The sequence below is a fragment of the Canis lupus genome, chromosome 35 (genome assembly GCF_048164855.1).
Source record: "Canis lupus baileyi chromosome 35, mCanLup2.hap1, whole genome shotgun sequence".
NCBI classification, from domain to species: Eukaryota; Metazoa; Chordata; class Mammalia; order Carnivora; family Canidae; genus Canis; species Canis lupus.
Genome location: NC_132872.1, coordinates 15,561,434 through 15,705,612, shown reverse-complemented (window position 1 = coordinate 15,705,612; position 144,179 = coordinate 15,561,434). Strand labels below are relative to the sequence as shown.

Below are 144,179 nucleotides of genomic sequence, written 5' to 3'. Positions count from 1 at the left end.
GAAGCACTTAGGTATTCCTAAGTGGATCCAGATATGACTTTAACTCTTTGAGGAACCTCCACACAGTTTTCCAGAGTGGCTGCACCTGTTCACATTCCCACCAACAGTGTAAGAGGGTTCCCCTTTTCTCCGCATCCTCTCCAACATTTGTGGTTTCCTGCCTTGTTAATTTTCCCCATTCTCACTGGTGTGAGGTGGTATCTCATTGTGGTTTTGATTTCTATTTCCCTGATGGCAAGTGATGCGGAGCATTTTCTCATGTGCATGTTGGCCATGTCTGTGTCTTCCTCTGTGAGATTTCTCTTCATGTCTTTTGCCCATTTCATGATTGGATTGTTTGTTTCTTTGGTGTTGAGTTTAATAAGCTCTTTATAGATCTTGGAAACTAGCCCTTTATCTGATATGTCATTTGCAAATATCTTCTCCCATTCTGTAGGTTGTCTTTTAGTTTTGTTGACTGTATCCTTTGCTGTGCAAAAGCTTCTTATCTTGATGAAGTCCCAATAGTTCATTTTTGCTTTTGTTTCTTTTGCCTTCGTGGATGTATCTTGCAAGAAGTTACTGTGGCTGAGTTCAAACAGGGTGTTGCCTGTGTTCTCCTCTAGGATTTTGATGGAATCTTGTCTCACATTTAAATCTTTCATCCATTTTGAGTTTAGCTTTGTGTATGGTGAAAGAGAGTGGTCTAGTTTCATTCTTCTGCATGTGGATGTCCAATTTTCCCAGCACCATTTATTGAAGAGACTGTCTTTCTTCCAATGGATAGTCTTTCCTCTTTTATCGAATATTAGTTGACCATAAAGTTCAGGGTGCACTTCTGGGTTCTCTATTCTGTTCCACTGATCTATGTGTCTGTTTTTGTGCCAGTCCCACACTGTCTTGATGACCACAGCTTTGTAGTACAACCTGAAATCAGGCATTGTGATGCCCCCAGATATGGTTTTCTTTTTTAAAATTCCCCTGGCTATTCAGGGTCTTTTCTGATTCCACACAAATTTTAAAATAATTTGTTCTAACTCTCTGAAGAAAGTCCAAGGTATTTTGATAGGGATTCCATTAAACGTGTATATTGCCCTGGGTAACATTGACATTTTCACAATATTAATTCTGCCAATCCATGAACATGGAATATTTTTCCATCTCTTTGTGTCTTCCTCAATTTCTTTCAGAAGTGTTCTATAGTTTTTAGGGTATACAGATATGACTTTAAGAAAAACTGGAAAACACAGTATAAATAATAATTATTCATTTAATAAATTCATCATATGCAGCACCTTAACAATGTTTGAACATGATATGCAAATTTTATAGTCAATTTTTAAGGATATATGAAACTGTTGGTCGTTATGTTCCATAATAATTGCTATGAAGAGTAAACATTTGGTGTAATTGCTTAAGGGTTGAATTGAATTAACTGTGACTTTCTGAGAGCAGTTTGTGGGCAATGGGAGAGAAGAATGGCCTTGATCCTGGATAGTGGGCTATTATGGAGCATCTGCTCTTACCCTGCTCAACCCAGCTCCCTAACTCCAGACCTCTTCCTTGCTCTTAGGGAAGTTTTTCTAACAATGCTCCCAGGCCCATAGTTGCTGCTCAGCTGCTGCCAGGAAGTATGGATGCAACAGAAAAGCTCTATGTTCTTCAGGGAGAAAAGGCTTTGTTCTGTGGTCTAGGCTGGCATTGCACTTTGATTAAATACATATCTTAAATACAATCCATATCACTGTTCATAATTTTCTGCTTTAGGAAGCCAGGGCAGATTCATCAAGGAAACAAATAGCAGAAACTATTGCTAGCCTATGCTCCCTACCTCAAGCACCTTTTCTGTGTCCTATAAAGTCTATGTCCACTGACCTCAGTGTTTCGGTGTGTTCACTCTCTTTGCCAGCCTGGACCTAATCCAAAATTTCCCCTAAATCTAACAATTTGCTCACCTAGGATTTTAGGGATGCTTATACAGATAGCAAACCATATGACCAGTCACAAGCTTCCAGAAGTGGCTATATTTTGCATGTTTTCCTGATTTCTGGAAAATATTCTGCACTGTTTAGAACCACAGATTGCACTCCAGAGAAATAGCTTCTAAATCACACACACACAAATAAATAAAGCAAATGTACATATATCTTAACAAGTCTTAGACTTAAGAGTCGGTGAACTGGGTTTAACTTCTCATACATAAGAGATTTCTGGGCAAATCAATTGCCTACCCTTGCTATCTTTTCCTAATTTGTGAGGTTGGGGGAAAACAATCCCCCCATTGTGATAATAAAGTAAGATAAAATTGTAGTTAATTACTACCCATACTGCAAAGCTGGAGAGAAAAAAACCCCAAGGCAGCTACTCCAGGGTTCTGCTTTACTGAAAGCTTTTCCTTGAGGGAAGATTTGTAGCCTGTCTTTTTTTTTTTTTTTTTGTATATTTTTTAATTGGAGTTAGATTTGCCAACGTATAACATAACACCTAGTGCTCACCCCATCAAGTGCCCCCCTCAGTGCCCATCATCCAGTCACCCAACCCCCCGCCCACCTCCCCTTCCACTACCCCTTGTTCGTTTCCCAGAGTTAGGAGTCTCTCATGTTCTGTCTCCCTCTCTGATATTTCCCACTCATTTTCTCTCCTTTCCCCTTTAATCCCTTTCACTATTTTTTTATATTCCCCAAATGAATGAGACCATATAATGTTTGTCCTTCTCTGATTGACTTACTTCACTCAGCATAATACCCTCCAGTTCTAATCACATTGAAGCAAATGGTAGCCTAAGTCTTAAAGGGGAAAGGGTCTGAATGTTTGTTTTCAATAGAATTAATAAATTAGAATACAGGAAAGGCCAACATTCACCAGTCATTATGAGTAGAGACAACCCTGAAGAAATAGATTACAAGGTAAGTATTTTAATAAGAAAGGGGAAGGATGTTGTATCTCTAGGGCTGCTAGAAAGCAGGGAAGACAACAGGGCTATTTGAAGATGCACCCAAAGGCTGGACCCCAACAATGCTATACTGGTAAGGTGCAGTTTTTACATTAAAATACTTTCAACAAGGATTTGCATTCACATTAAAGATTTTGCATTTTGTTTACTTCATCTGCCCAGAAAAACTTTCAAATTGCTATGCTAAGCATTGTTTCCTTATAGGTTAAAATAAGTAATCCTCTCATAAATATTTAAAATAAATCACCACAGTATGCCTTAATATAGCAGTCCACATATCAAAGGAAATTTTTACAATCACAAATATAGAAAAATGTATTTAAATGTACTCCAAACCTTCCAGAATTATGTAAGTGCTACAATAGATTTAAATGCATTCTGTCAATTTCTGAGACAAGAATCCCATTACAAAAACACAAACTGTGTTCTTTAAAGCAAAGACATCACTTAACCTAAGAGATGAGTTAATCCTTCAAAAAAGTAGATCACTGAAATGGAAACACACATATACAAGCAAACAGACGCAAACACAAATATCTTCATACACTTGTATATGAATTATGTCTCTATAAACACATAAAAATCTCGAAATACAGATATAGGTATTACATAAAAATCTAAAAAGTAAAGTATGAACATTTCTTTTCCAATTTATATTACTTTAATGCAATTTTCAATAAGAGATATTCCTTTTAAAGAAGCACATAGATAGTCGTTAGAACAATCTGCCTGAGAAAGGGCAGCAGTAACTATTCTTAAGAAAATTTATAGCTCATATTCTTTGATTCACTCAACATATAGTCTTGTTAATATGGTGAGAAATTAGACAAATATATGTTTCCTTAAGGCAGATGATTGTCTGAAACTAATTACTAAGTCAAGTGTTTGTGTAATTGTTGTAAACATTTCTTATAAATTAGTCATTTTTCCATACTATAAACCATTTGGAACTTAAATTTTCAGGTTTTCATCCCCTGATTGGCAAGTTATTTACCAAAACAAAACCACCAAATCACTGTACACTGTAAATTAAATGTCTGCATATGCTTTGAAGATAAAGCAATGATTGCAAATTATTCAAAACCTTTATTGAATAAGTCCAACAGATACACTGAGTGGATGCACAGGTGTTACAGGGAGAAATATACCTCTTTTCCCAACCTGTAATAACAGCTGTAATGAAGACAACTAGTTGTAAACACGTTCTGTTCTGGAAAAGGCCATCAGTAACAGCTGATAGTTTCTAGAAAGGTAAAGATATTCAGAATTGTGCTGGCTCTGCTATTATCTATAACTCATCTCTCTTTCCCTCCTCTTAGAGATCTAATGGGCTGGAGTGCCTACAAAGAATTGGCACCTGCTAATCAGGAATTCCTAAAGCTAATAAGTGAATATTCAGCACTAATATCATTAGTGCCTTCATTTACTTATTCAATCATCGATCCATTCAATCACCAAATATTTGCTAAACATCGGTTATATGTGCAAAGTTATGAAGACCAGGAAGATGGCCAGTTTTTTACCTCTGTAAACTCACACTCCAGTAGGCACATAATTAAGGAATACTACAAATCACTGAAGAACTAAATTGAGGTCTTTCCTATAAGATTCATCAGTATAGGAGGGAAAGTGTTTACAAGACCTGAAAATCATACCTTAACAGTTCATTATTTTTCTTGATTACAATCTTATGACTTGTGAGTTTCAAAACAATCCATTAAGTGATGGCAATGGCAGAGATCAGAATCAATGATAAACCTCCTTTGCTTGCTGGAACTTCAGTGAGACATCCCATCCCCATCCCTCAAGCGGCTGATAGAAAAGAGATTTTTTAAAAAGATTTATTTATTTATCTGAGAAAGAGAGAAAGGGAAAGAGAGTGAAAGTGTGCAAGCAGGGAGGAGAAGCAGAGGGCCAGGGAGAGAGAGAATCCCAAGCAGACTCCTCACTGAGCACAAAGCTGGAAGCAGGGCTCCATCCCATGACCCTGAGTTCATGACCTGAGCCGAAATCAAGAGTTGGATGCATAACTGACTGAGCCATAACTGACTGAGGCACCCGAGATTTTTATATTAAGTAGAAAAAGCAGCTTTCTTTCCCTTTCCTGGTAACCTGGTTTTCCATTTTAAGAGATTATATTTCAAAAGTAAAATTAACACATTTAAGATAAGTCCAGAGGAAAAAATTCTCATTTGCCTAAGCAATCATTCTATCAATGTAGAAATCACCCCAAAATGGATTTACCTGTATCAATTTTCCACTATCCAACTGAGGGGGTGGGGAAGGCTAGGGAAAATATGGATAATTTATAAATCCATCTCTGAATTATTTTGTATATATTGCTGGATTTTAAAATCAGTGCCAAGTCAACATATTAAATATAGTATTGTATAACCTTCCTGGTTAAATATTTAAAATCCTGAGCAAAAATTTTCTTTTTAGTTTATTGGTGTGGTATAGCTTAACAACTTTAACTGCTTTTAGAAATGCTTTTAGAAAGATGAGAGTGATTATTTTTAGTAAATTGAGCTCTGGTTTCCTAAAATTAATATTCCCCTTCTTTCTTTATACAGATGCTACATAAAAGCTGAAAGATAAAAGAATCAGAAATGGGGTGGGTAGGGAATATAGATTTGGGAATATGTAAAGGACAACGATTATCTGTGGCACAATGGGAGGGAAGAATTCAGAGAGGGGAAAGTGTGCGTTAGCCTGACAGTTTAATTTTAATTTCGAAGAAAAAGGAGTTTTCACCATGTGTCACACCCTCTTATAATCTTATTAAATGTTAATGGCAACTTTATAAGAGAGTATTGTTCCCCATTTTACAGATAAAAAAACTGGGCTTAAATAAAAATATCCAAGATCCCGTAGTGGCTAAGCTATATTAGTGGAACCCACATCTATATGATTTGAGAGCCTTCTCCTCTAGATAGGAGAAGAGGGATCTGTTAAGAACAGATTATTCCAGAAAATGGGTACTATTTGTATGCTGTTTCAGGAGACTCTAAACAAACTGCAAAAATGTGATTACTCTTCAATGACTCGGTGATGTTTTATTCAAATTACCAGATTTTTCAAGTATTTCTTGTAATCATTTTTATGTTCTAGAATAGAAACTTTCTCATTCAATATAACCAGTGTTAGACCACCAAAGGAGTTAAGAATTCTTGTTCCAGTTTCAGCTTTTACTGATAAACATTCCAAAGACTACCCAAATAATCTCCTTGTTCTAACTATAAAACACTTTTTACGGTATGAGAAAATTAATTAATGAATTCATGCATATGACATCCTTTGAGTTCCTTGAAAAAAATGGCTAAGTATGAAAGTGATGTTATTCTTTTTTCCCCCTTTCATTGATGTCTTGCCTAAGCTGATTGTTTGTGGCTTGTTGAGTCTATCAGTTCCCAGAAAAATGAAGCCACCCTTCAGTGCCCCAGTAAGAATAGAGATCAGTTAATGATTTAAATCCTACCTCCAGCCTTCTAGGAACAAAGAGAGATGCTTTTGTTTCCATTGCTACCGTATGTGCGTGTGCGCGCACGTGTGTGTGTGTGTGTGTGTGTGTGTGTGTGTGTGTATTGGTCCCATCCAATGATGTCAGATTAATTTAATAAGAATTCAGAAGCTATTGGTAAGAGCAGGTAAGGTGAACATTAGAGAGATTGCCCTGACAAAATTTGAAAGCTCCCCTTCAGGAATTCAGGACATAAACTGAATTGGGAGGGGGGGGGGGTTACTGTTAATGAACTCAGCAATATTCCAAGTAAACATTTAACCTTATGAAGCATTGAAGATGCCACTAATTTGGTGACCCAGAAGACAAGCTCAGATGAAGAAATGTCTTTTTGACAAGGAATGGGTTGTTGTAAATTTTGACCATACTAGAGATTGTGTCTTGTGTTATATTACTTTAAAAGCTAATTATATAGCTCGTAATTAACAAGAGATAGACACTCTAGGTCAAAAAAAAATTTTTAACTCAGTATCTGGAGTTGCTAATTTTATTTGCTCAACTCCTCTCAGCATCTTTTCACCTGTTCTTTGATTCTTACTGGGATCTTCAGCCCCTTTGTTTCTACTGGTTTCTTTCCAACAACATTTAAACATGATAGATGTGTCAATTGTCTAAAACAAACAACCAAAACCCTCTCAACTCCACAACCTCTTCCACTGATTGTCTAATCTAATTCTTCATAGCCAATTTTTCTTGAAAATATTTTCCTTGTGTTTTATACATAATAAATACTTAGTATGTATTTATCTAATCAAATAATGTTCTGTTAGTACTTGATACATTCTATTACAAACTTTAATCCACTATATCATGATTGTTTCCATGTATAAAATGTATCGAGATCATTTTCATCCATAGATGACTCCCAAATCTGCATCCCCAACCTGTTCTTTTGCCATACAGTATGACTACCTATTGGACTTCTTCACCTGGGTATCTCAGCACTTGACACTACACTTGTCCAAAACTGACTTTTTCTCCTCCTAATCTATTTTTTTCAAGTATTTCCTATCTCAGTGAAAGGAAGCTGCATTCACTTGATTTTCTAAGCCAGATAGCTAGGAGTTCTATCCTCTAATTGCTTCTTGGGTCTCCCCATTTCCATTCATCTAACCATTTCGATTCTAGGCCATACTACCATTATCTCCCTGGATTACTGGAACTGCTTCCTAACTCATCCATCGATTCTACAACTTGATGAAAAGTGATCTTTCTACCCACAAATATGGTCCTATCACTTCCTGACAAAATCTTTGCCCATTTTTCTTAGAATAAATGATTAATTCTTTAACATAGTTTACAAGTCCCCACCTGTATCTGCAGTATCACTCCTCCTTTCTTCCTCCTAGTCCACACTATTATAGAGTGACACGGAGATTTTTCCTCATCTTGGAACATGACACATGAACATGAACATTCTCGTGGTAAGACCTTCATCTATGCAATTTCCTTTCTCTGGAACATTTTCTCCATTGATCTTTGTTTTTCTACTCACTCATACGTGATCACTCCCTAAACTCTGTGTTTGATTTACTCCTAAATTAGGTTTGAAAGGTTCAGAATTTAACAAACTCTGCCTTCCGTATGGAGTTTTACTGGTCAATTACAAAACAGGTATGATTAGCCACCAATGCCAAAATCATCAGTTTGGTGAATATAATTTGGGTTGGAAAGATTTAGCACAACTTCCACCTCACCATCCACAACTCCTAACCCACAATTTGCCCATGAGCAGTATCTAATATTCATAGTTTGGTCTGCAGGCTGTTGTTTACTCTGGTAATAACGCACATGGAATTGTTTCATGATCTAGGACTGGATGAGTAATTCTCCAAGCAGCTTGTGTTATTTATATTCTCCAAATGTATATAAAACAGATTTACAGAAATGATTATGCCAAGGATATAATTAAAGAATGAGCCACAAAGAAAATCTGAAATCATCCAGCTCAGTCTCTTCATTTTATAGCTGAAGAAACTTACCTAGGGGAGGTTGAACAGTGTACTGAAGTCACACAGCCTTCCAGATGGGATGTTTAAGTGCCACCAAAGCATTTGTGGGTGATAGAATTTCAGCATGTGGATGGGGAAGGGGTTACAGAATTTGGGGGAGAATTTGGGGGAGGAGTTTAGGAACCAGAAATAGTTGTTAGCTGGTTAACAAAGATAGACTTTTCAAAGAAGAAAAGTAAGTTGTCAGTGACCTCACCACAAAGCAAAGGCCGACTTCCTGCTGAGGCATTAAGGCCATACAGTCATCTGAGGAACAAGGTGGCTTCCACCAGGAAATGCCTTCAACCACAGACCCCCTGGATAGTGGAGATTTTTCAGTTTAATTTTGTTATTTTATTTCCATCTCTCAACATCCTCTCATATCCCTATTTTTTATTTGTTTTAGAGCTCCCCTTTGCCTTTTGTTTTCTCCTTGATGTTGATTTTCTTATTCATTGCTTCAAGGCCCTGGTACTCCAAAGAAATGTTCCAGTTCCCTTAAAACTTTCCACTGGATATGCCATGTGTCTCCTCACCACTATCAAAACCTGGTTTTCCTGTGGCTGCACCACTTCCTTCACAAACTTTCCAACTGAGCAACTTTTATTCTCCCCACCCTGGGTCACAGGGTCAACCAAAAGTCGGGTCAGTCCAATCCTGGACTCCTATCTTCTGTCACCAGTTGCCCCCCATTCTGTGTGGTGGGCATCATCCAACCCATTGAGGGCCTGAATAGAACAAAAAAAGTGGAGAAAGGAAAATTCATCCCTTTTGCTTCCTGCCTGCCTGCTTGAGCTGAGACATCAGGCTCCTCCTATCCTTGGACTGGGACTTATACCATTGGCTCCCCTGGTTTTCAGGCCATCAGAGTTGGACTTTAATTACACCAATAGCTTTTCTGGGTCTCCAGCTTGAAGACAGCAAATCATGGGACTCCTCAGCCTCCACAATCTCATCATTCCTCATAATAAATTTATTTCTATATATAAGCTATGGGTTCTGTTTCTCTGGAGAGCCCTGACTAATATAAGAATCTAATAAAATAGTATACATTCATACATACCTACATACTTTTAAAACTATGGCTAGCATAATACTTAATGATGAAGTATGAATGTTTTCCTCCAAAGATCAGGAACAAAGCAAGAATGTCCACTCTCTCCACTTCTATTCAACATCATATTGGAAGTCCTGGGTGGTGCAATCAAATGATAAAAAGAAATAAAAGGTGTACATATTGGAGAGGAAGAAATAAAATTCTATTTTTAGATATGATTATCTTCATACAATAATATCAGGAAATTGACCAATAATCATTTACCACTTAGAAGTATGTTTAACTAGATCAGAAAATATAAAGTCATGTAGGTCTAGGAACAGTACCTTCCAAACTACAAAACAATGAAGAAAGAATCAAAGATCGAAATAATAGAGAAATAAATCATGTTGCTCATGAATTGGAGAACCAAATATCATTAGAATGTCAATTCTCCCCAAACTCATCATAAATTCATTACAAACCCAAATTCCCAGGAGGATTATTTTGAAGATATTGCCAAGTTGATTATTAATTTTATATGGAAAAGCAAGGAACTAGAAAGAACAAACTTTTTGAAAAATAAAATCATTCACAGGGCACCTGAGTGGCTCAAGCAAGGAACTAGAAAGAACAAACTTTTTGAAAAACAAAATCATTCACAGGGCACCTGAGTGGCTCAGTCAATTGAGTGTCCTACTCTTGATTTCAGCTCAGGTCATGATCTCAGGGTCATGAGATCTAGCTCTATGTTGGGCTCCACACTCAGCAGGGAGTCTGCTTGAGTTTCTCTTTCTCCCTCTCCCTCAGGCCCTCTCCATGCATGATGCACACTCTCTCTTTATCTCACTCAAATAAATAAATAAATAAATCTTAAAAAAAAGAAAGAAAAATAACATCTTTCAGGTTGAGTATAATTTGATTGCAACACTTACTATAAAAGCCACAGGAACAAAGCAGTGTAGCATTGGTGAAAGAACAGGTCAATAACACAAAATAAATAGTACAGAAATAGCCCCATAGACATAAGGTCAACTGATTATGATAGAAGTGTAAAGCCAATTCAATGGAGAAATAATAGCCTATTTTACAAATGCTGGCGGAACAATTAAATACATATATGCCAAAAAAATGAACTCTATATATACTTCACACCTTTTATAAAAATAAGCTCAAAATAATACAGAGATCTAAATAAAGCTAAAAAATAAAACTTACAGGAGAAGGAAAGAAAAAGCTTTGTGACTGTGGTTAGACAAGGGATTATAGATACACCAAAAACACAATCCATAAAAGAAAAAAAATACAAATTGACCTTATCAAAATATAAATTTTGTCCTATTAAGGGAATGAAGAACAAATCACATATGGGGAGAAAATATTTGCCAGTCACATATGTGACAAAGGACTTGCCCTGGAATATATAAAGAATTCTGAAAGTAAGAAAGCAAACAGCTCTTTTTCAAAAAATGAGATAAAGGTTTGAATAGACACTTTATCGAAGAAAATACTTACCAAATAAGCACATGACAAAATGTTCAACATTATTACTCATAAAGGAAATACATATTCAAACCAAAATGAGATACCATTATATGCCTATTAACTTGGTTTAAAAATACTGATAATATCAAGTACCCATGAGGATGGAGAGCAACCAGAACTCTCGTACCTCACTGGTGAGAATGGACAATGGTAATGCCCACTCTGGAAGGCATCCTGCTAGTTTGTTATATGTCTAACTATATACTCCTAGGTACTTACCCAAGAGAAACGAAACATACATTCACATTAAAACCTGTGTGAATCTTTGAGCATCGTTATTCATAATTGCTGAAAACAGTAAGCAACTCAGATGCCCTTCAGTTGGTAAATAGATGAACAAACTCTGGTGTATTCATGCAGTAAAACTTTAATCAACGAGAGGAAGGACCTCAGCAATTAAAGGCAACAAGATAGGTAAATCTCAAATAATTCCCATATGTGATATTAAAGGAAAAGACAAAATGATGATTACTGGTTAGTGATAAATTAACAGTTGACAGTTTTGAGGGCTGGTGGAAGGCTTAAGTACAAAGAAGAAGTATAAGGGAGTTTGCTGGGGTGATAAGGGAACGGTTGTGTATCTTGATTATGATACAACTCTTCAACTGTATTTATCAAAGCTCACGGAACTGTCTATCAAAATGAGTGATTTCTACTGTATGTAAAATTTTTAATCAATAAATTTTTTTTTAAATATCCTGTTTACTGATGTGGCTGCCGGAGAGGGAGGGAGTTGGAGGGATAAGCAAAATGCATGAAGGGGAGTTGGAGATACAGGCTTCCAGCTATGGAATGAATAATCACCAGGATGAAAGGTACAGCAAAGAAAACATATTCATTGGTATGTAATAGCTTTTGATGGTGACATATGGTAGCTACACTTGTGGTGAGCACAGCATAGTGTATAGACTCATCTGATCACTATGTTGTACACCTGAAGCTAATGGTAAAATTGTGAGTCAACTATACTTATACTTTATAATGTTGTCCTAGAACCTATTAACTCTTTTAAAAAAATTTCTTCCCTCAGAACTTAATTGGAGAAGCAGGTCTGGAAACAGGCTACGTAATTGTCCATTGTCAACATTCATATTTCTCCAAGCCAGGAAGTAAACTAAAGAGAAACAAAAAAGCGTCTTCATTTTCCGTGCAAAATGAAAAATTAACATTGCTATGTGCTTTATAATTCTACTTACAATGATGTAGCATTTATACCTTGGTCTATTAAAATAGCATTTCACATACTTATTTCCATTTGTGACCACATGATCTGATAAGACTATCATAAAAATTTAGTTACTGTAATATATTATATCAAATCAAATACCGTCTCTTTGTATTATGGATTTGTATGTCATTGTAAATGTAGAGATGAAACAGAAGGATTTATCAAAATTAGAAGGGGTATCAAAGCAGGAAATATACCCAAGACAATATTTTTTCCATTAGAATGGCATTTAGAATCTGAAGTTCCCATTGTGGCTTTTCCCTTACCTAATGGATGCTTGGAACGGAACAGATCCTTGTACATTACACAGTTCTTGGAAAGCTTTATGGTGGTCATTTGAAAACATGTGCCTCCCGAGGAAGTAGCTTCAGAATGGTAAATAGATATTTTATATGTAATTCAGTAGACTTTGTTTAATTCGAACTTAATTTTATTGTGTTTTATAAACAAATAATATTTTGTAATTCAGTTAAATTACACATGTAATCCTTTATATTATTTTCCTTTTGGATATCTAATGAAAAGTAAAATATTAAATAGAAGGTCAACAAATGCATATGCAGTGAAAATTTGTTCAAGCGAATCTATTCATAAATGACATAGAATTTTAACATTTAAAGTAAGACTATAATTATGCCTTTGTCATACTATAAGTGTCAAAATGTGAGCTGTGGATAATTATTTTAATATGTATTTTAATAGCAATAATTATCAGAAAAGTATAAAGAAAATAAAATGGCCCATAAGTCCAGCTAACAACTAGCATTTAAAAACAAACAAATCAAAGGAGTGTCTGTGTAGCTCAGTTGATTAAGCATCTGACTCTTGTTTCTGAGGCTCAGGTCATGATCTCAGGGTTGTGGGATCAGGCTCCAGCTAGTGCTCTGCATTCTGCGGAGAGTCTCCTTAAGATTCTCTCTCCTTCTCCCTCTGCCCTTCCCTCCCACTCATGTGTTCTCTCTCCCTTTCTCTAAAAATAAATAAATAATTTTTAAAAATAAGTAAGTCAATAAGTTTTAAACAAATGCATTCAGTAAGAATATTCAAAGAGTAACCAAAAGGTATATAATGAAATGTAAATAGTACTTCTCTCTACCTAAAGTTTATTACTCTAAATATAATCACTGTTCATGTCTTCTGAAACTCTCAAAAACAGTATTTCTCCAAGAGAAATATAAGCTCAGTTGCACTTTGATTTGTTTAACTTCTACCTTTTGGTTTATTAGTACATATCTTTGTTTTATGCTTTTAGTGGTTTCTCTAGTATTATAATACTTTCCCGTTTCATAGTCTACACCAAATATTAGGACACATCATGTAAATTTCCCCATTCTGCCTTTTTATTCTTGTTACATACTTTGCTTCTTAATATATTATAGAGTTTTATCATCTTTGTTCAAAATAAATTAAGAATAAGGGAAAATACCTTTTATATGTGCCCACATAAATAGAATTTCCAGTGTTCTCCTTTATATTAATCCAACCAAATTTTCATCTCATATCACCTTTTTAACTTGAAGTTAATGGTAGTGCAAGTTTGCTGATAATTAATTCTCTCAGCCTTTATTTGTTTAAAAAGGCCTTTACTCTTCATTTATTTTTATTTTTTTTTTAATTTTTATTTATTTATGATAGTCACAGAGACAGAGAGAGAGAGAGAGAGAGAGAGAGAGAGGCAGAGACACAGGCAGAGGGAGAAGCAGGCTCCATGCACCGGGAGCCCGATGTGGGATTCAATCAGGGGTCTCCAGGATCGCGCCCTGGGCCAAAGGCAGGCGCCAAACCGCTGCGCCACCCAGGGATCCCTCTTCATTTATTTTTAGAACATACTTTTGCCAGATACAAAAATCAATGTTGGCAAAATTTTTATGTTATTACCATCATGTCTTCTGACCTGCAAAATTTCTGAAGTCATTTGTTTACTTGTATATATTCTTTTTCCTATGACTACTTTTAAGATTTTCTTTTCATTACTTGTTTTCAGCAATTTGATTCTAATTGTTTGGTGTGGTTTTGTTTTCTCTTGCTCAGATTCACTGAGCTTTTTTAATTTGCCAGACCATTTTTAGCCATTATTTCTTCAGATATTTTTCTATGCCCCTACATAAGTACACATAAGTTAAATTGCTTGATTTTATTCTACTGCTCACCTATGCTGTGTTCATTTTTTTTGGTCACTTTGACTCTCTGTGTTTCATTTTAAATGGTTTATATTGCCATATCTTCATTTTCATTCACCTTTTCATCTGCAATGGGCTCAGTTATGTCTCAACTGAAATTATTTATTGACGTCCTAACCCCCAGTACCTCAGAATGTGACTGTATTGGGAGGAAAGTACTTTAAAGAGCAAATTAAGGTTAAATGAGGTCATTGAGGTGAGACCTAACCCATCATGACTGGTATCCTTGTATGAAGAGATGAGGATGTGGAGGAAGTCTACGTGAAGATACAGAAGAAGATGGCTGGCTGTAAGCCAAAGACAAAGAGCCCTTGGGATGAAACCACACCTGCCAACACCTTGATCTTGGACTTCCAGCCTGCAGGATCATAAGAAAATAAATTTCTCTTGTTTAAGCTACACAGTCTGTGGTACTTTGTCATGGCAGCTCTAGCAAATTAATACACCATCAGAATGATTCTTCATTTTAAATATTGTATTTTTCATCTATAGAGTTCTACTGAGGTCTTGCTCTCACTTCTCTCTTTATCATGTTACTGCTTTCTTCCATGTTCTTGAACAAATGGAGTGTATTTACAATAAGTTTCAGTACCCTTCTCTCCTAAGTCCATCATATGTATTATTTATGAATCTGTACTTATTGCTTGATTTCTCTTAGGATAGAACATATTTTTCTGCTTCTTGGAATATCTGGTAATTTTTTATTAGGTAACATATATTTTGAATATTAATGTTACATCTTTGGGTTCCAGATTTGGTTGTGTTTCTATAAATAGGATTTCACCTTATTGTCAATGTTGCTAAATTATTTAGAATTAATGAGACCCTTTTGAGGCTTGTTTATAAGGTGTATTAGATTAGGTCCAGAGCAACTTATAGTCTAGGATATTTTAGCTTAATTAATGTAGCAATGCCTCTTCAGGATCTACCCAATGCCTTGCATATTAAGACATCTTTCTACTTCGCTGCTAGAATCACAAATTTTTCTCGGCACTGTATTAGTCCAAGAATTGTTAAGCCTACTGGTCTCTGGGTTAACACCAAATATTAGGACACATCATGTGTGTCCTATACTTTTCCCAGCCTTAGGTAATCTTCCTGTACATGCACAGGTTAGTATCTAGCCAAAGACTCAAAAGGACCCCACTACAGGTATTTGAAGCTCTGTGGGTAGCTCTGGTAGCCTTACCAGTAAATTCCAGCCACCTAGACCTTCTGAAATCACATACTCTGCCTCTTAAACTCAGTAAAACTCTCAGGGTCTATTTAGATTTTGCCTCTCATTATTCATCCTGGAAATTACCACCAGACAGAAAACAAAAACTCATAGGGTTTGCCTACCTCATTAATTCCCTTATTTTAGGGATTAAAAGCATGTGTGGTCTATAGTCCCATGTCTGAAAACGATATTTTCATATACTTTGTTCAATTTTCTAATTGTTTAAGGCTGAGGGGAACATCTGTTCTCTGTTATTCCATTATGGCCAGAAATGGAAGTCCACATTTTAATTTCTAACTTTTTATATCATTATGTTTAAGCTAACCCATTTTTGCAGGTGTATAATATTCCATTGGACAAGTATAATGAATTTACTAGCAAGACTCGAATTAAAGGGCATTCAGGTTGTAGCCAGCATTCTGTTATTAAAAAGTGCTTCAAAAAAATTTTTTTCAGGTGCTTCAATACGTGAATGCCTCAATAAGCATTTTTATGCTTATAACACAGAATAATTTCATGGTACTCTATTTTATTGGCTAACTTCCTAAAATAGATATTCTGGATCAAAGAGTATGAGAGTATTCAAAAATAAGTATTTCCAAATTCCCATCTAAAAATTGCAAAATTCACACCACTCCCCTGCCACATTTTCCCCAACATAAGATTAACCTCTACCAATCTGAGAGAAAATGTATCTTTTGTTTTGATTCTCACTTATTTAATAATGAGTAAGATTGAGCATATTTTATATTTTATCAGCCACTTATTTTCATCTTCTATAAATTGATTATTCATACTTTTGACTATTTTCCTTTTTTATTATGTATGAGCTAATTGTATATAATAAATTTAGTCTCTTTTCATATTTTTGCATTGTTTTTCTGTTTTATTTTTTAAGTTTGTGCTATTTATGACATATAGAAGTTTTGAATATTCATGCAAATTTTTCAATATTTTCCATTATGGGTGTGGGGTTTTGTACTCATCTCTGCAAGCCCTCTTTAAACATACATTTTTGGGATCCCTGAGTGGCTCAGCAGTTTGGTACCTGCCTTTGGTCCAGGGCGCTCCTGGAGTCCCGGGATCGAGTCCCCTGTCGGGCTCCCTGCATGGAGCCTGCTTCTCCCTCCTCCTGTGTCTCTGCCTCTCTCTCTCTCTCTCTCTCTCTCTGTGTGTGTCTATCATGAATGAATAAATAAATAAATCTTTAAAAAAATAAAATAAACATACATTTTCTTATCTTTATCTCATAAAAATTTACAGTTTAATTCTTAAATTTGATCAATTTAAACTTTATTGTGATGCAAGGAATTAGGCAGATATTCCAGATTTTTAAAAAGAATTTATTTGTTTATTTTAGAGAGAGAGGAAGAGTACACATGAGAATGAAAAGAGCAGGAGAAGGAGAGGTTGATAATCTTCATAGACTCCACACTGAGTGCAGAGCCCAACGTGGGGCTTGATCCCAGGACCCTGAGATCATGATGGGAGCTGAAACCTTGAGTTGGATGCTTAACCGGCTGAGGCTCCAGGTGCCTCAGAAATTCCATATATTTTATCCAAATAATTAACTAGTTATTTTAACTCTATTGGCTCCCTCTTCTTATCACTGATTTCACTTTAAACATTTATCATTATTTTTATGGACTTTTTATCTATTGGTTGCTCTGGATACAATTCTGTCTTTAGGATTATATTATTTCTTAGATTATTCTCTATTACATTACTGTGATTTGTTAAGTTTCAATATGGATTTTATGAACTTATGTTCACTGACTTTCTGGATATATATTTCTTCTATCATATTATTTTCATATAGCTTCATAAGTGTCCATAATCAGATAGCTTCACAGGTTTCCATATCAGATAGAACCGATCTGTATCAATCTGCACTCATTTTTTTCTTTTAAAAAATTTCCTGGATATTGACACAGACTTATTTTTCCAAATGAATTTTGCACTTATAATCAAAATTATAATTTATGAAATTAATTTATGAAAATTTACCTTTCCAATATAATTTGTGCTATCAAAGAACATAGTGTATGTTTTCATTTACTTTAGATTTCCCTTATATTCCTCTGCAAAAATCAATGCACTTTATATGTGTGTATTTCTGGACTCTATTCTAGTCTATTGATTTATACATCCATTCTTTTTTTAATACCACATTGTGTTTGCTGAAGAAACATAATAAATCTTGAAACCACATGGTGTAAGTCCTCTTTAAAATTGTTTTGTCTGTTCTATATCTTTTACATTTTCATATAAATTTGAGAAATAGCTTGTTAGTTCTTACAAAAAAAAAAAAAGCCTGCTAGAATTTTGATAGAGACTACTGAATCCATAGAACAACTGGGGAGAACTGTCATTTTAACAATGTCGAGTCTTCCAATCTCTGAGCATAGTATTCTCTCCATTTTTTAGGTCTTCATTTACTTCTCTCAGCAGTATTTTCTAGTTTTTGGTGTATATAGGTTATGGAAAGTCTATTAGATTTACCCCTTAGAATTTCATATTTTTATTTGTAAATGAAGATATACTTGTGAAAAGTTTTTTCATTTTCTAATTTTTCTTTGCTAATGTATATTGATATATTGATGAATACACCCAGAAGCTGAGATTTTACTTTAAAATACAGGTGCTTCAGTATATTATACAATAATAGTATATGCATTATAATGAAAATAAAATGAAATATAAAATCAATATATTACATATATTGACTGTACATAACAGATACATACGGGGGTTTGAGAGAGAGATCATGAGAATGAAGATAGCTTTGTTTAGTAATCTTTATTTTTGCCCTTTAAAACTTTGTTTTTATTTTTAAATATTATCTTAACCACTTTTAAGTATACAGTTCACTAATATTAAGTATATTCACAATGTTATGAAATAGATTACTAGAACTTTTTGATCTTGCCAATCTGGAACTATATATTCATTAAATAACTCTCTACCTTACCTCCAATTCTTGGTAATCGCCATTCTACTTTCCATTTATGTGAGCTTGAGTATTTTAGATACCTCATATATGTGGAATTATACATTTGTCTTTTTGTGACTGGCTTACTTAGCTTACTATCCTCAAAGTTCATCCATGTTGTAGCATGTGTCAGAATTTCCTTCCTTTTTAAGACTGAGTAATATTCCATTGTATTTATTTACCACACTTTGTTTATTTATTCATCTACTAAGGGACACTTGGGTAGCTTCCACCTCTTGGCTACTGTGAATGATGCTACTATGAACATGGCTGTGCCACCTATTTAAAAAAAAAATTACAATAGATCAAGTTCAATGCAACAGAGCATATCCACTTCTTTGCTACACTTCTTTTGCTGGATGGCCATTCTCTTTAATGAAAAATTTCGCATTTATAACACTTAGTAGATTCACTAAGTGATTCTCAATCAAGGGTGGTTTTTATTCCTTAGGATACTTGGATTCATGACAGGAAGTTTTTGTTTTCACAATGACTAGTAAACACTACAGGCGTTTACTGGGCAGGGCCAGAATAATTAAGCATCCTGCAATGCAAGACAGTCCTGCTGAATGAGGAATAAAAAGACCCACCTAGAGCTCTAATAAGTGCTTTCCTTGAGATATTAATAGCCATTAATCATGTGGATTTATGCTTATTACACTAAACAATGTGGAACTTTTTACATGCCTAATTATTCAGTTGGTAGGTTTTCAAAAAAAATTTTTTTTAATCTATATTATTTCCTTTGCTGGGGCACAGGCTTCTAGTTGCATAGATGATTCTTCTGAATAACAGAATCACATCTTTGGGAATGTGTCCAAGGAAAATCATATTTTGATTACAAGAAGCAGAAAAGTAGGGGACCCCTCACTTATTGCATGTTGTTGTAAAGAATAATTCTGGCAAAGAAAAATTAACAGCAAAGTCAGTCTTAAGAACTAAATCTGGAGCATAAATTGAATATGAATTACTTAGAGGTAGTAATTGTGGCTTCCTTAAGGAAAAAAGGATCATTGTATACCTAAGCCTAGCAGACAAAAGATGTCCAAAAAATAGGAAATATTGAATGACTAGGAAAAAAAAAAAAAGGAGAAAGGACAGGATGAATAAATAGCATACTGAAGGGATTAGAAGTAGAAGATTTTTCCAATTAATAATTGATGCATTCTGATATCAGGCCCTGGGTCCTTTAGAAACATTGATGGAGGAAGGATGGAAGTGAGAGCTACAGGCCTTCAGTGTGAGTGCTTAAAAGCCTGGAGAAGGAGCTCTATGCTTATCCTGTGATGGAGCCTGGCATAACCTCTGAGAATTTCAGGTGGTAAGGCCTGAGAGGCCCAATGGCACTGGGTCAGGTTTCCTTTGGCCTTAGAAATGAGGATATACTTGTAAAGAGTTCCTGATACTGGCTTAGGAGGGTCAGGGTTCCAAAAGATGTAAATGTAAGAGGACTGTGAGTATAATACTGTGGAGAGAATTCAGGGTTTGCAGGTGAGGGAGGTAGGAATAACCTCTGTGGGCTAGATGATGGGACATCGATATGGTTACCTGGATATTCCAAAACTGTAGTTATATGACATGTACTTTGTATCTGAACCACCAAGAAGCTTTTCAAAAGCTGCAAAGCCCAAAGGTTCTGACTGAACTGAGGTGGCACCCAGGCATCTATAATTTTTGAAGCTCCCCAGATGATTCTAACGTGCAGCCAAGGACTGAAAGGGATCCAAGCCAAAGACTGAGGAGTCTTTTGGCTACGTGCACTGGTGAATACTTAAAAATGGTGCGTTGCTGGTTATGAGATCTATGGTGGGACCGAAGAGCATTGGAGAAAGTACCTAGGGCTTGGGGATTCAAATATTTGGGAAGTGGTAGCTGGATTGATGAGAAAATGGGTCATTTCGCATACTTACATGAATTATATTTCAAGTACAGGTATTTACTGCCTCCACGAGAGGCTGGTGGATTCGTTGAAAAGGCATGGAACCCACAGTCAGAAACTGTGGATTTAAGTTCAGCTGTATTCGCCTACAAACTGACTGACTTAACCTCTCTCCACCCGACTTCTATAAAGCAGGAATGGTAATTTTAAAAGCCAAAGACTCACCAGGAAAAGAGGTGTCTCCGTGATGTTTGTGCTAACGCTACTTCTCAGTAAATTCTGAAAGGCCTCCCCACGCTGGATCCATCTTCAATTTAGGGATCTAGTTCACGAATTCAGTTTTAAGGTGAGAGTGGAGATGGGCAAGAAAACAGTGATGATGAGAGAGCAGAAACAAAGGAATTGGAGGCAGGTATCTGAAGTGAGGTCTCTGCGGTTCCAGGCTGAGGAGCCAGAGAGGACACAAAAGTCGAATTTGGATCCAAAGGGAGCTGGAGGCTGAAAAGAGTAACGTGACCTCCTCTGAGGCAGTTTAAAGACTAGATAAATGGAAGCCACAGAGATAAGAAAAACTGAATCCCCCACAGGCTGGGCTTTTCCTATCCACAGAGTACCTTGCGGGGCTACCCTTTCCCCATACCTCCCCTCTGTGCACAAAGCTCTATATTCATAATTGAAGGCTCTATGTTGGCTCTTGTAAAAAGACAAAGGAGCCAGCCTTTTCATTATTGTTTCAAATGAGGGAAAAAAAAATTTTTTTTCTAAACAGGATGGCCAGAAATTTAAATTAAAGCAAGAGACTCCAGAAAATAAACAAAGAAAATGTAACGTTGCCCTAATGCCCATGAAGTACCCCAGCGGAGGACTAAAGCAGTTCATGTTTTCCTAAGGCTTGTGTTGCCAGCATGGCTACTGTAAAAATAGGACATTGTGTCTGTGACATTGAAAATAAAAACAAGCATCCTCTAAAAACATATTATGGTCTATTTATTTCAGACTTCTCCTTTGCACTGAAGCATTTGGTTGAAATTAATTTGACCTTCCATCTGTGAAATTACTGTTTTCCATAGCTTTGGTCATATGACTATTAAGTGGTGGTTTTAGTTTTGTCATTTTCTTTATTATAGTTTAATATCAATGTTTTATTATCTATGTAGGAAGTAGGTCTGAGAACTGTAACCAGATTCACTTCATTTCTACCTGAGAAAGCATGCAATGAGCTTCCCATGAAATGCTACCTTAAGGAAATGTCACAATTAAAACTATATTTCAAATATATAAAATTTCCCACCTAAAAACAAAGTCAGGCACACTGTGAACATTGTCTCTGAGGCTGGTATTATTATCAGTGTTGCTCAGTAGCCCCACTTCCCCAACTCCCCGTGTCCACTCATTGCTTACAGCTCATATTGCTTGATCAACCAATCAAAATATACCAGGAGATGGAAAAGAAAACGCGAATATGGAAACTCACCCTGTGGCAAAACTTGTACCCTTAACATTTGCCTCCTTGTCTACTATCTGCCTTCTACTTCCTGACACCTCAAGCTCCTGAGCTTAAAAAATGTCAAATGGAAGTGTTTCTGTATCCCACCTTTAAAATCTTTTGTGAGACGTGAGGAATGTCAAGAACATTATATGATGATACACATCATCTTTCTCTTCACCTGGCTAGAGTAAAACAAAAGATATAAAATAAAGTTGAAGGAAAGAAAAACAAGGGAAATAATACCATTTAAGCAGATTTCAGGTGGGATCAGTCGAGTCTCCTGAAACAGCCACCATTCCAACCCCATGGGACGCACACAGAGCCAGGGAGCTAGCTGGGACGCTGGTGCTCTGGCACAGTTTTCCCCAACTCTAATGTCAACCTGCAAAATAGGTCAGACTCTGAGGCGCACCAGTAGCATGCATATAATCATTGTGGGAAATTTATGATTTATTTACTCAGCAAGCTGGAAAATATCAAAGGGTGAATTTGGCTCCTATTAGCATGAAGCCTTTTAAAATGACACTCAGGAAATTCTTTTCTGCTCTTTTATTTGCAATTCATCTCCTGAGCACCTTTGTACCACATCTTGAAATTACAGAACCACCCACAAATTTCATCCTCTTCTTTTTAGACAAATATTGATTTTACCCATCCTTCTGAGCTCAAGTATTTTGGATGGGATGGAAATGAATGTCACATTCCTCTTCCTGCTGTAAGTACTTAATAATAAGATGCCCTGGGGGGGTGCTGTGGCACTAGTCTTGGAGTCAGTCACGAATTTTGGAAGGTGGGGCGAGATGCAGGGAGTAGTTCCATTGTTTTTAAGCTCTTGCTTGAAAACTCAGGCTGAGCCACTGATGTGGCATTAGGGCTGGGAACGTTGTCACATTGCTGTGAGCCAGCCCCTCTCAAGTGCTTCAGAATGATTTCTGGAGAGTGAGCCAGTCACAGGGACTTGGGCTCCACTGCAGAGGTTCTTAGTGAACTTGGCTTTGGGCAGAGTCCCCAGGCTTGAGAGCTGGTTGGCTCAGAATTGGAATGAGCCTCGCTGAGGGCTCCCCACAGGAGAACCTGTTCTTCTGAGGTACCTATACCACCCCACCCCTCAGCTGTGTGCAGCCCCGCAGAAGCCAGGTGAGGGCAGGATCCACATTCTCAGGAATTCGCTTGGAGGTGTCAGAACTAACCTCTTCTGTTAGGAGGTGGAGAGTAACAACATGCTGGAGTGGCAAGGGGCGCAGAGAGGAGAAAATATGAAAGTGAGCTAAATAAAAATACTGCAAAGCCAAGTAGAAGAAAAAGAATCAAACCTTGCCTGGCAAAGCAATCGTTTGGAAGGATTTGAGATAATCATGGAGGCACGAACAGCATGAAGGGGGGAAGTCTGGAGTTCTTGTGTGACTTTGAGACCAGTTGGATCGAGGACAAGTCAGTTAGCTTTTCTGGTTTTTCTAATGTGTCCCTTAATGACATTCATGAAGTGCTTTAGAGTAACAGAGAGTGTTTTTATACACATTTGACCATGTAATCCTCACTATAAGGCCACAGAATGAGGACAAGGAGGAGGGGAGGAGGAGAAAAATCTTTCAGCTACTCTATACATCAGGTTCTGTTTTAATGGTTTACATGTATTCACCAAACCCACAAAGTAGTGACTATTATTAAACCTATTTTATAGAGATGTAGGCAAAAGAAGTTACATAATATGCCTGATGACACTCTGTCAGTAAATTTTGAAGACAGGACTCAAACAGACTCAGTCTGGATTCAGAGCCCAAAACCATATGTATTATAACTGCTGCCTTCACAGGACAATAATAAAAACATGACAAAAGTGCACTACAGAAAGAATTCTGCAGAGATTAAATCATATTTTCTCAGACTCCAAAATGCTTTTCTCCTGTAAGTGAAGCATTGTTGAGAGCTACGCAAACTCAGAGGCATTGTTGAGAGCTCCATGAACTCCCGTCAGTGAATCTTTGTAGCCAGTGACATCAAAGAACTCACGCACTTTCCAAAAGTATTTCGCACTGTTGTTATTATTCTTATTAAACTGAGTCAGCTGAGGCTTCCTACTTTGCATTCACACCAGTATAACAAACAGGGAGGACAATTGTAATGCAATTAAACCCTGTTGATGGCAAAATGTAGTGTAATGTTCCACAAACATCTTTTGGCTGAGTTGGATGAATCCAGAATTTCCCTCCTATTATACTCCCTGGAAATTCAGGGGTCATTAGAAATCTTCCAAAATATTCTGATTCTCCCTTTTCTCTCACATGATAGGCTTGCCTTTCCCTATCCTCTGAATTAGGCATAGCCATGTGACTTATTTTAACCAAAGAGTGACACTGTTATTTCCAAATTATAAGAGTCAGTGTGTGATTTTCCATTTCTCCCTTCCCTCTATGTCATGGAGACCAGCAGGACTTGGCAGATGGGTACTCTATCAGCGCTGGACCCTACATGAGGAGACGGAACAGTATGCTCTGCTGACCTGCTTTCGATGCTTAGTGTGAATGAGAAATCATCTTTTACCATGTTAAGTCACTGAGATTTGGGGACTGTTGTTACTGTGGTATAATCTAACCCTTCCTCACTGCTTTACAGCCTTATAACCGTATTAGTCAGAGTTCAAAGCAAGAACTAGAAACTACTCTGCATAATATTTTAGCAGATGTATTACTAACAAAGTGAACTGGGTGTTCCAAAATCATTGGAAAGCTTAAAGGAGAAGTAAGCCACAGGGTAGGTAGCAAACTATGGCTTGTAGGCCAAATCCATCCCTGCCACATGTTTTTGTAAATAAAGTTTTATTGGAACACGACCATGCCAATTTACTTGTATATCGTGTGTAGCTATTTGCAAACTATAGCAGAGTTGAGTAATTGCAACAGAGGATTGTTTGATCTGTGAAGCCTAAAATATTTACTCTTTGCCCTTTATAGAAAAAATTTCCTGTCTCTGGTTTCATCTAAGCTTTCTGGAATGGCTTCCTACAAGATTCAGAACCAGGGCAGCCTGGGTGGCTCAGTGGTTTAGTGCTGCTTTCAGCCCAAGGCCTGATCCTGGAGACCCAGGCTCAAGTCCCACATCAGGCTCCCTGCATGGAACCTGCTTCTCCCTCTGCCTGTGCCTCTGCCTCTCTCTCTCTCTCTCTCTCTGTCTCTCATGAATAAATAAATTAAAATTTGAAAAAAAAAAAAAAAGAAAGAAAGATCCAGAACCAACCGACTCAGGAAGCTACTCCGACTAAGGTCACAGCTCAAACTTTGACAGACAAAATAATGCTATTCTGACCCTGGGCTATTTTCCCAGAAACAGAGAGAAAGCTGAAGAGCAGATATTGAAAGCTGATGCATGAAAACTGCATTTCTAGAACACGGCTTGATACAGCTGTAGAAGATAGCATCTTGTGCAAATAAACCTAATTGGAAAAACCTACTTCTCATCTAGGATTTTAGCTTTTTGGCTGCAAGAAAGTATAGGGTGTAGTTTTTAGCTTTCTGATTTGTTTTCTAGAAGTATAATGCAAGAGGGATAGAATGAACCAATCCAGAGTGTTTGGCTTACAGACACTGTCTACTGTTCTCACATTTCTGGGAGAGTCCATTCTCTTTATAACTGCACATGAATCTTTGCAATATGTATTTTTTATTTAAACTTATTTGAGTACACTCCTTGTAATCATTAGAAAACACCTTGAAGTCAAGTTACAAAAATATGAATATTATTTTGATTTTATGAAAAATATATATGTATATTTTACGTATTAATTTCTGAATTGGCCACAGCAATTACCAGCAGACAATAAGTAGTTAATGAATGTTACATTAAATTGTCAAACACCTTCTGAGTCTATTTCCCTCTCCATAGAATGAAATTCTTTCCATTTGGGATTGAAGACAATCAATCTAGCCCTATTCCATCTAACCATGTGGCTATTAACTCTTAAGTAGTTTCCCTGTTCTGATCAGGCTGGTTTGGCTCTTTACTACACATAAACACATCAAATTAACACCTACCTCTGTGTCTTCCCCACTGCTACCTTCCCTTTTCCCTTTCCTTTCTTTCCAGCCTATAGAGGAGCTTCAGAGCCAACTTCTTGAAGCAGTTGTCTATGCTTGTCCCAACTCCACCCTAACAGCCATGTCCATCAAGCTACACAACAGCAAAATCATCCATGTCACCAGTCAGTGGACATTCTAGCCTTCTCAGCCACATTTGAAGCCATTGAGTGCACCTTCCTTGTGAAAATACTATTTGCCCTTTGTTTCTGTGACAATACCCTTGCCCACATGCTCCTCTGTCTTCTACTGGCCAGCTTGTGACCTTCCTGTCTTAGTCAGATAGGACTCCCACAAAAAAAACAAAAACAAAAACAAAACAAAACAAAAAAAAAAAAACAACACCTCAGACTGGCTTCCTTAGACAACAGAAGATGGAAATTTATTTTATCACAGTTTTGGAGGCTAGAAGACCACAATCAAGATGCCAAGAAATTCTGTTTCTGATGAGAGCTCTCTTCCTGGCTTGCAGACAGCTGCCTGCTTGCTGTGTCTTCACATGCCGTTTTCTTTGTGCATTTGTGGAGAGAAAACTCTGGTGTTTCTTCCTCTTCTTATGAGGACACCAGTCCAATCATATTAGAGTCCCAATCTTATGAACTTTTTTAACCTTAATTGTCTCCCTAAAGACCCTGTCTCTAAATATGGCACGTAAGTAGCTAGGGTTTCAACATATGAATGGAAGGAAGGAAGATGACCTAATTTAGTCTGTTACACTTCCTTCCAGGTACTGATGATCTCCCAAGCCTCTGACTTAAGCTCAGCCTTCTTTATACTCTCTTCCTAGGTGAGTTTGCCCAAGGCCATACAATCAAATGCTATCCTTACACTGATGATTCACTGTGGTTTATGTTCTAGATATGAGAGATATAATTCTCTCTCACTCTTGTTTTCTTCCATAATGGAAGACATCCATCAGGAAAAGATTCTCAGCTTCTGTATAATCCCTTCTTGTTCCTCCCAAAGGAAAGAAAGATTATTTTTCAAATGCTGATTTTGAAAAGAATAAGCCAGGAATGCTTAGGTTAGCACTTCTCTCCCTCCTTCTCTCTCTCTCTCTCTCTTTCTCTCTCTCTCTCAACCAAAGAGCATATATTCTTCTCTTCTTATGTCCCATAAGTTTCATAGAATCGACCCATGAGTCTTATAGTAGTTCCTGGGACAGGCTGAGTAGGTCTGTCAATTTGTGGGGTTGGCTATTAGTGAATAGTGCCCTCAGTCAAAAAGCCATGGCCAGCAATATCAGTCTTACCACTGCTAAATAAGGCTGAGTAGGTCTGTCAATTTGTGGGGTTGGCTATTAGTGAATAGTGCCCTCAGTCAAAAAGCCATGGCCAGCAATATCAGTCTTACCATATCAGTGATAAAAACAGGTTAGTCTTAGGGCACCTGGGTAGCTCAGTGGTTGAGCATCTGCCTTTGGTTCAGGTCATGATCTTGGGGTCCTGGGATTGAGTCCCTCATCGGGCTCCCCTCAGGGAGCCTGCTTCTCCTTCTGCCTATGTCTCTGCCTTTCTCTGTGTCTCTCATGAATAAATAAAAAATCTTAAAAAAAAAAGTTAGCCTCCATCTTATCTTTAGGTTTATCTATCACTTAAATTTGTAATTGAGTAGGGAAAGCAGCACTCCTATGCGGTCTACACACAACAAATCTCATAGAAGTGAGTCCAGAAATTTTTGTTGAACTATGTCCAGATACTATACTATATACTGAAAATACATACATATATTCTTAATGACAAGAAGTTAGTTCTTCCTTATTCATTCATTCATTTCATCCACAATTATTTAATGAACATCTGCTCTATGTGCTTGACATGTATCAATTACGATGAACAAACAGAAAAAGGTGCGGATCTTTATAGAACTTTGTCTTATTAGGGGAAGATAAATAATAAATATAACAAGTAAACAAATTATGTTAGAGGGTGTTAAGTGCTAACAAAAAGAAAAGAATAGAGAAGAGTAAGGAATCAGAATAGTGGAGATGGTGTAGTGATTTTTAATAGGTTGATCAAAGGAAGTCTCACTGAGTGGTTGAAGTTTCAGCAAACTCAGAAGGAGGTAAGGAATTAGCCTTGTAAACATCTATAGAAACTGTATTTAGACAGAATGGCTAATAGAAGGGCACTGAGCATGAATGTGTCTAGACAAGAGCATGTCTAGTGTGCTGTAGGGTCTGTTAGGTGGCCTCTGTGGCTGGAGGAGGAGAAGCAATAGGGGGAAATATAGAAAATGTAGGTAGACACAAGCCCTGGGGCCAGAACACACCGTGCTTTGTAGGCCACTAGAAGGCCTTTCGTATTTAATAGAATCACTGGCTTCTGTGCTAAGAATGACTCACTGAAAGCAAGGACAGAATCTGGGGCACCAGTTAGGGGGCTTTTACTAAGAGAGGCTAGTGAAGCTGGTAACAGTGTAGGTGGCAAAAAATAGACTGAATATAGTTTGCAGGTAAAGCCAGCAGGATCCCCCTAACAATTGGATATGAGATGTTCAAAAAGAAAACAGCAATAGGTGAAATCAAAGCTGCTACTTTTGTTTTATTTTGTTTTTTTTTTAATTTTTAGTGTTCTACTTTATTTTCTCTTTAGTTTGTTTTGCTACAATTCTTTATATTAATTATTGTTTTATTTGTTTCTTTAGGGATTATAGTACGTATCCTTCGCTTACCATAGTGTGTGTATTTATTTATTTATTTATTTTTAAATATTTTATTTATTTATTCATGAGAGACAGAGAGAGAGAGAGAGAGAGGCACAGGCACAGACACAGGCAGAGGGAGAAGCAGGCTCCATATAGGGAGCCCGCGTGGGACTCGATCCAGGGTCTCCAGGATCACACCCTGGGCTGAAGGGAGGCACCAAACCGCTGAGCCACCTGGGCTGCCCACCATAGTGTATTTTGAAATTAGAATTGTATCCTTCACATGAAATATAATAACCTTTCAACAATATAATTTGATTTATATTCCATCTTTTGTGCTATTGATATCATATTTTTCTTATATCTAGTTATAAATTCCACAAGAAAATATTTTATTTTTGCTTTAAACTATCAATTGTCCATTAAAGAAATTACAAGAAGAAAAATCAGATTGTCTTTTACACTTACCTATATATTTACTACCAAATTCCTTACTCCTTCCTATATATAGATCTGAATTTCCATCTGGCGCTATTTGCCTTCAACCTGAAGACTTCTTTTAGCATTCTTCATGGTACAGGTCTTCTGGCAGTAAATTTTGCCAGCTTTTCATTATCTCAAAATGTTTTCATTTCAGTCTCATTTATGAAGGATCTCTTTAGTGAATATAGAATCTGAGTCAACAATGTATTTTTTTCTTTCAGCACATTAAAGATGTTGTTCTTATCATTGTTCCCTTGAATGTCTAGTTTTTTCTCTCTGGCTATTTTTATGATTTCAAAGATTTTTGAAAACCTCTGCTTTTCAATAGTGTATGATGTGCATTGGTGTGGCTTTCTTTTTGCGTCCCACTTAGGGGTTGCTGATTTTCTTACATCTGTAGGTTAATGTTTTTACCAAATTTAGGGGAAGTTTGGCCATTATTTTTTCTATTTTTCTGTCTCTCTTTTGCTCTTTTCCTTCTGGGACTCCCATTACATGTATATGATATTTCCTAATATTCCATAGGAATGGTGTTCAATAGGTCACCAAGGCTCTATTTCATTTTGTTGTTGTTGATGACAATCTTTTGTCCTCTCTCTACTACTCCATCACTTTATGTTATGATCTCCTGTAAGTTCTTAAATTTTTTCCACATATGTATCATTTTTAACAATGTATCCCAAAAGTTAAGCATTCCCTAGCTTTCATGGTGGTGTGGAGAAAAGATTTCTAAGAAAATCACCTAGAAACTTTTATGGCTGCTTTTAGAAGAAGATAATTATCTCTCTTTGCCAACAGTGGACTAAATTAAAGTCTAGAGTGGTAATTTTGGCAAATATGTGAAACTTTGTTGCTATGGATTTGTAGGATGCTTCATATAGCATATTGGAAGACATTTTTGTATTGGGTATTCTGTCCAAAGTGCGGCTCAATTAATTATAGAACTGTATTCAATGATATTTTACTTATTTTCCAGGATTTGAGGTAAATAGTCATTAATTTGTAGTCTATCATTACAGTTACAAAAACCTCAAAATATTTTCACTGGGCACGTTCTGATAAATAAAGCAAACAACACTCATTAAAAATAAAAATATTTACTTCCTATCCTTTACCACATCCTTTCATTCTCCCGAATTGCTTCTCATGAAAGGAATGTTTGTTGCTAGTTGTTGTAGTGATCCAGGCATGCTGCCTAATTCCCTTTTCTGTTTCTCAATTGATTCTCAATCATAGCACCAAAACATGGTGCTGAAAAACAAGACCAAAGGTGCCGTGTTTCTGATGCATTAGAGTCAGTACTTGGTCTAAATGGGGAGAGTGCTTTTCTGAACAATATTGATCAACAAGGCCCTGATAACATCATCTTGAATCTTACCTGATTTAAGCAAAGTGCTGATTTGTTGCTAAAATCACAAGAGAGGATTATAGAGATGGGAATATCTGAGGGGTGAGAAATGAGAGTGGAAATCTTGTTCAAAGTGAGTATGGGAATCAGGCTGTTAATTCATTGTTGAATGATTATTGCAAATCCAAAGTATGTGAGTTGAGAACAGGGGGAGAAGGATAGAGACAGCTGCTGAACTATACACCATTAATGGAACAAAAAAGGTAAAAAGACAAGATTCCTGGCCTTAATACTCTCAGAATCTATTAAAGAAAACAAGACATATGCAGACAGAAAAAGGACAATGGAAGCTATGTACAAAATCAAGAACAAAATACTTAACCGGAAAAAGTAGATTAAAATTCTAGAAGAATTTGTTTTGTAATAGTAGAATTATAATTGATGTTTTTAGCCTGTCTTCCAGATTATGAGTAATGTCTTTTATGACAGGAATAATACACTTATCAACAAGATTAAAAAAACACTTGTGAACTAGCGTATTAACAAGCATAAATTGCATACTAGAAATCAATTAACAACTGTCTATTACATGTCTACTATGTACCTGGTATATGCTAGACACTGTGAGGAATAGAGAGGAGCAGAAGATACAATCCCTATACTAAAAGAGCCTACCCTTCTATGGTAGAAATAAAGCTAGGCACCCCAGAACAATGCAGCATCCTGAGGATCAAACTATAAGTCATAGGGATAGAAGACCCATTTGTTGATTATTTTCTCAATAAACATTATATAAACTATCTGTTATGGTTAGAAAAACTTACAATGGTTATAAAACAGTGGCAAATGAATTGATCTTGACATTTCTGGAGCGTAGGTAGGTATAAATTGGTGTTGACAAATTAACCATAATAGGTTAATGTAAGCTCCAGCTCTTCCCTTGATTCCAGAATAAAATCTTTTAGTTTTTTCTTTACCTCACTGATCACTCATTTTCAGTCTCCTTTCCTAGATCTTGAGCCTCTTTTCTTTTTAAAAAATATATGCTTCGTTCCTATTATGGGTTGAATTATGTCCTTCCAAATTCATGTTGAAGTTCTAACCCCTTATACCTCAGAATGTGACTTTATTTGGAAATAGTGTTGTTGTAGATATAATTAGTTAAGATGAGATCATTCTGGAAGAGAGTGGGCCCCTAATCCAATATGGACGATGTCCTCATATGAAAGAGAAATTTGGACACAGACGCACACATACACAGGGAGAATGTGATGTGAACATGAAGTCAGCAATCAGAATCACACACTACAAGCTGAGGAACACCAAAGATTTCCAGCAGACATCAGAAGCCGGGACGTGTGGAATATAGTCTTGTTTACAAAGCTTCAAAGGAACCAATTTGGTTATCACCCGAACTTTGGACTACTAGCCTCCAGAACTATGAGACAATAAATATCTGTTGTGTGAGCCATCCAGTTGATATTTTATTACAGCAGTCTTAGCAAACTAACACAGTCTCTAAGTAAACGGATGTTAATAGTTTTAAGTACCATCTCTATGCCAGCATCTCCCAAATTTATACCTTTATCCAGAACTTTCTTCCATCCTCCAGATTCATATATACAATACCCTACTAACTTTTCTACTTGAAGGTCTTAAAACCATCTCAAATTCAACATGTCCAAAACTGGACTCTTGGTCTCTTCCCACAAAACATCCTCACCTACAGCCTTCCTGGTTTTCTCAACACAAATTTTGATGTTGCCTGCTATGGATTGAAATGTTTCTTTCAGAAATCTGTATGTTGAAGTCCTACCCCTCCCCCCCCCCAGTGTGATAGCATTTGGGAGATCAAGCTTTTGAGAAGTGATTAGGTTTAGATGAGGTAAAGAGAATGGGGCTTTCATAGTGGGATTAGTGCCCTTTTTTAAAAATTTTTTTTATTTATTTATGATAGTCACAGAGAGAGAGAGAGAGAGAGTCAGAGACAAAGGCAGAGGGAGAAGCAGGCTCCATGCCCCGGGAGCCCGACGTGGGATTCGATCCCGGGTCTCCAGGATTGCGCCCTGGGCCAAAGGCAGGTGCCAAACCGCTGTGCCACCCAGGGATCCCAGGATTAGTGCCCTTTTGAGAAGACACCAAAGAACTTGTTTGTTCTCTTTTCCCACCACGTGAGGACACAACAAGAAGGAAGCTGTCTGCAAGCCAGGAAGAGAGTCCACACAACCCTGACGATGCTGGCACCCTGATCTCAGACTTCCAGCTTCCAAAACTGTGAGAAAATAGATCTCTGTTGTTTAAACCACCCGCCCATTATAGTTTATTATGCCAGCTCCAGCAAAGATATTACCCTTGACTCCTCTCCCTCATATTCTATATTTGATCTTCTCAAAAGTCTTCTTGGTTCCTCTTCAAAATATATCCAAAATCTATTCTTCTGCCCAAGGCCTCCACTGCTATAAATCCCTGAACTGAGCCATCTTCTCTCTCCCCTGAATTCCCTCAATAGCTCTCTAACTGATCTCTTGCTTTTACCCTTAACCCCCTTCAGTCCATTCAATCCCCACAGCAGCTGCAGTGATCCTTCTAAAATACAATTAGCCTAGTATTGATTCTCTGTTCAAGGCCTGCAATGGCTCCCCATTTTTTTTCAGTGGAAATGTCAAAGCATTTGCAATGGCCTAAGCCAGGTGGCCCAATACTGAAAGTTTTTGGCCCTGTCATATTCTCCAATACACTGGTTGGACAACTGATTAAAATATTTCAGATGCTAGGCACTGTTTTGAGTTATAACTAATTACATTGATTGAATTGTCATTTGTGTGAGCTTCCATTTCTTCCCCTATAAAACAAGGAGGTTTAGATAATCTGTAAGAATTTTTCCAGCTCTAACACTTAAAATTTTTTGTTAGCAAGAGAATTCGCTGTGGTATGTGTGGTGCTGACACGGTGTTGAAGGAGCCCAAAATGAAGCAACTATTTTGTAATTATAGAGTGGATTTAATCATCACAGACAGCACACTAGGTAATTTAATCCCAGTAGTGAATTTTATTCAGTTTAGCTGTCTACATTCACACAAATTAGATAATTAGATAGCCTCAGCCACTATGCAAGAAGCTAGTGTCTTTAGACAAGTGGCAAGTTCTCAATGGGCTGATTCACATGTTAGGAGGAATACACATATGTAAGAATATGCACATGTTTATATTTATGACTAGGATGTACATACTAGAGTGCACATAAAGATAAAATGGTGAGGAAAACTTGATTCAAGCCTTTTAAGAAGTGGAATATTTTTTAAAGTATATTAATCGACATTAAATTAAAAGCAAGCTGATAAAATCCTTCTTAATTTGCTAAAATATGTATTCTTCAATGTGCTTGTTTTAAGAATTTATCTTATCAATTTAAAGATTGTTTTTAATATTTAAGCATTTCTTTATTTGTGAAATTGAAAATTGTTTTAAAGAACCTGTATTACTCTCCTCCTTGCTCCCTCCCCACTTGGTACACCGGCTGCTTCTCATTCCTGGAGCACATCTGGTACTCCCCCAGCAGGGCCTCTATGCCAGTAGTCCTCTTAGCCTGAAACACTCTTCCATCAGACACTGCCTGACGGCTTTGCTCAAATGTCACTTTCTGAGCCATCTCTTCCTTTTACTCCACATTCAGGATTAGACTTATTTTCTTCTGTTTTCATATCCATAGCACTAAATACCTCATAACATACAATATGATTTTTATATTTTTTATGCTTTTATTTTTTGTTTCTCTGTCCTAGAGAGTTAGTCTTATAAAGCATAGACCCTTGTTGTCATTTAAAGATGTGTCTCGAATGCCTAAAATAGTGCATGGAATTTAATCGGTGCTCAGCAAATATTTGTTAAATGAGTGAACCTGACAATGTTCTTATGTATACGAATTCAGTTGATGACCAATAAAGTCTTCGAAAATAGCCAAGTACTAGAAACAAATCAGTCTGTGATAGGATGATATTAAGATTGTGAAAATATATACAAATATTATACATATGTATTTAATTGCCCTCTTAACTCAAGATTCCTAGCAACCTCCCAATTCCAGTGCTGAATCTGAGTATTATTGCCCCATGAAAGGAGAGGGCAAATATTGGACTTACTGACAAGCAAGATAATAAATAGGGTTTGAAAACCATCTTGGAAACAGAGATAATCTTTCTAAATTTCACTAGCATTTTTAGCTAAGCAAATTCAGACCACAAAGGAAGGCTAAGCTGAGTTTTAATGCCTTAAGGCAGAAGGAAAGAACCTTCTCCATGTTTGACAAGAGGAGGCATTTTAGATTAGGTAGGGACACACTGGGAATGATTACTACTTGCTTATGAATCTAGAAAAACAGCATTTTAAAGAGGAGTTCTACACCAGCATAGTAGGCCACAGTGTGGTTAAGAGGAGAGACAACACAATAGGCAAAGAAGAGGTCCAGGTGGTACTCCTGAAGTACCTTCCATTTCTGTGTGGCATCTTTGATGTAATGAGAGGAAGTAGATCTCTTGCTAGGACCATGGTGACCTTCACATCCAAGTGATTCATCCATGTTTTGCTGGCACCTGCTTCAATTCAGAGATAAAATTCTCTGTGAAGCTCTCTCAAGTGTGCTGATAGATCATCTATTCCTGTCCTTTCCTTGTGACCCCCACAGTGATGATCATATTTTGCTAAGACCCTTAAGGGGATCAGCTTATCACTGCCACTTCTGCCAGAAACCAGCAAAGGGAATTCCAAGGGCACTTTCTCTTGATGTTCCCAAAGTGCCCAACCCTCAATTTCCCAAGGCCTCTTCACTGACTTAAGCCATTAGCACTCCATCATCCCCACCCTACTTATAAATCTTAAATTACTGAAATGACTCAAAGCCATGGCCAAATGGCAGAAACTGAAGCAATCATAAGACTTGTAGTTAGCATTCATTCCCACATGTGCTGGGAGGGTGCTGGGATGACTGGAGTAATCAAATATGCATGGCTTTAATCCAGGAAGAGAACAAGGAGTGAGTTTTGAGACAGATCCTTAAAGGAAGATTGGGAGGCAGGAAGAAGTTTGAGCAGTCCAGCCAATGGTAATAAAATAATGCAAGCTAGGGGCCAGTTAGCTGAGATGTGTAAAAGCAGCACATTTGTTTTTCCGAAGTAGAAACTCCATGTCAGGGACATGAGACACAGAGTTATTACACAGTAAAAACTGAGGGCAGGTGTGGAGAAGCCATTGGATACAATTTCTGTAAGACCAAATCTCCCTACCTCAAAAGAAGGGTATTTCACACTTCAGAAGCAAAACTACATCCAGTAATACCCTTCAGCTGATATTATATATAGAAGCATGTTTATTTTTTTAAATGTACCCCTAGGAGTATTATTAAAACTACTGTCATAATGAAATCACTTGACAACTGTAGCTACATTTGTAAATGCTTGAGCAGTGCTTAGCTGAGGTACCATGACACCGGAAAACACAACAAATCTTTTGGAGGAACAAGGACTGGCCTCTATACTTAGCAACATTGTGGCTACATATATCATGGGTGGGAAGGCTTCCTGGGACAAACTTTGAATAACAAGAAATTTTATTTCCCTTTGCTAAAAATTCTGATAAAGAAGCTGAGTTTGACTGTAAGGCTATCGCTGCAAGTATGTGCATGTGACTAAAGTATTGGAAATGTGTGTGCACATAGAATTTATAACATAAAACTGTATTTTATAAATATTATATTTTGTATTATGTGAAATTCAGATTATGTTTATAAAAGAAATATAGAAGTACACACACATTGCATGCATGAACATATATGCACGTATTTGCGAGATGCAAACTCACTTTTGTTCAAGAACATATCTTGGATAGTAGCCACCTCATTGACTCTGGATCAACCAATATTTATTTTAAAATCCATATATTATCTTGTTATATGAGGTGGAGGCTTGAAAAACTATCTCAGACCCACAGAGAACTATAATTGTCTTGACTTAGAGCAGCGAGGGCAAGAGGACAAAGGATGGTGCTTGGACCTGACACATGTCTAGATCCCTGTGCAGCCCAACATTCATAGGGCTTGACAAGAGCAAGCATGCTTCGGGCAATTTTGAGTACTTTATTGCTAAGCAGAGGTCACAAGGTTCCAATAAGTATGTACTTTTCCTCCTAAGAAATCCAAGGGAGAAACACTCAAGGTTTGCCTTCAGTCACAGGGGTTTACTCCAGGATGTAAAAATACTAAGCTATAAGAAAAGTACCCCACCAGCCTGATAACCATTCTGAGACACAGGTGTCGAGGACATCAAGGAAGCCCCCAGGAACCCAGAAAATGTGTTCAGCATCTGCTAGAGGACATGTTGAACAGTGAGACTCTCCCAGAAGTTATACATCTCAAAATAAATGGTGTGATTAGGATGATTTGTCCCCATTCCCTCAAGTGTACCCATTGGGCAGAATTTACCCCCAAGCCACCTTGGGGCCCCTGAGATCTCTCACAAGCACCTTTCCAATTACCTCATGACACCGCCCTTATTCAATGCTATCTGGCTAGAGCACTGGAACTATTTTCACTTAAAAACCATACTTCGGGGGCCCAATATTAACCTGCAGGAAGGAACAGTCTCTGGCCACTTCTCTTCTCAAAGGTAGTTGCATACAAACAAGTCTTTGAGGCTACGTAGCCTCTACAGCCTGCAATGCCAGAGCGCACAGCATGAGAGGCCAGGAGGAGCCCAGGCATGTGTCCAAGCAGCAGCAAGTCATTCGGACAGATGACTGTCCATAGGTGACCTCCTCAGGCAAGGAAAATGAAGGGAAACAGGTATAAAACATCAGAAACTGAAGCAGAAGCCTGGTCCTGGGAATCAAAATGACAAAGCAGAGGTCATCAGTGGAGGGCTGGTGAGTGGTGTCTTGGATATGGATGCATGGGCTTAGCTGAAGAGCCAGGGTGCTAAGAGTGAGGAAAAAGATACAGTTAAAAGAAGGCAAATGAAGAAACAACAAAAACAGGTGAAAAGCTAAATAACACTATAGGCAGTAAATCACAACTCACGACACCCAGGTGGCATCAGTGCTCTTCAGGCCTCCTCTGGGCACTGCCATGGCTGTCATGCCAGGAGCCGCCCTCCCAGGGGAAGAGATGTTTGAGCTCCATCATGAATGAATAGGCAGGCACTCATCAGGCAGTGAGGGGAAAATCAATGTGACTACAGCGCAAGGTGGGTGTAGGGGAGTAGCAAAGATCAATCTCATATATAAAAAAAATAAAAGATGAAAGTAAGCACGCCATGGGAATAGACTTTAATAAAGTTTGCCTCAGCTACAGGAGGCCCAGATGAGAAAGTTTCACTTTGTGCCCACATTTATTTGCATATTCACAAAGAATATCCAGAAGAAATTTCACAAACATGTTATATTCTTCACACTGAACTTAAAACACAAAAATACAAGACTCTCCAGATGTAGGCAGCGTTAAGCCTGCCTTAATGAGGCAGGACATAGTCTGTCAACTGGTTCTGAAATTGAGCACCCCCCCCCCCCACCACCACCAGCCAAGCATGTCAGGAAAACACTGCGTTAGATGTCTCAGTTCATCAATCTAATAAATGAGTTCTCAAATGTCATTTTCCCTCCATATGCAGCAAACATTTTTCTATTATTTAGTTATGCTGTTTTAATTGGATTAACTCTCAGCGCACCAGCACGGTTCCATCTGTGAGAGCCACTTATGTCACTGAATGGAGGGAAGAAAGCTGCCAGAGGAAGAGGATGGCCCTTCAGAGTGACATGTGGCACGTTTGTCAAGACAGAAAAAAAGCATGAGAAATTCATGTGTTTCACTTAAAGGTCATAAAATCAGCTGATACTGTTTTTTATTCCACTAAAAGAAACACTATCCATCTTGAATATCCTTCAAAGCAAAATAAGCATTTTAATTAAGTCCTACAAAGAGAGGCTATTCTCCCGGTCTATTTACCATATGTATCAATGGTAATGGAGTCACTGAGGGCATTTGAGAACAGAGCACAAAACGTTATCGATAGGTTTTCAACCTGGATGAAATAACTAGCGTGTCTATGAATAAGCACATGGAATAGAAAAGTAGCAGAATAGGCCACCCCAAAATATGCTACTTTGGCATATTGATTATTTTGAGCTTGAGACAACTGAGAACAAATAGATGTAAGAAAAGTTCTCTGCCTAAAAGGGAGACATAAATATGAAAGATATTCGTCCCCCCTTCCTTAGCAGGAAGGAGAGAAATTAATCAGTGGGGAGAACTCTAGACCTGATTAGCCCAGATGAATCTACATAACAAACTTTAGTAAAGTTTACCATTAGTTTCCCCATATATTTTCTTCCTCAATTTGCTGAACCTAAAAGCTCAAAGTCCTTTTCCTTGTCTTGTCACTTCTCTACAAAATTATTGTTCTTCATTAAGGTGCTATATCAGCCCAGGTTATAACCATCCCTTTGAGCAACTCATCAGAGTGCTTCCACGTATATGCATGATGCCTGTGTTATTAAACTTCTGTTTGCTTTTCTCTTATTAATCTGTTTTTTACTGTTCCCAATCTTATTTCTGGGCCCCAGCCCATGAAGCTAAAATGGTAGAGGGAAAACTATTTTATTCCTCCCCCAGAGAAACTTTTCAAGTGCATCAAAAACCCTGTATGAACACTTAAAATAGTAATATGCTTAATTATTTAAATATTTTGCTAGTTCAAAAGTGGTTAATGGGAATTAAGCTTTGAGAGTAAACTAAAAATATATACTTCTGGAAAAAAAATCTACCAAGCTGTAAAGTGTTGTATTAACTTTTTAAACAATATTAAATTAAATGTTTTACATGTTTTTCCTTTGAAAGTATCTGAGTCAGGCTTTCCCAGCACTTGATAACTAACCCTATATAAGCTTAATATACATACTGTCTTCACATATGCATATGCATAAGCATCAAGTATGGTGATACTTGTGAAATGTGGGTCAATCCACTCAAGAATCTACAACTCAACTGCAGATTGCTGACTTCTCACATAAGGATCATGGTTACCTAATCATTCAATTTAGGTGATAAATATAAATAGCCAAACTGAATAGAATTCACTTCAGGCACGGCATCATCTAGTTTGGCTGTCTGCATTGATCAGATTTACTGTATTATCATAAAATAGTCATTTCAGTTTGTGTCGGGTCTACATAGCATATGGTATATTTCCTTGTTCTTATTTTATTTATTTTATTTATTTTTTTTATTGGTGTTCAATTTACCAACATACAGAATAACCCCCAGTGCCCGTCACCCAATCACTCCCACCCCCCGCCCTCCTCCCCTTCTACCACCCCTAGTTCGTTTCCCAGAGTTAGCAGTCTTTACGTTATGTCTCCCTTTCTGATATTTCCCACACATTTCTTCTCCCTTCCCTTATATTTCCTTGTTCTTAAAAAATTATAAAACTCTTAAGCTACAGGAACCTTACAGATTAACCTCTTCTTTAACAGGTGAAGAGACAGAGGAGTCAAAATTTGCTCAATTCAATCAGTGTAGCTAAATCAAGAGCAAAACACTTTTTGGAATCTGAATCTTCTCAATTCACTTAAGACCAGTATAGTAAAAGAGCATGTCAAGCCACCTGGGTTCTAATCTTGAAACTATTGCTAATAAGCTGTTGTGATCTGGGGCTAGATTTTCCCAAATAGGATGGCACATTTAGGTAAAGAAAGTGATCCCATAGGCCCTAGTATGCCTGGAAGGAGCTGAGGCAACCTAAACCCTTGAGCGTGTCAGCCATCAAACATGACTGTTTATCCAAGTGTGCCACACAAATACTCTCATCTTTTCTTAGTGCAAATTATAAGAAGAGGTTGGAAAGAACTTGATCTCTAGTACTTTAGGCAATTAAATCTAACCTGGCCATACCTCAGAAACCACCTGTATAAAGTTATGAGCTTGGACCATATTACTTGCACAAATACTTACCAATCAATTCCTACATCCATCACATTATGCTAGAATCTTGGGAGGATACGGTTGTAAGTAAGGTACAGCATAATTACATTAGTCAGAAGAAGCAGGGCTATGCTGTGGTAACATATAACCCAATTCAAACCAACGCAAGTCAAGGTGCCCTCCTCCATCTAATTGTTATTCCATCAGCAACATGTGGCATCTGGGATTATGACTGCCGAGAAAGCAAAATGCAGGAGACATATCAACTCTTAACTGCTTGACCCAGAAGCAATACACATTAATTCTGCTCTCATTTCATTGGCCAGAACTAATTAAATTCCTATCCTAATTGTCAGGCTGCTAGAAGAGTAGGAGATCTAATAGGTATTTGGTGACCACTGAGATCCTCTGCTTTATTCATGAGGGAAAAGATATACAAATAAATTTCATTTTATACCAACTTTTTTGTAAGATGCCATGCTTCTGTTTTTTCTTATATAGCTCTTAATAGAAATATTTGCTTGCCAAATGAACCCTGGTTAAGTCTTAAATACATGGCAGTTGGGGGGACTTCTAACATTAAAAACACGGTCTTTTTACTCATATTTAATATGACACTAATAATAATAATAATGGCTCACATCACTATAGCTCTTTGATGTTTTAAAATTTCATACACATGAAAATAAACACCCATCCTGTGTGATTATGCAAAAATTAAATTTTTAAACACATTTAAAACACAGCACAGTACCTACATAGAAGAGTTAAGTAAGTATTAAATATTATCATTGTCACCATGACATTATTGTTTTGTTGTTAGGTCTCATTTGACTCTCTGCAAGCCATGTTTAGCCTCACCGAGGAAAGTCAGATTCAAAAGACTAAGTCATTTGGCCAAGAGCACACAGCTTCACATATGGGAGTCTAAGCATCCTGACACCAAGTCTGGTCACCTGGGCACTTCCTAACAAGAAGTAAAACAATTGTTCCTTTACAGCCCCAGTTTAGCTTTCATTTCTAAACCATCTTTTAGTTGTAGAAGACATGAGCTAAGTAGGAGATAGTTTGAGGCCCTTTCCTATTCTAAAATTTTAGAAATACCCAGTTATTTTATAACAATATGACAATGTAGAAGGATAACTGTGGAAGTGTCACAATTCTTATGCTATCTCTGCCTAAACTGATGATTGCAAAAGTCCCTCTCAGTCCTAAAATTTGATGATTCAGCATTAATCAGGAGCACCAGAAAATCTTCTCTGTGTTTGTTGTACTGTGTGTGTGAATAAAAGTGTTTGCTTAAGCTCCGGTTATGAAAGATATTTGTTACATTTTTAATAGGACAAATATCCAGGATTCAAACAATGTCAAGACTTTACAACTTTCCAGACCTATTCAGTTCATCCTTTAAACTCTAAATAAATTGGGGCACCTGGGTGGCTCAATTGGTTAAGTTTCTGCCTTTGGTTCAGGTCATAATCCCAGGTTCTTGGGATCTAGCCCAATCCAGGATACCTGCTCAGCCCCTCTGCCCCTCCCTACCACATGTGCTCTCTCTTTTGCTCTACTCTCTCTCTCTCTCTCTCAAATAAATAAAATCTTTTAAAGAATAAAAAATAAACTCTAAATAAATTTCTTAAACTGATCTAAATATTTTATCCCTGCAGTTTGATCAATGCTTCTTATCTAGATCTTTCTCGTTTAATAGTCACTAATGATCTGCTATCATTTTATATATTGGAAGACCAAGTTAGCCCAATAAAGGGTTAATGTTCCTTCTTTTATTTTCTTTTTTTTTTTCTTCTTTATTTAAGAATGTCTTATATGTCTTTGGGATCAAGATACCAGAAGACCAGAGAGTAAAAGTCCTCACCATCTTCCATCCTTAAGAAACAGAATTGGCCAAGACAGTTAAATACAAGAACCAAATAAATTTTTAATACATTTCCATATGAACAGTCAATCTTAACAGCTAGTTCTTGGTAATTTTGTAGTTCATTCAGTCCAAGACACTGAATTTTCTCTTTATTTCTTTACAGGTGCTTTTAATACTTATGGAGACTTTAGGGAATATGGAGGAGCTATTTTCCTTCCTGTGTATCCGATGGAACTAAGAAAAATACATACAGTGACCTATCCTATTCAATCTTTGTATCAGTGACTAAGGTGAATATGCAAAAGGTACATCCAGTCTATAGGTGATAATCAAGAAGGGCAAGTTGGGTTGTCTAAAGATAGATTTTTTTTTATTTTTTTATTTTATTTTTTTAATTTGAGAGAGAGAGAACACAAACAGGGGGAGAGGGGGAGGGAGAAGCAGATTCCCCACTAGGCAGGGATCTCAACAGGACCGCAGGATCATGACCAGAGCCGAAGGCAGATGCTTAACCTACTGAGCCACCCAGGTGCCCCGGGAAAGTTAGTTTTTATGATGAAAGGCAGAATTAAATTCAGGATTTTAATAAGCTGGAACAGCATACAAACACCAATAAAAAGAAAGGTAAGAGATATCCTTTATTTGTTTATTCATCTACCAGATATTTATAGAGTACACCTTCATATTATGTTCTATGGGTCAGGAGTAGGGAAATACAAAGATTACATGCTTCCAATCCCAAGAAATTATCATCATGGGATGTTTTGCCACACCTCCCATTTTATAGATAAAGGATGTGAGAACTAGAAAGTTCATGTGATTTGTCCAACCTAAGACAAGTCAATGAAAGTTCCTAAACCAAATCTAGTATCAAGGGAAAGTTCCCACCATTCCACATAGCTAGGTAAGAAAAGACAGATAGAAATACTCCAAAAGGAGTAATAAGAACTGGTCTCCTCCACCTCATCTGCTCTTTTCCCCCATACCTGTGGAATGAGATACGATTAGGTTGACTGTCTGGCACACAAAGAAAAATGGCCGAGCAGCACTGGCATAAGATTGCTAGGGCAGTGTTCATTGGGAAAAATTCACGAAGGCAGGAATTGCCCATTTTTTTCCTGGGGTAGTAGACAGAGCCCTTGACTAGGGAACATTAAATGCATGATTATGGATGTGTCAGTCTCTCCCTGATGTGATCAAGAGCTACAATACAATAGCACTGTAATGACAGAGGCTCCCTGGTTGTTAGTCATGGTTAGCCTGTCTTCAACTCCCACAATGAAGTACAGAAAGTTGTCCTATTACACTTTCCAACTAGATACCTTTAAGACTATTCAAATTAATACCCCTTTCCATTCTGCCTGAGATAAACATGAACTATTGTTGGCAGTAGTTATTTATCCAGTCCTAACTGTCGTCCAGTATCAAGCTTAGTGAGGCTTTCACTAGCCACACAACTTACAGGTCCAAATGGTAGATTTGGTAGATGCCTAAAGGCCACTTCTTAATTTGGAGAAGGAAGGAAGAATTGAGTAAGAGGTTAATTTGACTGATCTTCTGAAAGCTAGTCTCATAAAAAGAGTTGATCTCTTGCAAAGCTCCTTGGAAACTGTCTACATCCAATGATTAAGGCAGTTAATCATGATCAACTGCAATGCCTGGACCCCAGGCCCTGAACAAGTCAGGGGAAGGGCTAAACTACATCCAATCTAAAAGTCACAGAAGTGGTTGAAAATAGCTGTAGCCAGTGTGCTGCCATGTTACATAGCTTTGGTATCCCAGCTCTGGGATAGACGAGTTGGCACTTCGCTAATCATGCAGCTTACAAGTCCACAATCGTGGGGTCTGTGGTCCCTCTTATGGAATCTGATGGAGAGCCCTGACAGATTTTTGTGCACTGCCCTAAAAACAATGGGTGTGGGAAGAGTGCAGCCCACACATCTGCAATTGATCCTGTACCAGTGAATTTTCCAGAACACTGCTCTTGCAGGCCTTCTGTGAGTGCTGTTTTGCAATTCATCTTTCTTTGTACAACAGAGACATTACAATTTATCATTGAAACAAGAACATTGTAAGAGTGAAAGAGAGCATTGTTATTATTTACACCTGGACAACACTACTGTATCTGGAATTCCAGACTTTTAGAGGAAAAAAAAATCAATGTATGAAAGGCCTGGAATCCTGGAAATCACATGAACACACTGAAAATAGTTAGTATGAAGGGAAACCTGATAGTTTGACGCCATGTATGTGTATTTGTGTGTATTGGAGACCAATGGAGGGCAACATAAACTTACTCAAAGGGTCATCATATGGCAGAGTGAAAGGCTTATTCTCTCCTGCTCCAAAAAGCAGATTTGTAATCAAGAAGTAGATTCAGGTTCGATGTAAGAAAGAACTTCTCATCAGAGCTGTTCAACAACAGAAGAGGTTGCTTTGCTAGAGTACTCTCCTCATATTCTGGAAGCATTCAAGCTGACAAAGGATGGATACAGCAAGTATATACAGTGAGTATATAGTTTCTCGCTATGTATATAGCTTCTCATTATATAAATGTGTGTGTATATAAATTATATACATATCTCCTAAGAGTCTTGGAAGATTATAATTTACAAATGGCTATTATCATGAAAAAATAATACAATTTCTTGTTGGTTTTGTAACACCAAGAATCTCATTCATTAATAAGTAGTCTACACTCAAACCAAGGCAGAGAGATAACCTAATGCAAGAAAGGAAACAGAAATTTTCCAGTGTGTGACTGGTCATACAAGAGAGGCCATGGAAGATAATACAATTCCATGCCTGATTTGCATGCATGAAGGGAAATCATAACAATATATTGTTACCAAGGATGTAATTAACTTGGTATTACCTGAAAAATATGAAAGTTCAGAATTTCATTCAAAATCTCTATTTACTTACATGAAATTAAAAGACTAAAGCACTAATTGAACAATGGTGAAGTTTTATTAGCTCCTGAATCCTTTGGCTAAATGGCATAAGTGTGCATATTAGTTCTTTTGAAATAGGATTGAACTTTAGGTAACTTATGGAGGTGGTAAAATTTGTCTTCAAATAAACTGCACTCCCTTATTCTCCACTGTCTCATCCTTAGGGCAACCCTTTTTCATGGTAGAACTTCCTACCTGCCATTTGCTACCTCTTCCCTTTTCTCTTTCATTCTCAATGAAGCGTCAAATCCCAATCATGCTTCCTACAACTAAAAAGGGGACCTCTATCATCTACCAACTATTTTATATACATTTGAGATACCTTAATTCAGTGTGATAAAACCATAATCATGGAATGGCAGGAATCAGTCTTATCCACTAAGAATTATTTGGAGGTGCATTCTTGACTCCTGAATTTTTAGTAAATAGGAAGCTACCAATTCTTATTCAGTCTTGTCCTACATTTCTCTGCTCTAGCAATACCAAAGTAAGATTGGTATGGTCGTTAGCTATGAATAATTATAGCTTTTAATCTTCACAACAACAATATAAATTATATGTTATTGTCACAGCACTAAAGATAAAAAAAATTTAGATGCAAAAGGTTAACAAATTTGTTTAAAATTATATGAGAATGTGGTGCGGTCAGAACTAGGTGTGCCAAATTCCCAAGCCTGGGCTCTCAACCTGCAGGCAGTGTTCCACATCAGCATGCTGAAACTAACTCTACAAGTATTTCACATGTGCATGCTGAGAAAATGCATAGAAATGAGAAAGTACGCTTTATTTATAACTTGTCCAATGTCTCGTATCTTGTTTTCTTCCATTGATACTTATGCTCGTGGCAAATTTAATCAGAACTTACCCAAATATTTCAGCACCAATTAGAGACTATTAAACTGTTCTCAAGCTTCAGTGCCTTCTCCTTCCTACCTCTTCCCCTCCCCCCAGAAATATATGAGTTTAACATCTCATTCTTTTTGATTAAATTCTTTTTTTTTTATTAAATTCTTTTAGGTAAAAGTGATTTCTTCCTCCTAGAAACTGAAACTTATGATTTCCTTCCTTCCACTGGTCACTTTAACAGAAGTTTGGGTGATTTAACAGGAGAACAGAGTCAATTATCTCCATATTAACTCAGAAGGAAGGGTAGTTGAAATGGAAAATTTCTAACTGATCACCACAGAACATCTAACCAAATTGTACAGTCAACTAGGCACTAAATGGTCCTCCATTTATGTCTTGTTAACGAAGATAAATTGGAGAGATGGTCAGATAGAAGACACGAAAGTGATTCAAAGACAGCTGCCCATGGTGGAGGAGGGAGACCTCCTGGTCAGTCTCACAGTCAACCTCCAGTCTACCCCACTGTAACAACTGGTAGTAAGATTCATCATGGGTAAGTGTAATATTGTGTCCTCTGTCAGACAAGTTTCAGAGAAACACACCTACACTGAGCATGAAAGGTGGGAAATTTGCAACCACTATAGAGAGAAATTGAGTAAATGGTTGGAACCTTGGCTAGTTCAGTTGGGAGATGAGATGGGGAAACATGCAATGCTTAAAAAAGGATGGCAACAGCTGATCTGTGTATGGCCTGTGGTCTAAGATGACAATCTTATATCTAGATAAATGTTTGCTATCATCTCTGCTGCCTCAGAAGACTCCCTCAGTCCTACACTGAAATCACAAGTATTTAAAAACTATTATCTTGGTGATGCAGCAGTGGAGTACTCCAGAATAATGTGTGTTCCATTATAAAAATTGCCTTGTAAGAGTAAAGACTAAGTCAGAGAAAGGACATAAATCCTGAGGTTCCAAATGTAAATCATTGTGGCTGTGTGGTGGTTAAGGGGTCTTCAAAGCTGACTTTGAAGGTGTTGCTTATGATGACCTTGCTACTTGAGATTGGATTTTGATTGGATCGAAAACACTAGAAGTTCATTTAGTTGAGCTATGTGCACCTGCTGCAACACTCAAAATGGAAAGTAAATATGACCTGTTTACCAGAGCCGTCATCCTCTCCCTACCAGACCCCTCCCTGGTCCTTTCTCCTCTAATTTAACCTCAACTGTTTTTAAAGAAAAAGCCAGTTAGGAATGGAGCCAAAGTCTCCCTGTCCCCAAGGAGCACCAAACACCATATGCACCTGCCCAAGTATTCTGAGAAATTATGGAGAGGGAAAGACTCAAACTTCTAAGGCTCTGTTGAATATAGGAGGACAAGTCACCATTTTACACCATCCCAAGAGGGGAGGAAATACCCTGTTCAGTTCATGGGATTTGAGCAACATTCACAGTGAAGAAGGGAAGCTAACCTGACCTTGTAGGTGTGGCCCTTTGGGACATACTGCCATGGTGGTTTATACTGGTGAGTGTATAATTGGTCTTGATTTTTGACATGCCTGTATTGTGAATGCTTATAAGCACCAGAAGGGGTTCTCCCATTCAGGAACTCCTGCATGGAGAGAAATGCTGGAGAGACAGGTAAGCTACTCTCTCACCCACATTCCCTCCCAGGCAGTCCAACAGAAACAGAACACATCCCCAAGAGAAAGAGAAATTACAGTCCTGTAAGGACTTCAAAGCAGCAGCCCTTTATGCATAATAGAAAAGGACAACATGGATGGGGAGGTTTAGAGTGGGTTCATCATTGGTGAATTCAGTAGCTACTCTCCTAGCCCTGGCTGTCATGGACATTGTGACTGGAACTGAATCTGCTGCATAGACTGATGGCACCTGGTATGTTGCCTTGGACGTTGCCAGTGGTGTCCAAAGCTTTCACTCTATAGTTGATGTCCTGTTGGCTACCAAAACAAAAGCCTCAGTCTAAATGTTCCTGACTGCATCGTTAGATTCCCTCCATCAGTAGGGGTAGCTCATAAACCCCAATGAAATTCAAAGACTTATTCACCAAGTAAACTTTCTCAGGACTGTGTGGACAGATTCTCAACATTCAATCTCTCTGGCAGTCAAGGAAAACTGTTGTCTCTCTGTCTCTCCTCTCCCCCCACCAAAGAAGGCTCTGCACTCTAAACTTTGGAGACAGTGCTACCTCACTTGGTCTGTTCTATCTGCCAATCTGCAAACAAGTATCCTTTGAATGGGGAGCAACCAATATGAACTGGAGTCTGTACATCATAGTGGGAGCCATTCTCTACTTTGGGGGCCCCTAAATCATACTGATTTCTTTGAGCAACATTTCTCTGTGACTGATGGTTTTGCTGATTGGAGCCTTTGGCAAAAGGCATTTTTGAAACCGTGAAAGACTATCTTGTTAGCTTGCAAGTGGAGTAAAAATTTAGGCCCTTCTTATGACTCCCAATTGATCTTGAATCCTCTTATTAGAAGTTTGTAAAAATATACACTATACTGATTTCTGGTTTTCCAGAAAACATTGCTTTTTTGGGCAGAACATTCTAGTACACATTTTTTTTTCAAAGCGACATTAACACAATCATTCCATTTAAATAAAGCTCCCAACTCCAGTCTCCTCTGGTAGAAATAAAAGTTTACGTGTCAGAATAAATTGAGAAAGATGCAGAAATGGGCACTGAGAATAGGCAAACATTTCATCTTATTCTATTTTTTAAAAAGCATTACTGAAGATAAATGATTAAATATGTTATAGAAATTACCATTTTAATTTAAATGCAGACTAGAGAACTTAGTATATGAAGAGAGAACTCTGGGGGCTTACAATCCTTAAAAACATCAGAATTTAAAGCTATTAGTTTTCATATTATCTTTTTGAGCCATGTATTAAGTTCCTAACTGAAAATCAAAATACATTAATAAAAAAAAAACCCAAGATATGAAATCCCTTCACTTAGTGAATAAATACAGATGATGGAGCTGAGAATACACTAAGTTATTTCTCCAATTCTACATGAAATAGTGACAATGACCCAGATGAAGTTCGATTTTATTTTCAAACAGTAAAACTCACTTTTTTGATGTACAGTTCTGTGATATTTTAACATGTATAAATTGTTTAACCATGACCACAGAGAGGATGCAGAGTAGTGCCAGTACCCCAAGGAGCTCCCTTGGACTGTCTCTTGTGTACTGACCCTCCTCACTCCTAAGCCCCAGCAAACATTCATATGTATATATGTATATATGTATGTATGTATTTATTTATTTATTTATTTATTTATTTATTTATTTATTTATTTATTTATTTCAAAGGGGAAGGACATTTCCAGAATGTTGTATTAATGAAATCATATAGTATGTGAATTTTTGAGGTCTTTGACTCAGCATAACTCTCAGGAAATTCATCCAAGTTCTAGTGTGTATCAGCTTATTCCTATTGGTAAATAGGATTCCATACTTAGATTACCATGGTGTGTTTGTGCAGTCACTCACTGAAGGATATTTGTGGTGCTTTCAGTTCTGGGTGATCATTAGTAACGCTGCCATAAACATTTACCCACAGGTTTTCACATGAACATAAACTTTCCTTTTTTGAATATATATACCTAGAAGTGGGATTGCCAGGTCATAGAGTATGTGTATGCCTAACTAGGAGAAAGTGCCAAACTCTTTACCAGAGGAGCTGGACCATTTGCACTCTTACTAGCAGTGTATGAGTGTTCCTGTGCTCAGCATCCTCATCAGTACTGGGTTTCATCAGTAGTTTCCATTTTAGTCAAGATAATAGGTGTAAATACTATCTCATGGTGGTTTTAATTTTCATTTCCCTAGTGACCAATGATGCAAAATATAGTCTCATATGCTTATTTGACATCTATATATCTTTTTTGGTAAAGTGCATCTTTAAATCTTTTGCTCATTTTAAAAATTGGGTTGTTTATTTTATTATTATTTTTTTTAATTTCAAGAGTTCTTTGTATATTCTGATATAACCCTTTGTCTGGTATGTGATCTGCAAATGTTTTTTCCCAGTCTGTGGGTTGTCTTTATATTCTCTCTCTCTCTCTCCCCCTGTCCTTCTATTCTCTTAATAATGTCCTGTGTTGAACAAAAGTTTTTGCTTTTGATAAAATCCAATTTATCAGTTATTCTTTATGGATTGTGCATTTGGGATTGTATCTAAGAACTCTTTTGTAACCGAGGGTGAGGAAGATTTTCCCCTATAATATATGGAAGTGTTGAATTACTATATTGTACATCTGAAACTAATAGAACACTGTATGTTAACTATAGTGGAATTAAAATTTTAAAAAGAATTTTTTAAAAAGAGATTTTCCCGTTTTTTCCTCTGTTTATAGTTTCATCTTTTCATTTATATCTCTGATGCATTTTGAGTTAATTTCTGTTTATAGAGCAAAGTGTAGAAGAAGGTTAGTTGTTTGCATGTGAGTTTCTGGTGTTCTAGACCATTTGTTGAAAAGACTGACCTTTATCCATAGAATTGTCATTGTGCCTTTGTTGAAATTCAACCACTTCTTTATGGGTCTATTTCTGGATTTTCCCTTCTGTTTCAAAGTTCTGTGTATCTATCCTTCCACCAATACCAAACTCTACTATACTTCCGTAATACATCTTAAAATTCAATAGTGTGTTTCTTCATATGTTCTTTAAAAAAATCAGCTATTCGAATTCCTATACCTTTCCACATTCATTTTATGACCATCTTGTTGTTATCAACAAAACGAATCCTACTGAGATATTGATTGGGATTACATCTATAAATAATAATGGAGACAACTGACATTTTAATTGCCGAGTCTTCCAATCCATGAATGTATTTTTTGCCATTAATATCAGCAGCATTTAATAGTTTTCAGCATGCAGATCCTGCACCTATTTTGCTATATTTATTCCAAATATTTAATTTTGGAACAACCATAAATACTAATTTTTTAAAATCTCAATTTCCAACTGTTCATTGATAATATAAAAAACATAATTGAGTTTTGTTTATTGCTCTTCTAGCCCATGACCTTACTAAGCTCAGTTATTAGTTCTAGAAAATTTTTAAATGGATTCCTTGAGATCATCTGCATAGACAATATATCATCTACAAGTAAAAACTGTTTTATTTTATCCTGTCCAATCATTTGGGAAGAAAACAAAAGGAAAATGCCTTTTGTTTCATTTTCTAGACATATTGCATTTGTGAGAGTTCTAGTACAATATTAAATAAAAGTGGTAAGACTAAATATCCTTGTCTAGTTTCTGATGTCAGGGAGAAAACAGCCTTTCACCATTAAGTATGATGTTAGCTGTAGGTTTTTCATAAATGCCCTTTATCCGGTTGCTGATGTTCCCTTTTATTCCAAGTGTGCTGTGAGCTTTTATCACATGTTGGATGTAGAACTTTTGTCAAATGCTTTTTCTGAACTTATTGATATGATCATTTGTTCTTTGTCACTAAGTCTGTTAATGTGATTATATATATTAACTGATTTTAGACTGTGAAGCCAGGATTGGTGGAATGATCTGTCATTTCTAATTATTTGAGTTTCCCAAGATAAACCTCACATGGTTGTGATTTATTATTCTTTTTATACGTTGCTGGATTTTACTTGCTAATATTTTTTTTATTTTTCTATGTTCAAGAGGAATATTGATCTGTAGTTTTCATTTTTCATGTTGTCTTTGTCTGGTTTTACTGTCAGAGTAATGCTAGCTCTGTAAAATGAGTTGGAAAATGTTCTCCTTTTCTAACTCAATGAGAAATTTGAAGAGTTGATGTTATTTCCTCCTTAGATATTTAGTAAAGTTCACCAGTGAAACCACCTGGGCTTGGAAATATTTTTTAATGCTGTTTAACTATAAAACAGGTTGTTGTTTTTTTTTTTAAACAGGTAAAGGATGACTCAAGTTATCACTGTTCTTTTCTTTCTAAGATTTTTTATTTATTTATTCATAAGAGACACACAGAGAAAGGCAGAGACACAGCAGAGGGAGAAGCAGGCTCTTTGCCAGGAGCCCAAATGAGGGACTTGATCCCTAGACCCAGGGATCACACCCTGAGCCAAAGGAAGAACCTCAACCACTGAAACACCCAGGTGTCCCAAGTTATCTCTGTCTTGAGTTTTGATACTTGTGTCTTTAAAAGATTAATCTCATCTAAATTGTAAATTATGTGCATAAAGTTATTCATAATATTTCTTATTGTTCTTTGAATGTCTATTGGGACGTTATTAATACTCCTTCTTTTATTCATTTGTCATCATTTGGGTTGATCACTTGTGCCTTATTTTCTTGGTCAATTCTGTCAGAGGTTTATCAGTTTTGCTATTTGTGTTTTAAAGAATCAGATTTTGGTTACATTGATTTTTATGTTTTCAATTTCATTGACTTTGCTTTTCTATTTGTATTGAGTATATTTTGCTACTTTTTGTGTTTCTGTAGATAAATAAGCATAGCAATGTTGGGTTAATAGCCATTAATTAGGTTTATTCCTTTTCCTCAGGCAATCCCAGTGACTGCGGTGGTATGTAGAAGTAAAATAGGCAAGTGAAATGAACACCTCTGCTGTGAATATTTTAGGGAAAGAAATTTTTAAAATTTTGTAACTAAAAGCAAACTATGATGTTGAATATGAACATTAGCTTTATTCTACACTTTTATTAAGATTAATCAGTCAGCCTCACATTAATGAGTATTGACCATAGTTATTCTCAAATATTAATTACTGATTTGAGAACCTTCTTTTCTCAAATAAATTTTTAATGCTAGAACTTTCCCCCTAAGCCCTGCTTTAGCTATATCACATAAATTTGGGGTGCTTATATTTCCATTTTTATTCAGGTCAAAATAATTTCTAATTTACCTTGAGATTTTTCTCCTTGATGTATTAGATTATTTAGTAATGTTTCATTTAATTTTCTAATATCTAGGAGTTTTACAGATATGATTGTTACTGCTTCCTAGTTTAATTTTGTTATGGATCAGAGAACATACTTTCAATATTTAATTTTAATTTTTTAAAATTTAAAATTTTAAGAGGTTTGCTTTATGACTTACAATATGGACTCTCTTGGTGAATGTTCTATCCATGCTTGAAAAGAATGTGTATTTTACTGCTGTGACCTGGACTGTTATATAAATGTCAATTAAATAAACTTGGTTAATTGTGTTATTCAAGTCTATACTTTTCACTTTTGTTTGCTTTTTCAGACTTTTCCTCCCTCTATGATAGACTTGCTGATATTGTCCTAAAGCTCCCTGAGGTTCAGCTTCTTTCTCTCTCTCTCTCTCTCTCTCTCTCTCTCTCATTGTTTAGAATGGATAATTTCTAATCCTCTATCTTCAGGTTCACTGACTTTATTGACTCCTTCCTTCCTCATCTATATTCTGTTATCAAGTTCCTTTGGTGATTTTTTAGATTTCCGTTATATTTTTCTGTTCTAAAACTTCTGATTTTTTTAGTAGTTTCTATTTCTTTGATTCTATGTATCTATTCTTTTCAAAAGTGTTTTGCCTTACTTCTTGGAGCATGATTATAATGGCTGCTTCAGAGTCTTTTTCTGATAATTTCAATACTTGGGTCATCTTGTGGTTGGTATCTGTTGTTTGCCTTTTCCCTTAATAGTCGTTCAGATATTCCTACTTCTTTGTATACTGAGTAGTATGGTACTGTATCCTGAACATTTTGAATACTATATTATGAGACTCTGGATCCTATTAAATCTTCTGTAGAACATAGATTTTTGTTTTAACAGGCAGTCAATACAAATTCTAACCCACTTTCTTTTTTTATTTTTTTTAAGATTTTATTTATGAGATAGATAGAGAGAGAGAGAACAAGTGGGGGAGAGACGGAGGGAGGAGAAGCAGGCTCCCCACTGAGCAGGAAGCCTATTGTGGGGCTCAATTCCAGGACCGTGAGAAAATGACCAGAGCTGACGGCAGATGCTTAACTGACTGAGCCACACAAGTGCCCCTTTGGGTCACTTTATATGCACTGTATCTACAGTGCCAACTTGGTTTTCAAAGAATTTACAGTGATAACTGGTTTGCCCAGCTTATGAGCCACTCCAAGTTCAGACTAAAACCTGAGCAATTGTCCTCACCATAGGTCAGTGTTCAAAACCTTTGCTGAGCTGATTCCATTTAGTTTCAGGCAGGCACAGCTCAGGAGTTAGTCCGGGACTTTAAATATATATTTAAATGGTCACTTTCTCCAGTCACTTCCTCTCCATTATCCCTTCCTCACTCTGGGTTCTGTCTTCCTGCTGTTATTATTAGAAAGACAGAAAGTTAGCCTCACCACACTAACCCCAGGGTGCTGATCTTTAGGTCTGCTTCTGTCACAGCAGTGAGGAGGGGAAAGGGCTCCATTTCTTCACTGGTATTCTGAAGGGTAGCAGAGCTAGGCAGTTCTTCAGGACTTGGCCTCATGGTGTTTCCATCACTATGCTAGAGGGGAGGTGAAGGGGCCTCACCTCTTTCTTGCCAGTCACTTGATGTAGGGTGGAGAGAATCCACAGGGCTCCTCTCCTCAGAGTGTGCCACCATGTGCTGGTGGGGAGAAAGAGCTTTTGGAAAACAAAAATTAAACAGGAAACTCATTTGCCAGATCACCCCTCCAGTCCTGAGATCCTTATCCAGTCTGCCTTCTTTAGTCCATCTCTCACTCAGTTGCTTAATGTATTTTCTTCTGGCCTGTTTTAGTTTTAAGTAGTGGAAGAGATGGGGTGGAGTGTGTTTACTCCATTGTGTCTAGAATCAGAAGTCCCTTTACAAAAAAAAATCTAAAATGTGGATAAGAGAGAAAGGAAAAAAGGAAACCTCCCTGATAGGACTACATATAAAAAAGAATAAATGATAGAATATTTCTGGAAAACTATAGTGCGAGGGTGAGGCATTTATTTTCCGCTCTGGATGTATCCTTCCATGTAACATATCAGGCTTCTCTCTCACCCCTGCTGACTGCTCCCTAAGGAATCAGGAGAGAGTTAAAATCATTGGTGAGTTGGGAGAAACATAGGACATGTACAGCTCAGCCATATCTATTTCCCCCTCCTCTCGCCCAGAGAGAGACTATGTTCTCAATTCCTCTAAGTCATATGATAAAATTAGTGGCAAAGGCCCTATCTTTATGGGGCAGGTGAGCAATGGTGCAGTACCCACTATGACTCATTTCACTAACTCTGGAATTCAGTATTGAGAAACCTGCTTACAGATATAAGCCACATTTCTCAATTTCAGCAAATCATATTGGATAGTTTGGTCTCTATATGATTAACTCATTCATCCTATTAGTTTAGTATCCTGGTGAGAAAAAGAGAGGGGTAAATTGCCTGACTTCTTAAAGATGTCAACATACAGTAATAAACAAAAGTTAATTAATTCACTGAAACACTACCCTTTCAATAACAGGGTATTCCAATTATTATATGACTATAGGGCATGTTCCCTAATACCTTGTTGTGAAAGAGCCTAATTCATTTTTTTATCCCCAGTCTTAGCACATTACCAAGTAGCATGAACACATAGTAAGTGCTTAGTAAATGTCTACCAAATAAACAAATAAATGATTCAGGAAATAAAAGAATTCCAATATGTGTAATGTTAGACGTACCATTCATAAGAACAATCTTATTTTTTTAAGATTTTATTTATTTATTCATGAGAGACACACGGGGGGGGGTGGGCAGAGACACAGGAAGAGGGAGAAGCAGGCTCCATAGGGAGCCTGATGTGGGATTTGATCCCGGGACTCCAGGATCACGCCTTGGGCCGAAGCAGGCGCTAAACCGCTGAGCCATCCAGGGATCCCCAAAAACAATCTTTTGTTTAATGGTGGTGATTCCATCTCAGATAGCTCCTGCTTCTTCAGTAGATGTAAGATATCTTGGAATATCTAGTATGTACTTTACCCCAATTAAAATAGTTGCCAATTCATTTAATCCACATAAGATTCCTTTGAGATATATACTATTATTATCCACATTTTACAAACAAGAAAAGTGCTAAGCATTGAGAATCAGTGACTTGGCAGTGATCAGAAAGCCAACAAATAACAAACCAGTGATTCAAACTGAGAGCTTGACTGCGAAGTCAGTACCTATTTCAAATATACCAGTCTCCCAAGGTAGACCTTACATAGCTCTTGCCAATCCCTTGTTCATGTGTGGCCTAGTCCTAGGTTTATAGTCAATGTCTGCTTCCCTTCCATCCTCCAACATATGCACACGTGGAGACCTGGCCTGGCTACATCAACTACATCATCCCTCCCCTTGATTCCACCATGAGGGCTACACAAGCACAGCCAGCACCTTCGTCCACATACTATTAGTCCTCATCTCAAAAGACTGGCCTACCTTCCTCCCATCACCACCAGCCCTGCTGCAAGCCTATTAATAGGACTTTTAAAAGTCCTTTGTATCTTCAAGTCTTCCCAATTAAGAATAGAACACAGTGAGCTGAGAGCAAATAGCCAGTTGGAAGGGAATGATAACATGTAGGGCTGATAAGCAATAAAGAAGTTATGGCACTTTGGGGCACCTGGGTGGCTCAGGAGATTAAACTCCTGCTTCCACTCAGGTCATGATCTCTGGGTCCTAGGATGGAGCCTCACATCAGGGTTCCTGCTCAGTGGGGAAACTGCCTCTCTCTCTGTTCCTTTGCCCCCCTCCCCCTTGCTCTCTCTCAAATGAATAAATAAAAAAAATCTTAAAAAAAAGAAGTTATGGCACTTTAGATACTTTAAATATAATGCCTTTCTTTTTTCAATACAATTTCTCTTGACTTAAATATCTGTATCCTAGAAATTGAAATTTTTTTGTCATTACAGAAGCCATTTCTTTTCCTCTGCCTCTGTAAAAAAAAAAAAAGAAAGAAAAGAAAAAGAAAAGAAAAATTAAAATGAAGCCATTAATAGAATTCCCAATCCTAATAATTTGGTTATTTCATATTTTAAAAATGTATAATCTAAATCAATTTGAAATATTTTCTACAGCAACTATGCAAAAAATAAAATAGGAAACAATCCAGAAACAAAATGGGTTTTAAATTATTTCATGTGGATCATAGACTCTGACATTTTAAAAAAAGATTTTATATATTTATTTGAAAGAGAGAGAGCACACAAGTGCGGGGAGGGGCAGAGAGAGAGGGACAAGCAGACTCTCCACAGAGCATGAAGCCCAGAGTCAGGCTCTACCACAGGACCCTGAGATCATGACCTGAGCTAAAGTCAGACACTTAATTAACTAACTGAGCCACCCAGGCACCCCGAGCTCTGACATTTTTAAAGGTATAAATGTTTTACCATTCAAGTGCCATGGTCTCTTATCATAGTGTATGTATGTTATCTGCTCCAATTGTTCTCAGACTTTGGTGCATATAAGAATCATATCTGGGGAATGAGGCAAAGAATGATGTTAAAAATCCTGGTTCCTGAGGCCTAGCCTCAAGCACCTTTGAGGATGGAGCCCAGGTAAAAATACTTTCAAGGAGCTTCTCCAATGATTCTGATGCCCACAAAGTTGGAGAAACACTGCTATATATTTGACTTTCAGGACTGAAAGATACAAGAATAGTCTGCAGACACTAAAAAAAAATTCAGATAGTCTTGATAACGTCTCTATTCCAACATTAAACACTCAATTCATATTGACCCTTCTGCTAATATCTTCATTAAATTTCCACTACTTAAATATGTCTTTGAAGAAAAGCCTAGTGTGAGTTCCCCAATATAAAAATGTGGTTTTTTTCCCCCACAAAATAGCAAATAGAAGTGCAATTAAGCCTCAAGGAAGAGTCTGGTCCTATCTGATAAAGATAAATGTACTACTCCATTTTTAAATTTTATTTATTTATTTATTTATTTATTTATTTATTTATTTACTCTGTGATTTACAACCTTTCTTGTCAATTTATTTTCTGGGTGTGTGGGTGTTTTTACACATGTATTTGAATACACAGGCATTTAATAAGATTGGCAGCTAGACAATTAAGTTTTTCTTACTATGTAGCCTCTTGGCATTTTACATATCATCCGCTAAACTTCAACCAGCAGGCAACAACAACAAAAAATTATGTTGAAATCACTGGAGAAATACTAAAATGTGTTGTGTGTATTTGCTTCAAAAACATCTTTAATAGCTCTGTTAATACTTGTCAATCACCATGTGTTCTTGATCTTCTTGGTTATTTAAACATAATTTCTAGTTCCTTGTTGAAGTCTTTTTCTAATACCTTTAGCATCTTCTACATAACTGCACATTTTTCATATTAAAATCAAAATTGCTTTCCATTTGATTTGTCTTCATCTTCCTTCAGTTGCTAAAGTTACTACTGCAATTCACAAAATATTCAAATCCCAAACTTTCCTGTCATTTGTTGAATCAAAACACTCACCTGAATGCTTTTGGGGTAATTTTATTGTATGTTTATTTCTGCAAGACAAACCATTTCAGAATGCCTAACAATAAATTACCACCTGTCTGAAGAAGTCTTGCTGTTTGAAGGGTTCTTCTAAGCTTAATTCCTTAAAGCAAAATGTAACCAGTTTATTTAACATTTTCTTCAGAAAGAAGAGCATACACAATGCAAAACTAACCTGCTTATAAGGTATATGTCATATTAGTAACTCAAGACACATTACAATGAATTTTCTGAAAGCAATGGCAGTAATTCAAAACTGGAAAAGGAACTGAGGATATAAAGAGAATTAAACTTGAAGAAGGGAGACAGAGCACCAAGCTTCAGAATGATGCCTTTCAAAACATGCTTCCAAGCACAGTATTAAGTGCAATCAATCAGATTCAGGTCATAGGTTGAAGAACATGTGGAACTCACAGAGAAGGTCCAATCCTCAGCCCCATGGATGGTCATCACTACAGGGAGATGACATAAAAACTACAAATTTATTTTCAAATTCTGCTTAGTGTCAAGAAGCATAATCCTAGCTGCAAAAGCAGTCGAGTGATATCTATGCTCCAGTTGCATGAGAAGAACTCAAACTGAGGTGCTGTGATCAGGGCCATGCCTTTAATCCTGCACATGAGTTGTCTAGTCTCAGCAAGTTATCAGATACTAACCAGTGAATGGCAAGAAGGCTTACATGACATAGATGGTCCTGTCATTGACCGTGCTCCAAGGGTCCTGCCTCAAGTCCCCTACATAAAGGAGCCCACGGCCCCATTCATGAAGTGCCCAGGGAAAGAGACAAAAATTTTGCTTTCATTTCATGCCCTCAATTCTTCACTTTTAGTATATTCCATTCTAGTCAAACTACCTGAGTCCCTATCCTTAACAACAGTGGTCAGACATAAGGTACACATAGTTGTCACAAATGCATCATGCATGCAGTTGTCACAAATGCACCTGAATCTTCAACAGAAGGCCAAATAATTAAACAAAAGAAAATTACTGACACAGATGGGATCAGTTAAAATAATATAATTGTGGAAAAATGAATGACAGGGTACTTCCCAGAGGCTAGTAAAAGACCAACCACTGTTAGGCTCTCCTTTGCCAGGGCAGATTCTATTGGCCTGATTAACATTCCAGAAGGAAAAGAACTGCCATGTTCAATCCTAACAGGGCTTTGATAGTCTCCTTTGGATGGAGGGAAGCGAGCTGATGATAAATATATTTTGAAAAAGAAATGTATTGCTCATGATCTCTCTTTCGCATTCCAAACCCTAGTCAGAGAAAGGCTATGGCTTTGGGGGAAGCTCTATCACTTGTGTCCTATTGCTTCATCATACAAATCAACAGCAGTTCAGTTGTGAATAGAACAGATGTGGGCCGAGACTATGAAGTCACCTGGACCAGCTGGTATAGATTTTAGCAAACGGATTTTTTCCGGGTTTCCATGCAAAGTCCTAAAATAGATAATTTTTAAAACTATTTAAATACCTCTCCTCTGGCAGAGAGGTCAAAGTTGCTGGCCTTTGATTTGTTGAATACCCTTCTCAGCTGAACTCTAATCTGTCCTGAAGGAAAACTGCAGTCATTATTTATACTTTACCTGTGAGAGCTAAAGAAATATTTACTAACAAAGAATGTTACCTACTTCAGGTATAGATTTTCCTACGATTTTCCTGTCTACTTTCAATTTGCTGGGTAAGATTTTTCTGAGCCTCTAGTCATGATGGAAGATTTTGCTCAGTCACAGAGAGAAAAATTAGATTTAGCTATGCACATTCTATACTTTATCAGAGGAGCCATAGCGGAAGTTCTATTATTGTTCACAATATCCCCTTCTAGTAGCATCAACAGGACAATGTGAGGATTCCTTTTGTTTTTAAAAAATTGACACTCAGCCCTTCCTGCTAACTTATGTCAAGCAGCTAATGCCCCCATCTATTCCTTTTTCCTATTTATATTTATTCAAAAACAAGTATCATGACACCTCTTACATGTACTTAGAACCATCTCTTCCAAACTTCCACAAAAATATCTCCTCCCCATTGAATATGCTTCCAGATAATATCTCCTGCATACCAGGATAGCCTTGTCACTTTGGGAACTTCAGAGGTACCTGAATTGGCATTTCTAAATAGGGATTATATTTCTCAAGGCGGTCACAAGATCTCTCACTGTGCACACTCCAGTGTGATATTGACACTCCTCCCCAGGGCAGGTGGAGGTCCACACTTCTTCCCTTTGAGTATAGATGGTCCCTGACTATAGCAGAATTGACATTTTGTGCTTTCTGAGACTAGATCGTAAAACCTAGCTTCTATCTGGTCTCTAGGAAACTCACTCTTGGAACACAGCCACCATGCTGTGAATGGATTCTAGTCTATGAAGAGGCCTCATGTGAAAAGGAACTGAGTCCCCTGCCCACAGTATGACGGAGCAACCAGATGACAGTCAGTACTGTCTTGTCAATTATGTGGATGTCTCATCTTGAATGAAACCTTCCATCAAAAATAGGGCTGTCCCAGCCATGCTGCGTGGAATACAGATGAGCCTACCCTCCCAAATCCCAACCAAATTGCAGATCCATGGGCTAAATGAATAACTATCATTGTTTTAGGCTACTAAGCTTTCAGGTAGACTGTTAGGCAGCATTTACCCAGAACGAATAAAGCGGTATAGTAACTTGATATGTTTGCCTGTTTGTTTGTGCCTGTGCAAGTGTGTATGTATGCATGCACACCTGCACATTTTTTAAATTTTTTTAAAGATTTTATTTACTTATTTATTCATGAGAGACATAGAGAGAGAGAGAGAGGCAGAGACACAGGCAGAGGGAGAATCAGGCTCCTTGCCGGGATCCTGACGTGGGACTTGATCCTGGGTCTCCAGGATCACACCCTGGGCCGAAGGCGGCACTAAACCGCTGAGCCACCCAGGCTGCCCACACCTGCACATTTTAAAGCACAGTACTGAGACTGCTGAAAAGGAGAATACATTACTTCTTAATCACTGAATACAGCAGTTCTGAATCTACCTTTTTAAAATCAGCCAAATGCGGATCCCATGCCCCATCCCACTGAACTGATGAAAAAACTTCATGTTCAGTCCCTCTACGGCCCCTCTTCCTATTTGCCATGATCTGAGAGAGTTGTGTTCTGTGCCAAAGTACTACAAAAGCTGTAAGAGTGAAACAAAATGCTGTTTCTGTGAGTGGTACACTTAATTTTACATATACTGGAATTCTGTTCTTCACTGAACTGTTTACTCATTTACTTGACAGACATTTACTGAGAAGTTGTAATGTGCTTACTATGCTTGGCACTATGCTAAGCACTGGGGATAAAAGATGAATTAGACTCCTTCACAATTAGATGCTAAGAACATGCCCTATGGTCATGTAATAACTGGGTTCTATATACAGAAATAACCTCTGTCTTACCACACAGAATCTCTTTAAGTATGGTGATTCCATACCTAAATATTCCACTGAGTCATGCTCAGAATATTGAGTGAGCCTGAAAGCTCCAACACTGGGGAGTCAGAGTTCCCAGAAACCTCATACAGTCTTCCCCTTTGAGCCCTTAACAACCTCTTCCCACACAAAGCAGTATTTCAAAAAAGTATCCTATCTACCTGATAACAGATGCACATTTGTTGTATTTGCACTTCCCTTGATTCTCACTAAAGCCATAGGAGGTAGGTTAACTATTCTGATTTTTCATATGAGCAAATTGGGGCACCAAAAAAAAAACCGAATTTGTTTGAGGTATGCAGTTATTAAGTGAGAAAGCCAGGAACTGAACCCAGACACTGTCTGCAGAGGTATTCTCAAATACTGTGCAGAGGCTGTACTACTCTGTTGCCTTCTGAACCACCAAATTCATTATGTTCAACTTTCATGTTCAATTTTTGACTAATGTGGAAGGTGGAACCATAAGTCAGATCATGACTTTCTACATTCTTCATAAAACAAAACACCATGTATTTTCATGTAAGGGTTCCTTTGTAATTTTTCCTTTAATTTTATCCACTATTTTTACAAAAATATGTTATTTGTAAGCAAGTGGTAAAACAAAACAAAACAAAACAAATGGCAATCATTTACCTATATATATATATATATATATATATATATATATATATATAGTGGAAAGCAGCTAACCAAACAGCATATTCTTACGGGCCATTACTGAATCTGGGTTAATGCCTTTGTGCATCTCTGTTCCTATATTTTTTCCTTTTGGGGTTTGCTATCTTGGCTAATGTTATCCCCTTAGAAAAGACCAAGAATTTGCAATGGCTTCTTCTCAACCGTGAATGAAAGCCAAGTATAAAGTACAAATGTGGAGTTCAATTGGCCCCAGCTTATTTCTTGCTACTCCCCACACATCTAAGCTACTTCATGTCTCCAACATATAACCCAATATTGCACATCTGTACCCTTCTTCATGATGTTGGACATCAGAATCATCTGTTTTCATGTCCTTCTTCAGTGCTGTCCACCATTTTTCTTTGGAGGGGATCCCCCCCTGAAACACTACATGGCCAGCATTCCACAAGCCTTTCTGCTGGTCAGATAAAAGTCCTCTCCCCTCCTTATTCTCTCTCTTGTGATTGTCTCTGTACCATCTCTGCCTTCATTCAGCACCTAACTTTCTAGCTCTCTTCTGTTCATGACACTTCGCTTGAACTGCCTATCCTTGGGCACAGGACTCATCCCTAAAGGCTGCAGCATTTCAGCCACCTTTCTGTTGGATCTGGTTACCCTTGTGCTCTGGCTCCATCCAGCCTCCAGGACTCCATTCAGTAAAGAAATTTCAACCTGTTTGACTGTGGGATTGGATAGATCTAGACCATATTCTTCCTCCAAGGCCTGACTCAAAATTTATCTGGTCTAAGAAGACATCTCCAATAATGCACCATACAATAATCTTCCCTTTAAAGGCATTCTATTAGTGCTTACTTAACACTACCACTCTTCAGAGCTCACCTGAATACTTTTGATATTATTCAGCAGTCACTATGTGAGTGCTTGACTTATTTTCTCTGAACAGTCTATAAATTATGTTTTATTTTTGTTTACTTTATTCACTTTGAGATCAAATAGCTTCAGTTTAGGCACAGATATTCCATACATGCTTAATGAATGGAACAAAATAATTCCAGATCACAAAACACTGGAATTTAATAACCCTTTATATAGTAAGTCTTGGGGAAATATTCACAGGTAGGAAAGGAAATGGTGAGGAGGGTATTAAGATACAGGGAGGAGATTTTACCCAAAGACATTTTCTCCAAAATTCCAATACATCTGGGAAGTGCTTCAATTATCATGTTTTTAATATTATTGGCACATTAGGATATCTCCTATTATTCAGATGGATTTGAACAAAATAGCCACTATTCTATTACAATCATTGAATAAACTGCCTGTATGATAAAGTTTTCTTAGAAAATGCTAATAACTTATTAAAAAGATGTTGCATTAAACCATGACAACTTAGGACCAGATGAATGTCTGTTCAGCCCCATAAATCAAGAATAAAGGCCCAACTTGTATTAATTTCACAGGTTGTAACAATAAAGGGGCTTTGGCTTGCCAAGTTCTGGGGTAAAATTTTTCTCTAGAGACACTCAAATGGGGAATAAACAAATATTAAATCTTTTTGCTCCACATGATGCCTCCAGAAATAAATTTAGTTCTCTTTGAAATAAAGATTGACATGAGTGGCTTATCCATATAAAGCACTTAGGGAGTTAATGTTTTATTTTGTTTTCTAAGAAAAACAAGAGGTGGGATGCCTGGGTGGCTCAGTGGTTGAGCATCTGCCTTTGGCTCAGGCCGTGATCTCGGGGTCATAGGATCAAGAGCACATCGGGCTCCCTATGGGGAGCCTGCTTCTCTCTTTGCCTGTGTCTCTGCCGCTCTCTCTGTGTTTCTCATGAATAAATAAAATCTTTAAAAAAAAAAAAAGAATTCAATAAGCATAGCAATGTCAAAAGCTCTCTACTACAAAATAGCCACTAAGCTTTTTCAGAGAAATAACCTCAAGAAATCCTCAAAACCACCTATGGGGTGTTAACATCCTCTTTTTTCAGATGAGGAGACCAAAGATCAATGAGTTTCAATAAACAGCCAAAGTTACACAATAGCAAATGGCAAAACTTGGATTCAGTATTTAAGTTTTTTAAGTCTAGGCTCAGACAGATATTTCCCAACTACTTATTATATAATTACATAATACATTGAATTAGACACAGAACTTTGCTTCATAATTTTAACCTTAAAATGAAACCAAATTTTAAATTAGGAAGAATGGAAGATCTTGAAAAGGGGTTATGGAATGACTGTTTTCTATCTTATTTATTAACTTTTATATATAAATTTTAGCCAGACATTTTTATTGAGTATCATAGACCAAATAGGAGCTTAGGTACGAAATGCTGATTGAAATGTGGATTTTTTTCAGTTTTACAGTCTTTATAATTCTGCTTTCCTCCATGTGAAGAGACAAATATTCAGGGGATAGTTCTCATGATAGTTATTAAAAATGCCAGTCACTGTTTCATCACTCTTTGTGAATAGATCTATTGTCCTGCTCACCAGAAGGGCTACCATTGTAATGATCCAGCACTGTGTATTTTCACAGACATCCTAGAATCAAAATGGTAATTATAAGTAGAAAAGAAGTCAAGTTCACATTGGAAATCATTTGCAATAGAATTTCAGAATTTTGAAATCATTGAAAATTTTGTAACTCAAGTAAAAATTATTTTAATCTGTTTTGAGGTTTCCTCTTCACGTATGCTATTTAGACCCCTATTAAAATAGCTTTTCTTGGGCCTCTCACCAACTGCAGGATTGACTCTAAACCACAAGGTGGGGGAGAGGGGAGGGAAACAAGGGTGCCAATCAAAGACCTCCTCTAGCACTGAGTACAGGAGGGTAATAACCGCTGTCTGAGATAGTTCATCACAAAGGTTCCACAATGGGAGCAGTGCTGCAGTTCTTTACAGCTAACGGAATACAGCTCAGGAAATCTGCCCCAATCCAATCTTCCACGTACAACAGCTGCCCTCGTGTCTTGAGTTTGAAAAAAACCAAAGAACACTCCTTGACCACACAGTCCAGTGGTTTGAATCTACCAGTTTTGTTGTTTTTTATTTTGTCCTGAAAGAGGCCTTGTCAAATCAGAATGAAAAGAATGTTTTGAAGCGTGAGAAAATTCAAATTTCCTATTTAAAGCCTGGAGTTCATTAGCAGGGGTATACTCACTTATTTCAAGGGTCACTGGGTTACATAGAAGAGCCTGTCTCTCTGCTACCCAGGTCCCAAACCATTCACCTGAAAACAGTTTAGAAACACTCTTAAGTCTATTAGCTTTCTATGGGACCTCATTCATCTTTGCTGTGCTTTGTCTTATGATCCTGTCAAGTCAAGGGCCCTGCTTTGATTATGTGCTGCTATTCCTTTTTCTCTTGATCACTTTTCGGTTAAGTAATTGTCTCAGTTTAATTAGTTGTAATGATTAAAACTTTGTTTATATTACACTGCCATTCTATTTTGTCAATGGCACTTAGGTTAACGATTGTATTATTTACTGCCCAATACAGAAATTTTACCTGGAAGAAATAGTCTTTTTAACGGGACTTTTCTATTTATTGTACATGCGTTAAGGCTAAAATATAAGTTTTGGCAAATATGAGAAACTGCCTATTATTGACATTACAGAGTTAGACTGGAAACAAAGCGATTTTTATAACATTGTAATACGGGGAGGGAGAATGTAATGAGGATGGGTTTCAGAGACTAACAAGCCTGGGTTTGGATTCTGCATCAGGACTTACCAGCACATTTCTGAACGTAAGTGGTCTCATTTGTAAAAGAAAAACACTAATATCAACCCCCTGCAGACTGCTTGAAGATTATAGATGACGGGTATAAAGTACAGTCTTGAATCTAATGTTAGCTATTATTTGCTTTACCTTTGCCACTAACCAGCTATGCTACCTTGGGAGCACGGCTTCATTTCTTAAATAAGGATAGATAATTGCTAAATATCTATAAGGACTAGATAATTGCTACTTTTTCTGTTAAAACTCAGTTAATAAGTAAACCCGCTATTGGTTCTCTGGCATTCTCCATCAACCAGAGTTTTTTCATGTTAAAATTTTCCAGATGAGTAAAGGTGGCATCAGTTGGAATCTGAACAGTAGCATGAGGACAAACAGACAAAAACGAAATGTCCAGCTAACACAGGGACATGAACCAGAGTAAAAACAATCACATTTAGAAGATAAAACCACAGGCGAGTGGTTAGATAATCTGTTTACAGAAGTTGTATTATGATTCCCTATCAGGTTTAACAAGTGTTCTTAGAAAAAAATCACTGGAAAAGTTTAATCAGCCTGCTTAATCTCAGCTTACTCAACTTGTAGCAATGACCATACCTGCCACCTACCTAGCTCTGCGCATTCCCATGAGAAAAAAAGGGAACTAAATACATTAAATGTGATCTTTATACTCGTTCAGTATTTCTGTTTACAATACATTTACGGTATCTGTTTATCTGCCTTGCAGGGAAACAATTTTTTTTAAACTACCCCTAAACTTTATCTCTCATCAATAGTAGTAGGTTCTATTTTTAATTTGTTTTTACTTTGATACAGCTGTACTATTTTTCTAATATATTTTGCAAAAACAACTTTATTAGCATAAACCATGTTTAATAATTCAAGCTATATAAAGACAGCAACATAGAATTTGAAACTTGAGAATATATAATTTCTTCTTTATAAATGCAGTGGCGGAGACACAGGCACCCTTTTCCCCTGTTCATGAGTGAGGGGTCAAGATAGATGAGCAAAAGAGTTTAGAAACTAAGTGCTCACACAGATCTTCTCTTATCTGAAGTCTGTAATCTACATTTGGAATAAATAAACTTTATGTAAAAATCAGCATTGTAGATGGGAGTGGGCATATGGCTAACCAGGCTGGAACTAACAGTTCCCCTATGATAGAAAAGCTCATCCTGAAACAACTTATGATGAGAAACAATAACAAAGCATTAATGGCAACGCTGTATCTACCTTCTTTTGAGCTTTTAATAATAGGTTCCATGACGCAGGACTTTTCATACATTATGTCTTGCCTGGCAGTACGTTTCTTACATTACATTGAGAAAATATATGCGTAAATATAGTTTAGATAACTTGAAATTTCATGTAATAGCTCGAAGCATTTATAATGCTCAATTAGCTCTATTAAAATTCTATACTCTCTAAACGATCAACCGCTCTTTAGACAACTAAAGGTATCAATGCATGACTGACTTTAGAAAGCTGCCCTGTTTTCAAACACTGAGTGTGACATTTTGCAGAATTTCTCATTCCAACCTAATATGCTCACCACATCACAAGACTTCTTCCAGGGCAGTTTTTACCAATTAACCCCAAGGCAGCCTTAAGGATCTTTGCCGCTGCTCTTGCCAATCATTCTATTCCCTTCCCAACTTTGCTCTTCAACAGTATGAAGCCCTATTCCAGGCAAGAAAGAATAAAACAAACACACTGGTTATCTTCTCCAGTTCTAGTGTGGTAACCATCAGGGTCAGCCCTAAGGAAGGAATAAAACATACAATTTCCTTCTAATGCAGATACTACACATTTATTTCCATTTGTGCTTTTTATTGATTATTCTTATATGAATTGGGAAACCAGAACAAGGAGGAAATAACAACAGGTAATTAAAGCTACAGGGGAACTCTCAAAACTCTTCTTAAATCCACTCTCTCAAAGGAAGGTATGAGATTAATGCAAACTCTTAGTTTATATCCTGGGAAGAAGATTAACCCTGGTATGCTAGGACAACAATGGGGAAATAAAATAACCTTGAACTTTTCTTACGTACATATTTTCTTTAGGGTTCTCAGAAGAACTCAGGGTTCTGCGAGAATCTGGCTAAAGAATAACAAGGAAGGAGCACACTACCTTATGTGGCTAGGTTTTTGATGCATATGGCTAGAGAACACCAGACGCACACTTCAGGACAAAGAGCCAGGTATCTTACTAACAAGTGAACAAAAGAAAACCAAATAATGGTTAGAGATGGAGGAGGTGGTAGCGTTACCCTGTCCAAGAAAAGCAGCAACCACCACCCCCTGCAGCGTATCTAAATCAAGTAGAAAGTGGCCGAATTTCAACAAAATACTGAAGATGAAGAGTTCAAAATGAATCTCTAGCCAAAGGTAAAAGACAATGAGAGAAGCTGAAGGTGAGAAGTCTCCACTCGGTGGCTGGAGACATTACTCAAGATGATGAGATGGTATGGCTTCCATCCTCAGGGAAGGTAGGGAGAAGTGAGCTAACTGGACAGGAGTGACAATCCTCATGAATGGTGGGAATCCCTGCTCCAGAATGAATGCTACTTCAGCCTAATGGGATGAAGTAGGAAGCAACCCCACTACCAGGGTAAAGTGTTAAAAGCTTCAAAGTTACTTTGCTTTTCCCAGTTCTCTAGGCTTCAGGATCTCCGTATAAAAGCTTTGATAAACAAGAACTCAAGCAATGGAAACAACAATATGGAGAAAACTACGAAGCTACACACAGGGAGAACCCGTACTGGCATCAGCGTGCTACAGGCTCTCATGAGGCTGCACTCTGTTTTTTTTTGCCCAGATCCACGTCTTAGAGCCTTAGCATCACCTCCTACCTCAGCCAGCTCAGCGCCCTTGCTTCTGGGGGGCTTCCGCTTCCTAGACCTTGAGAAGGTCTGGCAGACACAGCTTAGGAAGTGAAGCGGCCAAAGCAGAGTGGTGGCGATGCCAACGATTTCACTGCAGGAGAAGAGAACCCAGGCTCCTGGGATGCTGAGAGCTCACAGGGCTGGATCTGACACTCCTGATGCATCACACAGGCACCCTCATCCTGTTGACTCTGTAATACGTCCTGCAAGTAGAAGAAAGAAGTTAAAGCCCTCAATGCCAATGCCTGTACATGAAAGGGCATCACCTCAGAGCCAGTTCATGCTGTATCTGGGCCCAAGGATCCTGGTGTGTTCCTCAAGCTTTTTATCCCCACTTCCTCCCACTCCAGGTGGTGAGTTGTCATTATTTTTTCTAGAAAAATGTGGCAAACCCAGACTTTTGACACCCCATGCCTCACCCCTACCTCAGTGGGAGGGTCAGGATCACCTTCCTGAGCCCTGAATACCATCAGCTTTGTATCCACCACCTCATCTTCTTCACTTGGTGGTAGTACCAAAGGTGTTGGAAGGATAGGAGGGCGGTGGGTGGCCACTTTCTCCTTTCTCTTGCTCTTTCTCATTCTCTTTGGCCTTCCTAAGATGTCTATGCTTTTTTGGAAGTGGATCTAACTTTCTCTTCTGGACTGGAGGCATGACAGGATCTTGTGAAACGTCACCCACCTGACTCTCAGATGTCCTCTCCAATGGCTCTGATGATGATTCCATATTTCTCTTCAGAGGGTCATTCTCCCATAGGTGGAAGCGCTCCTCTGTATCTTGAGTATCTGGTTATGTGTTCAAGTCATCAGTGACATGTTTTGGGATAGAAATTGGAGATTCCCAACCTCTTTCATTGAAAGTTTTTTTTTACCCAAGATGCTGACCCCAGCCAGCTTTGCACAAAACACAAAGCTCACAACAAAAGGACCAAGAGCCAAATGCAAAAGGAGGTAGTTAGTACCCTGAATCTTTCCAATCCTTTATCCTCAGCTGTCATAGACACAATACTATACTAATCCCAGATTTCCCTTCTGGACTTATCTAAGGAATTCAACGGCCTTCAGATAGTCCTCAGTTCATTCTTCTTGGCCTGGGAGATCACAGATTTCCTAAAAGGAGAGAAAATCACTGAAGTAATTGCTCCATGGACAGTGGAGATCCTCCTACTCATAGAAAATGTATGGTTTAATAAGACTCTGACAAACCTAGCATGAATTCCTCAGAAGAAACGGTATTTAGCAATTTAACCAAATTTCCAAAGTAATATTTTTAAAAGTAAGAAAATTATCCTTGTATATCAGAATCACCAGGGATGCTCTTTGAAAAAGCAGATTTCTGGGATGTACCCCAGACCTATAATCAGAACCTCTAATGCTGGGTTGCAGGAATTTGCATTTTTTCCCCAGTAACCTACACTCTAAAATCTGCATTTTTAAAACCTGAAAACTGTTCCTTTGGAAGAACACTAGATCCAATATTTTATGGGGCCATGTGGATAACTATTCTTAAAAACATGCCACTCTCCCCTGTAGGTTTTCCCTAATCATCTCAGCCCATAATGATCTCTCTTCTCTGAACTCATTTAGTCATTATCATTCATTTTGGTATGTTATCCTTTATTACCTTCTATTATAATTTAACTTCTAAACCTTGTCTTCTAACCAGATTATAACCTCTGTCTTCTAACCAGATTGTAAGCTTCTTAGACTTGTTAGTTTTCTATGGTGGCTTGCCAGTATTAGTGCTTCATAAACTGAGGAAGTTAGATATAAATATGAATAGGTTTATATCCCAGTGTACAACAATTGATATGAGGCTGCTCTATAGTTAGAGTTATAGAGCAACAGAATGCTAAAAAGGACATAGGCCCTAGGGACAACCTAATCTGATTCCCCAAATTTACAGACAGGGAAGCTAAGGCTCAAGTAAGATAATAGTCTGCCTAAAGCTGGGGTTGACACATTTTTCTGTAAAGGGCCAGATATTTTAGACTCTGTGGCCCTACAGTCTTGTCATAAATATTCTTCTCTGCATGGTAGCACAAAGGAATAAGTAAACAAAGAGTCATAGCTGTGTTCTAATAAAACTTTATTTACAAAAACAAGTGGTAGGTCAGAATTGGCAGCAGAATGTCACGTGTCAACCCCCAGCCTAAAGTCATACAACTAGTTAGCAGGTTAGCTAGGATTAGAAATCAAGTCACCTCATTCCCAGCAAGTGCTCTTTCCACAAAGGAGTAGACAACTATAGAATGAGAAAGAACTTTTTCAATTAAAAGAGGGGCATTAAAGGAAAGAGAGATCAAAATACGTCTGCATATGTTGTACTTCCAAGATGGTTTTTGATGACCATTGGCCATTTACACAAACAACTAGTAGCTGAATTCTGAAACTGGCCAATTTTCAAACAGATCCATCAACTGGGAAGAGGGTAGAGTACACTGAATATTTTCTGTTACACCTGCCCAGGAAAGCATATTATTTGGTCCCTTTTTTACTAAGCAAAAACCCTACAGATAGGTAAAATACTATCATTCACTTCTTGAAATTATTGTGGCCTAGTGAGTACAGTTCTGCCGTGCACAGTCCAGTGACCCAAAGTTTCAAGTAATTACCAGAGGAACACAGGGGCAGAGATAGGATAGGTTATCTAAGAAGCTAAAACCTCACTTCCTAACCCAAGATGCTCTTTAATAATGAAAGTGACCCTACTATTAAAGATTAAGCAACCAAAATCTTGAGGTTATTTTATATTCTTGGCTTTCTGAAAACCCTGAGGTCCATCCAGAACACTCTGTTCTATTTTTATTTCTAGCCTAATGTGTTCCTTATGTCATTACTTTGCTTTCACAAAGCAGATGATTAACAAATATTTGCTGACTGATGGATTAATAGGTGGATGAGTAAATAAATGAATGAATGAACCAAATGTTACTAGAAAGTTCCTTGGTTTTGTGGTTGTAAAAATAAACCAGAGTTGATACATTCTGCAAGAGGACGTCTAATACTTTTTAAGTTACCCCTCAATGAAGCTAATAGTGCCTTCACATAGTAAATGTCAATAAAATTTTTATGAATGAATTCAAGCATTTGATGTAAGCAACTTAAATTACATGTCAAGTACAAAGTTATACTGCTCATCACACCAAAAAAATGGTATCCAAGTACAGAATTTATGTACAAACACATTAACATGGAATTTGTAATTAGCTTCAGTTCCACACTATTAGGAGAGTTTGGTAAAATCATTGAGAGAAGAAAGCTCCATGGAATGAATGAGAGAATGCAGGCTCAGGTTTAATCTGCAGCCTCCAGCAGAAACAACTACGCAGACAGCAACTACAGAAGCAGCAGCCCTAGATACCCCCAAAGATGTGGGGTGAGGATGCTAAAAGAACAGTCAGCTGAACAAATTCAAGCCTCTGAAAGTTAACTTGGCTTCTTCACCGCCCTGGCAATGGACCAGGGCCAGGCCCTCATCATGCCTCAACTGTATTTTGACATGGCTCTACTTCCTCTACCCCACTCTCCACAAAGGAGCTAGAACGGTCTCTCAGAAACCAATCTGACCTGTCACCCTCCTATTTAAACCTCTGCTCCCTAGTCCCCCAGCAAGATACTGGTCCTTTGTGATCTGACTCCATGTCTCCTGTCCCACCTCAAGTCTACCACTCACCCTCAGATGACTGTTGGAGAAGACAGACCACTTGCCATTTACTGACGGCACAGTACTTTCTTAAACACTCTTCCGTTCGCCTACAATGCCCTTTCCCTCTTCACTACCTGGCCTAGATCTAAGTATTATCTTTTCTTAGAAGACTTAGCTGACTTCATCAAACGGGGAGGGAAAAAAAGGATTCAATTTATGTAACATCCTCTACCTACTAAAATTATCCCACTGACTTTAAGCTGTTTAGATATCTTTCACTAGACTCGGTGCTCCCTGAAGGCAGGAATTCTTGCTTCTCACTTGATTCCTAGCATCTCTGTGATGCCTGGCACCTGGGAGGTGGTCAGGGTTTATGGACTTCAAAATGCAGTTGTTTGGTCTGCCTCCAGGGCCTGGGCTAGAGGCCACTTCACCTCTACCCCACTCTCTCTGAATAAACAAATATGCTGAAGTTTGGGGGACAAAACTGAGAAGCTATGGCCCGAACTAAGGGCCATAAATCCAGCTACCAATACAAAGCCTATGTCATAAACAGCAGGTTTCACTTAGGAAAGAGCAAGCTGCTCAGGCAGTGGTTCTACCCTAGCACAACTCTATCCTAGGAGCCTCCTCCCACCCACTTCCTCATGACAGTACAAGGAAGCCAAGCCTAGTGAAGGAGGTCCTCCTCAAACCGCTAGCTCACTGCAAACACACTTTCTCCAATCTGTACCACACTTCTCTGTCTTGCTGGTCAACTCTCAGCACTCCTTACTCATCCCTGCTTCCCCACCCTGCTCCATGTAGGAGCCTCCCCATATTCTCAGTGATGCCTGTATTGCAAGTTTTTACCCACAGTCAGCATTCTCACTTTGTATGACATATGCCAAACTCCAGGCCTAGATTCATTCTTACAGCACCCCTTCCTGGGGAACCTGTCCCTGGAGAGTTAGATGTGCTCAGAGGAGGGATACCATTCAACCCACAGAAGTCACCTGCCTGACAAGAGGTAAAAGAGGTTTATGTTGCAACAATCTCACGGACTCTGGAGCCCATGATTTCCCCGGATTTCACACATCAGAAATTATTGGGTATATAATACAAGTGAATTCACATGTTACACTCTGAGTCCATTTGTCTCCATAAACCTGTTGCACTTCAGCTTTCTTTGTGATAGATTTTTCCCCCATTTTCACATACTACTTGAAGCAAAGCAGGGAGTATTAAAGCCCTTGGATGAATGTGCTGCCTAAGCAGACTCAAAGCCAACTGAGAAGTCCTAAAACAACAAATTCTTGGCCACTGAACTTATGGCTAGTCCTTCAGGAGAGACGAGAGAAAAATTTCACTGATCATCACTGACAGTGAAGTGACTATCCTTGTTTAAAAATGGGAAAGAAATGATTGGCACGAACTCACTTTGCTTCTCAGTGACTCTCTGGAGAATTAAATAACTGAAGCATAGGACAACAATTTTCTTTGAAGATGACCTTTCATATTAAATGAAAAGCCAAGGAGCTAGTCCAGAGGGAAAGAAAATGAATAATCTGTGAGGGCAAGTGCTCAGTTCTGAGTAGACAGTAACAAAGAGACTAAAATATGATCACAAACATTGCAGAATGTCACATGACAAATTAAGTATCTTTTCATTTTCAGGGTAATATTTATTGAGAGCCTACTATGAATCAGATATTGGGAAAGTTGTTCTTTGATAAAAAACAAAACATATACTTGATCAATGTAATTTAAATCAGCTGTTTTCTAATGTTAGCAGGCTTAAGAATTACATGGAAGGCCTTTAAAACAGATTTCTGGGGCCCACTCCTCGTGTTTCTGCTTCAGTGGGTCTGGATGAGCACATTAGAATATATACATTTCTTTTTTTTTTTTTTTAAGATTCTATTTATTTATTTATTTATTTATTTATTCATGAGAGACAGAGAGAGAGAGAGACAGAGAGAGAGAGAGACAGAGAGAGAGAGAGAGGCTGAGACACAGGCAGAGGGAAGCAGGCTCCATGCAGGGAGCCCGACATGGGACTCGATCCCGGGTCTCCAGGATCACGCCCTGAGCTGAAGGCTGTGCTAAACCGCTGAGCCACATGGACTGCCCCAGAATATATATTTCTAACAAGTTCTTGGGTGGTGCTGCCGGTCTGGAGACTGCACTTTTGAAAACCACTGAATTGGAGCATTTCTGGTTGAAAGATGAGACACACAGAGTAAGAACAGATTGTGGGAGTCGGAGGGCATTCTTTTTTTGTTTTTTATAAATTTATTTTTTATTGGTGTTCAATTTGCCAACATATAGAATAACACCCAGTGCTCATCCCACCAAGTGCCCCCCTCAGTGCCCATCACCCAGTCACCCCCCCCCCACCTCCCCTTCCACCCCCCTAGTTCGTTTCCCAGAGTTAGGAGTCTCTCATGTTCTGTCTCCCTTTCTGGTATTTCCCACTCATTTTTTCTCCTTTCCCTTTTATTCCCTGTCACTATTTTTTATATTCCCCAAATGAATGAGACCATATAATGTTTGTCCCTCTCCGACTGACTTATTTCACTCAGCAAAATATCCTCCAGTTCCATCCACATCGAAGCAATTGGTGGGTATTTGTCATTTCTAATGGCTGAGTAATATTCCACTGTATACATAGACCACATCTTCTTTATCCATTCATCTTTCGATGGACACTGAGGCTCCTTCCACAGTTTAGCTATTGTGGACATTGCTGCTATAAATATCGGGGTGCAGGGGTCCCAGCGTTTCACTGCATCTGTATCTTTGGGGTAAATCCCCAGCAGTGCAATTGCTGGGTCGTGGGGCAGATCTATTTTTAACTCTTTGAGGAACCTTCACACAGTTTTCCAGAATGGCTGCACCAGTTCACATTCCCACCAACAGTGTAGGAGGGTTCCCCTTTCTCCACATCCTCTCCACCATTTGTGGTTTCCTGCCTTGTTAATTTTCCCCATTCTCACTGGTGTGAAGTGGTATCTCATTGTGGTTTTCATTTGTATTTCCCTGATGGCCAGTGATGCAGAGCATTTTCTCATGTGCTTGTTGGCCATGTCTATGTCTTCCTCTGTGAGATTTCTGTTCATGTCTTTTGCCCATTTCATGATTGGATTGTTTGTTTCTTTGCTGTTGAGTTTAATAAGTTTTTTATAGATTCGGAGGGCATTCCTAACCATGTATGACCAGATGAAGTGCATGGGCTCTGAAGTGATTATCCGCTGGGTGAAGTGATTATCCGCTGGGTTGACTCCTCCAGCCATGCTGCTATCCCACCCACATCTTGAGCTGTTGGGATGATATGGTCAGAAGGCAGTATGATTGAAATGTGGATAGCTGTGGATTGCCTCTGGGCTTGCCCATGGGTCTTTCTCCAGGAGCACTTCTGTCCCCCCAACAACTCTCCTTCAGTCTCAATCTCAGACCAGTTACAAGCTTCAGAATGCGAATGTCACAGACACTCTCTATTAAAAGGCTAGGAATGGGGACGCCTGGATGGCTCAGCGGTTAAGCTCTGCTTTCTGCTCAGGGCGTGATCCCACAGTTCAGGGATACAATCCTACACATCAAGCTCCCTGCTTCTCCCTCTGCCTATGTCTCTGCCTCTTTCTCTGTACTTCTCATGAATGAATGAATGAATGAATGAAAAAATGAATAAATAAATAAATAAATAAATAAATAAATAAATAAATAAAGGCTAGGAATGCACATATAAAGTAGCCATGAAATAGTTTCATTTTTCTAAAGAAAATATGTGAAAATTATCCCTTTATTAAGTTCTTGCTCTTTTCTAAAATTTCATCAATTCTTTTTAAAACTTTACCCCTCTGGGCTGAAAGGGAGTGCAGAAAAGAGCAGTGGTAACCTTTGATTTAGCCTAATAAAACAATAACAACACACTCAGTGGGTGGTTAAATCTGATAATATTTTGTGCTGAATTTTCTGTAGTAATTCAATTAAAAATCCTGAGGCTGGCCAACAGAAAGCATACAGATCACCAAAGTTTTATAGTATTACATATTTGGTCTTAAAATAGCCTATATTAATTTGGTGTCTTTATTTATTAACCTAAATAGTTCAAGCAGAGTTTCTCCTAAATGTAATTTAGGATAACCTTTTATATCTGTACTGCTGAAAAACTTCAGCTGGCTCACATCATTATGGTGCTTAAAATTCCAATTAAAGTAAGGGAAACACTAATCAGAGAGCATATTATAAAAGCTATATTAATATGACTGCCACAATATCACCATTGGTTCTGGGGAATCAATTCATGCTGGCTCCTCTATGTCCTCCTTCAATCAGCAAGGCCCCTCGAAAAGGTAATATTCCACTCAAAGCAAGCTGAAGCCATTCAGAATCACTGAATCGTTTGGTCACATCTAACTCTTGCCAGGGTTCCTAGCCAAAGAATCAATGATCCTGGGCTCTCTTCATGCCTTCCCTAATGACAGACTTGGAACATTCCAGAAAACTTTAGCACTTCCTTTTTTAACCATAAATTGTGCATAACTCTTCCAAATTCTTAGTCTATAATTTCTCATAAAACTCTTTGAGATCCTCTGGTGAAGATAAATGGCAAGAGTTATTGGACTTTAAATTGTTATCCTTCAATGTTATATGCACTGGATCATAACTCTATGGCTTTGGTTCCCTCATAAAACTAAACCACGAAGCCATTCTTTTCATTTCAAGCTTAACAGCACACAGGCCCATGGGTGATGCAATATAAACACTCTTGAGTAATTTCTCAAAACCAAATCTCTTCTGCAAAAACAGACTTGCAATTCGGTGGTGTATAATCTCTCCTCTGAACCTGTGAAGTTTGTAGTTCTCAGGCCACCCAAGTGGAATGGAGAGAACAGTGTTCATGTGTAGAAGGAGGATAGGACTAAGACTTGTCTGTAGCTATAGAACTTAGAGTTAGTCCCAGCTCCACCACTCTGTTGCCCTAGACAAGTCATCAAGTCAGGTGATTGTTTTGGGGGGGAAAGGTGAGACTTCAGGTTTACCAATTTTTTTTTTCCCCAGGTTCACAGAATTAGTTTAATCAAAACTACTGGTTCATGATATACTCTCATTATTGCTCCATGCATGGACTTCTTTTATATTTATTGTCTTAAATGTCATTTTTAAGACATATACTCTTAGATATATACCTGAGAAAAAGTCATGAGAAATATGCATTAGAAATATGTATATGTTTATAGATATAGAGACACTATATACAATACAAAAAGCCTGGAAAAAATCCAAATGTCCACCAACAGGATAATGTGGTAGATTCCCACAATGGAATAGTAAACAAGAGCCAAATGAAGAAACCACAGCTATTGTGATAATACAGAGTCACTGGTTTTAAGTCTTTCTTTTGCCCTCTTAAATGGAGACAATGCCACTTTTCTTTTCTTTTCTGAAGATTAATGTAAAAATCCTTTGAAAATGTGTTAATTATTTTCTTCCTATATTCTCTATACTTTCGTCATATAAGAATTAATCTGGAAACATCATGGTGATGAACACGGAAACAGTATAATCAGGCTGATACTAATTTAGAGTTACACTTCTGGGGTTCAACTCCCTAATCTAGCAATTATTTCCTGTGTGGACTCAGGTAAATTAACCTCTCTAAACCATTGTTTGCTTTCATGTGAAGTGGAAATAAAATTAGTATCTACTTGAAGCGTGTGGGCGGCTCAGTCGGTTGAGCATCTGACTCTTGATTTCAAATCAGGTCATTATCTCAGGGTTGTCAGATCAAGCCCCAAATCAGGCTCCACACTCATGCTTAAGATTCTCTCTCCCTGTCTCTCCCTGCCCCCATCTATCTATGTCTCTCCCTCTCTTTCTCCTCCTCTCTCCCTCTCTAAAAAAATAAATATCTATTTACAAGTGCTTCATCAAGGTAATCCCAGTACTTATTGTACTGCCTGATATATCATAACAAGTGTTCACATCATCAATAACTATCATAATAACAGAGATCCTTAACATTTATCAAGTGAAAATAGTTACTTTCCCCTGTGCATACCTTACTCACCATTCGCTCATCCAATACAACACATGAGCGCTAATGCACACATAGATTTTCTTTGCTTTTGCCCATTCTTCAGCTCCTCATACCTAGATGAACACTGAGGATAATAAACACAATAATTAGGCCCAGAGTTCCTGCCTCGGACATCAGGACAGAAATAGGAACAATTTTAGCAGGTTATAGCACCCTCAAATATAAAGTTCTCCCCAAAAGAATTTTTCTCAGGATTTCCATTAAAAGCAAAGTTCATCTGCATTTTATTTAAAAGACCTGCAAACGGGGAGAGGCAACCATTTCCACAATCCACACACAGTACTAAAAAAGTGTGGGGATAATTCTTTAAATGTAATGTAACAAAAATAAATAAATAATAAATAAATAAATAAATAAATAAATAAATAAATAAATAAATGTAATGTAACCTAGTTGCAGTAAGGATTAAACTACAGTATTTGAAACATAAATGTTTTGAAGAACATACTTTACATTCACTAAATTTGTTAAACCAGGTGTGGGCAGGTCATAATGGAAGATGCTGGGACCTGAAACTAGACCTGCTACCAGGGAGGATGGCCCAGCTGCAGGTGCTGGGAGAGTGTCCACTCTGGCAGGCAGAACAAAGTAGCTAAAAAACATGGTAATACATAAGAGCTGATAATGCAGCTAGGAAGCTGGCATCAGGAGGCAAACATGAAACAGCGGAAGTTCACTGGATAGGAAAGCACGACATGGTGCCAAGGAATTCAGAAGCAAACAGTGCCCCAAGATGCAGGCAGGCAGCATCAGACAGCCTAACGGGTGACAGCAGAGCCTCGGTCAGCCTCTGGTGCACCCTGATGGCTGAGAGAGGGGAGGAATGGCAAGGTGAGGTTCTTTGAGGACCTGGGGAAACCTGGCAAATTCCTGAGACACAACTCAGTATAAGAACTGCGGTGAGAGACTGAACCCAAAGAACAAGAAATATAGATGATTCTAGAAATATGGCATAAGGCAAAGGTGGGCCAAAAGCCTAACTAATGTGATGCTGAGAAACAAGAGATGTTGAGTTACAGTTCCTTTAATGCCTCCTACCTCAGATCTCAGGTCTAGTCACAGAATGCCTAGAAGAGCCTAGAAGAGTGAACAAGACACGGTCATGATGACGGCACTGGGCAGAGGGGTGGGCAGCAGAAACTAGAGAACAGGAAGGACTTGATGATAACAAGATCAAGAAACCTGAGCCAGCAGCTCCAAAATTACAGTCACTATAATTACCTTGAAACTTTGCAAGCAAGTAGCAGCTCTCTTATTTAAACCAAACCCCAGCACAACCACCACAAAAATAATTAGGAAAGTCCATGTGAGTTTGTTTTAATGAACTTGACCTATAGTGTTAACAAAAAAAAAAAAAGGCCACTAATCATCAGGGAAATGCAAATCACAACCACAATGAAATAGCACCTCACACCTGTCAGAACGGCTAGTATCAAAAAGACAAGAAATAACAAGTGTTGGCAAGGATGTGGAGAATGGGGAACCCTTGTGTACTGTTGGTAGGAATATAAATTAGTGCAGCCACTATGGAAAACAGTATGAAGCTTCCTCAAAAACTTAAAAATAGAAATAGCAATTTCACTACTGGATATCTACCTGAAGAAAATGAAAACTTGAATTTAAAAAGGTATGTACACCCCTATGTTTATTGCAGCATTATTTATGATAGCCAAGATATGGAAACAGCCTAAGTGTCCATCAGTGGATAAATGGATAAAGAAAATATGGTGTATACACACACACACACACATATATATAAAAGAACATCACTTAGCCGTAAAGAAGAATGAAATCTCAGCATTTGCAACAGCTGTATGTGACCACATGGACCTTGACAGTATTATGCTAAATAAATCAGAGAAAGACAAATACAGCATTATTTCATTTAATATGGACTCTAAAAAAGTAAAACAAACAAAACAAAGAAAGTCAAACACAAACTCACTGATACAGAGAACAGACTGGTGGTTGCCAGAGGGATGGGGCTAGGGTTGGCGGTGGCAAAATAGGTTAACGGGATCAAGAAGTACAGACCTCTAGTTTTAAAACAATAAGTCATGGGGATGCAACGTACAGTATGGGGAATATAGTCAATCATAATAATTTGGTATGGAGACACATCCACAAATGTCTCTTATACCCATGGCCTAATGCATTTAAAAGAATCACCCCAAAGCCATCCTTAGAAGTCAAGGATCTCCCTTGAGGGTGTGAACATTCATGAGACGGCAGCCTACCCCTTACAAGGGTAATGACCACTGGCATCCTGGACCTCTAGACTATGCAGATGCAACCCATCAACAAAGTTCATAGTCAATGTCAGCATGTCCTGATAAGCGGGGGATCTTTAGCTGAATAGGTATTCATGAGCAACTGCTCCTGGAGTGCTCCAAAGCCTGATAATTAACAGCTGTGTGCTGCAATTAATTTTTATTTATGCCTTAGATATTCAGGCAAGATATTATTTCTTATGTATGACAGATTCATATTTCATACTGAGTCTCAAAGCAGCAATAAGAAAAACAGCATCAATTTTGGTTTTGTTTTTATTTTCTTAATTCAACTGCTCTGCCATTTGTATCTCAAAACACTGTGCTGCCTTGTATTCAGCGAGCAAATTCCAAAGCCCATACAAGGGGACCATGAGGGAAAAATTGGCAAAGCCATCCAAGGCTTTCCCCCAGGCATTCACAAACCCTTCGAGAGTGCCAGAAGGCACAGTCTAAATTAAGGCGATGACACTGAGGTCTCAGCAGTCCCAATTCACCTCCATGGCCCCTGTGGGCATGTTATTTCATTCAGTGATTGTTAATTGATGTCCACCATGCACACGGCACTGTTCAAAGGTTTGCAAAATGAAGAGATTGGAGAGGGTTTTCCAGATTCTTCCAGCTTTGTAATTTTACAAGTTAGTAAATCTAGAAAACACGGACTAGGACCTCAAGGAGTTGACATTTCTGAAGGTGAGACCACAAAGAAAAATATCCTAATACAAGGCAGGATCAGGAAGTACCAAATACAAGGGGCAACTGTTTTAAAAGGAGAGAGTGCTTTGAACACCGGGTTGCAGAGCTCTGTGGCAGTGGTTCTCGAACTCCATCATGCATCCGGGTTGTTAAAACAGATCAGTGGGCCTGACCACCAGAGTTTCCAATTCAGCGGGTCCAGAGTAGGGTCCCGAATTTACATTTCTCACAACTTTCCAAGTAATGCTAATATTGGTGGTTCAAGAGCCACATCTTCAGGCCCAGTGCTCCATGGGAAGCTATCAAAGTTCACCGCATAGTACAAAACCATGATGGAAGCAGTGTTTTGAACAGGTAACCTAGAGATAGCAGGTAAGACCAACTAAAAGGAGGTCAACAGATTCACAACAGGCCCTAGGGAGGGCAACAGTCAAGGCCAGAGGACTTGGATTTCAAAGAAAGATCAGCCTGACTAGCACAGAATTGACTTGACTATTGAATCGGCTATTTGGTGACTTGAGCTCAAAAGGACTCCTGATGCCCAGAACGGGACCTTGAGTGAATTTAATTTAGCGGTGCTGTGTCTGAATAGCTCCAGGGAGGGTAAAGAATCCCTTGGAAACCACATCTAGCCTTAATTTGGAGCTGTCCAGATCGCCCAGGCATGAGAAGTTCAGAAGCCTCTATTCATACCTTTCTCAAATTTCTCACAGTACTCGAAATCCCACCATTTGAGTCACTACTTTAGATTGAGGTGCTGACACCCTAAAGCCTATCAAAGGTAGTGTGTATCACCCTGCCCCTCAATTAGGAACTCATGCTCCTCTGTCATTCCCAGGGGATGAAAGTGGTTTTTCTCTTAAAACTCCAGCTTTAGGAACTCAGTTCTTTCCTAGTGAGTCATTTGGATCCTCACACATTCCAGCCAGTAATTTAAGACCTAAGAATCTCGGCAGCTTTACTACAGGGAGAGGAATTTTGGAACAGGAGTTCTATGCATGTCAGCAAATTGCAGGTATGTGGTGGTTACCAAGCTGCCTTCCTCGCTTCCCTTCAAAGGATGCTTGCCTCACTGTTTCAGGTGAGCCAGCCAAGGCTGCTTAGCACCCACCCCTCACCACCCCTCTTCTCTCAGCCTCCCTCGGCCAAATGGCCCAACAGCTTTAGCTACTTCACTCCCATCTGCCCTTCCCCACACCTCTTTCCCACAGGACATTCCTAACCTCTGTCAGATGGTTACAGAGTTTAAGCTCAGTAACAGGGGAATCTGTCTGAAGTCACCCTGAGCTTCTTGTCCCCAAGACATGCCCCATCTTGCTTTGCTCCCCAGCTGTTGTGGTAGGTCACAGTATGCCAAAGTCTCTCTGTCCCTGTTTCTTGTGGATGTGGGGCCTACTGACTGGTATCTGTCACTTTGTCAGCCCTGGCCCTAGCCTAATCCTTTCTCAAACATTTCTGAGCGAATCCATAGCCATCCGTAATTCACCCTATCCCTTTCTGAGAAACAGCAACAAGTCAAAGAGCTTAAACAATGGTCTTTGCAATTCATTGTCCAAAGCACAGAGCTTCCACGGTTCCACGTGGAGGAGATTCCAGGCAGATTCCCTAGCCCACCTCTATCTGCTCCTCCCCAGTTTGCTCACGTTATGGTAGTCTCCTCAGTTCCCTCCTACCCATATCTCTCAGGATTTCCCTGTCCTTGATCCAAGGACTGCCATTCAAGGAAGCAGAGAAGAGAGCTCTGTTCTGTATCCTAGTCACCTGGTGCAAGAGCTTGCTTCTACCTTGCTGCGCTGGCACTTATGACATGTCAGGCCTTAGGCCAGATGCTGAGGACACAGAGATAAATTAAAAATCAACAAACATCATTCCTACTTTGATGAAGCTTTCATTCTAATGGTTAGGTGCTGCTGACCTGACTTCCTAAATTTAGAAAAAAAGACCAGAAAATTAATGTGAAGTGAGAATCCTAATACTAGTCGGAAATAGGCTACAGGGTCTTGTTTGTTTGTTTGTTAAGATTTTATTTATTTATTCATGAGAGACATAGAGAGGCAGAGACAGAACTCGATTCCAGGACCCTGGGGATCACAACCTGCACCAAAGGCAGCCGCTCAACCACTGAGCCACCCAGGAACCCCTGGTTTTGTTTTGTTCTGTTTTGTTTTGATAATCAGTGTGTAAGACGTTGGCTTGAAAATTACTTTAAAAAAGAAAAAGGACTACCACCTGTTGCAGTCTGTTTGATGGCCCAGACAGGAAAGCGTTTCTAAAGATTTGGTCACAGTGTAATGCAATCTCCCTTGATTGTTGCCCCAGGTGCCTTTCCCGCACTGAAATCTGTCATTAAAGAGGATCCTCCACGTCACATTAAATGAGGAGAAGAATAAAAGAACGTCCTTTCCCACCTTCCGGAGTTGGCACCAGGAAAAAAAAAAATGTATCCATGAAATTTTGTTTCTAGTACAAACATCAACTTTTCACCCAGCAGCAAAGTTCTTTCTTTCACTTTCTTGCTAACTGGTTTCTGATTATAAAAACAATGCAAGCTTCTAATAGGAAATTTGAAAAATACAGGCAAGTATGAAGAGAAAAAAACACCTGTATCCTAATTTGACCAGCAATAATTGCTTTGGATATTCTGGTTTACTTCCTTCAGTGTTCTTTATTTTTCAATGCACATAGGTGTAACCACACACATTTTGCATACCTCCGATCATGCTTACTTATAAAGTTTGTATCCTACCTTTTATTCTCACTGTTAGACAAAAAAACAAAAACAAAAAACACATGTCCTACTATAATTATTATTTGAAAACATCAGCAAGCCTAAGTCTTCATACTTATAATGTGCTTATTTCTCCCATTCATCTAAGCCCCAATTTCTGTGAGAGACCTACTTCTCATTCACTCTAAACTTGACCTTGAGATCACACTGAAGAAAAAAGAAAAAAGGAGAAGAAAGTACTGATAATAAAATCTCTTCAATGAACTGAGGAATAGGACACTCTGCAAATCCTGCCTTCCTCTCTGAAGAGAATGCAATCGAAGTCAAGAGAAGTGAAGATGGTGTCTGATTCTCTCTTCAGACCTTCAGGTAGGTCTTTAAGATGTCATACTACATCTAGGCTCCTGGCTATTGACCCTCATCCCGAAAGCAAGAAAGGCTTTTCTTTTTTTTCTTTTCTTTTCTTTCTTTCTTTTTTTGTTTTTGTTTTGTTTTGTTTTTTTTTTTAAGGTTAAGTTCAGAATTCCAGTTTGCAAACTAGAGATAACCTAGCTTGGCCACAATCTATGTTAAAAAAAAAAATTCAAGGATTTTTACTAAATTGACACAAACTGAATGTGAACCAATGTGTGATATACTTCATGAAAGAGAAAAAAACTTTAAAAATCTAATACATTTTATTTTATATGGAGTTTATAGGTGACAAATCATTTTAATTTTATTTTTAAATAACTTATTTTGAACATAGCTTCATAGCTATGTTGATTTAGTTATAAAAGTAGCCCATAATCCTTCAAACCACTTTTGTTTGTATTTTACCCTCTGGAAAAACTATGAGGTGAGCAAGTAGATAGAGGAATATTGCTGTGCTGGTTTCAGAGAACGGGGCATTCGGAACCTGGAAATGTTAAATGACTGGTCCAAGGTCACATAGGAAGTCAAAGAAGTCGAGGTAGAAATTTTCTTTTCACCTAAGTGAACCATTCTTTTTAGATAATCTATTTTGAGCATCTTTTATAGAAATACGGTTTGTATAGCTATCTTCTGTTCTGTTCAGGAATTTATAGCATTCTATCCAATGCTATCACAAAACACATTTTAAGAGGAAAACTGGCAGTCTCAAGTTGGCTCCAGAGGAAGGTGACCAAGATTGCGAAAACTATAGAAACCATGTTCTATGACCAATAATGGGTGAAGGGACTTGGTATATTTAGCTTGGAAAAGGAAAATCAAAAGGAGATAAGAGCGCTTTTTCAATGTTTAAAAAAGCTGTCAAATGTGCAGGTGAGCAGACTTTTCCATGTTGCTCCAAATATCAGACAAGAACAATGGACAAAACTTCAAAAGAAACAGATTTCTACACAATAAGAGATTTGTCTTTTGAACCAATGGAACTGTTAAACTGTGGAGAAAACTGCTCTCCCCCTAAGATGGTGAACTCTCGTCTGCTGTGCTGGGAAGTACTGAAGAAAAAGCTGTCAGGGATGCTCTGATGACTTTTTGGTTCCTCTATCTTCAGTCTACTTTTCCTTTGTTTTTCTTGGCTCACTAATGCAATAGCTAGTGCACAGCATGTGAGCGAGGAGAAAATACTATGAACCAGGTGCTTCCCAACGATGTTTCCCAGCTGATAAGGATCTCTGGGGGTGGCTGGTGGCTCCCCTCGAGTCAGAAGCTGCAGAGACCTCAGAGGAGGGGCCTGGGAACTGCTGGTTTTATGAGTGCCCTGGGTGATTTTTGTCATCATGCAAGTTTGAGAAAACTTTTCAGGACATCATTTTATCCATTTAATTTTCACAACAACCCTGGAGGGCAGATGAGAAACTAAGGCTCAGACTATTTAGCAGCGTGCCCAAAGTCACACAGCTATGACGTGGCAGAAAAGGATTCACACTCAGGGAGTTTAGTCTGGAGCCTGAGATCTCCTCACCTTATCCTCCAAGGGATTCTGAAAGAAAGACACAAAGCAAGGAAATGAGTAAACCTGAAGATGGGTTTTATTAGATGTGCATTTGGGTTTTTTTAAAAAATAGGTCATGAGTCGTTCGTACGCATGGTAAAATGTGGAAGCATGTAATTGGTGGTATTCTGATTTAGGCAGGGACTGTTGAAATTCGCTTTTTTGTCTCTCATGAATAATTGTGAAAAGGGTGTACTAACCAAATAAATAATTTCAACATGATTACAAAGAGAACAACATTTTAATGCACTTAGCAGAAGCAATTTACATGCATACAATTAATGTGCTAATTTCAGTGATCTTTAGCTATTCATTAAAACAGGCCTGGCAGGTCCTGTACTTGGCAACACTTTGTTAGTCATTTCCTGCTATTACTTTATGTACTCAAAAGTAATCAGCCATCTATAATTTAAGACTTTTCACTAATTAAATAGCCCTTTCTCTAATTATGTCCAAATTAGAGAGGTTAGTATGTGGATAAATATGTTTGTATTTGGCACAAGTATTCAAAGAAGGTGATTTCTCAGTGTGTGGCAACAAAGGCCAGTATGTGATCCACAGTCTTCAACACGAATGGAGGGGGATGTTAGAGTGTGCAAGAAAGGCCTTTGGACTTAGAATCTGAGCAGCAGAGGAAAAGTATTCTCTTTGAGACAGGCTTTATGTTCAGGCTTGTAAACCTAGCAAAATCTGGATTTGTTGACCTTCAGGGAATAATACAAGGATCATCTGTTTTTTCAGGCCTTTGCCCAAGAGATGAAATGGAATGAGGGTTCAGGGAGAAAAGAGTTAAAGGTTGTGTTTGCAGGAATGTGTTTGCTGACATTGATCAATGGGTAATTTTGTGATCGTAGGTTTATTCACATAGAGGGTTCAAAAAACAGATCAATAATAAAGCAATGGTGAAGATGCCAAAGGAGAGGTGATTAATGAAAACTATGGTGGAGGTGCAATCTGCCACGCAGTACGAATGCTCCTTCATTCAGCACCCTATAAGTAAATATGCATCCGATGGAAACGAACATTCCCTTGGAATGTCGTTAGAGCCAAGCAGAATCTCATCAGAGCCCATGCTTCAAAGAGCAGTTCCTTGTGTCCACAGAAGCAAGTTTAAATTCTCTTGTGTAAAGTCTTTGTAAGCAGTTCCACTCTTGCATTATGCATGATTCTGACATCTTGTAACATGAGCAGTGTTCTAATAGTGATTTCCAATTTTATTTCCTGTGTTACATTTTAACGATCCTATTTAGGTTAGCATTTTACTTTGGCCACATATCTTGTTACATTTCCTCATATAACACTTAATTACAGTAGCTGTACTATAACCTAGTATTGTATAGATGTCCAAGGATTTAGTGTAGCCTTTAAAGAATGTGTTGCTTTTAAGCCCATGCTTTGTTCCATCATTCTCACTGTGCCAATTTAATATGTAATGATGAGTATGAGGCAGGATTCCTAGTTCCTCACACCAGGGACCTGATAATAAGTAATAACGAGCTGTGCTAAAAGTGAATACCAGAATCTAAGACTACCAAATATGACAGTGGGTTGTAGGTCTTTCCTAGAGTGATGACACTCAGGATCTTACATGGAAAAGTCTAGGAAGGGTCAACCCTAAGTGAATTTGTGAAGGCGCCAAGCACTACACTCTTCCTCTTCTGGTGCCTCCTCCAGGCTTTCCTCCTTGTTGGTTGACCTTTGCCCTTAAAAAGGATTTGAGACCAATCTTCAACACCTAGATGATACCATGTCAGGAAATAACTTCTCCACACTGCACATAATATCCAAGTGTTACTTATTATTCGAGAGTGTCAGTCACCTATTTAAATTATTCCATCAATCCATAAAGAAGTCATGGATGGTATTTGAGTTGCAATAGTGAAACCAGTTTTCTTCCCAGATCTCGTTTTTTAATGGTCCAGAGAAGATATATGTACTCTGCATTAAGGATAAAATGAAATGCTTTTAATTAACCTCTTAATTTGGTCCATGCATCACAGCATTCAGAACTAGGATAATTCTTTTTAAACTTTAACTAGGCAGTTTAAGCATCTTTACTGATAACCAAATGATGACCAGGTATGCTCCTCTCCATGTGACAGATATGTCTGAGAAAAGTATGTTTATGTGTAATATGTGTCTTGTATGGAAATACTGTATGAAAAACAACTGTGATATGCCAGCTGCTTTACACTGTCTCATTCAAGAACTCTGCATACACCTGCACCCTGGACAAAGGTGTCCAGATGCCAAGGCAAAAGGCAGGGCAGAAATCCAGCTGAGGCTCTCCTGGCCAGATTTGGACAACATACAGTGTTAGCCCTAACAAATGATGCTTTCTGAAAATTGGTCCCCCCAGGAGGAGCACTGGTTTCTAATTCCCCTAAAGGCCCTTGTGTATGCTAGTGTTAGCTGGCTCTCATTTCATACTCATAACCCTATCAAGAATGTGTGCTTACAGGTGAAGACCACAAGGATAAGAGAAGTTAAATTACTTGCTTCAAGCCCAAAAATTAAGGTACTTCAGAACTGGAAATGAGACCTTTAATACCCAAAAAAGGAAAGAGTGGGGGAAAACTTACATATTTCCTTTATGTATATAGGCTTAGCTCAATTATTTGGGACTCTGTGCTTATGAAGCTACAAAGCCAGCAGGTTTCATTAAAGGCACTGAACTCTACTTTGTGTTAGGTCATGACAGTACTCTCTGCACAGTGTGCTTGGGAATGCAAAGCAAGGAGAGGAGGGAATTTGACAGCATGGTTCAGTGGTCCTCAGACTTGAGTGGGCTTCAGAATCACCTTGGAGGGCTGTTAAACAGAGACCACTAGACCCCCATTGCAGATTTTCTGATCCTCAAGGCTGGGACTGACCTGAGAATCTGCCCTTCTCACTAGTTTCCAGGTGATGTCGATGCTGCTTTTCTGGCGACCATAGTGGTAGAGTATACAGGATTTACCCATCACACAAAACAAACACCTAAACTAAAGCCAAACAAAAAGCCACTTGTCTGTAAGTCACAAGTGTTATCTAAGAACTTAAAACCATCAGAAATGTTGGGCCTCATTTTTCCCTCTGTTCAAATGAAACTGCTTGAAGGATTATATGGCATCTTTAGCTTTCTATTTATATCCATCTTGCATTAAAGGTTAAAATAACAATAAAAGATAACAGGACACCAAACTGACTAGGTCAGCCTAATGATGTCCAGCCTAATACTACTATCTTTGGGAGAAATGGTACTGCTGGAAATGGCATAAAATGAATAAAGGATTGGAAGCCTGCCCTACTAATTGCATATTTATTCTTGTTCCTTTAATCATTTTTCATATATGGACAATCATAGTTAATCACAAAGTGTTTCTCTCAGGGTCCTTCATAAAGTGTGAAATAAATTCTCCAATAAAATGTTTAGTAGAGGGTATCCAATTTCCAATTAAAGAAACATGCTTGTATGGTGTCATGAATTCTTTCCACAAAACATTTCCTTTGTGCAGAAACACTTTATGGCAAATATTTAAATAAATCTATTTTGTCAGGATGACTTAGAGCGAGAGTGTCTCATGAGCCCCCAGCCCACCTCCCCCACCACACACACACCCTAAGGAATAGTCTACAAAATAACTTCTCTTGTCTGTATACGCAGTAAGCCACGGTGGTGTGAAAGGCACTGGTAGCCGTCTCAATAATCTATACGTATGACTCCATAATCCATATGGCTAGCATACCACCTGAGTGATCCCAACAAATTGTCAAGACATACTGAATTATTATCTAGGGCCACCATCCATTTATCCACGGGAGATCCAGTATAGCCTAGACATTTTTTCTTTTCTTTTTTCGTTTTTTTAACTCCTTTTTTTTTTAAGGTTCCTTCTATGCTTTTAATCTTTTAAAGAATCTCCATTCTCCCACTTTGTTAGTAACATGAAAAAAAAAAAACACAATGAGGCGATCCATTTTCTGAATGGTGGAAGAGCAGATTCACAGCATTTAATTAGAGCTAATTTAAGAGAGTTTTCAAAGTCTTCAGGACCAAATCCCTCAAGGGGAACAGTGATGCAATCATTTGGTGTCTTTTACTCAGGGCTCATCTTTAGAGTTCTTAGTTATGTCTGGGAAAAATTCAGATAGGTGGGCTCAGCTTGATCCCCATGGAGGCAGCATTGCCCTGACAGTCTGATCACAGTTCTAGAAATCCAGTTTTTCTGGCTCTGAGTTACTGACAAGTCTGTCTCTGGCTTTAAGGACAGCCTTACTTGGAGAGCTGTTTCCTTTGATGGGGATGTCAAACTAACAGTGATCACACTATAATAGCGAGGCTTTTTCTCCTTTTTTTATTAAAGCCACAGGTAGAAGAGGTGGTTATCTGGTTTTCAAGTTGAAGTATAAGAAATGAGAATTCTTGAGGCTTCTTTAAAGGCACAAATTAATAAGAAATTTTTAATTGAAAAAAAAAGGCAATTGTGGTCATCTGAAATGCACCTAAATTTCGATATATCATATAAGAAAAACCTCATTAAAAAGCTAGAGGATCTTCTTTTTATTCAGACCAAAGCTAGCATGGTAATTGACTTGAGTGCAGGATTTTAAAAGAATCAGATTTGCCTCTTTCCTCTCAGGTTGTCTTCTCAAGGGACTTTTTTAGCTCCTCAATTCTGAAATGATAATAATAAGAAGAAAAATAATAGTGGAGAGGGATGACTGGTGAGGCAGAAATTTAAGTCTTTTAATGAGAGAATATGCATTTCAAAAACTGCCAATCCCTTCAGCTTCTACAAGTGGAGACATCAATTAGCTGTGGAAAGAACCATTTTTAATTAAGTGGTGTAAAACAAATAGGCATCCATGGTTATGGGGCAAAGGTATTCAGGTTTCCTCTTTATTTTTCCTCAACTGAAGATGCTCTACCCAAATCCCTTAGAATAGAGAGCTCGAAGGATGCTGGAATGGGAATGAGCACATTTCTACAGTGTTTCTGGAAAGAAAGGGATGGAAAACTGCACTCCTGTTCCCTGTGAGTTGCAGATTATTCAAACACTTCTAACTGACATGGCTGAGGTTAGCTAGTGGTTTAGGAGCTTAGGAACTGCTCAGAGAAATCTCATCATGAGGAACAGATTCTAGACTAGAGAGCCAGACTCCAGACTAGGTCTGAATTGTCTCAGCTATGGATTACCTCTGTGGAAAACCTGCCTGGACCAGCCACCCTGGTACAGTGGGTTTGCCACAGAAAAATGCTGTGTGAACACATGTCTGAGTGTGTATATACAAACCTAAGGGTTGAGTGATATTTGAGGTCCAGTTGTCTGCTGGCATTCGGTGACTACAGCTGGGGTGGCCCTGGCTAGGATGGTTACTCTCCCTGTGTGGATCTGCACCATGAGGATGCAGTGGGAAGACAATACCATTTTCAACAGCCAACACCTATTAAGTGAGGCCAGAGGCTGCAGACAACCAACCAAACAACTGATTTCCTCTTGATGGGGTTTGATTATAATCCCAACTGACCTCAGATCTGAGATAGCTTCCCGGTTCTAACAATGCCAAGCTGACTGTTCCAGGCCATATGGAATGGAATATTTAAAGAAAAATTACCCTATTTTGTTCTGGGGTTTGTAAATGCTGGTGAGTCTGTTAAAAAACAAATTCACACACACACACACACACACACACAAAACCATCACCTAACATGTATTCAAAGTATACCATATGCCAGATACTGCAGCAAGCACTTCGCACTTCGTATTAACTCAATCTTCACCATGTCTCATTCTACAAAGGACCCTGCTTTGACAAAAGATCACACATTTATTAAGTGGAGAGCAAGTATTCAAACTCAGTCTCACCTGACTCAATAACAGTTTAGCATATAGAAGAATTCAGCAAGCATTACCATTCTCAAATTTCAAATGCTATTATGAAAATCTCTTAGTAAAGAAAATAATAATTAGCTGAAGCCCTGTTCATTTAAGGGGTTAGCTACTTAATCTTTTAAAATAAATCCCCTAGAGATAGTACTGATTTGTGAGAGATAAATGAAATGCAGTTCCACATAAAAGTTACATTTTCAGAGAATAATTTCTAAGAGAGCCAGAAGGCAGTCAATGATGTTGTGCATACACTTAAAATACCACCTCTCTACCTGTTATACACTGTGTGGTCTTCTCTCTCATACCTAATTTTACTTGTCCTCAACAGATGGCCTTTACAGGTCAGATTTAAATGGAGTTAAAGTTTAATTTGCCAACTTGAAGATGTTTATTTCTCAAAAAGACACTTAGGGAGCCCGAGCAACAATCCAAGTAAAAACCACTTGCCCTTTGGAACTCTCCACTTTTGATTTTGGTCCCACAGTGTTCCTAGTAGGCCTGGCTAAAATCCTCAGGTCACTTCTCATTCTCCCTCTCCCTTCACCTGTCAAGTCAGTAAGTCACCAAAGCCTGTGATCAGCCAGTCAGTCATTCATTCATTCATTCATTCATTCATTCATTCATCCCACATCCTTAAGCAGGTTTTTCTTTCTAGATCAACCATCAGATATTACAGATTCCACCAACATCATCCCCACACAATACTGTAAGCCTCTTCATTAGCCTGCCTATTTTTAGTTTCACCTCCCTGATCCATCCCATGCAATTCCAAGACTCACTCCTCAAAATACTACTTTGTGTAATCAGGCTCAATAGTGCTCTTTTTGATGATTCAGAAATATATTAAATCTTTAGCCTAGCACTCAAGAAAGCACAACGGAGGGATCCCTGGGTGGCGCAGCGGTTTGGCGCCTGCCTTTGGCCCAGGGCGCGATCCTGGAGACCCGGGATCGAATCCCACATCGGGCTCCCGGTGCATGGAGCCTGCTTCTCCCTCTGCCTGTGTCTCTGCCTCTCTCTCTCTCTGTGACTATCATGAATAAATAAATAAAATCTTTAAAAAAAAAAAAAAAAAAAAAAAGAAAGCACAACGGAGCCCAACCTGCATTTCCAGCTTTTCTTCCACTGCTGTCCTCCCATACTCACCTCTTTGGTCCAATTTAAATGGTCTACTCATAGTCCCCCTCAAAACAACTTGGATTATCCTGTCTCTGCAATTTTTTTTTTTTTACTTCATTACTCTAACAAAGAAGTTCCTTCCCTCTTACTATCAACCTATATTCACTTTTCCCATCTTTCAAAGTCCAGGTTAGATCCCATTTCCTAGAGGAAACTCCCCTGTCATCCCAAATTAAAAGAGTCCACCCTAAATGTCAAGTATCTAATCCACTTATGTGACACAAAATTATTTCATGGAATTACCAGTTCCTTTTCCACCTGTATATCTTTATTTGAACTAGACTGTAGAAATCTGCAAGTAGGAACTACATCATATATGTTATTAATCCTTTATGACACTTCTTGTTATATATATTTTTATATATATTTATACTCATAATACTACAAATATAGTATATATATATTTGTATATATATGTATATATATATATTCATATGTCTGCTTCACAAAATTCCAATTAACTTATTTTAGGTAGTCCATCTCTTTGTGAGGATTTGTCTCCACAACCCTTAAGGAATAGAGTGATGGCAGCAGATTGGAATTAGGTCGAATTTAGTTTCTATTTTTGGTTGTTACTTAATATTATGCTTTTTTTTTTTCAGAGCCCTAAGGTGAGTTACTGTCTAGTGGCTAAATCAGTTCTGTTCTTCCTCATGTACAGAGTCTGTAATTGGCATAAATGTTCAATTTCTGTGGATATACCAAGTGTCACCCGTCTGAATTTGTGACTCAGATGGATTTTACAGCTCACACAAAGAACAGGGACTCTTTGATGACCAGTGACATCCTTTAAGCTGACAAATCACTTCCTTGTTATCCCTGGCATCTCCCACACCTAGCCCATTAATAAGTGGCAGCTTTAAGAGATGCTGAAAGTTGAGGCAAAAAATGAGAACCAATACTAGTCATTTAAATCCTGACAGCCCTTAGGCAGACTGGATTTTTAAATTAGCCATTCTGAGACAGATAGAGGATTTTGCTGTTAAGATCAAAAAGCAAAGTCCCATAGCTTTCCTGTGTGGTACGTATTAATGCCTGGGAGAAGTTATGACTCGCATAGTGGCTGGTCACATACATTGTGCCTTACTTTCCTCCCCTTAAATGAGTTAACATCTTCCTTAATTTCACTCAGATGAGCATTATTGATATGAATTTTGCCATTTCAGGTTAAATCACCACTGGCAAGGGCCCCGCAGCTGAAATTCAAACATGCCTGGGGAGTCGGGGACTAGGAACCTGGCTGCCAATGTGTTTTTGTCTTGGAGACTGTGGAACCTCTTGGAAGAGAATTCTTGCTAAGAGGGAATCAGACCCAAAGGCTCAACTGATGAACTAGCTTGGTTTCTGCCATTCCAGCCTTCTAGGAACTCATATTCAGGTTCTAAGACGCTGTGAGTAGAAACTAAAAGACAAGGGAGTGTAAGTTACTACTTTGGAAGGACTTCTAATAAAGGACAACCCCCAAAATATAAGAGAGGCATTTCTCCTGCCTCAATTCACTACAAGATAACCCTCAGTTTCAGTGGCAACAGCAGCCCCTAGAAGAGGCAACAGGGCTGCACAAATGCACTGATGCTCATGAGTGTCTGAAAAACACACCCATGTCGCCTTCTCAGAAATACCTGAGCAAGGTTGTAATACTGTTTAGAGGGCTAGATTCCAGCCGTGGCCAGTGACAGTGAAATACGGCAGATTTCTCAGAGTGACTCCATTTTTATTCAGGGCACCTTGAATTAAAAAAAAAGAGATGGTCCCCAATTTATAATAGTTCAACTTAAGATTTTTTGACTCTACAATGGAGCAAAAGCTATACATATTCAGTAAAACTATAATTTGAATTTTGAATTTTGATATTTTTCCAGGCTAGCCACATGCGGTAAGATAACTCTCTTGTGATGCTGGGCAGTGGCAGCGAGCCAGAGTCTCAGACAGCCAGGAGATCACAAGGGTGAGCAACTGAAACACTTACAACCATTCTGTACTCATACGACCATTCTGTTTCTCACTTTCAGTATAGCACTCAATAAATTACATGAGATATTCAACACTTTATCATAAACTAGGTTTTGTGTGAGATCATCTGCCCAACTATAGACTAATAGAAGTGTTCTGAGCACGTTTAAGGTAGGCTAGGCTAAGCTATGATGTTTGGTAGGTTAGTTATATTACATGCATTTTCAATTTACGGTATTTTCAACTTTTGATGGATTTATCAGGCTGTAATCCCATGTAAGTTGAAGAAGATCTGTGAGCTAATGTTTACTGTTTTGAACATGACAGTATTTTTCACTTACTAGTTTATCTGATCCTCAAGTCAATTCTATGAGGTAGGTACTGATATACTTTTTTTCATTTTATAGATAAGAAACCTGAGTCTTAAAGAGATTAATTGGTCTCAAGGCTAGGAGCTGATTGGTGGTAGCCTAGACAGTCAGACTATTTGAATGCTAGGAGGTTCCTGAGCCTAATGGGTAATGACTGAGGTATATGGGCCACTTGCTTGCACTACAGAAGGAGCTACATGGCCTTCTTCTTGTTGTAAAAGCTCAACATAAATTCTTTGTTCCAACAGAGGCCAGAAGTAGTGCAACTATTTAACACTGAGAACCCACTACAGCTAAGTCGGGATCAGGACCCTGTTCTTTAAAATGAGCCATGAATCTCCATAACCAAGTAAGTGGACATCCCAAAGCAGGCAGCTTGACATCCAACAGACTAGTTGAGACAGGTATGGGATTCTTGACAACTCCTACACCTCCCTGCTGCCACGCTGTCTTTGAGCTTCGTGGTAAATTCTCAAAGACGTTAGCACATCTAGGGAGTTCTTATCCCCATGTGGACAGATAGGGACTAAGACAGTGTCCCACTCTGCATGTTGGGAAAAGTTATTATTGGCACTTTTTGGGGCTAGGCCTAGCGGCACTGAAATTTTTCCTGATTTTTCCTAGAAAACCACTTCCTCACTCTGAGTATTAGTCACTGGTGTTAAAAATGAAGGAGTTGGAACAGATCACCTCTGAATTTCTCTGTTGGACTAAGAAAGACTCTCTGGATTAGAAAATTGGGAAAGCAACATTTACATTTTTACCATAAAGCTTTATGAAGGAAAGAAGGAAGGAAGGAAGGAAGAAAGGAAGGAAGGAAGGAAGGAAGGAAGGAAGGAAGGAAGGAAGGAAGGAAGGAAGGAAGGAGAAAGAAAAGAAAAATGAAAAGAGAAGGGGAGTGAAGGGAAGAGAAGAGAAAAAAAGAAAAGAAAGAAAAGAAAAGAAAAGGAGAAAAGAAAAGAAAAAAGAAAAGAAAAATTCAAAAACAAGCTAACAGAAATAATACTTAGAATCTGTGGTCACTGTAAGAAAGACAGAACAGGTAACAGAAAACGAGAGAGAAAAAGAGAGCATCCCAGGGTTAGTAGCTCCTAGAGAGAGGTGAAAAGTTTTCTCCAGGTTTTAACAGAAATAGATTAAACCTTTCTTCAATGTGTTGAGACATCCTGCAGGGCATTTTATGGGCCAAAATAAGTCAGAGCCTTCTCCATTCAAGACCCAAGGTACAAAAGGAATGAGGTGGAGAATACTAGGAAGTTCTGAAAGTGACTCTGTCGGCTGACAATCAGGGACACATTTCTTGACCTTGTAAACAATGGGATTTTTGGATTCATCTCCCTTAGAGGAGAGTTAAACCTTTGTCCCTTAGAATGTTTTAAACTGAGATAGACAAAGAGCTCACTGTTTTAGAAATGCTCTGTATTGTACTAAAGAGCATACTGCAGAGAATGGTCTGATGGGGATCCCCGGTGTAAAGAACTGGGTGACCTATAACTTCTCTATTTTTGTGGATTTCTGCTATCTTAAACCTTTTGCTGCAAGCAGCCAGGTCCCTGAGGAATGGGGAATTGAAATACAACAGGTGGCTTGGCTGGCTCTTTCCAACAGATGTAGAAGAAGCATGCCAAATGTTCCTTCACCAACATCTCTCGGCGTGCTCACATACTCCCCACCACTCCCAGACACCCAAGCACAGGCACATTCAACACACTTTTTCTTCTGTCCTGTACTTCTAGAAGGGCCTACATAGGCAAAGTGAGGAAGACGGTTTAGTAGTGTGCAGTGTTAGAACTCACCATAAGGCAGACACCAGAGGAGACACTGCCATGCTTTTTAGCTCATCATTGCCCTGACGAGGTCCTCAGTTTTGATCAATCTGTAGGAAGTAATGGACAGAGACCAAGGCATCCTGAAATGTAATAACAATACAAGAATACCTTCACTCAGGAATGATTCAGTTCTCTGATAATAAACAAAATAAGCCCCCAACTAGACAAACTGAGCTGAGATTATGTTATTGTCTATTACAACTTTAATACCATATAAGTTTTATAACATCAAATCTTAGAAAAGGCCAAAAGATTAAAAAAGAATAAAAAGAAAGAAAGAAAGAAAAGATAATGTCAAAAGATGATTTAGGGAAAGTCAGGGCAAGGTGCGTGGGGGAGGGGAGGATCACGTAATTCCCATTTTCAAATGCCATCACATTTTTACTGAATTGTTTAGTATGCACTAAATAAAATAGTGTCCCTTCACCCATGGGGCTTTCAGCTTACAAGAGAAAATGTACGTTCAAACATCCAATTATAATAAAAGAGGACTTTTAATAATAAGAGAGGACTTTCCTTATCAAGGCAAACAGGCATGATAACACACAGGATGGAAAGATTCTCACTGTAAGGGACTAGTGAGGGCCATCAGAGAAAGCTTCACAGAAGGAGGAGGTTGAGGAAGAGGAAGAGGACTATACATTTTTTTCTTACTTAATAGTCGTATTATCCCCAATTTGCAGTTGAGGAAATCAAAGCTCAAAGGGATTAAATAACTTTCCCAAGATAGTGAAGCTGCAAGAGACAGATATTGTGCCCAAGATTGTTGATGTCCTTCCGTCATACCTTGGATGACCCTTGGATGGATCCATCAAGAGTGAAAGGTTTTAGTAACAAGACAGAAAGATCAACATGAGTAAATACACATGGGGTGAAAATGCATTGCAAACTTGGTGAACTTTAAGAAATCGAAGGAGGTAGAAGCATCAAATGAGTAAGTAAGTATATACAGAAGATGAGGGCAGAAACACTTTAAAGTGACACATGGATATAAAAGGTTCAAGTCTTAGAAAAACAGAAATCACAGGCCACTCTTCCAGTTGCCTAGGTCTCCCTCTCTCAGATTAGGCTTGGTTTAGAAAATGCCATGGCATTGGGGGCATGTGTGTTAGATACTCGATTCTCACTGGGTGACAATCATGACTGTTCTTTTAACACTGAGATGAGGGATGAATGGAATATTTTAAAGTTTGACTTATTATATGACTTGAAGATAGAGAAAGAAAAGGGGAAGAAAGATGAGAATGGGACAGGAGAGCCTGGTGAAATCAAATCCACAGATTATCCTAAATCCATCATGTGCTTACAGAGCCTGTAAAGCACTTGAAATTCTATCACTGGCACATATTAACCTATTGCCAAAGCTTTGGAAAATGGAGCAGAAGGAAGAAGCATTTTGTGTACATAATTTGTACAAAAAATATCAGAAAAATGAATCTCTCTTTGGCTGCTGCCAGAAATTGAACTTTGTATGGAAACTTCAAATTTCAGCCTAATCTTTAGACTTCTCAAAATACTTTATCTGTTGACTCAATTTATTTTCAGGCTACAATTACACCAAATATGTGGTCTACAAAATGTACACTTAGTATAATGTAATGACTGTAGTCAACCATCGCCACACTACATGATAAAATCCTTCTATGCATGATAAACAAATTAACTCAGCAAATGTCCAACTTGGTCTTTTCGAAGATCACATTTCTTACTCAAAGAACAAATCTGGATATATTTTCCTTAGTACTACATTACTTCCAGAATATAAATTTTCCTGTCTATATGCTTCATTATCTTTATAAATATCAAGCAAAAGTGCTTTTCATATCTCCCTGCTAAGCGGAGACCAATCCAGAAATTTGCTGGGTTTCTACTGACCCAGTAAATGTAAGACAGAAATCTAAAGGCTCTTCACATTGTTTATGCTGAAAATGTATCAGATTCTATTCTGAAAGTACACTGACCTATAAAAAGTATTTGTCTTGCTCTGGTAAATAGGGGCTCTATGTAAATGGATATCTCAGTTTGAACTGAAGTTTACTTTGTTCTAATTAGAACTGATGTATCAGATCACTTAATGATGTCCTTGTTACACGGAGAATCATCCATTCCCCAACTTGTCTACACTGCAGCATATGGTACTTCACTGAATGCAAAATGAATAAAGAAAGTAGAATTTTTTTTAATCCTACAAAATTGAATAAATCTCTCTGAAGATAGATCATAACAAAGAGAAAGTCTGTTGAAGTTGCCATTCTCAAAAATGCATTCCTCAGAAATAAGAATACCAAACAATGTTCACAGTGGATTTTGTCCAATCTTGCAGCCCATAAGATCAAGAATCCAAAGGCACTCTGGAGATTCAAACGCCAAGATAAGGAACTCTATCAAGACTGCAAAACCTTGTTCAAAACTTACAAGGGTATTCGGAACCTGAATTTTAATTTAGCATTCTTTCAGAATAATTTTCTTTCACTTCCTCTCGCTGTTTGCTCTGCTGATGCCCCTTGAAAACAGCTCAAGTGGCACCTCTTTGCAAGTCCTCCTCTAATTACCCAGTTCCACTTAAACATCCCCGCTCTGTGCTCCCAGAGCCCCTTACGCACAACCCTAAAGCTCCTTACTCTATTGGTAGTCTGCGGCTTGTCTGCTTGTCCTTTGGGAGAAGAAGATGACCTATCCACCTTGTTTTCTTATTGCCTCGCTCACTATCTGGGACAGAGTAGCTGCCCAGTATGCTTCTTTGAATGAATAAATGACAAATGAGCAATATATCTATCCATATAATAGGAAGATCATTTTGTACATATGTTCAAAATTGCATCCTCGGACTTTTCTATTTATTCTCTGCCCTATATTTTAATATACAAAGACATTCTAATTTTGGTCTCTGAATATAATCTGGCACATTTGACTTTCAGCACTATGATTTCCACCAGGCAACATATCGCACCAAAATGTGAAGAAATACAAAATATACACATATTTTACCTAAATATTACTTGAAACAATGGCATGGGCTTACGAGCACAGTGATGAATTTATAATCTGAAATTCAGTGATTGTGTTCCACTGTGACTTGGGTATATAATTCTTTCTTCAGGCAAGGGCTGTCAATAGGCAGCTTCGAAAAATAATGAATGTTTGCAGTAATAATTTCATGGGTTGACTGAAACTTAATAGCTTTTATTTCCAATTTAGACTTGTGATGTGTTCCAGTAGAAACAGTCTCAAATGAAATATAGTCTAATACAGTACTATTTAACCCTCTCTTATTTTGTTAATCCTCTGTTGCTGTTTTATTTGGTTTTGTGTTTATAGTCCTAGCAGACTGAGTTAGCCATCTCACTTTTTACTTTGCTGGCTCAGCCCTTCTCCATTTACTCTCCATCACCCAGAAGATGGATGTCTGATGACTAATTATCTGATTGATGAGGACCCTTGCTTCAACTCACTAATGCCAACCTCCCTCTTCACCCTATACTATTCAGTATTGGGCACATGAGAAACAAAAAAAGACTAAGTCTAGATAAGTTCACCCTGCTTATTGTCAACAGGTCTAATTGGGGACATTAAGATTCTCAAATTAATAAAAATCTTTGGTATTGGTAGCTATGGAAAAGTCTAACTGCTAGGAATATGGAATTTGATGGGCTTGAGTTTTCAGACCTACGGTATAAAGACAACTGAACAACTTGTCATTACATACAGAGTACAATTAGCATTTTGAGAAAGGCAGAAAGGAGGCAAAAACTAGGCTGGTACTGAAACCCTTGGATTGCCAAGAGTATGATATACAACAGAACATTTGTTAAAATAATGACACTTATTTAGGATATGCATGAGGTTGACTTGGGATGGTTTTCGAAATTACAGTGTGTATCTACCCTAGAACAAATGAATCAAAAACTCCAGTGTTAACCTTGACACAGCATTTTAAAAGCAATCAAACTCTTGGGTCTGGCACATATTTCTGGGTTTGGTGCACACTTCTGATAATAAACTATTTCTTAACAATTCTCCAAATAGTGCCAAAACCAAATAATTTGATGGGAAAAAAACAAAAAACACAAAATGGCTTCAGGTGGTTAAAGAACAAAAATTCTCTAAATTCTCTGTCATGGTACTCATGGCAACAATGTTACTATGTTTTTTTGTGATATTAATGGACAGAGAAGTATCAAAAGGCACAGACTTGATCTGCAAAAGAACAGGTCAAGTCAATAAATATAGTAAATACCTTGAATCATCTTTTATCTAAACTAACCCCCCCCCCAAAAAAAAATCACATAACTCACATAACTTCACCAAGAGCTTATTTTTAAACCCAATGAATAAACCACTGTGGATAATGAGAGTTCGTTTGGTGTTCCCTCTTGTCTACTCTAGAATTAAAGAGGTGCTAATACAAATCTAGTAACTACATAATCTACGAAGGGAAGCAATAATGTTATTAAACCACACCATTTTAAAATATTGTAGAAACTAATATAAAAGATGTGATGAACCAGAGGATGTTTCTTTTCTTCCAGAATTGATGCCAAAGTAATTGAGAGCAAAAGGATGAGAGCAGCAGCACCAGAAGAAAGAAATTTTCAATAGAAACATAACATCTGGATGGGATCGATAAAAGAAAAAGGTTGGTCTCTTTGGTTCAAGTAAATGACTCCTCTGCAGAGTTACAATATAAGGGACAGAGGAGCCAGAGTTGACCTCTTTGCCAGAATAAATGATTCCCTGGACAAAAATCAAGAATGCTTCCATGTTCTCAACAGTACTCATCATCTTGCTGGCCTTCCGTCAATGTTAATAATTATAACATGTCTGTCCCTACTGTGACCTCTGAGAGGACCTGTCTTCCAAGTCCTTTCTCTTGAGAAGAGCATCCCGATCCCTCTGCTCCAGGGCCAGCCCACTTCCTTTGGCAGGGATGGCCGTCATCCAGATCCAGACCATTCCTGCTGGCAGCTCTTGTCTGGATCCAATTGGCCTCAGCTGGAGGCCCAGATGGCTCATTCCTTATTCCTCAGCAGGGTTTCAGCAGCATCCACCCCTTCCGGGTCTCTCTGCCATTAGTGCCATCAGGCCTTGAATGTTTTCCCTAAATCCTAACAGCAGCTTAGTAAAGCATGTAGATCTTATTCCCATTGAATAGACAGCAAGAGAAGGAAGATAGCTTCAAAAAGCATACAATATCTTTGTAAATGAGTGATGTCCAATTGTGAAGTGTTCTGAAAGCCAGTTTTTATTTACAGCATTTCCTGCAACTGTAAATAACCTTTATATATCTATATCTATCAATACCTGTTGATTTATCCATCAATTGTCAGATCAGACTGACAGATGGACAGAAACTGAAAAATACCATATACAGATAAAGATACAGGCATAAAAAGAGAGACAGAGATAGAATATATAAATATCCATATTACAGCTACAACTACATAAATATAGACATAAATTTTTTAAACACAGATACTCTGCTTAAAATATTATAATAGATAAATCTGTATCTATGTTCATCTACCTATATGAACATTTTTAAGAGTTTCTGACAATTTGTCAGTTGACCTATGGTTGCCATGCTATATAAGATTTTCACCAAAATTAAAGAATATAATTGGATGATTTGACTTAAAATACAGACTCTATGCCAAATGCAAAACTCAGTCTGGGAGATTTGCTAAGGTAGCCAAAACTGAGGATATATTTTACTTTATTTGAAATACATATCTGGGATGATATGAGTTGGGTAACAGAGGGGCACCTGGGTAGCTCAGTTGGTTGAGCATCTGACTCTTCATTTTAGCTCAGATCTCAGTCCCAGGATCATGAGTTCAAGCCCCATGCTGGGCTCCACACTGGGCATGGAGCCTTGGGTTACAGAGACTTGGTTCACTCTGTGAACCCAACAAGCCTTTCAGTTATCTTCCAGAACAGGTGAAGTGAGAAAATATGCTAGTTTCCTAGGGCTCCTGTGACAACTTACCACAAACTGAGTGGCTTAAAACAAGAGAAAGTTGTTCTTTCACAATTTGGAGACTAGAAGTCTGAAATCAGGGTGTTGGCAGGGCCACGCTCCCTCTGCAGGCCCTAGAGAGGAATCCTCCCTTGTGTCTTCTGGCTTTTGGTGGTTGCTGGAAATGCTTCCCACTCCTCCATTTATGGTAACATAAATCCAACCTCTGCCTCAGTCTTCACATGCCTTGTTCTTCATGTATCCTCTGTGTCCTCAAATCTTTCTCCCCTTATAGAGACACCAGTTATTGGATTTAGGACCCACTCTCATCCAGTATAATCTCATCTAACTTGACTACATCTGTGAATATTGAATCCCAAATAGGTCATATTTCCAAATAAGGTAACAGAGGTTCAAACTTTAACATATCTTTTAGGGGGACACAAACAAGCAACAGGAACCATTTAGCCAACATGAGTAGAGATCCACATTATGACAGGCACTAATACCAATCTGGAGAGATAGGCCCCAAGCTATAAATTGCTATGAACACAAAAAATAGAGCTGTAAGTAAGACCCTAAAAAGGATAAAGAAAAAAATATTATTCAAACTAAGATACTTTTTGATAGTGAAAGTGGATGCAATGTATAATTATATTAGGACAACAGGAATAAACCAGCACTATCCTGAACAAAGTAAAATATATATTTACCCTAGCCCTAAAAGGAAAAGTCACATTAGACTCTTGAATTATTTTGCTTTTGAGTTGCTTCTCAAATGGGCAACTTCACACATAAGGTGCTCTAGAGTGAGGCACAGCAAGGATTTATATATTTAATCATAGATAATAATTTCTTTCGAGTGACACTAATTTATTGAAAGAAACTATTTATAAACACTAAGATGTATTATTTTTGTTTATCTAATAATCTGCAACTGCTTTAGCTGTGAATTTTTTCATGTACTTGTAAATAGAGACTTAGGTACATGTAAGTCTCAATTTCACCTTCAGTGTATGCTGGTTAGGAGCTCCCAAAGAACAGTTCTTATGTTGTCTTTCCTCAGTATATTTGATCACATCTGGCAGGAATGTTACTGGTTATTTTCCCCGAATCTTGTTTTCTCACACCAGCAAAATTAAACCCATCATCTAAATCCTTAAGAATAGAGTGGGGGTGGGCAGCCCGGTTGGCTCAGTGGTTTAGCACCGTCTTCAGCCCAGGGCGTGATCCTGTAGACCCGGGATCAAGTCCCAAGTCAGGCTCCCTGCATGGAGCCTGCTTCTCTCTGCCTGTTTCTCTGCCTCTGCCCCCCCGCCCCCTGTCTCTCATGAACAAATAAATAAAATCTTAAAAAAAAAAAAAGAATAGAGTGGGGGACTGAACAATATGTGCTTAGCTATCCAAAGTCACTGAAATTCAAATGCAATAACAGAGTGAGAAATTTTAGTTTTGCTTTTATTTTTGTATAAGAAGAATGTAGGGGAAATAAACCTCAACCAGCTGATAGTTTATCTTAAGAAGTAGGTCAGCTCACAGAATGAAAGGATGACTGTTTAATTAACTAGAAGCTTGCAACCCCAAAGTGGGCAAACCACTGTGTTTGTCTTTTTAGAGATTAGCTTTATCAACATCTTACATATCTGCTGGGTCCTAGCTAATAACAATCAATTACATAGTTTGGAGCCCCTCGATTACCTCCCCACAATGTTAGGCACTAGGGTAGCTATGTAAAAATAAAACACATCCACAGACATTTTTGTTGAATATTCAGGATATACTTACCCACCTAACTACAAAGGTAATAGCAAACTGGTGACCCTATCTAAAACTAAGAGTGACTTAAAGCCGAATGCCAATCAGTATGGACTAGAACGACAAAGTAACTCACAGAATGAGTGTTCTAGGTACTGCTCCTTGAAGATGACAAGATTGGAGAAAATCTCTCAAGAGAGAAAGAGAGTGTACAAGAGCACAAAGGAGAGAGAAAGGAGCTAACATTACTGATAACTATTATGTGCCCGTCAGAGTGCTGAACACCTTCCTTGCGTGATCTAGTGTGACCCTCACAGCAAGTATAAGTGACAGAGGAACCAGTTAAGTGACAGAGCTGGAAGGCAGCAGAGGAAGTATCTGAGCCAAGATTCTCTGAATCCAGAACATACTCTTGTGCCATGCTCCTCTGTGGCACCTATTCCACCAAGTAAGGAGACTGGCCTGGGAGCAATCCAGGCCTGAGAGCTGGAAAGGAGAAGACCCTCAGCATAGGGAACTTCAGCATTCTGGAGGACCTCTTCAGGAAATGGTCACCACAATGAGGTGGTTTCCTAATTTGGACACTGGCACGTAATCTTCATTTTCTCTTCTACAGACATTTAAAAGAATCACTCTAAGATTTTGGTTACAAGAAAATGTGCAGGGGGAAGAAAGTGACTTTACACAGCTGTCTGTGGGAGTAATTTTTAGCAGCTTGAATTTATATTAAAATAAGCTATAATGTAAGTGTAAATGTGATGAGTCAGTATACTGCCATTTTGTACATTTCAGGGCCATTTTTCTCTACTTGTTTGACATGATTCACCAGATTCTTTTTTTCCTTTCACACAGAAAGAACCATACAAGAAGGAATGGGAAAAATAATCACTTAACTCCTTCTAAAAGTTGTTCAGCTTAGCTACACACTCAGGGGTCAACGTTTCAAAAGTTTTCAAATCATTATTGTGCAGGCAGCCTATAGAAGAACGACTAATTGCCAAAGGGCAGGAAAGTCTGTTGGATTAAGAAATGCCTTGGACTAACAGAACTTTTAATGTATGCTTTCTCATTAGTGGATAAGAATCTATGAGTTTCTTAGTTCACAATGATAAAAGGAGTTATTGATGCCATCTCTTTACCTCTACACATGGGACCTTGTTTCCACTGGTTAATTAGTGTTGGTAAAGCCATGTGAAATCCTAAGATAAAAAGGCTATATATATTATACACATGAGATGTTGGTAAATGTGTCATCAGAAGCATTATTTGAATTTTCTTAAACTGAAATATGGATTCTGCTTAAGGCGCTTCATGTACTTCAAGATGAGAATTCCAGCAAAGTAAATTTTATACTCATTAAACTTAAGGTTTTAGTCAGGTGAACTCATGTGGCTAAACATGTGTAAAGGTGTTCTCCCTTGGTTCAAACTGTGCAATGCATCTACTCACAAACAGGTTAAGAGCAAAACAACTGGGGATCCCTGGGTGGCTCAGCGGTTTAGCGCCTGCCTTTGGCCCAGGGCGCAATCCTGGAGTCCCGGGATCGAGTCCCACATTGGGCTCCCTGCATGGAGCCTGCTTCTCCCTCTGCCTGTGTCTTCTGCCTCTCTCTCTCTCTCGAATGAATAAATAAATCTTTAAAAAAAAAAAAAAGAGCTAAACAACTTTGCTTCCTCTGTAATTGACTAGAAAAAGAAAAAGGGAGAGGTTAAAAAAAAAAAAAGTTAAATGTTTTTCCAAGATTGTGGAACAGTAAAAGCCCCCCCAATCTCCCCCCTCAATCAGAATACTGGCAAAGATGAAGAGTTTTACCATGTACTAGACTCTATGCCAGGCATTCAAGGCACACCCTGACCACGACAGCCGAGGCTTGCAGTCTAGCCAGGGAGGCATAGAGGTATGTCAGCGGTGAGGACAAAATATGGTAACTGATGAGGAGACTCCTCTCAGACTTGGAAGTAGTCTGAGCCATACCCTCAAAGAAGTTAAATCCATTTGGGCAGACAAAACCAAATTGAGAATAGAGCAAGAGCTAATGATATGGTAAAGAAGCGTGCAAAGATCAAATCACTAGGGGCAAGGGTACATCACTTCTCTGCCTCCTCTCTCCGACACCCCCTGTGCACCATGAAAGTTTTTGCGAAAATGAAGAGCAGGATATCCATAGTGATGCAAGCTCCTTGAAAGAGGTTTAACATTTGTCTGAATATAAGTATGCTCTCTGGATCTCTCGCAAGAGGAAGAGGTAAATCAAAATTGCACAAGGAAATATGAGTGAGTGTCAGTTATTTGACTGAAGGCAGGAGCACGTGGTAAAGAAGCCACATGGCAAATGCATCAGGTAACCTAGGAGAGGGCAGGAGCTGGTCAAGAATCTGGTGAGTCAAACATGTGGCCCTTTGATCTGAGTGGGAGTTCAGTAAGTGGACCAGAAAATTGCAACAGGAGGTATAATAGTAAAGAGAATAATTTTACTTTTCTCTAGGGAAATTCTAAGACCTAATTACAAAACTATTGGGGTAAAAGTGGGTCCCAAGATCCTTTTAAATGTCAAATCTCTCCTAACACTGTACAAGTTGTAGTCAGAAACCCAGCTGTTTCTATCACCAGGAAAGAGGCAAAATAAGACTGAGGCAGCTACATTAATTTTAATGCACTATCCAATGCACTGCTCACTCGAATGGGTCGGCTTCCATAAAAGGATTGCTTATCAGACACTTGAGTTAATCTAGTGGTCAGAGACTTCATGATCTTCTGTGTACCCCCCCTTTGTTGGTGTGGACTCAAGTGTTGCTTTTCTGGGAATGAGGATCACATCACTGTGATCTGGGAAGCTGTCTCTGGGAAGGGCCACCAGCAAGAGGATGGCCAGGATTAGGTGGGCCCACGTGCTGATGAGCATGTGTGATTATGCACGTCAGAAGTACAAAGACAGAACAGAGATGAGGAAGGAAAAGGAGTGAAGGGAATAGAATGAGCCAGATAAAAGTGTAGAGGAGAAAAAAAAACACACACACACACAGGGGAAAAAAATGAAAGGAAAAGAGAGGGCAACAAAAGTATAATAAGGGCTGAGAGTGAAGAAACGACTCGTTAAATGGAGTAAGGAGATGATCGTTTATGAAAGTTTTTTATACATAGCAGCATTGTTTCCAGCCCACATGTATATGTAGTTTTTAAAAATCTGACTGGAAAGATCACCTTGAGTTTATAAAAGGGTTCCCTGCAGGGGAGGAGCAGAGAGAAGAACGGGACTAAGTGAAGCCAACGTTACCTATGCATAAGTCAAGAGCATCACGTGAAAATAGCTCCAGTTTTAAATTCCAGGTGGGCTCATGCGTGTTTGTTGTATTAGTCTCCACAGTTGTATGGTGTCTGTTTAACTCTTCAAAGTAGAAAAAGGAGAGAAGGAGAGATGAAAAGGGTTTTGATGACAAAGTACAAAGCATCCAGGTACATGGTCTACCAGCTAATTACCAGCCAAAGGAGGCAGGCAGGTACTTAATGGCTCAGCATTCTGAGAGTGACTGGAGGGCAGCTTCCCACCCAGGAGAATGATCTTCGTGTTCCTCCTGCTTTTCCCACCACCATCTCCAAGAACCCCTCTGGCTCCTCTGCTCTCTATCAGTGGTTTGGCTTTGTTTACTTTCTGAGGTTGCTGATTACCTGATGCGTTTCTGTCAGCTGAAATTTACAGACACATTACCAGGCTTGCCAGGCACTGCGAGCTACAAGACAAGAATTTCCTGAGGAGGAAAGTGCAGGGTGCACTGCTGGGGAGGCTTTTATTCCCTTCTGAGCAAGGTGGTGTGTCCTAGCTCTGTTAATGCCATTAGTGTGACCTGTTAAAAAACCCTCACTAAAATTATTGTTCATCAGGTGCCTGCATTTCTGAATGGCAAATTGTCTTCTAAGCCAAGAAATAATAATATAATAGATACTGGGGGGCTTTTTCTCTTTTTAATATAATAGACACTTGTAACACAGAATCTTACTAATAGGTTTTGTTTACCAAGCATGAGAAGCTTTTCATATCTCAGGGAAGGGTGTGGAGTTAAATATTCCAGCCAACAGGTTACGCAGGCTCTGAATTATCGCAGAGCTGAGAAAAAGAAACTGAGGAGCTTTGAAAGACAAATGAATACAAGAAAGTACATTAAAAAGGATTGATTTGTTTATTTTATTGTGATGGGGCTACAGTAGCCCAAAGGAGTGGACAGGTTAATCAATTGCCTGAGGTCACATATGATGAGGTTAGTAGCATATAGAATCAATGGCTAACCCTACATCTCAAGGGGAAAAGCAATGACATGTAGGGTGGCTTTTAGATATCCTTCAGGCACAAAGGGGAGCCTTAAATACAAAATCCCACAGTCTGAGAAAGTTTCATTGCAGGTTAGAGGTAAAATGGGATTCTATGATTTAAGAAGTACCTGGTATTTTTTGTATATTTATCTATTATAAGTCATGTCAATACCCACTATCAGCATACTGGCCCCATCTTACCAGAAATGAAACTAGGTAAAAAGTGGCTAAGGGTCACAAAGCAATGCAGATTATAAATTATCACTTCTAGGCCTGTTGCTTAGCTACCAAACCAGCCTGTCTTCTTACCCTTACACTGCCGGCAAGCATCATCTGCTGTTATTTAAATATACTTGAGCAAATGCTGAAGTTAGAGACCAAGAAATTATTATGTAGATACAATTAACTGAAAGAAAAACTCTCGAGTGCTTAAGATAAAATCGACTGCCTGGCTGAGAGTGTGCAAGTACTGAAAGGGTGAACTGTGGCTCTGGAGTATTTCTGGTCCACGGGTAGAAATTTCACTAGTAGAACTGGAAGCAAAGGAACAATTGATCATTCACCTGAAAGCAACTGACAGACAGCACTGTCTCTTTGGTGGTTTTGTGCTAAAGAAGAGACTGGTTTGTTTCCTGTCTGATAGGAATTGACAGTTCAGCTGCCAATCTTCTAGCCTCATTATAAATACATGCTATATACATGACCATGTGCACCCAATCCATGTGGAATACACACAAAGAGAGAAATGTCACTCCCAAGTATGTTTACAGAGGCATTAATTTAAGGAAATAATTGGTACCTTGTTTGACATGGTAACACCCAAGGATTGCATAACCATGTTACAGTTCTCATTATCAAAGGAGTGAAAGAAAGAAAGAAAGAAAGAAAGAAAGAAAGAAAGAAAGAAAGAAAGAAAGAAAGAAAAATTGAAACAAGAACTGGAGTTCTGGCAGATGCTTCTCTTGTATGATTTTTTTTCCTGAACAGTATAAAATGCAGATGCAAATGAAAAGTGAATGTTTAAATGTGTTTTGTATAAATGTGCGGAGTAAACATGTCGAGTGGCTGAATTAGTTGCATGTGTTGAGAGAGAAGTGTGATACCATCTGAAGAGCTAAAATTGGAGGTGAGCAATGACAATGACCGAGAAACAAATTGTCTAGGTGTTAGTTTCAATAAAAAAAGATGAGAAACAGAGCAGGGAGGCTAGAAAGAAGGTAGGGGAACATTCTGATCAAATTATGTTTGATCAGGGTTTGAGAGGTGCATGGGGAAAGGAAGGTGGGCTCAGTGCACGATCAAGGGAGGGAAGAGACAGAGAAGATCATACCAACATACTCTAATAAGCAACCGAATAAATGTTAATTTTAAGTTAACCTACAATGGTGATATTAATACAAGGAAAGTTAAATGCGTAGATGCAAGCAGCATATTAGATAAAGAAGCATGCTATTTGGTAACTAAGAGAAAACTAAATGCTCATATCATGACAACTTAGTTATCCAATTGGTGTCCCAGGAAGTCATCCTAGAATAATGAAAGCTTAACCCTTAAATCCCATTACAAAACAACATAATCATTTTGTTGAAATTCTGACTGAGATGTACAAATATCCTCCCTGATCATTTAAACATACAGAATAGGATTTACCCTTTTCTTAGTAACACAGAGTCTTTCTCATGAGCATCATGCTGATGTTCTCAATGTATCAAGGCCATTGATGACTTGGGACTTTAGCCTGGACTCACTGAATTTCTCCAACCTACCAGTCTATCCCAGTTGCCAGTTTTTAGCATCTCTTCCCTTATGTGGTAAGTCCAATGGTATGGAGGGCAGCCTCTACACTGAATGACCTCAGACTCTATTGCTCCAATTACTTAATCAGTTTCTTCCTTTGTCCCTGGGCTGGTTTCTTATACATCCTTTGCTCACTCTCTGGTTGGAACCTAACATGAAGTAAAGACTGATGGGGAGAAATTAATTTTAGTCATTTTATGGCATACTGACTCACAAAGGGAAAATGTGGTTCTACTCTACCAAGTAGCAAAATGTGTGAGATTCATGCATGGGCTGTATTCTCATTTAAAGATACTTTCTGCCAAGTATTAAATAGTGAAAATTATATTCCACCTAATAGATAAGGCAATGGGGTGCCTTGGTATTATCACCTTACCTTCTTTCAACTCTGATTTTCCCTTTACACTTGCCCTTGCTTAGACTTCTCATACTTAGCTTTGGTCATTTTCCAATTTTTCACATTGCTATTTCATTGCTGGAGCCAAAGCTCCAAAGAAGCCTGCTTGTTTTGCAGTCCAAGGTAAGATGTACACAAAAATAGCACTTTTATAAAACAGGTTACCACTTTAAATACAAAATCTTCCATGACTACTTCTTGTCCATTTTTCCTTCTTTCAGAAAAGAGAGGCAGGAAAGGTTATATGAAATGAGGTAAAGCATTTCCTCCCTTGAGAATCTGCTTGCTCAATAACTTAAGCTCTCACTACCACACCTAATACTCCCTTTGGTATCAATGTCTTAGGTATAAGATACAGCCACACTGGCTGTGGAGGTGTACCCAAGCTTAACACAGATGACCTGGATGCCTCAAGGGAGAGTTTTCCACACTTCCCTCTGAAATTAGTAGGCATAGATAAATGACTTCTCTTATTTCAGAAGGAAAGAGAATTCTGGGTTTGTCATTTGGCTTTGTTTTGTTTCTGTCCCTTACTTAAAAGGGATGTATCTTGTACTCAGCAGTCAGAAAAATTTCTCCCTTGCTTAGGCATGTCTGGAAATAATGACAAAGAACCAGAGACAAAGAGTTAGATGAAAAGTCTTCATGCATTAATAACTAGACATGAGAAAGACCCTCCAACTAAAAGGACAACATAGATCTCAAGGAGGCTGGAAAGAGTATAGAGAAGACTAGATAACCAAAAAGCAAGAATGAGTTACTGACCTAGACTCAAGCAAGAGAGATACTACTCATCCCTGAAGTAGTAGAAGCAGCTGCTGGCCAAAGGACAAGCTGTCCTTATATGATGTTTGACTGATAAGAAGATGCCTCCAACTCAAAGTCCTCTAACTTTCTGGGGTTACTCTTCCTGTAAGTTATATTTTAAATAGCTCAATCCTCCATCCTTCATAATCCTGTGAGGATTTTATACATGTCACAAGAACTGTGTGAATTACTACAGTCAGATGATCTCATAATCCCCTCTTCTTCTGCATCATAACAAAACCAGCAATCTAAAATTGAATGTCACACGTCTGTGTTTTTAAAGTCCTTTAACCAATCTTGGTCACCACAGAAATTTCTCAATGGAAAATCTTTCCTCTCTAAGCTCCACTTCTCAACAAATTGCTGTATCACCCACCATAAGCATCCTTAAACTTCCCCTTTTTGTAGTGTCCCTAATCTGTATCTTCCAGGCTAAGTAACCTCTAGATTCTCTTTCATGTAGTTATTTAATGCTCAGCTTTGCCTTCTACTTCATAATCATAACTGCACACTGGACTCACCTGAGAAGCACACAGCATACCAATGTACAGTCCCCACCCTACACCAAATAGACTATAATCTCTGTGAGTGAGGCCAGAATATCATTATATTTTAACAGCTCCCCAGGTGATTCTAATGTACAGCTCGAGTTGAAAACTTTTCTAGCTCAGTGCTTCTTAAGCTTTAATGTGTATAGAAACCACTGGAGGATCTTGTTAAAATGCAGACTCTGATTCAGTAGACTTGAGGTAGGGCCCAAGATTCTGCATTTCTAATAAGCATCCAGTACCACACTTTGAGTAGTAAGATTCTAGACGAGTGTTTTCCAAAATTGCTGCACACTAGAATTACCTGGGAACTTTAAAAACTGATGCTTGGGGGGCAGCTCAGGTGGCTCAGTGGTTTAGCACAGCCTTCAGCCCGGGGTGTGATCCTGGAGACCTGGGGTCGATTATGTTGGGCTCCCTGCATGGAGCCTGCTTCTGCCTGTGTCTGTGCCTCAATCTCTCTGTCTCTCATGAATAAATAAATAAAATCTTAAAAAAAAAAAAACAAACCTGATGCTTGGGTCCTAGTCCAACATGAGAATTTTTAGTTTCTCAGGTGCTCCCAAATATCAGGTTTAGACCATGAATACAGGAAGAATGAGTCTGTCATATCTGTCATCTCTTCCATTTCCAAACAAAAAATCATCTCTCCAATAGGAGTCTAGCTGCTCCCCTTATATACAAAAGCTTCTGCAGTTGGCTCTTATTTTAAACAGCATTTTCCACGCCAGTTAAGGGATACTGTATGTGTGTCTAATACAGCTATTCAGTAAAACAGTATTAATTACTGTCAACTAATACTTCTATTTCCAAAGACCCAATACAGTAATACTTTTAAGTATTAATCCTAGCAGATATTTCTAAACCCAGATGGACTTTTTCACCCATCAGTTCTCAATAATAAGACCAATAGAAGATCATTCAATAATTGGTACCCTGATAATGGCTCTTAATAAAATTGGTACTTAAAAAAGGATGCCAGGTACTTAAACTTACCTTGGGGGTAGTCAATGAGTTATTCATTGCATATGGGTCCCATCTGGATGTCAAGATAATTACTGGTGAGTTTATATGAGAGTCAGAGTTGATTCCAGCATTGACTTTATATGCAAACATTCTTTTGTTTAAATTCTTTCTTCAGGGGCGCCTGGGTCTTTCAGTCAGTTGGGCATCCAACTCTTGCTCTCAGCTCAGGTCATGCTCTCGGAATCATGAGACTGAGCCCTGTATGGGGGGCGGGGGGGCGGGTCCACACTCAGCGGGGAGTCTGCCTGAGGTTCTCTCTCTCCTTTTGCCTCTGCCCCTCCCCCACTCATACTCACTTGTTCACTCACTCTCTTTAAATAAATAAATAAAATCTTTTTAAAAATTAATTAATTTTAATTCTCTATTCAAAGTATTACTTGTGTGACCTTTGGCAAGTTTATTCATTTCTGGGCTCATTTTGTCCCATCCATAAAAATTAGAATAATTACATACACATAAACATAGATAGATGAGATAAAGAATTTAAGAGAAATGTATATACATTAAATTGTTGCCTGTTCCTAATCTTGTGCTCAAGAAAAAATTAGCATTGTTCCTTGGCATATTATACCTATACAGTTAGCAATTATAGTTGGCTAGTAAGATTTTTTTTTTTCAAAATGTTTGTACTTTCAAAGCTTGATATTATACCTAATTCGAAGGGACACTACAAAGAGCAGTATACAACATATTGCAGAGAGGTGTGAGGGGAGAATATATGCTTTCTGTATTTGAAAAGCTTATCACTTACTGTCGATACAGGATAAATATAAATAAAGTGAGCATATAAAAATACATACTAAAACACACAGCTAGTTTCAGCTGTGCACAGAATCAGACATGACGGTTATACTGTTGCTGAGAGACCAGGCCCTGGGGCCATCTATCTGTAAAAACTGTATAAAAATGATGAGTTTATATAGAATTCTTAAGGCACAGAGGGAGAGCCTTCATGTTATAGAAAAGGGTGAGAGGGCACACAGAACAAAGAAAGCTACTATTTAAGCAGTGTCACTGGCAGCGTTCGGTGGCAATATAATCCCATCAAGAAAACTTTACAGATCAGGATTGAGGGGACCACATTTTAAAATTACTGAATATAAAATTATTTTGATTTTTAAAACTTAAATTTCAAAGGTACTAGGGGATTCTTCTTTCTCTTCTCTGACAATTCTGTAGTGTTACATACAAAAGAGACATAGTTTAAAAGATTTAAAGAGTATCCTATTACCTTGAAGATTAGCCTGATTTGCAGTTGCCTTGCTGTTCTGTGTTCTTTCTGTAGAAACTGGAGACCTTTGAATAGTTTTCACTTCAGAGTACTTTTAAGTCTTTTCCTAAAGTGAAATGTGTTTGTCGTGTGTATTTGGCAGGAAGGACAGGAAAGTCGATAAAGCTTTTATTGTATTTGATACTCTGACGATTTGAATTTCATTCACCTATAATGAGATGGCTAAATTTACAATAAATAATAGCTGTACCATCATCTGATAAACAAGACTCCATGCTTGTGTAACCAGATGACATAAATATATGTGCCAAAAAGTTAGCAGTCTTACTACATGTTAACAATGTTGAATTGATCAAATATCCTTTAAGATTATAAGTAAATGGATGCTGTGATATGAGATAACTTGGCTGGCCAGAAGGTTTTCCAGCACTGCTCAGCACTAGTCTGAGCTCAGCTGTCTTTTATCATTTTTCTTCTTCCTTTTTCAAAATTATCTGTCAAAGGCACTTAAAAACTACAATTATTGCAAATCTAACTCTTTTACTACATTGTTGCTACTCTAAAAAGGTCCAGAATCATTTTTCCAACTTTTTACATGTAGATGTGTCTCCTCTACTGGAAAAGGCATAAGACTTTTCAATTTGGGAGCACCTCTAAAGCCAAGTACTATGAATAGAACAACTGGATAGATTGGCTATCCTGCCTGAGTCCTTATGGCTTTAATATCTGCTTCAATTCTATACTCAAGGTGTGGTGGCTCAATATTTAAGCTCCATGTAATCTCACACCGAGTACACAACAATAAAATGCTGGAAAATCTCTAATACTTGAACCTGTTATTTAGTTGAGGTTTCAGAGCTACAAACTAACATGAAACCTAAAGAAATGCCCCCCAAGGACAGACAGAAAGCAAGAACTTATTGACTTGGGGTAGATGCTACTGGACACATGTAGTAAGATTATGCTAAAATATTTAAAGAATTGCTACAGGCTGAACATAGGCTAGTCAGAGAATATAGAACCCCTGGGGGCTGCAAACACAAGGGGAACTTGCACTCACTTGCAAGCCCAGTCTCTACAGACCTTCCTATGCTTTCAAAGACACTGGTCAGAGTACTAAGAAAGCCTCCCTAGAGATGCAGTACTGGGAAGGGAACAGTCTGCTGGAAAAGCACAAAGCCCCCTTTGGATCCCTCTCTCCTATCTCTCCTAGAATCAAAGGGCTTAAAATATTGAAAGAGGGAGGGAGGGACCTGTTTTCCTTCCTTTAGGGCACTGTTGAAAACCCATTCTAGCTAAGGGATTGGAATAGGAAAAAACTCTCTACGCTTATGGGAGGAGCAGAAACAAATGCAGGTTCCATAACAATAAAGGTCTTCTCCAGCTGGGTGAGAGACATCATGAGATGACCCATGAGATTCCCATGACTCAGGATACAATGCCCATTTAAACTAGATCTTAGTCAGAACAACAGAAAATACTCACCACCACCACCACCACCACCACCACACACACACACACACACACACACACACACACACACACACAACACACATACGCACGCTCTTACCATGATGCAACTAAAGTTGAGTAATAAACAACAGCAGTCTACTTTCGGGAAGGAACAAGATCATAGAGGGAGACCCTCTCTAATGTAAGGTTTAAAACAGAGGGTGGAGCAGCCATCAGAAAAACCTTTTGGCAAACCAGTCCCTACCCTGAGCATAAGGTAATGCTAAGGATTTGAAGTTGGTGTTACACAAAAGGTAACCATACCAATAACAAAATGCAAATGGAGCTCAATTCCTAACTTTAACTGACCCAACCTCCCTCTATACTAAAGGCCTATCAGGAAAAAAAATAAGTTATTACATCATCTTTAAGGTACAAAAATTATTTTATCTCAGTTTTTGCTATCTAAACACAATGTCCATATGCCAAGAAAAATTTAAAAGGCATCCAAAATAAAACAACAATGCACCGTCAAAAACAAAGCAGTAAACATACCCAATCTCAGATATGATATAGATGTTAGAAATAACACACTAGGTATTAAAAATAATTATGATTAATATATAAAAAGCTCTAGTAGAAAAGGTAGACAACATACAAATTCAGATAGTAACTTCAGTGGAGAAACAAAAAACTCAAACGGAAATGCCAGAAGTTAAAATAATATAGAAGGATACTTCAGTGAGCTCAACAACAGACTTGACACAGCAGAAAATAGAACAATTGAAATTTAAGATAAGTCCAAAGAAATTTTAAAAATGAAACACAAAATGAAAAATGGGTATAAAAGAAAAAAAAGAACAGTGCATCTGAGAGTCATGGGACAATAACACAATCCAACATATGTGTAATCAAAATTTCAGGAGAAGAGAGAGAATAGGACTGAAAAAAAATGTAAAGAAATAATGGTTGAGAATTTCCCAAATTAATGACAGACATCAAACTATAGATCCAAGAAGTTCAGAGATCACCGAGGAGGATGAATATAAAAACACAAAAATAAAATAATTAGACATATGTTAAAATTGTTGAAAACCAAAGGGAGAAAGAGAAAATGTTAAACACAGCCAGAGATGGTTTAAAAAAAAAATACATACAGAAAAACAAAGATAAGAATTATAGCAAACGTCTCATCAGAAACAATACAAAAGGGATGCCTGGGTGGCTCAGCAGTTGAGCACCTGCTTTCAGCTCAGGGCGTGATCCTGGAGTCCCAGAATGGAGTCCCACATCAGGCTCCCTGCACAGAGCCTGCTTCTCCCTCTGCCTGTGTCTCTGCCTCTCTCTGTGTGTCTCTCATGAATAAATAAATAAAATCTTAAAAAAAAAGAAACAATACAAAGAAGGAAAAAAATGACTGTTATATTAAAGGTGCTGAAAGAAAAACTGTTAAGCCATAGTTTTACACCCAGTGAAATCCTTGTCAAATAAAGAAGTAAAACTTTCCTCAGATAAATCAATTAAGAGAAAATTCATGGCCAGCAGACCTGCACATACCAAATGTTAAGAAAGTTCTTCAGGCAGAAGGCATATGAAACCAATCAGAAACTTGGATCTACAGAAACAAATGAAAAGCACTAGAAATTGAATAATGAATGAAAATATAAAATTCATTTTTTCATTTTTTAAATTGCCCTAAAGGATAACTGACTGCCTAAAGCACACAACTGTATTTGTGTGGTTATTGTATGTTTATAGCATATGTAAAAGTAAAATGTATTACAGCAATAACACAAGGAAAAGGACAGATTGGAAGTATACTCTTGTAAGATACTTACACTACATGTAAATTGCTATCTATAATATAGATTCTATTTTTAAAATTTTATTTATTCATGAGAGACACTGAGAGAGAAGCAGAGACATAGGTAGATAAACAGGCTCCATACAGGGAGCCTGATGTGGAACTCGATCCCAGGACTCTGGGATCCTGACCTGAGCCCAAGGCAGATGCTCAATCATTGAGCCACCCAGGCATCCCAGTATCTGACAGTTTAAAGATGAATACTGTAAATATTGGAGTAACTATTAAAAATGTTTAGGAAAAAGAAAAAATAATAAGTCAACAGTGGTTAAAAATGGAATCATAAAAGACATTCAGTCCAAAATAAGGCAGAAAAAGAGAAAAAATAAATAGAAAGTAATAAATAGAAAACTAGCAAGATGATAGATTTTAGTCCAACCATTTAAATAAGTTCACTAAATGTAAAAAGTCAAGAACATCAATGTAAAAGACAAATTGTCATACTAGATAAAAGAGTATAACACAACTATACACCATCTACAAGATACCCACTTTAAATATAAAGCCATAGATGGATTAAAAGTTAAAGGACAAAAAAAGATACATCATGCAAATATTAAAGAAAGTTGGAGTATCTATATTAATATCAGACAAAGTAGAAATGAGAGCAAAGAATATTGTCAGAGATGAAGAGATACATGAAATAATAAAGAGGTTAATTCTACAAGATATAATAATTTAAAATGTTTATGCACTCAACAGTTTAAAATACCTAAGGCAAAACTAATACAAATGAAAGAAGAAATAAATGATTTACAGTTACAGTTGGAGATTTCAATACTTCTCTCACTAATTAAAAGAATAAGTAGGCAAAGTATCAATAAAAATACAGAAGACAGGGGATCCCTGGGTGGCGCAGCAGTTTGGCGCCTGCCTTTGGCCCAGGGCGCGATCCTGGTAGACCCGGGATCGAATCCCACATCGGGCTCCCGGTGCATGGAGCCTGCTTCTCCCTCTGCCTGTGTCTCTGCCTCTCTCTCTCTCTCTCTCTCTGACTATCATAAATAAATAAAAATTAAAAAAATATAAAATAAAATCTTTAAAAAAAATACAGAAGACATACCACCCAAATTAACCTCATTTATATTTATACAATACTCACCAAATAACAGTATACACTTGATTTTCAAGAGCACATGGAACATTAATCAAGATAGGCCATACTCTGGGTAACTTAACAAATACAAAAGAATTAAAATTATATAAATGAGATCCTTAGAACTCACATTTAATCAAAGAAATGAAATAAGAGATAAAGATAATACTTTCTGCCTACTCAGAAATGATTTTTTAAAGATATTATTTATTTATTTATTCATGAAAGGAGAGAGAGAAAGGCAGAGACACAGAGGGAGAAGCAGGCTCCTTGCAGGGAGCCTGATGTGGGATTCCATCGCACCCAGGATCACACCCTGAGCCTAAGGCAGATGTTCAATCACTGAATTTTTTCCCTTTTTAATACTAAAATACAATTTTAGAAAAGATTGCTAGCATTGACACACTCACATATAGCTAATGGGAGTGTACACTGGTACAATCATTTAAGAGAGTATCAGACAATTTATGACAAACCTTATAGTTTACAAATTTGACTTAGAAATTCACCTTATAAAAATTAATACTAAACAAATCATTAAAAATCTGCACAAAATATATTTTTTTAAAGATTTTATTTATTTATTCATGAGAGACACAGAGAGAGAGAGGCAGAGACACAGGCAGAGGGAGAAGCAGGCTCCATGCAGGGAGTCCAATGTGGGACTTGATCCCGGGACTCCAGGATCATGCCCTGAGCCGAAGGCAGGTGCTCAACCGCTAAGCCACTCAGGCATCCCTGCACAAAAATATTTAAAAGAAATTCTTGCACTATCACTTACAATATTAAAAATTGGAAATAATTTAATTATGTATTGATATACTAACTCATATAACAAATAAATATCCATTCAGTGAGCACTCTGTACCTGAAGTCCTCTAGATACTGGACAAAGGGAAATAAGGCAATCAAGTTTCCTACTCCCATAGAAATAGTAGGGCAGACAAACAATAAGAAAGTAAATAATAAATATACAATATGATTTCCAGTAGGAATAAGAAAATTTATTAATTTGTCAAGTAAATTTTGTTACATTCATACAAGGCAGGCTATGTAGCCATTAAAATCAAATTGCAGGGATCCCTGGGTGGCGCAGTGGTTTAGCGCCTGCCTTTGGCCCGGGGCGCGATCCTGGAGACCCGGGATCGAGTCCCACGTCGGGCTCCCGGTGCATGGAGCCTGCTTCTCCCTCTGTCTGTGTCTCTGCCTCTCTCTCTCTCTCTCTCTCTCTCTCTGTGTGACTATCATAAATAAATAAAAATTTAAAAAAAAAATCAAATTGCAGGAAAAAAATATTGACATGGAAAAACATTTCCAATATATCGCAATCTGTAATATGCACTATGACATATATATAAACTGAATAGTACAATATCACTATTGTTACAATAGTACAATGTCACAGAAAAAACTGCAGTATCAGAAAAATAATGCAAGAATATACTTTAAAATGTTGATAACTTTTTTCAATTGTGAATTTTTTCCTTTAAATGCTTTGTTTTCCAAGTTTTCTGAACTATAGATAATTACTTTTATAATCAGAAAAAAAAAATGTTCTTAAAAATGAGTGTAGGCCATGAAAGAAAGTAAAAGAATGAAACAATGGAAGGGAATATTTTTGAGCTAGTAGTTCTCTGTTTGTACTTATTTGTTTATATTTTGGGAAATTTCATAAAATGTACAAGTCTAGGAGAAAGTCAATGCAAATGAAGATAGTAAAAAAAAACAATGCAAGAGAGAGTGGTTGTTTAAACAAGGTCAAAAAAAAAAAAAATGGCAGTTATGGGATCCTAGACACAGGAAGTAGGCCAGCCTTGAAGAGGAAGAGGGATACATTTTCCTTTGAAACAGGAAAAATCAGAAGATAAATAAAACTGCAAATACAGTTTGGATGATGCACAAAAGCACAAAGATAGCTTAAAAGGAAGCAGTTGAGAAATTTCATAATATATATGTATAATTTCTTTAATTAAGAGACGATCAATTATGTCTTCTCACAATTAAACCATCAGGGATGAGAATATAAACCTGGCAAAGCAAAATCGATTTGCAAGGTCAAGTGAGATAAATATGCAAGAGAGTCAACTTGGATGAGTAAGGGATTATTCAAGAACTATGAAACACAATTACATTCAGAGAAAACCAGTAATAGTGAGACCAACCAATACGGTCATATGATTTTCTCCAGATTCATTTTTCAGTATGGAAACAGGAACAAAATTGAGATTGAAAACAAAGGGTTCTCTCCATTAACGCTTGTAAAACACTTTAAATTATCATAGGAAAGAAAGTAATGTCGTTAACTGAGTATTTCACATTTTGGAAAAGCACAGAATGGACTGTTTGCTGGGCAGTATTCTTTTATTCATTGTTTAATTCATCGTCTTTAAAAAAAAGAATAAAACAACAACGTTTTCTCGCATTTGTGAATGAGGCTTATTAAAGTGTTAGGATGAGGTGGTCACATATCTCAGACGTTGTTGAATTCACAGGGGTTGACTAACTCTAGGTGGTATCAGTAGAGCCAGTGTTTTGCATTCCGCCATCATATTTTCATCTTTTAAATTCAAAATTTTTCCTAATCTCTGGTTAGAAAAACAAGATAGACAAAATATATTCCCTTCACATCTCAAAAGACCTCTGCTTAAGCGACTTTACCAAATAGCAATGTGCTACTTTGATTCTTCTGGCTTCCACAATGCTATATTCAATCATGATCATGATTAACATCACCTCCCTTTATCAAATCCTGTTATATCTTTCTGTTTGGAATCTTCCACTTGTTCCTTTTATCTTGTAAGTTCAAAATTATTAGCCTGGTATCATCTTTTTTATCCAAAGTAACTTTATCTATCCTTTGTCCACTAAAAAAAAAAAAAAAAAAAAAAGGCTAAAGCTGTGTTTTGCTCACCATTGCACAAAACTTGACATGTGGAAAAAATCTAATTTTTTGTAAACAAAAATGTTCAATGTTTGAGAAGTGTACACAAGTTACTCCTATCTTGTCTGTGTTCATGGCTTATACATGTTTAACTGGTAAGTCTCTGCTTGGGTTCCTTTCTGCCTCTGAAAAAGTGGTAGTTAAAACGAATAGCTAAGAGAAGTACTTCTAGGATGGGAGAGTAAATACCTCTGGAAATCTACTCCTTCATAAAAGCACCTCAGAAAAAATGGGAACATGGGCAAAAATTGTAAATATCAACTTTTTTGTAACTATGTAAAGTAACCAAAGGCTTTCAACAATCTGAGGAATATTCCTTCAAGAAAAATGACTAAGTCTCAAGAACAGTAAACTCTGTGACATTTTAACTTGTGTTATTTCTATTCTTCTCTCCTAGCTGCATGATAGGTCTTTAAACCAGTGAGTAGTCTTAGAGCCTATGAAAACCAGCAGCCTACCAGGCATAGGAGGGAACAAAATGGGTTTGGAGTTGCCATAAAAGCCCCATCCCAGAGAACTGTCTGTATTAGATTTATTTGGCAGCTCCCTGAAAAAGTCCCATTCACAGAGCTTGTCTTTGATTTAATTCAAAACTTCTGCAGTGAGAAATATCCATAATCCCTGGATATTTGTCAAAAATAAAAGTATTATAATAAAATCATATGAAAATATTCTGTCAACAAATAAGTTGGATAAAACAGACAAATTCCTAGAAAGATACAACCTACAAACATTGATTCAGAGAAACAAAAACTTTGAGTACACCTATAACAAGCAAAGACATGGAATAGTATTATATATGCTAATACCACATGATTTTACTCATAATTGGAATCTAAAAAACAAGATTAGCAAACAAAATGAAACAAAACTAATGGGTAGAGAAAAGGATTGGTTACAGGAATTGAGTGGGCAAATTAGGTGAAGGGGGTCAAGAGATACAAAGGTTCAAATATAAAACAAATAAGTCATGGGAATATAATGTGCAGCATGGTGATTATAGGCAATAATACTGCATTACATATTTTAAAGTTGCTAAGAGAGTTAACCTTAAACTTTCTCATCATAAGAAAAAAATTATGCAACCTTGTATGGAGACAGATGGTTATTAGGATTATTGCGATCATGTCACAGTGTATACAAATATCATATTATTGTGTTGTATACCTGGAATTAATATAATATCTAATGTCAATTACACTTCAATTTCAACAAAAGGCTTTGAAAAAGCCCACACTTAAATAATTTCAGTGATAAATTCTACCCAACACAGAAAATTAAAGCCAATTCTTACAAATCTTTAAAAAAGTGTGAGAGGACATTTCCCAACAAAAGAATTTGCTTTATAATGTCAAAACTAGATTAAGATATCAATTAAAGGGATGCCTGGGTGGCTCAGCCGTTGAGCATCTGCCTTCAGCCCAGGGCGTGATCCTGGAGTTCCGGGATCGAGCCCCACATCAGGCTCCCTGCATGGAGCCTGCTTCTCCCTCTGCCTGTGTCTCTGCCTCTCTCTCGCTCTCTCTGAATGAATAAATAAATAAATCTTTAAAAAAAAATATTAGCATATGAATCCAGTAATGTGTAAAAAAAAAAATCACACAACATGGCAAAGTAAGATTTATTCGAGGAATGCAAGGTTGATTTAACATATAAAAATTAGTGGAATGCATGAGATCAATTAATAAAATGAAGAACAAAACCACATGATTATCTCAATAGACAGAGGGGAAAAAAAGTGATAAAGCCCAACTACTTTCCTGAGTAAAGACACTTAACAAACTAAGAATACATGAAACTTCTTGAACCTTTTAAAGGACATCTAAGAAAACCCAGAGCTAATAGTGAAAAACTGAGTACTTTCTCCCTAAAATAAGAAACAGTACAAAGATATCTGCCCTCACAACTTATATGTAACATTGAAAGTTTTATCCAGGACAAACAGACAAGTAAAACAAATAAAGGACTCTCAGACTTGGATAGAAGCAGCAAAGCCACCTTTGTTTTGCAAATCATATGATCCTGTATACAGGATATCATAAAGAATCCACAAAAAAAATTAGAACTAATAAACAAGTTGAACAAAATTGGAGAATATAAGATCAATATTAAAAACTCACGTGGCGGGGCAGCCCCGGTGGCACAGCGGTTTGGCGCCGCCTGTAGCCCGGGGTGTGATCCTGGAGACCCGGGATAGTGTCCCACATCGGGCTCCCTGCATGGAGCCTGCTTCTCCTTCTCCCTCTGCCTGTGTCTCTGCCTCTCTCTCTCTCCGTGTCTCCCATGAATAAATAAATAAAATATTTTAAAAAAATAAAAATAAAAAATAAAAACTCACGTGGAATTCTATACACTAGCAATGAATATAAAAATGAAATTGAGAAAACAATTCCATTGACAATAGCATCGCACACAAAAAAATAACAATACATATAACAAAAGAAATTAAATACATGTACTCTGAAAACTATAAAGTACTACTGAAAGAAATTAAAGAAAATCTACATAAATGGAAAAGCATCTCATTTTCATGCATTGAAAGATAACTATTAGTAAGATAGCAATACTTCCCTAATCAATCTACAGATTCAACATAATCCCTAATCAAATCCCAACTGTCTTTTTTCATAAAAATTGACAAGTTGAGCTTAAATTATATGTAGAAATTCAAGGGACCTGGAACAACCAAAATAATCTTGGAGAAAAACAAAGTTGGAGGTCCCCCATATTTCAGAATTTAATACTAAGCTATGGTGATCATGACTGTCATACTGGCTTAAAGACACATAAACAAAACCAAACCATGTATTTATAATCAACTGATTTTAGAAAAAGGTACAAAGACAATGCAATGGGGAAAGAACAGTCTTTTCAACAAATGGTGGTAGGATAGCTGGATATCCACATAGAAGAAATTAAAGTGGATCCCTACCTCACACCATATAGAAAAATTAACTCAAAATTGAGCATAGATGTGAATATAAGAGCTTGAACTATAAGACTCTTAGAAGAAAATGGGAATAAAGTTTGGTGATCTTGACTAAGGAAGAGTTTCTTAAATACTGACAACAAAAACACAACAAAGGAAAAGCAAATAAATTGGACTTCCTCAAAATTAAAAACACTTATGTTCCAATTAACAGCATCAAAAAAGTGATAAGACAACCCAAAGAATTAGAGAAAATATTTTCATTTCATATACCTAATAAGGGATTTGTACTTAAAATATAAAAATAAATCTTTTTTTTAAGATTTTATTTATTTATTCATGAGAGACACAGAGAGAGAGGCAGAGACACAGCCAGAGGGAGAAGCAGGCTCCATGCAGGGAGCCCGACGTGGGACTCGATCCCAGATCTTGGGATCATGCCCTGAGCCAAAGGCAGATGCTCAGCTGCTGAGCCACCCAGGCGTCCCTAAAAATAAATCTTAACTCAATAACGAAAATACAAACAACTCAATTTAAAAATAGGCAAAGGATGTGAATAGACAAGTCCTGAAAAAAAAATATATATATGCAGCCAATAAACACATGAGAAAATGCCCAATATCATCATTAGCCATCAGGGAAAGTCAAAACTACAATACCACTTCATGTCCACTATGATGATTAAAATTAAAAAAAAAAAAGATGATAACAAATGTTATTAAGACTGTGGAGAAATTGTATACATTGATAGTAGAATTATAAAGTGGTACAGCTAGTTTGGAGAACTGTTCCTCAAAAGGTAAAGGATAAAGCTGCCATAGGACCAAGCAATTCTACTCCAAGGTATATATCCAAGAAAAATCATACCATATGTCCATGCAATAACTTGTACACAAATGTCCACAAACAGCATTAGTCAAAATCATCAAAAGGTCAAAACAATTCAAATGTTTATCAGTTGATAAATGGACAAACAAAATGTGGTATATCCATAGAACAGAATATTATCCAGCCTTCAAAGTACTGCAACATGAATAAGTCTTTAAAAGATTATGTCATGTTAAAGAAGCGACACAGAAAAGACCACATATTATATTATTCCATTTATATGAAATGTCCAGATTAGTCAATACTTAGAGACAGAAAGTCGACTAGTAACTGTCAGGAACTGGAAGGGGAAGCAGTGTGCAGTGACTAAGAATACAGGGTTTCTTTTAGTGCAATAAAAGTGTTCTGCAAAGTTATCGTATGGTTGCACAACTCTGTGAACATATTAAAACTCACCGAACTGCACATTTTAAAGAATGAATTTTATAATATGGTAATTATATATCAATTAAATCGGAAGAAGAAGAAGAAGAAGAGGAGGAGGAGGAGGAGGAGGAGGAAGGAGGAAGGAGTAGGGGGAGGAAGGGAGGAGGAGGGGGAGGAAGGGGAGGAGGAGCCAGGTATCTCAGATAGCCAGAAACAAAATGTTAAAAGTCAAAGGAAGAGGCTGGCAGCTTGGGTGATGGGAGCATGACACAGCTGGCTGAATATTTGTCTATCTTTCCAGAATTTCACTATTTAAAACATGGAAATGGTACAGAACCACAGGAAAGAAAACTATAAGCTTAGGCTGGGGGTGCTTAAAGGACTTGAACATTGTTACATATGTGGTATAGAAACCAGGAAAAAGTTCTAGCGAGCAGGTGACCTGATTTCATAAACATCATCAGGAGGATATATCAATAATAAAATACAGTGCCAAGCACACTTAGAGCCTGTTGGAAAGAAATATAAAGGAATCAAAATACATGCCCTTTGGCTTTAAGCTTTGCAATTCTTCAATAGCAACAAAGAAAAAAAAAGTGCAACCATAGTTAAAATTTTGAAAACAAAATTTTCTCTTCGATGCAATAAATCATAGGACAGATCAATAGGAATTGGAATGAACAAACTATTTTAAAAAACCACACAGAACATGAACTCAAAGTAGGCATTAAAGGGTGAATGACATTTAAATAAACCAAAGAAAGGAATTACCAGAGGTCAAGGTATTAGAAGGTTAAGTGCCTATGCCAAATCACAACAAATTTGGATATAGTCATGCACAAAGTCAATTCCTTAGCTCCATTCAAAACTATAAGGTCACCAGAGTAATATTACCAAAACATCCTTACCTTGGCTTTGGTGGTTCTTTATTGTCTCCATTATAAAGTTCACTTACCAGATAAGGAATCGTGGCATACCCAGCTGTTTAAAGACTACCAATTTTCATCTTTCAGCTTCCCCCAGCAAACCCTGCTCCTAGTCCAGCCTCTAACCCAAACAACCCTGTTTCCGGGAACACTCAAATAAATACCCATCAATCTCCAAATCTGATTTTCTTTCACTGCCTCTGTCGCTGCCTTTGTGTTCATCTTTACCCATCTAAAATTCCCTGCCCATCAATGTGCTGTTTAATCTCTAATGCCACGTTCAGTTACCACTTTCATTAAGTCTTTCTGAGCCTCCCTCTAATCACTTATGCTCAGATAGTAATAGGCCACTCAAGGTGGTTTCTACAACATTTCCTACAAACTGCTTCGCGGTTTCATCTCCCTTCATTTTATTTCCAATACTTAGTGTTGGGAGTGTCTGGAGGCTCAGATCTTTGACCTCCTCTCTCTATCTCACTCACTCCCTTGGTAAAATACATAGCATACTGGAAGATGAGGACAATATAATTTGCTGCCTCCATTGCCTCCAGGTCCTTACTGAAATGATGCACTATGTTAAAACTGCAATTCTAATCCTCAACCTCAACACTCCATATTCGACTTTCCTATTTATTCTTTTCTCCATAACACTCATTGCCTCCTAACATTCTACCTATATGACCTATCTATGGTTCATTATCTGCCTTGCCCATGAGAAAGTAATTTCATTTGGCCATTATACCTCAATCAAGCTAAAAAAAAAAAAAAAAAGGAAGAAAAAAAGAAGGAAAGTCTCCAAAAGGAGAGGGGTTTTTGCTTGTTTTGTTGCCTACCGTATCCCTAGCATTAAAACATTGCCTGCATAAACCTACACCTAAACCAACCCTTACCCCTAACCTTAACACTACTCCTACCATTACCCCTATCCATGCGCCTAACCTTACCCTATGCTACTCCTCAACCTACCTCTACACCTACCCCTACCCCTAATCCTAGTCTTGCCCATAACTCTACATCTACTCCTAACCCTATTCATACCCCTAACTCTAGCCATGACTCTACACAGTTACCCCTATATTTATACTTACCCCTACCTCTAACCAAACCTAACCCTAACCCTACATCGACCCCTTCCCCTACCCCTAAAACTAACCCTACCCCTAACACTAACCCTACCCCTAATCCAACAGCAATGCCTAATCCGGCTCCTACTCCTACCTATCCTTACCCCTACCACTGCACCTAACCCTACCCTCTCTCTACCCCTACACCACCCTAATCCTATTCCTAAACCTGCAACTAACCCAACCCTTCCCCCTAACCCTACTCCTAACTCTAACCATACCCCTTACCCTACAACTAAACCTACAACTGTCCTTTCCCCTACCCCTTAAATCTTTTTTTTCCTAAAGACTTATGTATTTATTCATTGATAGACACAGAGAGAGAGAGAGAGAGAGAGAGGCAGAGACACAGGCAGAGGGATAAACAGGCTCCATGCAGGGAGCCGGACGTGGGACTCGATCCTGGAACTCCAGGATCATGCCCTGGGCCAAAGGCAGGCGCCAAACCACTGCGCCACCCAGGGATCCCCCCCTACCCCTACCTCTAACCCTACTACTACCCCTACCCCTACTGCTATGCCTAATCCAGCTCCTGCTCCATTCCCTGCCCTTACCACTACACTCATGTCTACCTAACCCTAGACCCTACCCTAACCCACTAAATCTTCCCCTACCACTAACCTTACCAATACACCTCACCCTACTCTTACCCCTAATCCTATGCCTAACCTTATCACTAACCCTAACCATACCTCTAAACCTAGTCCTGCCCCAACACTAACCCTAAATCTTCCCCTGCCGCTAACCCAACACCTAAACCTCCCTTACCCATACTCCTTCCTCAACCATAATCCTACCCATCCCTACCTCTACCCGTACCTTATCCCCACCCAACCCCTACCCGCACCCCAAATCCTACTCCCCCCAAAATAAAAAATAATAATAAAACATTGCCTGGCACATAGAAAATACTCAATAATTTTACATCGCACAGCACGTTTGCTATATAAGCCAATTCCTAATGAGACACAACAGGAAAGTACATATGTCACTCTCACCCACATTGCACTTTCCCGAATCCTCATATTCTTGACTTCGATGTTTTCTCGGGACAGGAAACCAAAAATGTTATTTCTGTATTTCGGTGGGTGACTTTTGATAGTCTCCATGCGGTCAACCCGCAGGTGAAGGAAATTCTCTCCTTACCCAACTGACTCATTACCCCCGTAAGGCAAAGAAGGATGTGATTCAAGGTCCTCCAGCGTGGCCGGCAGCCATACTCCGCCTGCAGGGTGACCGCTCCAAACCCCGCAGACCGAGGCCAGAGGAGGGACAGCACAGCCAGACACCTGGTGGGGTTCGTGGTGAGTCAGAGTTGGCCTAAGGACCAGCAGCTACGGCGGGGATGGTCGGCTGCGGGGACCAGAGCATCCATCGGCTTTCCTGAGAGCCTGGTGGGGCCGGCACCGGGACACACTGGGCCCCCTCACCGTGAGCTGCGGCTGTTGGGCCGGCGACCACGCACAGCGAACCAGCCAGGCTTCCCCTTTCAGGCCTCCCCGTGACAGAGACGCTACCTGACGCAGCAGCAGCAGCAGCAGCACCGAGGCGCAGCCCTCCACCTGCCCACCTCCGGGAGCCCGCGCTCCCCGGCCCAGCGGAAGGAGCAGAACCGGGCATGCGCAGCTCCGCCTCCCTCAGCTCCACCAATAGAAACAAGTCCTTCCGGGCGGGTAGAGATACCGGAAGTGCCGAGAGAAAAGACGTCCCACGCGGGGACTTCGAGGACAAAGCCTAGGAGGGTTCCTCCCAACAGGGATCCTCAGCCTCACGTCTCCTAACATCCTTGGCTGCTTTTACAGACGCTGTTTGGAAGCGGGTCGGGCCCCCTGGACTCAGCTTTGGGAGCGCGGTACCGGGCACTGCGGAGGCCTCCGGGTTCCACGCTGGGCGACATTTCATTTCAGGGTGAAGGGATACAGGATGCTCTCCTTTCTCACCTGGCCCTTAGGGTACCACAGACCTTTGGACACCTTTAGGCACCAACGTACGATCAATGGACCCTTCTCATTGGAAATAAGGTAACCCCCAAGATTCAAAACGTACCTGTTAATTATCCTATTTATCACAGTGATGTATGAAGAGTTTAAAGTTTTAAAATAAGAACGGCTCCTTGCCTCTAACCAAGCCTGAGCACCCCCCCCCCCCCAAGACAGTCACTTTCAACACGATGGCTCTATTTTTTTTTTTTTTTCCTGGCACTTAACTTCATGTTGAAAAGTGTACCTAATGTGTCATGCCTTGATTTTTCAATTAAAACATGAGTTCTTAACTTCCTCGTCTATGAAGATGTTAGCAGTCTTGCCCTGCTTTCTCCTTCCCCATCGCACAAAACCAAACATGTCATAACTTTTGATTATGTCAGTATGTGTAATCTACATTAATGTTTTTGGCAGACCACGTACTAGTACATTTATTATTATTATTATTAAATGTATTCATTCATGAGAGACACACAGAGAGAGAGGCAGAGACACAGGCAGAGGGAGAAGCAGGCTCCATGCAGGGAGCCCCACATGGGACTCAATCCCGGGACTCAGGGGTCACGACCTGGGCCCAAGGCAGGTGCTCAACTGCTGAGCCCCCCAGGCATCCCTATTACATTTTTTTAAAGCAAATTCCATTTTCTTATAGCGTGTGCATAAACTTTATAAACAAACAAAAAACAAATTTCATTTTCCCCTAGAGGTAACAATCCTTTTTTAAAAACCAATTTTATCTTTATTGTCCATTGCTAATTTTTCGCACAGCTTCCAACAGCTCTTGTCTCGCTTTTCCACGTTACTTGGACCTCTTTTTCAAGGTATCTATCTGTTGTTTGCTTTTCCTGAAGTCGCTCTGACCTCCCTTATCGTGTTGCCCTCCAGGCTCGCTGCACACCTTGCATCCTGGCACTTGCCTGGGCCGTCATCTGGGGAACTGCTTTCAGTTTTCTGTAGTGTTAGATCTGTTTCCAGATTCCGTGTCTTCCTCTTTTTCTTGAATTAACTACTCATTTTAGAGTAACTACCTAAAAATTTGGAAATGGGAAGGAAACGTTTTTAGACCTTACTTGCTTGAAAGTGATACCGTATCGTTCTCTCAAGTTCTTTGTAATTTGTGAATAGAGTATGAGGGTTGGAAATCATTTTCATCACGGTTTTTAAGATATTCTTGGCTTCAGATGACTGTTGAAAAATCTGATGTTTTTCTTAGTTCTAATTATTTTTATGTTTGTTTTCTTTTGTTGAGAATTTTAGAATTCTTTCATTATCCTGGTTTGGGTCTATCTTGTTACTTTTTTCTTTTTGTTTTAATTAATTATCCAAGTCTCTTGAAATGCATTTTCTTTCTTTCCTTCTTCCTTTCTTACTTTGTTTCTTCCTTCCTTTCTTTTTCTTTTTTCTTTTTCTTTTTCTTTTTTTTTTCTTTTTCTTTCCTTTTCTTTTTCTTTTTTTTTTTTTTTTTTTTTTTAAGAGATAGACAAAGTGAACATGGCTGGGAGCCAAGGCAGAGGGAAAAAGAATCCCAGGCAGGCTCCACACTCAGCACAGCACCTCATGCAGGACTTGATCTCACAACTCTGAGATCATGACCTTAGCCGAAATCAAGAGTCATACACTTAACCAACTGAGCCACCCAAGCTTCCCTCAAAAAGGCACTTTCAATGTGGAGATTCATAGCCTTCAGTAATGGAAATTGTCTTCCATTATTTCGTTAGGAAATTTTCTTCCCATTTTCTCTATACTATCCTTCTGGATCATCTTTTAAACATAAAATTAGTGGATCAATCCTTGATTTTTCTTATCTTTTCCCTCCTTTTATCCTTTTATTCTGTTTTCTGTTTCCTTGATTTTATCTCCCAATCAGTGTAGTGAATTTTTTTCTAATTTCAAATACCATGTTTTTATTTTCTAAGATGTCATCCTTAATGTCCAATCATTTAATTATTTTAGCATGTAGTTCTTATTTTATAACAATAGCATCATTTTGTCTCTCTGAGGGTGTTTTGAAAGTTTTTGTCTAATTTCTGGGTTGCTTCTATTTTTGTCAAGTTCTTTTTCTCTGTTTTGCTATCTTTCTTGCTGGAGGAATTCCCCAATTGACAGGGAATCCTTGATGGCCCATTCATATGTGAAGGTGATGTACATTAAGGATTATTGGAAACTCCATGAGATGGCAAAGCTTGTTGAGAATCTGCACCTCACCATGGGCTTTGGGTGGCTAGCTAGCTTTTTGCTAGGTTGTACAAAAATGTCAATGTGTATGGTTATTGTCTCTGTGGCTCTTTAATTTCCTCACAGAAATGTCCCAACAATTCTTGCCTCAGGGAGGAGGTGACTGCTGATTTTCTGGGATTTGAGCAGGGGAGGGAGGGAGGGAGGGATGTGTTCTCATCATTCACAGTACACACTTTCACCTAATCTATTCTGCTTTGAGTTAGCCAGTTTACCCACATCTATCTTTGTGCCTGACAATCACAAGTCTAGAGTCCTGTGGTTAAATCTTCTGAAACCAAATTTTTCACTTCCTCCGGAGGTGACAAAAGCATGGGCACCCACTGCACGGAGCAAGCATGGGTACTTAGCAGACTGTCTAATCCTACTTTGGATCTTAAACCAATTCATTCATTTTTAGTCTTCATCTTACCCCTCATCATTCAGGCTGTGTAACAAAATACCATAGACTGTGGCTTATAAACAGCAGAAGTGTATTGCCCACAGTTCTGGAGGCTGGGTACCTGCATGAGTTCAGAGGCAGGGTGCCAGCATAGTGGGATTCCAGTGAGAGCCTGCTTCCAGGTTGCACGTTACAGACTTCTCAGTGTATCCATGTGGTGGAAGAGACCCAGGAACTGTCTGGGGCTTTTTTCATAAGGGCACGAATCCCATTCATTAGAGTTTCACCCCCATGACCTGATCACCTCCCAAAGGCCCTACCTCCTGATACCATGACCTTGGGGGTTAGGATTTCAACACATGAATCTGGGGAGTGGGAACACAGATATGCAGACCATAATACCCCTCCTTTTGATTAAATGTAACCTCTACTTCCTGAGCCTTTCCACAGTTTCTGAAGCAGGAATACCTTAAGAAACATTTAATAGTGTAGGGGAGGATGAATCTTAAAAGCAAGCAGAGAGAGGTAACAAAGTGCCAACCTATTCATTTGTCAAACCATGGAAAAACTCAGGCAATGTTTCTTCCATCTACATGTATATCTCCTCAATTTTTATCTTTCTAGTCCACTGCTATCTTTTCTCCCACTCTCATTATTTTATATTGTATAAACCAGTACCTTTTTTTATTCCTTCCTATAATTTTGCTGGAAATTTGGGAGAAAGCAGAGAGATGAACACATTTGTTCCATCAGCCATGTTTACCTGATAGGTTTCAGTGAATTTTAAAGTTCATATATGATACTAGTCCTCTGGGAGTATATCAAGCAGTAAAGGATTTGGTTTCTGCCCTGGAAATTTTAAGAATTCAATTGCACTTTGAGGTAATAGCTCAGGAGTAGCCACAAGGTAGTGAAAACTAATGATATAGACAAGAAGTAAGACAGTCATTTAGATGAAGGATTGAGTGATATGTTACCTTGACCTTGATAAACAGAATACCGTTCTTCTAGGTATTTAAGAAGACAGGAGATTAGTCCCAGGCCAAGAGAACTCAAGAAATACAGGTCTGAAAGATTGCACCAAGTTGTGATGGAATAAGAACTCCACAAATTCCAGTACATGTTTTACATTCATGGTTAAAGTCTATTTGCTCTATTGATCTATCCCTAAAGTTCCTTCTTCTACTCATCAGCATACATAACTCCTGAAATGCTCTACTTGATTTGCTATAATATCGTAGTTTAAATTTTCCATGCATACAGCACCTGAAATTATAATAATTTTAGCTTGTCCCTACCTAGCATTCATATTGAAATATTCTTTTAACACTCATTCAGCCTTATACTCTCTAATATTTTCCTTAATCTTCTGACTACAAAATAAAGTAGGTAATAGGTATATTTCTGATGGCTTTCTCCCCATTCTCCCAAAGTCCCAATAAGAATCACATAAACCCACTGAATTGGTATATATGGGGAGATATGTTTCCTTAAACCAAGAAAGGGATGCTTGTAGTTGTATTTGAAGAGAAAAAAAAAAAAAAGCCAGGAGTGTCTATTTTTTTTTATTTTACAAAATAAAAACATGAACAATCTTTGTCATAGGTTCAAATTTTGAAGCTTTAGGACTTTGCAAAAACTTCCAGGATTTCAATCACAGATTTCTAATACTTACAGCCCTGCCAAGTTAAACAGCAACAGTTGTGAGATTTATCTGCAGAACACGTGGCTAATGACCTTTAAGACAACTTGTCTCATATGTCAACTAGAAAAGAAAAACGTGAGCTATAACTTTTGAGATTAGTTGCTTTTCTTATTTTTGCCCATTTATGTAACTTAATATCTGGTATAATAGATGTAACATAAGTGCATGGAGGTGTTTTTAAGGACAATTTTTCTCTAAAAAAATGTCATTTTGTAACTAATTATTAAGAAAATCTGAGTTTTTGGCATTTTAATCTAAAATATGTCAGTGTTCTCAAAGTAATTGGTTTGAATTTTTCTACAAATGTGTATATTGGCTTATGTTAATCTTGGCTGAACAAACTGTTACCGTGAGATTGCGTTTAAAACAACTGGTGGGATTTGTGGAAAATTTCAACCACTAATAATTTGCCTTCATATTACACATTTCTTCAAGCAGCTTAAAGGAGTTTATAAGACATTTGTTTTTATTATAAATGTCTTATAATATCTTACAAATGCCAGACATTGCTTTTATTACAAGGAATTTTTAATCTTCCCATAAGAAATGATTATAATAAAATGTTACAGATAAAAGCTGAAATACATATGGAGATTTTATTCACCAGTAAGAAGGCTTTGTTGGAAAACAGCTAGCAACAGTACTTATTTTAAGTTCTGTGTTTATGATCCGTGGTTATCACCAAAAGTAGGCTAACGTCTAGGTTAATAGTCAACAGCATGAAAACAGAAAGGGTTCTGGTTCTCTAGGGTGTTTACTTCCAGGCTTTAGTCACACAGGCCTGAGATTAAATACTGGTCTACTACCTCTAAGCTGTTTTACCTGAGACAAATTGCTTTGCTTCTTCGTTTGTTGAAGTAAAGGTACCAGATCATGGCAAATAATAAATGGAGATTATAATTAACTTATATAAGAGAAGTAGCAGTTAATGAGTCAGGAATTTGCCTGTCTTGAAGGAGATGCATCTAGGTAAAGAGAAATTTTGACAGACTTCTTCAGGAGAAATCTAGACAGATTTTTGTAATTTTGCCTGAAAGCTTATTTTGTTTTCTTTTATTCTGTAAATTAAAAAAAAAAAAAGTGGGGGATGCCTGGGGGCTCAGCAGTTGAGTGTCTTGCCTTTGGTTCAGGGTGTGGCCCCGAAGTCCCCGGATTAAGAGAAAGAGAAAGAGGCAGAGACACAGACATAGGTAGAGGAAGAAGCAGACTCCATGCAGGGAGCCCGACATGGGACTTGATCCCGGGTCTCCAGGATCCGGCCCTGGTCTGAAGGTGGTATTAAACCGCTGAGCCACCCGGGCTGCCCCCATCAGAGATTTTAAATCTAAGTGGCTATTTAGACATCAAGACAAGAAATATTACCACAGGTATAGATGGACGTTTCATAGTTTAAAATGAATCGACCTACTAAAAATACATAACAGGCATTAATATGTATGCACCTATTAACAAAGTTTCAAAATATACAAAGCAAAAACTAAAAGCATGAAATAGAGTGTTGGATTCTAAAATTCCTCCAAGCCATTGATAGAACAACTAGATGGAAAAAAAAAGTATGAGGAAGATTTGAATAGTAGTTACCTACTTAAACTAATTGATTTTATAAAACACTACATCCAATAAAGGTAGAATATACATTCTTTACAAATACACATGAAAAGTTCACCAAGGCAGCGCATATGCTGGATCTGTAGCCTGCCTCACTCTTCAAGGATGCTGGCAGAGCACATAACACTTGGATCAGAGGTAAAGGACCTTATTATTCATGGCAATAATTATAGCCAGATTATCAGCATTAGTGTCAGTTCACTGAGCAGGAGTTCCCACAGGATGACGTAAAAAGCGTCAGATGATAACTGAACACACAGGAGAGGAATCCCAAGTTGAGGGAACAGAAATATTTTTACATTAGACAGTGAGCCTGCCTGACCTTTGCCTAGGAAGGAAACATTATCTTTATTATACTTATTATAGTAGACAATAAACAAGCCTACCTTTTATTCTGAAGGGGGACACTATCTCTGATTTTCAAGACTATTTGCTATATAAATATCTTTGAAAAAATAATCTAGAACAAGGGCCATCAGTATGTCTGATAACAAGACATGCAGATTTGCAAAAATCCAGAGATGTGTTTTTTAAAGGTAGTATTGGTATAGAGAAAGGCAAATAAATTAATGTCATGGGATAAAACATCCATAAAGAGATACACACATTTGAGCAACTGCTTTCCATAAAGGTGTGAGAACAATTCAGTGAGGGCAGGAGGGTCTTTCAACAGATGGTGCCAAAAAAATCTGGATAACTATATGAAAAAAATAAATAAGCCTTTTCCCCTACTTCACACAATATACAGTGACTAATTAGAGGTGCATTTTTGACCTGAATATAAAAGCAAGACTTCCAGTGAAAATATATGAGAAATTCTTCATGACTATGGAGTAGGCAAAGATTTCTCAGGAGATAGAAAGTACTAGCCATACAAGAAATTTTGGTAATTGGACTTATAATTAAATACTTCTATTCATCAAAAGATGCTAAAATAATGATTAAGCAAAACATAGATTGAGAGAAAATTTTGCAACAAATATATGTAATAAAGGACTTGTATGAACAGAAAAGTTAGATTGTACACAGATAAGGAATTTTTAGGGTGGTACCTTGGAAGGGCAAGGGAGAAGAGAATACTGCATGAATGTTTGAAGTCTTGGGTCAGCAGGTGTAGACTGGGTAGGAGAAAAAAGTAAAAAAGTGGACTTTGTATATTGGAAGACAGGAAGTTATTGAACTATATTTACGAAAGCAAATACAGATGCAAGCAAAGAAAAAGTAGAGGAAAAGGAGACAATAACAGAAAGAACCTACCTTTGAATTTAAGATCTCAGATGTAGAACAGATCTGGAAAATAGTGAGATAGATCCAATACCAAGGCACAAGTCAGCCTCTGACAATGGGCTGCTGAAAAGTAGCAAAGTAATAATGGGGTAGGAATATTGAATGGATGATGTCAAGCAGTGAGAAAGAGAAGAAGCCAATGAGCCAGGTGTCAAAGCTTTCCATGATTATGAAATAATCAGAAATTCAGTGGTTGAGGATTAAGAGGAGAGTGAGGGTAACTAGTTTAAAGTGACATGATATGGACACTTATTAAATACTGTGCATAGTTAGGCATTCATTTTCATATTCAATTTTCACAACATCCCTAAGATAGTAGACCTCACCCTCATTCACAGATGATTAAAACCATTCACTGATGATTAAACTAAAATTCATAAATAAATAAATAAGTAAATAAATAAATAAATAAAACCTGAAATTCCTGGAAGATAAGTAATTTATCTCAGGTTATAGAATTTGTGAATGGCAGGGCTGGATTCAAAAAAATTTAAAACAATTTCAAAAAAGAAATTAGAGTGGGACCATAGTACCTACCACTGAGAGAGCTCAGAAAACATCTTTTAGCCTCAAAGAAGAGCAAAGAATTGGTTGAGTCGGTTGATGAATTATTCTTTAAAGATCTTGGGTGTGTGAAGGAGGTTTTTGTGATTCTTAGGGAATAAAACAGACCACTTAAGTAGTTACTACTCCAAACGTAAATTGAAATTTTTAGATAATTGGGTCTGTTATTTATAGATTTTTTTAAAAAATTCTTTTCCCTTTGTCTTCAAGCTCATAGTTCTTACTTCTTACAGTAGCCAATAGAGAAGAATAGAGAAGCAACTCCCTTTTCTCCTAATGTGATTCTTTTAACCTTGAAGATGGCCATAAACCTGGTAGCCAAGCTTATTAAAATCATAGGCTATATAAAACTTAATAAAATTATATGCTGCATAAGAGCAAATTGGTTTTGAGGGAGGATCTGGGAGGCCTTTACATATGAGGAGCAAGAGCTTTTGTTCATGTGATCTATTTTGGTTTTATTTTTGGTTTCAAGCTATGTTCTGCGGGAGTGAGGTTGCTGGTTAACTAAATTCCAGATAGGGAGGCTGTTACTGTATTTAAGCAGTACAATAAAACTACTAAATATATTTTATTTAAACATTATTTAACTAACCTTTAGTAAATTGTAAACAAATGATATTACACCAACCTTTTTCAATTCTGATGCCTACCTTTTGGTCTATATATTTATTCATCATTTAGAAGGTAAAGTAAAGATATTTTTAGTGGTTCAAAATCTAAATATAAATTCAAACAAAATGAGTTTCTTTAGGGCAACTACTAACAGTATCATTAGATCTTTAAGCTGAACTTGGAGCTATTTTTTACACTGGATTGAAGATGGTAGTATCATAATTTATAAGGAGAGAATAGACTCAGAACAAGACCTAAGAAGAATCAGAAGAGATATATAAAACTTTAGGTCCATGTATCTTGTGGTAATTTCTGAGAAACCTAACTACATTCTAATTTTCTATTCTCTTTCTCCATAACACAGACTATAGTTAGACTGTTTTAAGCTACATAATGAAAAGTCCACTGGTCTAAACCAACGTCTTTGAGGAAGCTTCTAGGAGACATATTTCTGTAACGTTTGGATTTTATATAATGGACATATATAACTCGTGCTCAGAAAGGAAAAAAAAGAAAGGATGATAAAAATGCAAAAAAAAGAAAAGAAAAGAAAAGAAAAACTGTAAACAGAATTTGCTAGACATTCAAATTACCCTGGAATAAAATTAAAGTTGTACTAATTCAGAAAGAATGTAACGAATTCTTGAAGCAAACTGTCTTTGTCACAAGGGGTAGCTCTAAACTATTGTGTGGGCCCCAGCAAACCAATTCAAGTGCCTGCTACATTCTTCTACAAATTAAAATACCTTAAAAAGAAAATCCAGGACTATCCTGAAAAAACAAAAATGACATAAGGAAGACCATCCTTGCCCTGAGGAGGACATGAAAAAGACAGAACATATAATCCCAGCAACTATTGTTCTGTGAAAGCTTGTATCTGAAGATAGGAGGACAGAGAGAAGAAATGCCATGGGCTTTTCTTTATTTCTTTTATCCTTCTGACCATTCCCTGGAAAATGAATGTGTCATCAGATTTGTACACCGAAGCTCTACCATAGGTAGCAATTGCTTTTATTTTGGGGACCATCACCACCTACAAACAAAAGAAATGTTATAACTGCAATGCTATCTTTTTTCCAGCTCCTCCAGAATTTGAAGGAAATTAAGATAAGATTAAGGCATTTTTTTTCTACTCTTCATATTACAGGCCTATGTTATAATTTATAAACAAACCAAATTATTGCTTTCTTTTAACTCATTATTTAGGTAGAAAACTGTTGTTTGAGGTGGTTGTTGCCTTTTTTAAGAAAAATTGCTTCTGTACACTTTCGAGGTAATCTTGAATTCTAAGTTTGATTCAGTCATCAACATATTATCAGTTGAAATTCTGAGGAACAGTATGAGTAAATGTTACTTTTTTTTCTCTTTTGAGCATATGTTGTATTTAAATTTGAAGTTGAAATCTTGGGCAATTCATATATGAAGTGATGGAAATTATATTGTAATCAACATATTTGAGTCTGTGTTTCCTAACTATGCAGTTATGTTCACATACAGAATATAAAGTAGAGGGCCTTCTGAGAAGTAAATTTAACCTTGAAAAATAAATTATCTCTTCAACTTTCTATAGCCTCTTGTGAACGTTTACAGACTTCATAGAAGAATTGCTAGAGAATGTGCTGGAGAACCTAGGGAGATACTGTTTTTAAAAAATAACCTTAACATTTAACATCATCGATGTTATAATGATTTTTTTTAGCCAAAGTTTCATAAAGCCAAATTACCCATACATGTTTTCCAGCATGTAATATTTGAAAAAAAATTATCCCACTGAAAACAATGATAAATGAATTTTCCTCTAATTTATCCTGGCTCTAGCCACTGAGCCTGGCTGCACTAGCATGAACATTGGTGCAAGGACCAAGAAGAGGTGGATACAAAAGCAAATCGGAACAACCAAAGCAATGAGCAAGAGTAGGCACGGGACTCCCAGAATTAGATTCTTCCCTTCACAAATAACCACTCCAAAGTTTGATTTTGAATTATAGAATATCACAGGTTATGGTAAAACTAAGGACCAAAGAAATGAGTGCAGCAGAATGACTACTTAATGGCTCCCACCCTGCACCTCCCAGTCATCTTGTCACCACTTAGGCCATTCTTGGGAAGGCTCTCACTGCTCTCTGGTTGCCAATAGTGAGAGCCACTCATTCTGCTCAGATCAAAACAGAATCTGGGTGTAAGGCAGGAAAGATTGAAAAGATGTACCATCAAGTACCTGCTTTCCCAACCCTTGTATAACCCACAACCCATGTTGGAGCTTCATTGTTACCTTACCTCAGAGCACATGTCTCCTTCTTCTTCCAATGATGAGTTTGTGCTTCAGGTGAGGCCTGCAGGGCCAGGGAGGCAGGTTGGCTTTTCTCGGTGCTCCTGTTCCACCCTCAGTTTTCGTCAGTCCTTGCATGCCTGTGCCTCAAAGAGAAATGCTCTCTCCAAGCTCTTTCTTGCCTCTGTTGGCAGTAGACCGTTATTGCTTATTATTTGATGCTAGGCTCCTGCCAGGGACTGGAGGTGGTTCTCGATTCTCCTAATCCAGCCCCACAAGGGTCCAGCAGTCTGTGCGCCTGGGCCTTCAGGATGGGCCCTTTCCCTGTTCCTGCCTCTATCCTCATGGCAACCGGACCTCTCCTTATTTCTGAGGTGTAAGAATAGGTCTCTCTGGTCTTCTGCCCTGACCATCTTTCTTGTGAGCATCCAGGGTAAGCCCATGGAAAAGAGTTTGCAAATCGTTGTGAACTTCCTTGTGAATCAGGCTCTCAGTTATTCTAAAGTGATATCCTAGCCCACACTTGGCCCATAGGAATTTGTTGACATTTTAACTGATTTCTCACCACCTGCTTACATGAAAGCCACCTCTTCCTCCCAGGCTTTACTAAAGGTGGAAGAGTTTGTGTGTCCTGTTCCTCCTCAGAAGGATTTGTCGCTCTTTGAGGTTCAGTTCCCTTAGCTGCCATGCAACTTCAGTTCTCTGAAGTTTAAACTTAAGAAAAGATATGCTTTTTAGGACTATCTGGATTATTCCTGCTGTTAGTATGGAGGGTGATAATTTTTATGGCTTTTTATGTTCTAAACAAAAGTGGAAACTCTGGTTTCTCATTATTGTTTAAAACAAAGAATTCTTAAAACTTCTTTAAATTTTTAAAACATAGTAATAGTAATAGAAAAGAAAATGAGGGCAAATGTCTTTGCCTACAGCAGTCCCTCTAGCTTTCTCCTCCAAGGGTAAGGGGAAAAAAGATTATTGTCTTAGGCCAGAGATGTGGCTAGTGAGCTAGGAGAGAAGGGTATAGGAAATGCTCCCTAAAGTTTCTCATACTCAGGACTGCAGAACTCAGGGTCCTGATCACTCAGTGTTATGGTCTGAATGTTTATGTCCTCCATAGTTCATGTGTTGAAGCTCTAACTTTAATAGGATGGTATTTAAAAATGGATCCTTGGGAAGTAATTAGCATTAGATGAGGTTTTAAAGATAGGGCTCTCAAGATGGGATTAGCACCTTTATAAGAAGAGATCTCAGAGTGCTCGCTTCCCTCACTTCAAGCACACAAAAAAAGAGGTCCTATGAGCGCACAGCAAGATGGCAACACCTACCTACAAAGCAAGAGAAAAGGCTTCAGAATGAAACCAACCCTTGCCAGCACCTCAATCTTAGATTTACCAGCCCCAAACTGTGAGAAATAAATGTCTGTTGTTTAAACTACATAGTCTGCAGTTTTTTGTTATAACATCCTGAGCTGACTCACCCAGTACTGAGCATTCAAGAATCATCTGAGAGAAGTTCCAGTGAAAACTGTTATGGCTTGGCACTGGAGTTTGAGAATCTCTAATCTAGAGAGGTTTTCATTATGGAGTGGCTTTTTGCATAACACCAACATAGTCTTACGTGGGTTAACCAAACCATCTGAAAAGGATGGACCTGTATGATTTGAAAATCCAAAGTCACTCCTATGGAATGGTCAACAAAGAGAGCAGCAATGTCTTCAAAAGGCTCTAATTGGGGCACCTGGGTGGCACAATGTTTGAGCGTCTGCCTTTGGCTCAGGGCATGATCCCGGGGTCCTGGGATAGTCTCACATTGGGCTCCCCACAGGGAGCCTGCTTCTCCCTCTGCCTGTGTCTCTGACTTTCTCTGTGTATCTCTCATTAATAAATAAATAGTCTTTTTTTTTAAGGCTCTGATTAGAATTGCACTTACTTTCCCAGATAGAGTACCTTAGTAGGGACTTCTTTTTCTTGTGTTTCTCCTTTGCATATCTGAAATCCTTTTTTTTTTTTTTATTTATTTATGATAGTCACACAGAGAGAGAGAGAGAGGCAGAGACACAGGCAGAGGGAGAAGCAGGCTCCATGCACCGGGAGCCCGATGTGGGATTCGATCCCGGGTCTCCAGGATCGCGCCCCGGG

At 38.1% G+C, this 144,179-nt stretch overlaps 3 long non-coding RNA genes across 14 annotated transcripts; 2 read left to right on the top strand and 1 right to left on the bottom strand.

The window, feature by feature from the left end:
* Window positions 1–33,584: 33,584 nt before the first annotated feature.
* On the bottom strand, window positions 33,585–130,976 carry LOC140625116 (uncharacterized). Of its 12 annotated transcripts, XR_012024489.1 has the most exons (9): window positions 112,962–113,186; window positions 108,972–109,082; window positions 97,954–98,066; window positions 79,098–79,191; window positions 70,079–70,506; window positions 69,365–69,600; window positions 44,696–44,873; window positions 40,553–40,754; window positions 33,585–37,522 (listed from the first exon to the last, which is right to left on the bottom strand). It is a non-coding gene; the product is annotated as an uncharacterized lncRNA (long non-coding RNA). The 12 variants fall into 12 exon arrangements; XR_012024491.1 differs by lacking the exons at window positions 33,585–37,522; window positions 40,553–40,754; window positions 44,696–44,873 and adding exons at window positions 54,078–55,210; window positions 65,930–65,998; XR_012024490.1 differs by lacking the exons at window positions 33,585–37,522; window positions 40,553–40,754; window positions 44,696–44,873 and adding exons at window positions 62,841–65,308; window positions 65,930–65,998.
* LOC140625119 (uncharacterized) lies at window positions 95,117–102,717 on the top strand. The gene is made up of 4 exons (XR_012024503.1): window positions 95,117–95,224; window positions 95,696–95,781; window positions 96,406–96,506; window positions 102,516–102,717. It is a non-coding gene; the product is annotated as an uncharacterized lncRNA (long non-coding RNA).
* Window positions 130,977–131,080: 104 nt separating the features above from the next.
* On the top strand, window positions 131,081–143,971 carry LOC140625117 (uncharacterized). The gene is made up of 3 exons (XR_012024502.1): window positions 131,081–131,415; window positions 135,671–135,773; window positions 140,137–143,971. It is a non-coding gene; the product is annotated as an uncharacterized lncRNA (long non-coding RNA).
* The last annotated feature ends 208 nt before the right edge of the window (window positions 143,972–144,179 follow it).